Raw genomic sequence first — 128,494 nt, 5'->3', positions numbered from 1 at the left:
TATTCAACTGGTCTCAGTCCAGGCTGGAGACAAGAAAATCCTGATAGGTTAATTCAAATGTTGCTCGCTCGCTCGCTCGCTCTCTCTCTCTCTCTCTCCCTCACACCACCACCCTCCCCCATGGAGATCCATCCCAGCTCCTTTCTCCCCACCTCCCCTTTCCCCACCCCCTCTCAACACTCCATCTATCCTCTCCCGAACTCCCCCCTTACCACCCTCTACCCACTTCCCCTCTCCCCACTCCTCTCTGTACCTCCCCTTTCCCCCCTCCTTCCCTTCCCCTAATCTCCTTCTCTTTTCCCTCTCCCCTCTCCCCCACCTCGTCCTCCTTTCCAGCTCCGTGGATTCTCACCTCCAACTCCTCGATCTTTACCTCCTCAGTCCCAGCCTCTAACCCCGAGGGATTGGCTTAATGAACCACCCTACACATCACAGAGGTGGGCGGTACCACACCTCCCTTCCCCATTGGCTAAGGAAGGCCAAACTTTCAGCCAATGGCAGACAGACCTGTTGGGAAATAAGGCTCAAAGTTTGTTTTCGAAGCACACGTCCACCTTTATATTTTCATTGTGATTGCAGAGTACTGTTCAAAGGTTATACGAAGTCTCACCCAGACGTTCGTGGTGTTTGTCCTGATTGAAATTCTGTAGAGTTTGACAATTCTTGGGTCAAAGTCTGAACCAAAAGTTTTATCTTCAATTTTTTTTGGAAGTTTATTTTTGCTAAGTTTGGTTCACTTGGGTTTAAAGTCTGAACCAAAAGTTCATACAAAGTTTTATCTTCCAGCATTTTCAGAGTTTAATTTTGAGAAATTTGATCCACTATTCACTGTCTGAACCAAAAGACCACAACACATAGGAGCGGGAATAGGTTATTCAGCTCATTGAGTCTGCCCTGCCATTTAATTATGATCTAATCCATTTTTTCCTCTCAGCCCCATTGCCCGGTCTTCTCTCCGTAATCTTTGACGCCCTGTCTAAATAAGAAGCTATCAATCTCTGTCTTAAGTTCGCCATGTGACTTGGCCTCCACAACCACTTGTGGTAACAAATACCATAGATTCATCAGCCTCTGGCAAATGAAATTCCTCTGCATTTCTGTTCCAAGCAAACACCCTTTAATCCTGACATTGTGCCCTCTTGACCTGGACTCTCCCACCATGGCAAACAACCTTTCTGCATCTACTCTGTCCACACCTTTCAACATTCAAAATGTGTCAATGAGATCTCCCCTAGTTCTCCTAAATTCCAACAAATACAGATTAAGAGTTGTCACATACATGCTCTTCATGTGATAACCCTTTCATTCCCGGAATCATCCTCATGAACCTCCCCTGAACCCTCTCCTCATTTTCTTAAATGAGGAGCCAAAAACTGCTAACAGTATTCCAAGTGGGATCTCACTAGTGCCTTATAAAGCCTCAACATCACATCCCTGCTCTTATCCCTTGAATGCTAGCTTTGAATTTGCCATCTTCACCACAAGCAAGTTTACTCTCAGGCTAGCATGCACGAGGACTCCCAGGTCACTTTGCATCTGGGTATTTTCAATTTTCTCCACAAACATAGAATATTGCAGTGCAGTACAGACCCTTCGGACATGAAGTTGTGCCGTCCTATGTCAATTAAATCATTCCTACCTCACACCCATAACCCTCTATTTTTCTTACATCCATGTACTTGTCTAAGAGTCTTTTAAATGCCCCTATTGTTCTAGCCTCCACCACCATCCCTGACAATGCATTCCAGGCACCCATAATTCTCTGCATGAAAACACACACTCCTCCCATCATCTTGTACTCCTACCCTGGAAAATTATGCTGGCTGTCCACTTATCTATGCCTCTAATAATCTTGTAAACCTCTATTAAGTCACCTGTCATCCTGAGCTCCAAAGAGAAAATCCCTAGCTCTTAATCCTTGCCTAATAAGACACACTCTCCAATTTAAGCAACATCCTGGAAAATCTTGTCTGCACCCTTTCCATAGCTTCCCACATTCTTCCTGTAATAAGGTGACCAGAACTCAGAATAAAAATTTATTGTCATGAACATGTCACAAAACTCTGTTTTGTGCAGTGTTATTGAAATATTGCCATAAATTATATATCAAAAATAAATAAATAGTGCAAGAAAATAGGATGAAGCAGGGTAGTGACTGTGGTTCATTGTCCATTTAGAATTTCTGATGGCAGAGGAGATGCTTTTGTGCTGCTGTGTGTTCGTCTTCAGCCTCATATACCTCTTTCAGCAGTGTGAAGAGGGTGTGTGCTGGGTAGTGAGGGTCCTTGAGGATGGAGGCTGCTTTCTTAAGATCTGTTTCTTGTAGACGTCCTCGATGGAGTGAAGACTGGTGCCTGAGATTGCACTGGGTGAGTTCACAATGCTCTGGAGTTTTTTTTCCTATCCTGGCACCTCCATACCAGACAGTGATGAAACTAGTCAGAATGCTCTCCATGCTACACCTTTGCAAGAGTCTTTGGTGATATTACAAATCTCTTCAAACTCCTCATGAAGTATAGCCACTAGCGAGCCTTCTTTGTGATTACGTTGATATTGAGGCCCCAGAACTGATCCTTGGAGTTGTTGGTATGTGGGAATTTGAAATTCTTGACCTTTTCCATCGCTGACCACTCTATGAGGACTGGTTCGCGTTTTCCTCATTTCCTCCCAAAGTCCACAATCATCTCTTTGATTTTATTAATGTTGAGTGCTAATTTGTGGTACCACTCAACTACTTGATCTATCTCCCTCCCGTATGCTACCTCATTGTTGTCAGTCATTCTGCCATTGACCCTGGTGTCATCACCAAATTTTCAGATGACATTTGAATTGTGCCTGGCCACACAGTCATGGGTGTAGAGTGAGTAGAGCAGTGGGCTAAGCACACATCCCTTAGGTGCATCTATGTGGATAATTAATGAGGAAATTTGGTTTCTGATTCACACTGACTGTGGTCTTTTGATGAGGAAGTCAAGGATCCAGTTGCAGAGGCGGGGTCCAGAGGCCCAGGCTTTGGAGCTTGTTGACCAGCACCGAGGGGATGATGGTGTTGAAAGCTGAGCTGTAGTCAATGAAGAGTAGTCGGATGATGCAGATAGGAACTTCTGACTGTGGCAAGGAGAGATGGTCGGGGGATTGACTTCAAGAGCTGTGAGGTAATGTTGCAGCTGCACACTTGGAATATTGTGTTCAGTTCTGGTTGCCTCATTATAGGAAGGATGTAGAAGCTGTGGAGAGGGTGCAGAGGAGATTTACCAGGATGTTTTTTGGATTGGAGAACATGTCTTATGGGGCAAGCTTAACAGAGCTGGGGGTGCTTTTAAACCATAAGACTATATGGTAGGAGCAGAAGGTGACTATTCAGCCCATCGAGTCTGCCCCACCATTTAATCATGAGTTGATCCATTTTCTCACCTAGTCCCACTCCCTGGCCTTCTTCCCATAACCTTTAATGCCCTGGCTAATCAACCTATCAGACTCCACCTTAAATACACCACTGACTTGGCCTCCACAATTGCCTGCGGCAACAACTTCCACAGATTTACCACCCTCTGGCTGAAGAAATTTCTATGCATCTCTGTCCAAGCAGATGCCCTTCAATCCTGAAGTTGTGTCCTCATGTCTGAGAATCTTCCACCATGGGAAACAACCTTTGTAGAAAGAGCTCTTTTCTACTCTTTTCTCTTTGGAGCAAAGAAGGGTGAGAAGTGAGTTTATAGAAGTCTACAAGATTATGAGAGGCAGAGGTAGGTAGGCAGACAGCATCTTCCCCCCCCCCCCCCACCGGAGGTAAAAGTAGGAAACACCAGAGGACATCTGTACAAAGTGAAGGGAGGAAAGTTTAGGGGAAACGTCAGGACTAAGTTTCTTAGACAGAGAGTGGTGGGAGCTGGAATGCATTACCAAGGATGGTGCTGGAGTCTGGTGCAATAGGAACATTTAAAAGATGGATGCAGAAAAAATAGAGGGTTGTGGATGTGAGGGAGGGAAGGGTTAGATTGTTGAGAAGGTTAATGTAGGTTGGTATAACATCAAGGATTCCTCTTGTCCACACCTACCACCCCACCATCCTCTATTTTCAACATATTATCCTCTGCCATTTCCGCCACCTACAACATGATCTAACTACCAGACATATTCCCCTTTCCTCCCCTCACCGCCTTCCACAGGGACCACTCCCTCCATGACTCTCTCATTCACTCATCCATCCCCACAAATAGCCCTCCTGACATCTTCCCCTGTGACCTTAGGAGATGCTCCACTTACGCCCACATCTCTTCTGTCAGCACCATTTGGGGCTCCAAACAATCCTTTCAAGTGAAGCAACATTTCACTTGTGAATCTGCAGGGGTCATCTACGGCATCCAGTGCTGCCACTTTTGTCTCCTCTATATCGGAAAGACTGGACGCAGACTGGGAGATTGCTTTGTTGAGCACCTCAGTTCTGTCCACAGCAATAGTGTGGATCTCCTAGTGGCCACCCATTTCAATTCCCCATCCCATTTCCCTTGTTGACATCTGTCCATGGTTTCCTGCAAATTGGAGGAACACCACCTTATATTCTGTCTGGGTACTCTCCAACTGGATGGCATGATAAGCAACTTTGATTTCGGATCAGATTTAAGATTTGTTGTCAGAGTACATACATGATATCACATACAACTCTGAAATTCTTTTTCTGTGGGCAAGGCAGAATTCCCACTTATTGGTAGAGTAAAAATGTACACATGTAAACAAATAAAGAAATGTAAACAAACTGACTGTGCAATATAGGAAAAAATAGTGCAAATGTAAGAGCCCTGATTGAATTTATTATTGGAGTCTGATTGCGGAGGGGTGTTGGGCAATACCAGTTGCCCCAATAATTACAAAGACAAAGACTGAGGGGAACGATAGGCTTTATTGGACATAAGACTTGAGCTGGCCTGGATCCAAGCTAGGGAAGTGCAGGGAAGGTAAAGGTGGCTCAACCTTTATGGCCTAGACCACAGGGGAGGAGTCCAGGGGAGAGTGTTATCAGGGGGCGGGCCAGCTCGTGCCTTTATCGGCCAATGACAATATACAATCCATACCATTACAAGGAGTAGCAGCTGTTCCTAAACCTGGTGGTGCGAGTGTTGTGGCACCAATACCTCTTTCCTGATGGTAGCAGAGACAATGGAGCTGGATGGTGTGGATCTTTGATGATTGCTGCTGCCCTCCATTGGCAGAGTTTCCCGTAGATGTTTTCGATGGTGGGGAGGATTTTGCTTGTGAAGTCCTGGGCTATGTTCACTATCTTTTGCAAGGCTTTATGCTCAAATGTATTGGTGTCCTCATACCAGACAGTGATGCAGCCAGTCAGCACACTTTCCACCACACACTTGTAGAAATTTGCCAGGGTTTGTAACAAACCTCTGCAAGTTTCTGAAGAAGTAGAGGTGCAGACGAGCTTTCTTCACAATGCCATTAATGTGTGGGTCCAGGAAAGATCCTCCGAGATATTGACTCCTAAAAACCTAAATTTGCTCACCCTCTCCACTTCTGATCTCCCAATGATCACTGGATCATACATCTCTGGTTTTCCCTTCTTTAAGTCAACAATCAGCTCCTTGGTTTTGGTGACATCAAGTGCAAGGTTGTTGTTTGTACATCATTCAGCCAAGCTTTCAATCTGTATGCTGATTCATCACCCTTTTTTATAAAACCCACTACTGAGAGAGGTTGTGGAGGAGATGTTCTTACCAACCCTCACTGATTGTGGTCTAGAGGTGAGCGTAGAGCTCGTCGAAAGAATCAAAGACTTGTTGATCCAAACCAAGGCTTTTATTAGCAAAAGACAGGAGCTCTTCACAGGTGGCCGACCAGTCCGGAATGATCCAACCTGGCTTGGGACACAACCCTTTAAGGCCCAAACAGTAGGCGTGGCTTAGCTCTCAGCCAATCGCTGTAAGCACAGTCTAGATACTGTAACTACATACACTATATACATTAGTGATAGATCTGTACTATCACAGTGAGGAAATCAAGTATCCAATTACACAGTGGTATTGAGTCCCAAGTCTTGGAATTTGCTAATCAGTTTTGAGATTATGTTGATAAATACTGAACTGTAGTCAATAAAGAGCATTTTTATCAATTACAATTCCCCATTTTCTATTAAAATTCCCCCATCTTCTATCTCATCTCCTTTCCTCAAGTTTTGTCTCTTTCATATCCAAGTTTATCCAAGTCTCTCTCTAGTTCAGATCTCTTCCTGCTTATTGCTTCTACCTTGAAGAAGGGCTCCAGCTCGAAATGTTGATAAAATATTTTTACCTCCTATGGATGCTGCAAGTCAAGCTGAGTTCCTCCAGCATTTCTCTGTGTTTTCACTCTTTACATCATAGGCTGTAATATTCTATCTTCAGACTTTGAACCGTGGAGCAAACTTTGCAAAAGTAAACCCCAAAAGAAGTTTGGAAATAAAAATGTTGGACAAACTTTTGGTTCAGACTGAACCCAATTGAACCATACTTTGCAAAACTAAACTCCTAAAAATGTATGCAGATAAAACTTTGGACAAACGTTTGGTTTAGACTTTGACCCGTCGATCAAACTTTGCAAAAATTTAAATTCCAAAAAAGTTTGAAGGTAAAACTTAGGACCAACTTTGAGTTCGCAGCAGAGAAAGGGTGGGAGGAGCCAGTGCGGTCGGGGAGCAGCGCACTGATGTCATAGCAGAGGGAGGGTGGAAGGTGCCTGCGCTTGGCGACTACAGCGCGCTGACGTCACGGGAGGGGCGGGAGAGAGCGGGTCCTCCAGGCGGGATCATTTGGTCCTCCGGGTGCTAGTTACGTCACTTCTGGTTATCCAGCCATCGTTCCTGGAGCGCTTCGAGGTGAAGGGAGAGGGATAGAGGGATGGAGGGAGAGGGATAGAGATAGAGGGAGACAGGATGGAGGTGTAGGGTGAGAGGGGCGGCAGGTAAGGAATAGAAGGGAAGGACAAATAAAAGGGAGAATGTTATAGAGGGAGGGAAAAAGAAATAGAGGGAAGGAGAGAGAGGGATAGGGGAGGGGAGGGAGAAAGGATTGGAGGGAAGGGGGGATAGAAGAAGGAAGGGATAGAGCAGAGGTGGTCAAATTTGCTTGAGGGGAAGGAGGGATAAAGGGAAAGGAGAGAGAGGAGATATGGAGGGAGGGATATTGGGGAGGAAGGTATAGAGCAGGGATGACCAAATTTGCTTAAGGTAAGAGCCACATATGTTAAACTTCAGATGTCTGAGAGCCATAAGACATGAAAAAAAATATTACATACACGTTTATACTCTTACATGCACATTTTGACACAAATATTTTATAAATATTAAGAAATACATGTATATAATAATGTTTATTCAAGTATGTAGTTTTTAAACTGCTAATTTGTATTGGTTTCAATAATCAAAATATACACTTACCGTATATACACGTGTAATAGTCAAATTAATAGTGACTACTCCAGAAGAGCTACTAAATGAATTCACCAGACACGATGTTAGTCAGCAAAGTCTCTTTATTCAAATTTGCCTCCTCTTTTAAATCCCTTCTGGCCCAGGTATCCAGGACCAGAAGTGACATCACCCCATGCCTGAACTCACCTGAAGGGCACGTGTCTTAAAGTAAAGACGACGGGAGCCCTGTGCCATCTTGTAGGTGAGTACCCAACTCCTCAGTGTACTGCAACCAAGCCCGCACCACCACATGCCCACCCCCCGGCCAGGTGAGTTAGTGGCGACCAGGCCAGCGGCGCTGCGTAGCCACTTGGCCAACCACATGGACTACAGTTCAGCCCACTGCACTATGTGGCCACTCGGCCAGCTACACCACCCACCCCAGAATCATCGCCCAAAAGAGATGAACCGGCTTCATGTGCTTTAGGCGGACACCTTCTTCTCCTGGACTTGGGGCAGTGAATAGGGGTAGTAGGATCCACATGTGCTGGTTTGAGTCTGTCCATAGTAAGCAGTTGAGAATGTCCCCCCATATCTAAAGTGTATGCAACTCCATCCCTTTTGATCACACGGAAAGGGCCATCATACGGCCGTTGCAATGGCGTTCCTGGGGCCTGTATATGTACGAACACAAAGAACGTGGTGTTGAAGCTACTGAAGGACGTCCAGATCAGAAGGGTAGGAGATGGACGGGAACTGAACTGTAAACCATTTCTGAGGACAACTCTGGTATATCTTCCATCGAGGCAGTGCACACTCCCAGCAGAACCCATGGCAACTTGTCTACCCAGTTGGGCCTGGTGAGTCGGGCTTTGAATGCGGTTTTGAGTTGCCGGTGGAAACGTTCCACAAGACCATTGGACTGCAAGTGGTACAAAAGCGTGCAAGGGCAGTCCATAATGCGGAGGTGAATTGCGCTCTGAGGTGATGTGTGTGGGAACTCCAAATCTTGAGATCCAGTTAGCAATGAATGGACTGGTGCATGTCTCAGTGTTGGTGGATGGCAATGAGATGGCCTCTGGCCATCATGTGAATTGGTCTATGACCATGAGGATATATCTCGTGTTCTGGGACACTGGCAGGGGTCCGATCACATCTATGTGCAAATGCTCAAAATGTGGCACACTGCTGGGAAAGACTGGAGAGGTGCTTTAGTATGCTGCTAAATTTTGGAAGTTTGGCAGTGGGTACACCTCAGGGCTCACTGCGCAACGTCTTTTTTTTTCAGTAAATTTAGCAGTTTCTTCCTTTTAATTTGGTTATGTATTCCATTAATATTTAAAGTCATATAGTTCAACGTAGCCATTTTATACTTTGTTTATCTTCCCTTTCTGTTTTTCCATCATTACCTTTCCTCCTTTTCCATTTCTGTTTTCTTATTTTAAACCCTTTATAAGACAACATTCCTAAAACATCAACCATTTTCCTTATTCTCCTATTTAAAACTTGCAACGTCTTTCTTAAGTCCGAGAGTTTGACTGTTGTTCTGATGGAGGGATGGGACAGGTTGTAAACTTTGTCAAAAATGCACTGTCCTCCAAGACGCGGGGGCTACCAGCCTGGGGTCGTCCATAGATATGTCACAAAGCAGACTCAGCCCACCCAGTTGTGGTGCCACATGTTGTATGTCTAGGTTTGTGATGGCAGTTCTGTATGCCTGAATGTCTGGGTTCACGGCCTGTGCACTTGCCAAGTCAGAGGTATCAATGCCACCCTGGATATGATGCACTGCCATTCTGGACAGCATGTCAGCGACCAGATTGTTTTTTCCTGAAACGTGATGCACATCCATTGTGAACTTGGAAATGTACAGCAAGTGACATTGCTGCCTGTCCGACCACTGGTCCGATATCTTGCTAAAGTTAGTGGCTTATGGTTCGTGAAAGTGGTGAAATGGGAACCCTCCAAACATATTGGAAGTGTGTGTTCAACAGCTCTCGATCAAATGCGCTCTACTTCATTTCTGAAGGCTGTAGGTGTTAGCTAAAGAAAGCCAGGGGTTGCCAGTGGCCATTGACGGACTGTTCAAGAACCGCACACACTGCTGTATCAGAGGGGTCTGTGGTAAGTGCCTGGGCAGCGGTGGGATTAGGATGTGCGAGCATTGCTGTGTTGTCCAGAGCGTCTTTGATGGCTGTGAACACAAACTCTGCCTCTGCAGTATAAGTATCTTCTTTGCACTTTGTGGTGAGGAGTTGAAATAGTGGGCCAAAAATGTCAGTGGCTGCTGGAATGAAACGGTGATAGAAATTCATCATGCCCAAAAATTTCTGCACTCCTTTAACTGTGGTAGGTTTCGGGAAAGCACATATGGTGTCCACTTCGGTGGGTAAGGGAAACACACCTTCTGCTGTGATCTTGTGCCCTAGGAAATGGATGGTCATTCTGCCAAACTGGCATTTGCTAGGTTGACGGTAATTCCGAATTCATCTAGCCATTGGAACGGGTGGCATAAGTGCAGTTGGTGATCTTGCTCATTTTGACTGGCGATGAGCATATCATCTATGTATGTGAATTCTAAATCCCTGCCCAAAGTGTCCATAAGCTGCTGGAACATTTGAGCAGCATTCTTCAAACCAAATGGCATCCTGATTAATTCAAAAAGCCTGAAAGGAGTAATAATTGCTGTTTTGGGAATGTCATCTGGAAAGATTTGGATTTAATGTTATCCCTTCACGAGGTCGACCTTGGAAAAGTCACAGCAATTGTTTAGAAGGACAGCGAATTCCTGTATATGCGGAATAGGGTATCTGCCAGGTGTAGTTATATCATTGAGCCTACAGTAGTCACCGCAGGGTCTCCACCCACTGTGTTCTTGGGCACCATGTGAAATGGTGATGCCCAAGGGCTGTTGGAATGCTTCCCAATTCATCCATGACTGTGAATTCTGCCTTGGCCTGCTGTCGTTTATCTGGCTGGAAATGATGAGCACTGGCATAAATTGGTGGGCCCGAGGTGTCAATGTAATGGGACACGCTGTGGGCAGTTGTCGAGGAATTGAATTTAGGAGAGAGCACACCAGAAAATTCGTTGAGCAAGGAAGCATAGGTGTCAGTGGGTAGAGTGTGCACCCTGAGTAAGGAGACTTGTAATTTGCTGCTTATCAAGGGTATGTTAGGAAAGTAGTGGTGTTGACTAGCTTCTTTCACTTAACGTCCACAAGCAGATCATGGGCTTGTAGGAAATCTGCACCCAAGATGGGCTGTGTGATGGAAGCCAAAATGAAATTCCAATGGAACACTGCTTCTCCTATCTTAATTGTGACACGTCGTGTGCCAAAGCTGGGGATGGAAGTCCTGCTCGCAGCTTGAAGGGCAAGTCCCTGTCGCATATGCGTCTTTTCAAAGTTTGTTGGTGGGAGTAAACTGAGCTCAGCTCCTGCATCCACGGAAAATTTGTGCTCATAAGCATCATCGTGAAGATAGAGGAGGCTAGTACTTGTGACAGCTGCCGAGGCCACTACTGGCAGCTGGCTTTGTTGTTTCCCAACAACTTTTCAGGCTTGCCACTGCTGCCGTAGTAGCCACAAGGGGGCACACATCTTCGGGCATTTTTTTCCCCACTGGCAGTGGTAAAACACCATTCTCGGCCCCTGTCATTACGTTCATCCCTTTTTTGAACCACAGCTACGGGCACAGCACAAGAGATACCTCTGCTGAGGACACGGGCTGTATGTGGGCAGACTCTTGCCGTGGCGTGTGGTAGAGTCTTTCAGCCTCCCGGGTCACGTCATGGGGTCGGCCAAAATCCATGTTTGCTATTGGTATGGAGATGTGACCCGGTAAGGTCACATTTTTGTATCTGGCCTAGAAGATGTGTTTTTTGGGTGCTTCAAGAGTCGTCTTATACACAAAAATATACGGTAGCTTTTATTATGTAGGTATACACACCAATGACATCATGAAGAAAGCCTCTACTTCCTCAGGAGTTTGTGGAGGAGCTAGTGGAGTTGTTCAAGTGAACCGGTACGGACTTGAAGGGTCGACATGGCCTGTTTCCGTGTTGTAAATGGTTATATGGGAGCTTTGTCAAGAATAAGTTCTCAAAAAGAAAGCAATTCATTAAATCAAACGGAATCCTGTTGCCTAGCCTCTCCGTATTAAAAAGCTGCATGCCTCGTTCGTGCCTGGTTAATTCCAGGGTGTTCAGGAGGAACTGCCAGAACCTGATGTATTGGTTTTCTGCCAGGGAGTGACCAATAAATTCACTTACTTTAGCCGCTGTAGCGGCATCCAGTGCCCCGACGACGTGCCAAAACTGTGTCCTCAGCTGTTATTCCATGAAGGCGGAACTGGGTCTCAGCCTGGTTCAGCCACACTCGAGGCTGGTTGGCCCAGAAAGAGGGCAAGTGAATGCCTACCGTTAACTGCAGCTGTGGGAGCAACCGCTGTTGTGTCCATATTGATTGTGGATTCGAGCTTTGACTGAATCTTGCCGTCGGGGTCACCATTGGTAGCGATTACTCCAGTAGAGCTACTAAATGAATTCACCAGACACAGTGTTAGTCAGCAAAGACTCTTTAGTCAAATTTGCCTCCTCTTAAAACCTTTCCGGCCCAGATACCTGGGACCGTAAGTGGCATCACCCCGTACCTGCAACTCACCTGAAGGATGCGTATCTTAAACTAAAGACGACGGGAGCCCCATGCCATCTTGAGGGTGAGTACCCAACTCCTCAGTGCGCTGTGACCCAGCCCACAGCATGGCCCCGTCCCCCCAGACCCAGGAGAGTGAGCAGCGATCAGGCCTGCAGGGTAACAGTTCAGAGCATTGCGCTGAGGCCACTTGGCCCGCTATAGACTAACCTTTATGGTAAAATTTAGGGGGTCGATCATTACACACATACAATTTTGCAGCGTTGGGAGCTCGGAACGGAGAGCAGCTGGGGTGTCAGGATCTCGGATGGGAGACTGGCCAGGGTGTCGGGAGAATGGATGGGAGGGCAGCCAGGGTACTGGGGGTTCAGATGGGAGGGAGTTCAGGGTGCCGGGAGCTCGGATGGGAGGGAGGCCGGGTTGTCTGGAGCTCAGCTGGGAAGGTGGCCAGGGTGTCAGGACCATGGATGGGAGAGCGGCAGGGGCATTGGGAGCTTAGATGGGAGGGTGGCCGGGGTGTCGGGACCTCAGATGGGAGGGCGGACTGTATCGCACTTACACTCTGCTAATTCCATTGCCCACGACACCACATGCCACAATCACATAACTGCAGACCATGTCCACTAACAGTATGCAGCCAAAATACCTCCACAATCCACACATTCATGTTAAAAGAGCTGCATGTGGCTCGGAGCCATGGTGGTGACCCCTGGGATTGAGGAAGGGGGGTTATCAAGGGGAGGAGGGATAGAGTGGAAGGAGGAAGGAAGGATAGATAGGGGGGGAAGAAAGGGAGGGTTAGAAGAGATGGAGGGAAGGGGCAGTTATAGGGGAGGGGGATGGAGCGGGAGGGTTTGGGGATGAAGGGAAGGGAGTAATGGAGGGGAGGGTTGGAGTGGTGATGAATAGCAGAGAGGTAAGGAATAGAGGGGAGTGAGGGACAGGGAGGACATGGAAGAAATGAGGGAGGGAAATGGAGGTATTGAAGGAGTGATTTGGAGGATTTGAAGAGGGGGTGGAGAGATTTGAGGCAGGAAGATGGAGAAAATGAGGGAGGGAATGGGAGGTGTTGAGGGAGGGAGTTGGTAGGGAATGAGGAGGGAGATAGAGGGGTTGAAGGGGTGAGGAGGAGGGAGGAGACGGTTGGTCACTGAGTAGTGTGGTAGAACAGGGATTTGGGAATACAGATACATAATTCCCTGTAAGTTGCATCACAGGTTTCAACACATTGGCCTTCATAAATCATAGTATTGAGTATAGGAGTTGGGATGTTATGATAGTTGCATAAGAATCGGTGAGGCCAAATTGGAGTATTGTGTGCAGTTTTGGTCACCTAACTACAGGAAAGACAGAAAGAGTGCAGAGAAGATTTACTAGGATGTTGCTGGAGAGGTTGAGCTGGTTAGGACTTTATTTTCTGGAACATAGAAAATGAGATATGGGTTAAGGGTGAAAGGAGAACCTTCCGGGGAACTTCTTCACACAAAGAGTGGTAGAAATATGGAATGAGATGCCAGCTGAAATGGTGAATGCAGGCTCAATTTTAACATTCAATAAAAATTTAGACAGGTACATGAATGGTAGGGGGATGGAGGGCTATGGACTGGGTGTTGGTCAGTGGGGTTGAATAATAGTCTGGCACAGTCTAGAAGGGTTGAAAGGCCTATTTTTGTGCTGTAGTGTTTGTAATGGAGGGATTAAAAAGGAGGGAGATGGGAGTTGAAGAGGAAGGACTGGAGGGATTGAAGGGGAGATGAGATGGAGGGATTGAGGAGCGAAAATGGGGAGACATTGATAGGGAGAAGATCACACCTGACCAGATGTAACTACCTCTCTCCTCTCCCTCAGAGTCGAGGGATTGAGAACGTGAACCCATCTTTTGGGAGCGTGGGGCAATCCATTGGGAACGCAGACCACCTGAGAGCACGGGACCCAGTCCCCAGAGAGTTTGGGACTCATTCCCTCGAGAGCACGGGATCATGGCGGGCTGCGGAGGGAAACGCCTGCACTCAGATGCAGCCCTGGACCGTCCAGGAGTGGAGGCTCCATCTGGGAGTTCGGGAACAAAGGTGGAGACCATCAAATTGGGCAGTGACACGTCGACGGTGAGTGTTTCTCCCCCTCGCCTCACTCTCACCCCCCCCTCGCCTCACTCTCACCCCCCCCTCGCCTCACTCTCACCCCCCCCTCGCCTCACTCTCACCCCCCCCTCGCCTCACTCTCACCCCCCCCTCGCCTCACTCTCACCCCCCCCCTCGCCTCACTCTCACCCCCCCCTCGCCTCACTCTCACCCCCCCCTCGCCTCACTCTCACCCCCCCCTCGCCTCACTCTCACCCCCCCCTCGCCTCACTCTCACCCCCCCCTCGCCTCACTCTCACCCCCCCCTCCTCACTCTCACCCCCCCTCGCCTCACTCTCACCCCCCTCGCCTCACTCTCACCCCCCCTCGCCTCACTCTCTCCCCCCCTCGCCTCACTCTCTCCCCCCTCGCCTCACTCTCTCCCCCCTCGCCTCACTCTCTCCCCCCTCGCCTCACTCTCTCCCCCCTCGCCTCACTCTCTCCCCCCTCGCCTCACTCTCTCCCCCCTCGCCTCACTCTCTCCCCCCTCGCCTCACTCTCTCCCCCCTCGCCTCACTCTCTCCCCCCTCGCCTCACTCTCTCCCCCTCGCCTCACTCTCTCCCCCCTCGCCTCACTCTCTCCCCCCCTCGCCTCACTCTCTCCCCCCCTCGCCTCACTCTCTCCCCCTCGCCTCACTCTCTCCCCCCTCGCCTCACTCTCTCCCCCCTCGCCTCACTCTCTCCCCCCTCGCCTCACTCTCTCCCCCCTCGCCTCACTCTCTCCCCCCTCGCCTCACTCTCTCCCCCCTCGCCTCACTCTCTCCCCCCTCGCCTCACTCTCTCCCCCCTCGCCTCACTCTCTCCCCCCTCGCCTCACTCTCTCCCCCCTCGCCTCACTCTCTCCCCCCTCGCCTCACTCTCTCCCCCCTCGCCTCACTCTCTCCCCCCTCGCCTCACTCTCTCCCCCCTCGCCTCACTCTCTCCCCCCTCGCCTCACTCTCTCCCCCCTCGCCTCACTCTCTCCCCCCTCGCCTCACTCTCTCCCCCCTCGCCTCACTCTCTCCCCCCTCGCCTCACTCTCTCCCCCCTCGCCTCACTCTCTCCCCCCTCGCCTCACTCTCTCCCCCCTCGCCTCACTCTCTCCCCCCTCGCCTCACTCTCTCCCCCTCGCCTCACTCTCTCCCCCCTCGCCTCACTCTCTCCCCCCTCGCCTCACTCTCTCCCCCTCGCCTCACTCTCTCCCCCCTCGCCTCACTCTCTCCCCCCTCGCCTCACTCTCTCCCCCCTCGCCTCACTCTCTCCCCCCTCGCCTCACTCTCTCCCCCCTCGCCTCACTCTCTCCCCCCTCGCCTCACTCTCTCCCCCCTCGCCTCACTCTCTCCCCCCTCGCCTCACTCTCTCCCCCCTCGCCTCACTCTCTCCCCCCTCGCCTCACTCTCTCCCCCCTCGCCTCACTCTCTCCCCCCTCGCCTCACTCTCTCCCCCCTCGCCTCACTCTCTCCCCCCTCGCCTCACTCTCTCCCCCCTCGCCTCACTCTCTCCCCCCTCGCCTCACTCTCTCCCCCCTCGCCTCACTCTCTCCCCCCTCGCCTCACTCTCTCCCCCCTCGCCTCACTCTCTCCCCCCTCGCCTCACTCTCTCCCCCCTCGCCTCACTCTCTCCCCCCTCGCCTCACTCTCTCCCCCCTCGCCTCACTCTCTCCCCCCTCGCCTCACTCTCTCCCCCCTCGCCTCACTCTCTCCCCCCTCGCCTCACTCTCTCCCCCCTCGCCTCACTCTCTCCCCCCCTCGCCTCACTCTCTCCCCCCTCGCCTCACTCTCTCCCCCCTCGCCTCACTCTCTCCCCCCTCGCCTCACTCTCTCCCCCCGCGGGCTATCCCTCCTCCCCTCCCTCCCTTCCTCCTCTCGCTCCCTCTCCTCCCAGCTCCTGGTCCAAAACTTTGATTTATGAAGACCAATATGCCAAAGCACTCTTTGCAACCCTATCTACCTGTGATGCCACTTTCAGGGAATTATGTATCAGTATTCCCAGATCCCTCTGTTCCACTGCACGCCTCAGTGTCCTACCGTATATGTCCTTTCTTGGTGTGTCCTTCCAAAATGCAACACCTCACACTTGTCTGCATTAAAGTCCATCTATCGTTTTTCAGCCCATTTTTCCAGCTGGACCAGATCCCTCTGCAAGCTTTGAAAACCTTCACTGTCCATATCATCTCCAATTTTACTTTAATCTATAAACTTGCTGATCCAATTTACCATGTTATCATCCAGATTATTGATATAGATTATAAACAACAATAATCCCTGTACTGATTCCTGAGGCACACCACTAGTCACACGCTCCACCTCCCCGCCCGCTCCCCCTCCCCGCCCGCTCCCCCTCCCCGCCCGCTCCCCCTCCCCGCCCGCTCCCCCTCCCCGCCCGCTCCCCCTCCCCGCCCGCTCCCCCTCCCCGCCCGCTCCCCCTCCCCGCCCGCTCCCCCTCCCCGCCCGCTCCCCCTCCCCGCCCGCTCCCCCTCCCCGCCCGCTCCCCCTCCCCGCCCGCTCCCCCTCCCCGCCCGCTCCCCCTCCCCGCCCGCTCCCCCTCCCCGCCCGCTCCCCCTCCCCGCCCGCTCCCCCTCCCCGCCCGCTCCCCCTCCCCGCCCGCTCCCCCTCCCCGCCCGCTCCCCCTCCCCGCCCGCTCCCCCTCCCCGCCCGCTCCCCCTCCCCGCCCGCTCCCCCTCCCCGCCCGCTCCCCCTCCCCGCCCGCTCCCCCTCCCCGCCCGCTCCCCCTCCCCGCCCCCTCCCCTCCCCGCCCCCTCCCCTCCCCGCCCCCGCCCCGCTCCCTCCCCCTCCCCTCCCCCTCCCCTCCCCCTCCCCTCCCCCTCCCCTCCTGCTCCCCTTCTCCCCTCCCCTCCCCCTCCCCTCCCCCCATCCCCCTACCCCCTCCCCTCCCCCCTCCCCCTCCCATCCTCTCCCCTCCCCCTCTCCCCTCCCCCTCCCCCCCCTCCCCTCCTCCCTCCCCTCCCCTCCCCCCTCCCCTCCCCCTCTCCCCTCCCCCTCTCCCCTCCCCCTCTCCTCTCCCCTCCCCCTCTCCTCTCCCCTCCCCCTCTCCCCTCCCCCTCTCCCCTCCCCCTCTCCCCTCCCCCTCTCCCCTCCCCCTCTCCCCTCCTACCTCTCTCCCTCCCCCACTCTCCTCTTCACCCCTCTCTCTTTCCCCCCTTACTTTCCTTCTCATATTCTCCCTTTTCCACAGGAGGAGTTGGACATCCGTACTCTGCAGACTAAGAACCGGAAGCTCTCTGAAGTGATTGACCAGAGGCAATGCATCGAAGATGAGCTCAGGGACCAGATTGAGAAGCTGGTGAAGAGGCAGGCAACTGACGATGCCACACTGCTTATCCTGAACAGATACTGGTGCCAGGTACTTGGAGAATCTTCCTCTCCCAATCTCATCCCCGGGTGGGGGGGGGGGGGGTGGGGTGGGTGGGGGACACAGCATGAAGCTACCTCGATACCAAGGGGTCCAAACTTTTTAGGCTGTGGGGTACATACAGAAAAATATAACAAATATCGGGCCAAACACTATTAAGCCTGGCAGTTTTCAACCAGTTACACTGCAAAAATAATGGTGTTTTGAGACCAAACTATCCCATATGCCATCAAAATTTCTATCAAAATAGCAATACAATACAACTGAACACTTTAATCGTTGGCATTACTGTAGGTTATTGATGTGCCTACGTAATGCAGTTGGTGTTTCTGTATCTGCTGTTCTTTTCTTTTTCAATATCTTTATTAATTTCATTTAGCAAATGTTACTTAGGCAAATGAACATGAATAGAACAATCATCAAAATTTAAATGGTAATAATATCACTAATGACAAAATCTATGTTGCATTTTTTAAAAAATACATGCAAAAAGAAAAATAAACTAGCTAATCTACGAATTTGACTCCCCTACCTACAGAGGCTGTTAGCAAAGTATCTGATAATGGGGAAAAAAAACAATGAGGTCAAGAATCAAAAATTAATTATGCTTACAAATTGGGTTAAGAAAAGAACCCATGAAAAAATGAAGTTTTTATTCATTACAGTAGTTCCACATCTAATTTTTTTCTAAAGATAAATAAGCCATCATATCAGACAGCCATTTTGTGTGAGTGGGAGGGACAGTATCTTTCTATTTCATTAGAATGGTTCTTCTAGCATTCAGGAGAGCAAAAGGTACTATATGGGATTGTAAAGGATTCATTATCGGATTGATGGGCCCATATATTCTAAACAAGGCAATAAAAGGAGATGGGGCCAAATTAATATGAAGAACTAAAGCTAGTGTACAAAATACGCCTTTCCAATAATTGAGTAGAGAAGGACATAGCCAAAACATATGATACAATGAACCTCATTTGGATAGAATTTAACCAATTGAGTTTAGGAATAGTGGGCACAATGTACTACTTTAAATTGCGATAATGAGATGATGAATGAATATGTCTCAAAATAGAATCCCATATAGTCTCAGAAAATATTTGTTGGAAATCTAGTTCCTATATTTATTTTAAATTCCACCTTATAAATTATTCTTAGATTGTAAAAGTAGCTCATATAGGGCAGGCATCAGCTGTTTATGGTCCAGTTGAAATTATATATTTTCCCTATAACATCAAACTCCAAATCCTGAAGAGGTCTCAAAGATAAAGAGTTTTTAAAAATTCCTAACCTGTAAATAATGATAAAAATTATATCTAGGTATATTAAATTTAACAGCTAGTTATTCAAAAGAAGCAAGATTATGGTTGATAAAAAGATTCAAGAAAGATAGGGTGCCTAAGTTAGACCATTGATAAAAACCAGTATCTTGAACCGAGGGAGGACAAAAGAATTACTTAAGATAGGACTGACTAATAAGAACCTCTGGTATCCAAAATGTTTCCTGAATTGAAACCAAATTCTCAATGTGTCTAACTACAAAATTATCCGATAATCGGGAAGCAGAGAAAGGTAAAAGTGCTCCAAGTATTGGAATAAAGGAGAACTTTTTAGTAGATTTAATTTCTAAATTAATCCAACCTGAAGCACCTGAAAGAACCTTGTGATTAAACCAAAAAATAAAGTATCTGATATTAGCTGCCCAGTAGTAAAATCTAAAATTAGGTAATGCCAAGTCTCCATTTTTCTTAATATTTTGAAGGAAGGTTTTTTTTAAGATAGGGTAACTTATTATTCCATATAAGAGAGTCCAAAGAATTAATAAAGGATTTAGGAACCAAAACTGGTACAGCTTGAAAAATGTATAAAATTTTCTTAATAATATTAACACATCCAATTAAGGACATCGAAAGCGGGACCATTGAGCCAAAGCCTTCTTAACATGACTCAGTAGGGTAAGAAATTTTTCCTTAAACAGCTTATTATTATTTTCTAGTGTTGTTAATAGCCACACACTCCCAGGGTGATACATAGGGTGAAGATTCTTCCACACCATCCCTTCACAGACTCCCAGGGAGGGACACAGTATGAGCTTCCTCTACACAGTCGCATCACTCCTGCACCGTTCCATCACACACTCCCGCTTGTCCCATCACAATCACAGGGTGGGACACAGAGTGAAGCCCCCTCCAACCCAACCAATAACACACTCCCACCGTGGGACACAGAGTGAAGGACACTTAGCTTCGTCCCAACTATATCATACTTGGTTTTCCTTCTGTCAGTTCGATGAGAACATTGGGATCGTTCTGCAGCGCTGGGATCTGGAGCGGGAGTTGCTGGAGAAGCGACCAGTGGATCCAGCCGAGCCTGAGATGGAAACTGACAACAATCCAGAGAGGGATCGGCGTGAGGAGAGGGAGCGAGGTGGGTGGCTGTATAAAGGTGGCCCCCCTCCTCCCTCACTACCTCTCTCCCACACCCCCTACCCCCTTTCCCCCACCCATCCCTTCTCTCTTCCCTGACCTCCCCTCAGTGACCCAGAAATGGGCTGCAGAAGAGTGAAATAGGGGGGAGAGGAGGGAGGGAGAGCTAAAGGGTGGGGAACAGAGAAGGGAGGGGGGGAACAGAGGAGAGGGAGGGTGGGAGAGGGGGAGAGAGTGGGAGGGGGAGAGAAAGGGAGAAAGGGAGGGGAGAGATGGACGGGGGAGAAATAGGGGGAACACTGGGAATGCCCATTTCTAACGACACTCCTCTCTCTATTCTGTCTCTGTCCACTCCTCCCCACCCTCCAATCCTGTTCAGCTCCTCGGGACAGCCCAGGTGAGACCACTCTGCCTTTCCTCGCCCTGCTTGCCAGCAGCAGCGGGGAAGAAATGGAGCAGCAGCTCAGGGAGCGAGTGGTGACCTCCCGGGACTCTGTCAGTTCGGCCCTAAGAGTGTTCCAGAGGCTGCGGACCACCATTGAGGAGCTGTCTCATCGGATGGGCAGTGGGGGTAAGTGTCAGGATCACAGAAGATCCCCCTCTCCTCCTCCCACCCCACCTCCCTTCAGCCCCCATGCCCATCCTCCTTCCCCATCCCTCTGTCCCTATCCCGCCCTCCCCTCTTCTCCCTTCCATCCAACCTCCTCTGCTTTTCCCACCCTCTCTGCTCACCCTGCCCCGCTCCCATGCTTCCCTCCCCTGCTCCCATGCTTCCCTCCCCTGCTCCCATGCTTCCCTCCCCTGCTCCCATGCTTCCCTCCCCTGCTCCCATGCTTCCCTCCCCTGCTCCCATGCTTCCCTCCCCTGCTCCCATGCTTCCCTCCCCTGCTCCCATGCTTCCCTCCCCTGCTCCCATGCTTCCCTCCCCTGCTCCCATGCTTCCCTCCCCTGCTCCCATGCTTCCCTCCCCTGCTCCCATGCTTCCCTCCCCTGCTCCCATGCTTCCCTCCCCTGCTCCCATGCTTCCCTCCCCTGCTCCCATGCTTCCCTCCCCTGCTCCCATGCTTCCCTCCCCTGCTCCCATGCTTCCCTCCCCTGCTCCCATGCTTCCCTCCCCTGCTCCCATGCTTCCCTCCCCTGCTCCCATGCTTCCCTCCCCTGCTCCCATGCTTCCCTCCCCTGCTCCCATGCTTCCCTCCCCTGCTCCCATGCTTCCCTCCCCTGCTCCCATGCTTCCCTCCCCTGCTCCCATGCTTCCCTCCCCTGCTCCCATGCTTCCCTCCCCTGCTCCCATGCTTCCCTCCCCTGCTCCCATGCTTCCCTCCCCTGCTCCCATGCTTCCCTCCCCTGCTCCCATGCTTCCCTCCCCTGCTCCCATGCTTCCCTCCCCTGCTCCCATGCTTCCCTCCCCTGCTCCCATGCTTCCCTCCCCTGTCCCCATGCTCCCCTCCCTGCTCCCATGTTTCGCTCTCCACCCCTTACTCCCCGCCCCCCTCTTCCCCCCACCCCTCCCTGTCTCTCTCTCTCAACAGGTTCATCCTCTTTCCCCCTTCTCCCCCCCCCCTATTTGACAGACCCCTCTCAGTCAGAAGCCACAATGAGGGAACTTCACTCACTTCTGAAACAGCAGAATGAACGTTTGGCTAAGCTCACCCGCCTGCTGCAGGGCAGACGTCAGACCATGTCCCAGGAGGTGAGGTAGGGGTGACTGACATGACAGGAAAGACAGGAAGGGACAGGTGGGAAAAAGGGAGAAGGGCAGTCAGTGGAAGGAATGGCCAAGGTAAGGGGAGGGAGAGGATAAGATAAAGAGGGTAATGGGTGGAGACCAAGTAGAGGAAAAGAAGGAAGAGGAAGGGAAGGAAGGGTTGGTTTGGACAAAAGAGGTAATGGTTGGGAGAGGAGGAGGATGGTGCAGGACATGGAAACAGGAAGGAAGGAGCAGAGGGAGAGTAAGGAGGGAGTGGAGAGGGCGAAGGGGGAGGGGAAGGATTTCTCTCTGCCCCACTTCTCACTTTCTCACAGGGTTCCCAGCTCCAGGAACGCTTGGAGCAAGCAGATGAGCGGATATTGGATATGCAGAGCCGCATCGAAGACTTGCAGTGGGACACCGACAAGATTCGGAAACGAGAGCAGCGTTTGAACAGGCATTTGGCCGAGGTTCTGGAGAGGGTGAGTGTAATTCTCCCTTCCCCCTTCCCATCTCACACTCCAGGGGTGAGACACAGAGTAAAACTCTGTCCACACCATCACATCAAATACTCCCGGGGTGGGACACACATGAAGCTCCCTCATCACTTATTCCCCTAGAAGGACACAGAGTGAAGCTCCTCTCCCTATCCTATCATACACTCCCAGGGTGGGAAAGAGTGAAGTTTGCTCTGCACTGTCCCATCATACATTTCTGGGGTGATATTTATCTTTCCCCTGCATTCTCTTCAGGTGAAATCGAAAGGTTATAAAGTTTATGGAGGATCGAGTAATTTGTATGGAGGAACAGTTACCATCAATGCCAGGAAGGTGAGTGCAGGGAGGGGAAATGAGAGGGAAATAGAGGGAGGGAGCTCCCTCGACAAGGGTAGGGGTGGGGGGGGGGTCAAGAAGAAGGGAGTTCCTGGAGTTGCATGGAGGAAGCTCGTTGGAAGGAGAGAGAGGGAGCTCCTTGTGAGAGGAGAGAAGGAGGGAGAGAGCTTCTCCAGAAGAGTGGGGAGGGAGGGATCTCCTCATTAGGAGAGAGAGGGAGAGAACTCGGGGAAGGGAGGGAGAGAGTTTCTCGGGAGGGAGGGAGCTCCTTGTGAGAGGAGGAGAGAGAGCTCCTCCAGAAGAGAGGAGAGGGAAGGATCTTCACATTAGAGGAGAGAGGGAGAGAGCTCCTCGGGAAGGGAGGGAGAAAGTTTCTCGGGAGGGATGGAGCTCCTTTGGAGGAGAAGAGTGAGAAAGTGTTTCGATCTGCAGTTACCTGTCTATTCTTTCTGTCCCTCTCAATCACTCTCTCTCCCTACAACCCCCACCCCTTGCCCTCCCCCACCCCCCATACAGTTTGAGGAGATGAATTCGGATCTGGAGGAGAACAAGGAAATTGCCCTGAACCGTCTTTCAGAGCTTGAGAAACTCCGACAGGACCTCCAGCAAGTCACCAGCGAGAACCTCAAGCTAAAGGTCAGGGACTGTCCAAGAAGGAGGTGGAGAGAAATGGAGAGAGTGGGAGAGAGAGGGGGGGGGGGGAAAGAGTAGCACAATAAATAAGACATAATAAATTGCAAATTAATCTCCCCTTCCCCCCTCTTCTCGCCCCTCACACCCCACTTCTCGCACCCCCTTCATGCTCCCTTCTCCCCCCCTGCCCACCTCTTCTCTCCCCTCTCTTGCCCCTCCCAACCCTTGTCACCCTTCATTGCCCCCTCCTCCTCACCGCCCCCTCAATCTTACCCACCCCTTCCCATCCTCTCACCCTTCCTCTCCCCCCACAGGAAGAGCTGAAAACCCGAGCCAGCGAGGTGGTGCGGGAGACTCCAGACTTCCGCTGCCTGCAATCTCAGTTCTCCGTCCTGTACAATGAGAGCCTTCAGGCCAAGTCACAGCTCGATGAGGCACGGGCCTTGCTGCTCAGTACACGCTCCGTCCATCACAGACAGATTCAGCAAATGGGGGTAGGTGTGGGGAGAACCAGGGGTTCCAGTGATTGAACCAGGTTTCAACCAGGTGGGGTGGGTGGCGAGAGGGAGTGCGAAGAGACTCGTAGGTCCGGGATTTAACCAGAGTGGAGGGAGACTCTTGTGAAGCCGGGAGATGGGGGTGGTTGGGGGTCCAAGACTCTCAATGTGGCTTGGGAGATGTGTGGGGGCCTGGGAGCTGTGTGGGGGTTCTGGGAGGCAATGCAGGAGGTCTGGAGGGGGAGGGCAGGGGGTCTGGGGAGGGGGAGGAGTGCGGGGTGTTCAGGGAGGATGAGAGCGGAGGCATCCAGGGGAGGAGAGCGTGGGGTTCCAGGGAAGAGTACAAAGGGGTCTGGGAGGAGTGGAGAGGGGATGCAGTGGGGGGGCATCTGAGGGGCAGTGAAGGGGATTTAGGGGTGGGGGGTATAGGGGTCCAGGGAGGAGACCAAGGTGCACAAGGCTGGGGTCTGGGTGGTGCAGAGGGAAGCGTGGCATTTCTGATTAAAGTCCATGGGTTGTGACAAATGAATGTCAGGGAGTGTCCAGGGTTAGGAAGTGATGTATTGAGGGGTTAACCCTGAGGGGAATGATCCTGAGGTGTAATGAGCTGAATCCTGACACTGCCCATCCCCGGCACTGCAGGGAGATGAGGCCGGCCTCCATACAAAGCTGAGGACAGAGGTGATCCAACTGGAGGACACACTGGCCCAGGTTCGCAAGGAGTACGAGATGCTGAGGCTGGAGTTTGAGCAGACGCTGGCTGCCAACGAGCAAGCTGGTGGGTTTGGGGAGTGGGGGAGGGGGAGGAGAAGGGGAGAGGTTGGAAGGGGAGGAGAGGAGCGAGTAATGAAGGGGAGGAAGAGGAAGGAGAGAGAGGCGTGGATTGGGAGAGAGGGGGCAGACAGACAGAGGGGGGAAGGAGATGAGATCCAGTGACTGACACCTATCTCCACGCAGGTCCCATCAACAGGGAGATGCGCCACCTAATCAGCAGTCTCCAGAACCACAACCATCAGCTGAAGGGGACGTTCAGCGTTACAAACGCAAGATGCGCGAGACCCACAGTGAGCTGGCCAAAGTACGACGCAAGGTGTGGGAGGCACACAGTGAGCTGGCACCGGTGAGTTTTGCTCACTCTCTCTCCCACTCACAGCCTCCCACCTCTCCTGCCCAACCCCATCTCCTGCTCATCTAACCCCATTACCCAGCCCCTCTTGCACCCCGCTCACTCTGCCTTCACCCCTTCCCCATCTCCCCTCCCTCTTGTGTCCCCCTTTTTCCCCCATACCACCCCCTCACACCCCCATCTCCCACATCACCAATGTTCCCCTCTCCCCCATGCACTATTCACCCCTTCCCCTTTCTCCCAACTCCATCCCCTCTACCCCCCCTTGCACCCCTCGTTCCTGACTCTCCCCTCCTCACCTCCCTGCTCTTTCCATCACAACCTTCTTGCCCCCTCTTCTCCCCCCTTCACCTTTCATATCCTCTCCCCTCACTGCCCTCCCCTTCTCCCCTATCTCTACCCTCACTCCCTTTCCCAAACCATTCTCCCCCAACACCCTCTCTCCCCCTCCCCTATCCTTTCTCCCCTCTCCCCCTCCCCCTATCCTTTCTCCCCTCTCCCCCTCCCCCTATCCTTTCTCCCCTCTCCTCCTCCTCACCCTGCTCTCCCGTTTCCACACCCCTTTCTCTGTCCCCTCCCTTCTCCCCCAACCTCCACCCCCTTGCCCAACATTGCACCCTGTCCCTTTTGCCCCCTTAGCCCCTCTTCTTTCCCACCCCTCTCCCCATCCCCACCTCATAACTCCCCTTCCTTAATCCCTCCTTCCTTACATGACCCCTCCATCCCAACCCCGTCCTTCCCTCTTTCCCCTCCTTCCCACCCCTTCTTCCCGACTCGCTCCTTCCCCATTCCTCTCTTTCCCCTCCCATCCTTTTCCCCTCACCCTCCCCCCTGCCCCTCTGTTTCCCCTGCCTCACTGACTCTCTCGCTCTTCCCCCTCCCACAGGCACGTCTTCGAGTCCCCACCCCCTCCCCCTCTACCCCCGCAGACCCCCCTAAAAAAGACCTGAGGACCCTGGGGGGAAACGAGTGAAGCAAGAAGTGCCTGCTCCAGAGGAGGAGCTGAGATCTCGGAGAGCAGATGAGGAGGAAAGGGAGAGGGATCGTCGGAACAAGGAGCGGCCCCGGGAGAAGGGGCGAGAGAAGGAAGGAGAGAAAGAGAAAGGGAGGAGTGAAGAGGGGAGGAGGAAGGAGGCTGACGTCATCAAGCAAATGAAGGCTGATCTCAAGTAGGTTCCAGTGTGGCATGCGGAGACGGGGAAAAGTGCACAGTGCTCCTCGTGTGAGATACGGAGAGAGAGAAAACTGTGCCTGGTGGGATAGGGAGATTGGGAACTGACCACAGTGCTCCTGATTTTGGATATAGAACACTACAGCACAGTACAGGCCCTTCGGCCCTTGATGTGCCGACCCATATATTCCTTTTTTAAAAAAAACCTACTAAACCTTCCCTACCCCGTAATCCTCTTTTTTTTCATCTATGTGCTTCTCTAACAGTCTCTTAAATGCTCCCAATGTTTCAGCATCCATCGCCATTCTGGGCAAGGCATTCCAGGAACCCACAACTCTCTGCATAAATAAAAACAAACCCCTGATGTCCCTCCTAAACTTCCCTCCCTTCACTTGGTATTCTTGTCCTCTGGTGTTTGCAGATCCTGCCCTGGGAAACAGGTCCTGACTCTCCACCCTATCTATGCCTTTTCATAATCTTGTAGACCTCTATTAAGTTTCCTCTCATCCTTCTAGGCTCCAAAGAGAAAACTTCCAGTTCTGCCAACCTTGCCTCATAAGACTTGTTTCCCAATCCAGGCATCATTCTGGTAAATCCCCTGTGCACCCTCTCCATCCTTCCTAAATGAGGTGACCAGATCTGAACAGAATTCTCCAAGTGTGGTCTGACCAGAGATTTGTAGAGTTGCAACATGACCTCTCAAATCTTGAACTCAATCCCTCTATTAATGAAGCCCAGCATTCCATAGGCCATCTTAACTATCCTGTCAACCTCTACAGCGACCTTGAGGGATCTATGGATTTGGACCCTAAGGTCTCCCTGTACATCCAACATTGTTAAGTAACCGACCATTAACCCTGTACTCAGCCTTCTGATTTGTCCTTCCAAAATGCATCACCTCACACTTATTTGGATTGAACTGCATCTGCCACTTTCTGCCCAACTCTGCATCCTGTTTATATCCTCTTGTAATCTTCGACAACCTTCAGCTCCACCCACAACTCCTCCAACTTTCATATCATTCGTAAACCATCCTTCCGGCTCTTCATCCAGGACATTTATAAAAATCACAAAGAGCTGGGGTCCCAGAACAGATCCTTGCAGCACTCCACTAGTCTCTGACCTCCAGGCAATATACTTTCCTTCCATTGCTACTCTTCTTTCTACCTGCAAGCCAATTTTTTAATCCATGCAACCAAAGTTCCATGGAATCCATGCCTCATGAACAAGTCTCTCATGGGGGATTTTATCAAATGCTTTGTTAAAATCCATGTAGACCATATTTACTGCTCTACCTTCATCAATTTCCTTTTACCTCCTCAAAAAACTCAATTAGGCTCATGAGGCATGACCTTCCCTTCACAAAGCCATGCTGACTATCCTTGCAAATGCTCATAGATCCTATCCTTAAGAATCCTCTCCAATAGTTTGCACACCACTGATGTTAGACTCACCAGTCTAAATTCCCAGGATTCTTCCTATTACCTTTTTTTAAACAAGGGGACTACATTTGCCATTCTCCAATCCTCCGATACCTCCCCTGCAGCCAAAGAGGATTCAAAGATCATAGCTACTGCTCCAGCTATCTATTCTCTCACTTCCCACAGCAACCTGGCATATATTGTGTCTGGTCCCGGGACACAATCAATCCTGATGTTTTTTAAAAAGATCAAACACTTTCTCTTCCTTAATATTCACATTATCCAGGACACAGGCCTGTTCTATTCCAGCCTCACCCTGATCAAGTTCTTGTGAATACCGAAGCAAATTATTAATTTAGGACCTCCCCAACCTCCTCCGCCTCCAGACACATGTTGCCTCTTTATTCTTTAGTGACTTCTTGTCATCCTGTTCTTCACATATGCATAAAACGACTTGGGGTTCTCCTTAATTCTACATGTCAAGGCCTTCTCAAGGCTCTTTCAAGCTTTCCCAAGTCCTTCCTTAAACTCCTTCCTGGCTACCATATACATCTCATAAGCCTTTCCTGTTATCCTCTTCCTATATCTAATGTATGCTTCCTTCTTCCTCCTCTTCACCTGCTTCATCAACCACGGTTCCCTTATCCTACCATCTTTTCCCTGTCCCAATGGGACATACCTATCCTGAACCCCATACAAGTAGTCCCTAAACTTCCTCCATATTAGTTCTGTGCTTTCACCCTTGAACAACTGTTTCCAATTTGCTCTAGCTAATTCCTGCCTTAACCCATCATAATTAGCCCTTCCCCAATTAAACTCTTCCCCATTTTGTCTGCTTTTATCCTTATTCATAGTTATGCTAAGGCTCAAGGAGTTGTGGTTATTCTCACCAAAATGCTCTCCCCACTGAGAGGTCCCCCATGTGACCAGGATCATTACCCAGAATTAGATCCAATATGGCTTCTCCTCTCACTGGCTGGTCAATATACAGTGTCAGGAATCCTTCTTGTACACACCTGACAAATTCAACCCCATCTCCCTCTTGCAATCAGTAGGTGCCAGACAATATTAAGGAAGTTGAAATCACCTGTAATTACAACTCTGTATTTCCTGCACTATTCCAAAAACTGCCTGCGTATCTGCTCCTTGGTGTCCATAGGGCTATTTGGGGGCCTATAGATTACAATAGAGTTGATATGGAGATTGAGAACCATGCCATCCTGGTGTGCCATACAGAGATGGAGAACTGTGCACAATGTTTCTGGTGTGGGTTTCGAAGATTGGGAAACTGCACGATGCTCTGTGGGATATGGAGAATGGAGAACTCTGTACGGTGCTCTTTGTGTGAGATATCAAGATAGAGAACTGTGCATGGTGTTCCCAATGTGGAATACAGAGACGGGGAACTATTGACATTTAACCCGGAGTGGGATATGGAAATGGGGAACTGTGCATGCTGCTCCCAGACTGAGATACAGACACCAGGTAGTGTGCACGGGGTATTAATGGTGTTAGATATGGGGATGGGGAACTATGTACGGTGCTCCCAGTGTGAGATTTGGATTCGGGGAATTCTGCATGGTGCACTATGTGTCTGATCCAGGGATAATGCCTCTTGCAATCCCTCTCCCTTCCCGCCTCTCCCCTCCTGCCTCTCCAAAACCCCCTCTCCCCTTATCCCTCTCGCCTCACCCCTCCTCACCCCCACTCCCCTCACCCTTCCTACATCCCTCTTCCCCTTCTCCCCCTCTTCCCCTTCTCCCCCTCTTCCCCTTCTCCCCCTCTTCCCCTTCTCCCCCTCTTCCCCTTCTCCCCCTCTTCCCCTTCTCCCCCTCTTCCCCTTCTCCCCCTCTTCCCCTTCTCCCCCTCTTCCCCTTCTCCCCCTCTTCCCCTTCTCCCCCTCTTCCCCTTCTCCCCCTCTTCCCCTTCTCCCCCTCTTCCCCTTCTCCCCCTCTTCCCCTTCTCCCCCTCTTCCCCTTCTCCCCCTCTTCCCCTTCTCCCCCTCTTCCCCTTCTCCCCCTTCTCCCCCTCTTCCCCTTCTCCCCTCTTCCCCTTCTCCCCTCTTCCCCTTCTCCCCCTTCCCCTTCTCCCCTCTTCCCCTTCTCCCCCTCTTCCCCTTCTCCCCCTCTTCCCCTTCTCCCCCTCTTCCCCTTCTCCCCCTCTTCCCCTTCTCCCCCTCTTCCCCTTCTCCCCCTCTTCCCCTTCTCCCCCTCTTCCCCTTCTCCCCCTCTTCCCCTTCTCCCCCCCTTCCCTTCTCCCCCCCTTCCCTTCTCCCCCCCTTCCCTTCTCCCCCTCTTTCCCTTCTCCCCCTCTTTCCCTTCTCCCCCTCTTCCCCTTCTCCCCCTCTTCCCCTTCTCCCCTCTTCCCCTTCTCCCCCTCTTCCCCTTCTCCCCCTCTTCCCCCTTCTCCCCCTCTTCCTCCACCACACCCTGCTCTTGCCCTCCCCCATGCTCTCCCCACACTCTCTCCCCTTCACTTCTCTCTCTTTCTCTCTCTCTTTCTCCCCCCCCCCCCCCCCCCTCTCCCAGGAGGGCCCAGGAGAGTCAGAAAGAGATGAAGCTTCTGCTGGACATGTACCGATCGTCTCCGAAGGAACATCGAGACAAAGTGCAGCTGATGGCTGCAGAGAGAAGGGCCAAGGCAGAGGTGAGAGGTCAGCCCCTGAGATGGAGAGGTCAGCTCGAGGAGATGAGGGTTGAAGTGTTCATGGGAAGTCGGCGAGGTCACAGTTGGAGAGCTTATGGTTGGGGGGCTGGAGGGTCGCACAGATCAGAGTCTGGATTGTCATGGAAAGGTCAGGGTAGACATGGAGAAGTCTGGTTCAGAGAGGTCATGGAGGTCTGTGGGCCATCATGCTCGGAGAGGTGACTGAGAGGTCTGGATTGGGGAGGTCACTGAGAAATGCTGTCAGGGAGGTCATAGTCGGTGAGGACTTGGTGGGGTTGGAGAGAAGTGGGTGGGTTACACACCCTTTATGTCATGGAGAGGGAAGGGGGGCAGGGGAGAAAGGGTTTTGGAGATGGTGTCACACCTCTCACCACTCACCATTTAACATCCCCCTACCCCACCTCCTCCTCCTCCCTGAACAGCTGGAGGCCCTGAAACAGAGGATGAGGGAGCTGGAAGACAAGGAGAGGGCGGAGGGTCGCAAGATGGCGGACGCGGACTCCCTGCTGCGTGTGAAGGTGGCTGATGAACAGATGGAGGTGATGATGAAGAGGGTGGCGCTGGCCAAGCAGGTAAGGGGGGTGGAGTAGAGGGATGGGATGGGGCAGAGGGAGGATGTGGGGAAGCAGGGAATGTTGGGTAGGTGAGGGAGGGGAAGGGGCAGGAGGGAAGTGCAGAGTGGAGACGGGGGGTTTTGGGAGGTGGAGGAATTCAAAGGAGAGGGAGGAGGAGGAATGGATTGGAGAGGGAAAGGACGATTGGAGGGGGAGTACAGGGAAGGGGGAAAGGACAACAGAGAAGGTGTGGTTGAAGGGATGAGGTGGGAGAGGAAGGAGCAGAGGTGGGAAAAGAAATGGGATGGAGGTGGTAAAGGAGGGGGTAGAGGGATTGGAGAAGTGGAAGAGGGAGCCGAGAAGGTAGCAGAGGAATGATGGTAGGAAATTACAGGGATTAGGAGGATGGAACAGACAAGGTGAGGTTGGGGAGGGAGGGAAAGGGTGAAGAGGGAAGGGGAAGGTGGAGCATATAGAAGGTGGTTTGTGGAGGGATGGGGTAGGAAAAAATAGATGGGGTAGGAAAAAATAGATGGGGTGTATGAAGGGTGAGGGGGAGAGGAATAAGGATGGAGTCTCCCTTACAGTTGGAGATTGGGGTTAGAGAGGGAGATGATACAGACGAGGATCGGAAGTGATACAGTTGGGGACCCTGTATTGAGAGGGGGTGATAACTCGGAGACTCAGTATAGCGAGGGGGTGAGACATTTGATTAGGATTAGTGAGGGAGTGATAGTCGATTGAGGGTAGAAGTGGGGTGATACAATTGATCAGGGATGGAGAGGGAGTGTTACAGTTGAACAGGAGCAGAGGAGTGATACAGTTGATTGGCGTTAGAGAGGGAGTGATATAGTTGGGGACCAGGGGTAGAGAGGGAGTGATTCATTCGAGGATCGGGGTAGAGAGGGGCTGAGACAGTCATTTGGGGTTAGAGGGGAGTAGTACAGATTAGAGAGGGAGTGATGTAGTTGATTTCAGTTAGAGAGGGGGTGATACAGTCAATTGGGGTGAGAAAGGGTGTGATGCAATCTATCGAGGTTAGAGAGAGGGTGATGCAATCTATTGGGGTTAGAGAGGGGGTGATGCAGTTGGGGATCTGGGATATTGAGTGATGCAATCAATTGGGTAGAGGGGAAGATATGCAGTCAGGAACCTAGCATAGAGAGAGGGTAATATTGTTGGAGGCCCTGTATTGAGAGGGGGTATAATAGTCAGGGATCAGCAGTTAGAGAGGGAGTGATGCAGTGGTGATTTGGGGTGGAGAAGGTGTGATGCAGTCACGGACCTGGTATAGAGAAGGAGTGATGTAGTCGGTGATCTGGGGTAGACAGGGAGGGAGTTTCATTGGAGTAAGGGGAATTATGAGACCATCAGGCAGGAAATTGGAAGCTTAAATTGGGAACGGATGTTTTCAGGGAAAAGTACAGAAGAAATGTGGCAAATGTTCAGGGGATATTTGTGTGAAGTTCTTCATAGGTACGTTCCAATGAGACAGAAAAGTTATGGTAGGGTACAGGAACTGTGGTATACAAAGACTAAAAAAAAATTTAGTCAAAAAGAAAAGAAAACCTTACATAAGGTTCAGAGAACAAGATAATGTTAGAGATCTAGAAGATTATAAAGCTAACAGGAAGGATCATAAAAAGGAAATTAGGAGAGCTAGAAGGGACCATGAGAAGGCCTTGGTGGACAGGATTGGGGAAAATCTCAAGGCATTCTACAAGTTTGTGAAGAGCAAGAGGATAAGACATGATAAAACAGCACCTATCAAGTGTGACAGTGGGAAAGTGTATGAAACTGGAGATGTTACGAACCTAGAGGCCCCCAAAACCCAGCAGCAATAGAAATTCACCAAGACAAATGGTTACTTAAACAAAAGTTACTTTTAATTATCTTTAAACATGAAAACAGAATCACGCTTTAACTTATCACTATTAACTTAACTTAACCCTTCTAATTTTAAGCGCACATGTATGTAATGTGTGAGTAAGTTTAGAAAAGTTCTTTGATTTACAGTCCAATCTCACTTCTCATTCCTCCAAGTTATTGGTTGCAGGCAATTCTTATACTGTGCACAAAATTGAACATTTATAAAGTTCACCAGGCTTTGGTGCTTGAAAGGTAAATGGTTACCGCTCAAAAAGGTTCTTCTCGGTTTTCAGAGAGAGATTTGTTGTTCACAGGATACCCACAACTGATCCCTTTTAATCAGCCACTTCAGTGTCTTGCTGAAGAAACTTGCCCCATCAGGGTTTTCCAGATGATAACCTCTTTCTTTCAGGTCACCAAAGAGTTCCTTTTTGTTTCGCTTATTTCAAGTGAAACATTAGGCAGCCAGTCCTCTCCTCTTGCATGAACCATAAGGGCTTTGACAGGCTGAACTAAGTACTCACAACCCATGTTCAAAATGGGGGTTTTCCACAAGCTTGCCAGCTTGTTCTGTTCCAGTCCAAGCTGTTGCTGCTGACTGAAAAACTGCAGAACTGATACTCTCTCTCAGAGAAAAACCTGTTTGACTCACTCTCTGCTTGCAAAACCACATGACCCCCCCCCCCCTCCTTAGAACAGCAAGAAGCACTCCAGACAGCCTGCGGATCCAAACCTACTCCTCTGAGTTCTTTCATCCGTTGCTTTTCAGAACAACAATCCATTAGTGAAGTCTCGGGCACTCTCCAAAGTTTTTGCAAAGGATCTTGGAGCCGACCTGCCTAGCTTGAGCTGAGCTCCAGTATTTTAAATGAGACCTGCATGTGACCTACACTAAAAAACCTGCCCCAATTTATCTCCTAAAAACATCTAAAATCTGTTACAGAGGAAATAACAGAGGTTCTTAATGAATATTTTACTTCAGTATTCACTACAGAAAAGGATCTTGGTGATTGTAATGATGACTTGCCACAGACTGAAAGGGTTGAGCATGTAGATATTAAGAGAGAGGATGTGCTGGAGCTTTTGGAAAGAATCAAGTTGGATAAGTCGCAGGACTGGATGAGATGTACCCTAGTCTAGTGGGAGGCGAGGGGCTGAGCCTCTGGCGATGATCTTTGAATCATCAATGGGGATGGGAGAGGTTCTGGAAGATTGGAGGTTGCAGATACTGTTCCTTTATTCAAGAAAGGGAGTAGAGATAGCTCAGGAAATTGTAGACCAATGAGTCTTACTTCAGTGGTTGGTACGTTGATGGAGAAGATCCTGAGAGGCAGGATTTATGAACATTTGGAGAGGTTAATATGATTAGGAATAGTCAGCATGGCTTTGTCAAGGGCAGGCCATACCTTACGAACCTGATTGAATTTTTTGAGGATGTGACTGAACACATTGATGAAGGAAGAGCAGGAGATGCAGTGTAGCTTTTGATAAGGTTCCCCTTGCAAGGCTTATTGAGAAAGTAAGGAGGCATGGGATCCAAGGGGGCATTGCTTTGTGGATCCAGAACTGGCTTGCCCACATAAGGCAAAGATTGGTTGTAGATGGGTCATATTTTGCATGGAGGTTGGTGGCCTCGGGGATTTGTTCTGGGATCCTTACTCTTCGTGATTTTTAAAAAAATGACCTGGATGAGAAAGTGGAGAGATGGGTTAGTAAGTTTGCTGATGACACAAAGATTGGGTTGTTGTGGATAGTGTGGAGGGCTGTTAGAGGATACAGCGAAACTGGGCTGGAAGTGGCAGATAAGTGTGAAGTAGTTCATTTTGGTAGGTCATATTTGATGGCAGAATATAGTATTAATGGTAAGTCAGCAGTGTGGAGGATCAGAAAGATCTTGAAGTCTGAGTCCATAGGACACTCAAAGCAACTGCACAGGTCAATTCTGTGGTTAAGAAGGCAAATGGTGTATTGGCCTTCATTAATTGTGGAATTGAATTTAGGAGCCGAGAGGTAATGTTGCAGCTATATAGGGCCCTGGTCAGACCCCACTTGGAGTACTGTGCTCAGTTCTGGTCACCTCACCTCCAGAAGGATGTGGAAGCCATAGAAAGGGTGCAGAGGAGATTTACAAGGATTTTGCCTGGCTTAGGGAGCATACCTTATGAAAACAGGCTGAGTGAATTTCTCCTTGGAGTTGTGTAGGATGAGAGGTGATCTGATAGAGGTATTTAAGATGATGAGAGGTATTGATAGTGTAAATAGTTAGAGGCTTTTTCCCAGGGCTGAAATGGTTGCAACAAGAGGACATAGGTTTAAGGTGCAGGAGAATAGGTACAGAGGATACATTTTTTACGTAGAGTGATGGGTGTGTGGAATGGGCTGCTGGCAACGGTGGTGGAGGAAGATACGATCGGGTCCTTTAAGAGACTTTTGGATAGGTACATGGAGCTTAGGAAAATAGAGGGCTATAAGAAAGCCTAGTAATTTCAAGTTCGGCACAACTATGTTCTGTGATACATTCGGGCATTGGGGTTAGAGAGGGAGTGATAGTCGATCAGGACTAGAGAGGGAGTGATACAGTTGATTGGGGTTAGAGAAGGGGTGATGCAGTCTATCAGGGATAGAGAGGGAGTGATACAGTCAGGGATATCTGGTGTAGGGGAGGGGTGTCCAAGTGTGCTTGGTGTAAGAGCCACATATGATAAACTTCTGATATTTGAGAACCTCAGGAATGAAAAAAATTACAAACACATTTTTACTCTTGCATGCATGTTTTGATGGAAAAATTATATAAATGTTAAGAAATACACATAAGCATACCAAATATTTTTAAAATCCTGACTGATTTTCTGTGGAAATTTCTGCCCAAGTAAGCAGTAGAGGCTACCTCATTAAATATATTTAAATACAGTAAGATAGATGCTTGCATTGTAGGGGAATTAAGGGTTATGAGGGAAAGGCAGAGCTTAGACCACTGCCAGATCAGCTGTGATCTCAAGGAATGTGGGATCAGGCTTGACAGGCCAGATGGACGACTCCTGCTCTTGTTTCTGATGTGTTCTCTTTGGTAACACTGCTGCCACTGGTCTCTGCAGAGACCTGCACCATTATAGCATCCCATCTACAGACGAGTGCACGATGTGTGAAGCAACCTGACGCAAAGATGCCTCCTGCAGCGGAGATGCCAAGAAAGCCACAGTTCTGCTCCTTCCTATCCCTCCCTTCATTCCCCTCTTCCCAGTTGCTGGCAGTATGGGGGGAGCGCTGCTGGGAGCAGAGGCTGGGGTATGGAGCGGTCTAACCTTTGCACTGCCTGGTGCTGTCTCTCCATCTGGTGGGGCAGGTCTTGCCCATGGCCACTGACGGCTTTCACTGCTGCTGCCAGCTCTAGATCTGTCCTGGCTTGGTTCCTGGGTGATGTCCTCATTGGGGACCCCCTCCAGCTTCTGCTCCCTGTCTCCATCATCTTGCTTCCCCCTCTACCAGAGTGTCTGGACAGACACCCCACCTCTGGAGCATGTCATACCTCATCGGACCTCTCCTAGCCCACCCTCTTGCTTCCCGACCGATATGGCTGCTCCCTGTAGAGGAATGTCAGCTTTGCACGGCCCTCAATTTTGTGTGACCCTCCTACCACACATCCCATGTTGGCAGCACTCTGTTGTGATGTGGCCCGGCCTGTGCAAGGAGAACCCAACTCCATCATGCACTGCTCACTCCATTCCTCTGAAGGGACCGTTCCTCCAGTGCCTCTTCCCTCTCCTTGTCACTCAGCCCAGGCAGTGCCTGTCCTGGAACCCCTTGGGCTGGCTGCAGGGATTCAGTGTGTCCTGAGGTGGCTTCAGGCGCGCTGGTATCTCTTCCGACCTCCCTTCATGGGCCACTGGCTCCAGAGAGTGTCGGTACCATGTGCATGCTGAACCTTTGTCCTGCAAATGCTATCCAGCTGAGACTTGCATGTCCTCCCAGGCCAAGGCTCTGCCATCCTCCCTGGACAATGGGAGGTACCTGAAGAACTATCTTCCACACTTCGCAAGTCATGTCCACTAAAACTACCATTATGAGCACTGGCTCATAAGATTTCTGTCTCAGCCAACATATTTTTGCAAGCCCCACATTATATGTCCAAGAGCCATAGGTAGCTTGCGAGCTGCAATTTGGCCACCCCTAGTCTAGAGAGTAATATAGTCATTTGAGGGGAGATACAGTCAGGAACCCAGTATAGCAGAGGGGTGATGTTGTTGCAGACACGGAATGGAGAGGAGGTTAGGTGATGCAATCATCGATCTGGGGTAGAGAGGGAGTGATACAGTCAGGGATTATAGAGAGTGGTGATGCAGCAGGGAACTCAGTAAAGAGAGGGAGTGAGAAAGTCAATCAGGGTGAGAAAGTGAGTGAAGTGATACTGTCCACAACCTGGTACAGAGACAGGCTTAACACATTCTCCCTGCCGCCCTGGGACAGGAAGAGGAGGCCCTCCTCTCAGAGATGGATGTGACGGGCCAGGCCTTTGAAGACATGCAGGAGCAAAACATCCGACTGATGCAACAACTCCGGGAGAAAGATGACGCCAACTTCAAGCTCATGTCGGAGCGGATCAAATCGAACCAGATCCACAAACTGCTCAAGGAGGAGAAAGAAGAGCTGGTTGACCAGGTGCTGACCCTCAAGACCCAGGTAGGGAGAGGGGGGAAGGTTCCCACATTGCTCCAGTCTCTTCTCCATCTCCTCATCACTCTCCCTCAGACCTCCCCCCCACCATCACCATCTCTTTCTCTCGCTCTCTCATTTAGTCCTATATCCCTACAATCCTCCCACTCTCCATCCCTTTCTCTCTCTCTCGGGCCCTCTTTCTCTCTTTGTTGGTCTCTCTCTCTCTCTCTCTGAGAGTCTCCCCCCTCTTGCTCTCTCTCTGTCTCCCCTCTGTGACTCTCTCACTGTCCCCTATCTGTCCCTCCGTTATCTCCCCAGCCCAACCTGCACCCCAGCCTGCTTTTCATGCCCCCATTCTCCACCCGCCTCCCACTTTCCATCCCTACTCTTTCCGATAACCCCTACCCTGCTTTCCACCCCTCTCTCATTCCCTCCGTCCCCCTCCCCACTCTCTGACCCCTCCCCATCTCTCTGATCTCTCTCTCTTGATTCCCACTGTCCCTCCATCCCCCCACTTTCTCTGTCCTTCTTACTCTGCATCCCCCTTCCTCTTTCCATCTCCCCATCCCTCGCATCTCCTCTCCCTCTTTGTCCCCCTCTCTCTTCAGGCCCCTATCTCTATCTCTCTGCCAGTCTCCTCTCTCCCTGTCAGTCCTGCTACACTCCCTCTAATTCCCAACGACTTCAGTCCCCCCCTCTCTCTCCGTCAGTCCCCCCCTCTCTCTCCGTCAGTCCCCCCCTCTCTCTCCGTCAGTCCCCCCCTCTCTCTCCGTCAGTCCCCTCCTCTCTCTCCGTCAGTCCCCCCCTCTCTCTGCATCAGTCCCCCCCATCTCTCGCCCCCTCCCCGTCTCGCCCCCTCCCCGTCTCGCCCCCTCCCCCGTCTCGCCCCCTCCCCCGTCTCGCCCCCTCCCCCGTCTCGCCCCCTCCCCCGTCTCGCCCCCTCCCCCGTCTCGCCCCCTCCCCCGTCTCGCCCCCTCCCCCGTCTCGCCCCCTCCCCCGTCTCGCCCCCTCCCCCGTCTCGCCCCCCTCCCCCGTCTCGCCCCCTCCCCCGTCTCGCCCCCTCCCCCGTCTCGCCCCCTCCCCCGTCTCGCCCCCTCCCCCGTCTCGCCCCCTCCCCCGTCTCGCCCCCTCCCCCGTCTCGCCCCCTCCCCCGTCTCGCCCCCTCCCCCGTCTCGCCCCCTCCCCCGTCTCGCCCCCTCCCCCGTCTCGCCCCCTCCCCCGTCTCGCCCCCTCCCCCGTCTCGCCCCCTCCCCCGTCTCGCCCCCCTCCCCGTCTCGCCCCCCTCCCCCGTCTCGCCCCCCTCCCCCGTCTCGCCCCCCTCCCCCGTCTCGCCCCCTCCCCGTCTCTCCCCCTCCCCCCATCTCTCCCCCTCCCCGTCTCTCTCTCCCCTTCTTTCCTTTCCCCCCTTCTCTCTCTCTCCTGCTCCCCCGTCTCTCCCTCTCCCCGCCTCTCTCTCTCTCTCCCCGTCTCTCTCTCTCTCTCTCTCCCCGTTTCTCTCTCTCCCTGTCTCTCACTCTCTCACCGTCTTTCTCTTCCTCCTCCACCACATCTCACACCCCACCGGTCTCGCTCTCATCATACAGTGTTTCCTCCTCCACCAATCCATCCCCTCCCATGTGGGGTCGCCCACCTCTCTGTCCCCACCTACAGGTGGATGCCCAACTACAGGTGGTGAAGAAGCTGGAGGCTACTGAACAGCTTCTCCAGTCCAATGTGACTACTATGGAGAAGGAGCTGGCTCTGCGCTCACAGACTGTGGAACTGCACAAGCGCAAGGTGTGTCCTCTCCTCCCTCCTTCCCACCTCTTCCCCTCCTTCCCTCCACCTTCCTTCCCTTCCTCTCTTCTCACCCCTTCCTTTCCTCCTCACTTCCTTCCCCTCCCATCTTCACCAACCTCTCCATCCTTGCCCCTCTCTCCTCCCCCTTTCTCTCTCTGTCATCTCTCCTGTCTCTGTCATCTCTCTCACCCCCCCTCTTTCCACACCCCTATCCAATTCTCCCCACTTCCCCACAGGCGGTGAAGCTGCCCAATTCAGGCGTGGAAGCCCCAATTAGCAGAGGACCTTAAACTGCAGTTGGAAGCAACCCAATCAAAACTTGCGGACGTGCAGGAAGACATCATTGAAAGCAGTGTTGGGCGGGAGAAAGAATCCTTCAACTATAAGCGAGCCCAGGTAAACTCCTACTACCCCATCGTAGCACACACTCCCGGGGTGGGACACTGAATGAAGCTCCCTCTACCCTGTCCATTACACACTCCTGGAGTGCGGCACCAGGTGAAGCTCCCTCTACCCTGTCCATCACATACTCTCGGGGTGGGACACCGAGTGAAGCTCCCACCGTCCTGTTCCAATACATACTCCCAGGGTGGAACACTGAATGAAGCTCCCTCTTCCCCATTCAATATACACTCCCGGGGTGGGTCAATGAATGAAGCTCCCTCTACCCCATCCAACACACTCTCCCGGGGTGGGACAATGAATGAAGCTCCCTCTACCCCATCCAACACACTCTCCCGGGGTGGGACACAGGGTGAAGCTCCCTCTACCATGTCCATCACACACCCCAGGGGTGGGACACAGAGTAAAGCTCCCTCTATCCCATCCCAGCACACATTCCCGGGATGGGACACCGAGAGAAGCTCCCTCTAGAGAAGGGTCACTGGAGGAGGGTGTGGTGCCGCTAGATTGGCGGGTTGCAAACGTGGTTCCGTTGTTTAAAAAGGTTGCAAGGTGTAGACCAAGCAATTATCGGCCAGTAAGTTTGACATCGGTGATGGGGAAACTAATGGAAGGAATTCTTAGGGATAATATGTATAAATATCTGGAAAGGCAGGGATTGATCAGTGACACCCAACATGGGTTTGTGAGGGGAAAGTCATGTTTGACGCATCTTGTTGAATCTTTTGAAGAGGTGACGAGAAAGGTTGATGAAGGTTGAGCAGTTGATATGGTCTATTTGGATTTTAGTAAGGCCTTTGATAAGGTTCCACATGAAAGGTTGATGAGGAAGTTCAGTCTCTAGGGATCAATATAGAGATAGTCAGATGATTTCAATGGTGGCTGGAAGATAGGCACCAGAAAGTCATGGTGGACAACTGTCTGTCAGGATGGAGGCCTGTAACGAGCAGTGTGCCTCAGGGATCGGTGTTGGGTCCTTTGATGTTTGTCATTTATATTGATGACCGGATGGTAAATTGGGTGAGTAAATATGCAAATGATACAAAAATAGAGGGAGTTGTGGATAGTGAGGAGGGTTTTCATGGACTACAGAAGGATTTGAACTGTTTGGAAAGGTGGGCTGAAAAGTGGCAGATGGCGTTTAATGTAAATAAGTGTGAGGTGCATTGAAGAATGCAGAGGAACAGAGGGATCTTGGAATAACAGTTCATCGTTCCTTCAAAGTGGATTCCTGTGTAGAGGGTGGTGAAGAAGGCTTTTGGTATGCTGGCCTTTATAAATCATAGCATAGAATATAGGAGCAGGGGGGGGGGGGGGGGTGGGGGGGTTTATATTGAGACTGATTAAGGCATTGATGAGGCCAAGTTTGGAGAATTGTGTGCAGTTCTGGTCTCCAAATTATAGGAAGGATATAAAAAAAGGTTGAGAGGGTGCAAAAAAGATTTATGAAAATGTTGCCTGGACTGCAGTATTTAGAATACGGAGAAAGATTGAGTAGAGTGGGACTTTATTCATTGGAGTGTAGAAGGTTGAGAGTGGATTTGATAGAGGTATTTAAAATTATGAAGGGAATAAATAGAGTAGATGTGAATAGACTCTTTCCCCTGAGGGTAGGGGAGATTGGAACAAAGGGACATAAGTTCAGGGTTAGGGGGCAAAACATTAGGAGTAATATAAGAGGATGCTTCTTCACTCAGAGAGTGGTGGCTGTGGAATAATCTTTCAGAAGAGGTAGTTGTGGCAGGGTCAATTCTGTCATTTAAGAGGAGGTTAGATGATTTTGAGTACATGGTTGTGAGGGGGTTGGAGGGTTGTGGGCAAGGGAGCAGATCGCTGGAACTAGTGGAGTTTCACATAAATCGGTGCGGACTAGAAGGGCCGACATGGCCTATTTCCATATACTATAAATTGTTATATGGTTACCCCATCCAACACACACTCCTGGGGTGGGACACAGATTAAAGCTCCCTCTGCACCGTCCCATCACATGCTCCTGGGGTTGGACTTGGAGTGATAGTCTCTCTTCTCGGAGACAGGAGGACATTTCAAAACTGCGCCGTAAGTTGGAGAAACAGAAGAAACCTGAGCTGTACACAAACTGTGATGAAATTCTGATGGAGGAGATCAAAGATTACAAGGTAGAGGTGGGGGGAGAGATGGGAATAATGGGAGGGGAGATAAGGGAGGGGAAGGGGGAATAATAGAAGGGGAGAGGAGATAAGGGAGGGGAATAATAGAAGGGGAGGGGAAATGAGGGGAGGGGAGAATAATGGGAGGGGAAGGGGGAATAATGTGAGGGGAGAGGAAGGGGGAATAATGTGAGGGGAGAGGAGATGGGAATAATGGGAGGGGAGGGGAGATTGGAATAATCGGAGGGGAAGGGGGGCATAATGGGAGGGGAGATAGGGAAAGGGAGGGGAATAATAGGAGTGGGGAGAGAGAAGGGTAGAAAGAGACATATTCTTCCTGGGTCAGATTGCATCAGGAGAAAAGATCTTGTTCAACAGCAATTCTTTCAATCCTGAACTCTCTCCTATCTCTCTCTCTCTCTCTGTCTTCCCCCGTTACCCCACTGTCTCCCCCCACCTTCTCCCACTCCCTCCATCTTCCCACCCTTCTGTCCCCTCCCTCATCCTCCCTCGTCAACCCCTCCCTCCCTCTCCCCTCATCCCTCCATCTCCCTGACCCGTCTCCCCATCCCTTCATCTCCCCATCCCTTCATCTCCCCCTCCCGCTGTCTTCCCCACTCTCCTTTCCCCTCTCCCTCTCTTGTCTCTCCATTCACCCCCTTGCTCCCTTCAACCCTCTCCCTTCCCCCTCTCTCTATTTCTACCCCCCCCCCCCTTCTCTCTCTTTCCCACCTACTCAGGCCAAGCTGAATTGCCCATGTTGTAATATCCGGCGGAAGGATGCCATCCTCACCAAATGTTTTCACGTCTTCTGTTTCGAGTGCGTCAAGACTCGCTACGACACTCGGCAGCGCAAGTGTCCCAAGTGTAATGCCGCCTTTGGGGCGAATGACTTCCACCGCATCTACATTGGCTGAGGGGAGGGCCTGAGACTCAGTCTCCTCCTTCCCAGGGGTCCTAGGGTCCCACATCCTTGGGGGGTGGGGGTCCGAGACTCCCATGTCCTTGATCGTGGAGTCCCTGAACCTAGGGGTTTGTTTCGAATAAAGTTGTTGTTGGCCATGTGTCTGTGTGTTGTGGGAGGGGAGTAGAGAGGGAAGGGAGAAGGAAAGAGAAAGGAGTGGGAGAGAAAAGGAGGGAGGGGAAGTGGGCAGAGAGGGAGGGGAAGGGGAGGGGCAGAGGGAAAATGGGTTGAGGGGAAGGGAGAAGTGGGGTGGGATGGAAGAGTGGGAAAGGTAGGGAAAGGGAGGTGAGGAGGGAAAGTGGGTGAGGTGGAGAAAAAGTGGAGGGAGAGGGAAAGTACAGAGAAGGAAAGGGAGAGAAAGGAAGAGGGAGGGTAGTGGTTGCAGGCGAGAGTCTCCACCATTCCATCGCTGACTCTCGGTAAAAGCAATTTCCCTCAAAAGAACATTGTGCAGTTGGGTGCAGAGGCAGATTTTATTGCACTGATTTCAGGTGTTGAGGGAGGTCTGTGTTTTCCTGCAAAATCTCAGGAACCTATTGTCTTTCTCTGAGGCTGATGTCAGAAAATCATTCAAGGTGAACCCTTGCAAGGCATCAGACCCTGGCAGGGTACTGAAAATCTGTGCCAACCAACTAGCTGGAGTGTTCACAGTTTTCAATCTCACTGCTGCAGTGGAAAGTTCCCACCTACTTAAGGGCAGTAATCATCCCGGAGCCCAAGAAAACCAGAGTGAACAGCCTCAATGACTGCTGCCCAGTAGAACTCACACTTGTGATGAAATGCTTTGAGAGGTTGGTCATGGCCAGAATTAACATGTACCTAAGCAAAGTCTGGGTCCACTGTAACTTGCCTATCATCACAGCAGAATCAGTCCCACTCTTTGGATCACCGAGAAAACAGCAATTCATATATACAGCTGCTCTTCAGACTACGGCTCAGCCTTCAATACCATTATTCCCTCAGTGCTGTTCAAGAAGATCCAAACCCTAGGCTTCTGGAACTGGATCCTTGACTTCATCAGAAGACCGTAGTCAGTATGAATTGGAAACAACTCCTCACTATCAACATGAGGATGTGTACTCAGCCCCCTGCTCTACTTGCTCTACATCCATGACTGGCAAAGCACAATTCAATTGCTATTTACAGATTTGTTGATGACGCCACAGTTGGCAGAATCACGGATAGCAATGAGGAAGCATACAGGAGGGAGATGGATCAGCTCGTCGTCTCACCAACAACCTTGCGCTCAATGTTAAGAATGTCAAATTCTTGGGTGTCAACATCTCAGAGGATCAGTCCTGGAGCCTCTGTATTGATGCAATCACGAAGAAGACTCGCCAACGGCTATGCTTTGTGAGTTTGAGGGGAATCAGTATGTTACCAAAGACTCGAAAACTTCCACAGCTGTACCATGGAGAGCATTCTGGCTGGTTGCATCACTGTCTAGTTCAGAGGTGCCAACTGTCAGGACAAGAAAAACTCCAGAGGGTTAATGGCCAGTGCCATCACAGTGTCTTCACTCCATTGAGGAAGGACATCGACAAGAGATGGCGTCTTAGCAGCCTCTCCCCTTAAGGATCCCCACCACTCAGCCAATGCCCTCTACTCTGCTACCATCTGGGAAGACGAGCAGTCATTGACACAAGGACAGCTTCTTCCCCTCTGCCATCAGATCCCTGAATGAACAATGAACCACAGACACTGCCTCACAGTGTCTTATTCTTGCACTATTTTATTTATTTTGAAATGTTTAATCTGATGCTGCTGCAAAACAAATTTTGTGACGTGTTCATGACCATAAATTATGATCCTGAGGTCTCCCCTCTCTCTCCATTCTTCCATTCCTCATTTGGATGGAACAGGGTTCACTGAAAACTGTTATATCTGGGGAAGGGAGAGAAGAAGCAGAGAAAGAAGGGGGAGAGACCTACAGCACTGTAACAGCCCTTGGTCCACTAGTCCATGCTGTCCAATTGGCCTACAACCCCAGTGTGTTTTTAAACAATGGGAGGAAACTAAAGCATCTGCGAAAACCCACGCAGAGATGGGTAGAACATAAAAACTCTTCTGACAGCATGAGATTCAAACCTGGGTCCCGATTGCTCTAATCGCTACACTAATCTTGCCATCCTAGAGGGAGGTAGGAAAGGAACAGGGTGTAGTTTGAAGGAGGATGGGTCATGTGACCATAAACAGCCTCGTGGGAAGCAACTTCACATGCTAATCAAGGATTGGATCTGCCCACCTGTGAGGCTGACGTGGACGGGTCCTGCATTGAAAAAGTAGCATATTCAGTCCCTCCCTAGGCCCTTTCGAACTGCCACATAAACTGGGGATAACTGGGCAATTTGCATAGTTTGCGACCCAGGCACATGACTATTTGAAAGGGTCCAACTGGCTCAACCCAGTCAGAACCCACCTCAGAGGTCGGTGGTCAGAGAACCTAGTAAAACTTAACCGGGCATTCTGCTCCAGTGGTTGAAAAGGGAAATAGCCTACCGGGTTACTTTGGTGACATCAGCGTTTGTGTGCGTGCGTCACAGGGAAACCCCCTGGCTGAAGTGCTGCTGCCACAATCGGTGGGGGGCGCTGCTGCAAGCGCTGCTCTGCTTCCAGCAACATGGAGAATTATGGGTAAGGAAGATGGCCATTGCTCCTGCACTGAGCTGTTGCAACAAACCAGAGGGCCATGTTTTGGTAGCAGCACGTCGCTTGGTGCTTCCCCCCACTGTGCAAACACTGATGGATTGGCAGCTATGCAAGTGCACACAAGGGCAGGAGGTAGCCGAGCTTGACAGGCTGCTTGCTCACTGCCACCCACCCCTGCACATTCAATTTGCTTGTTGGACAAAGGCTCAACGTGGAGCCTAATCATCAAAGCCCAATGTTTCCCTCAGAGCAAGTTATCGATCATGCCATCAGCATGTACTACACATCCATTGCATTGCTGGCGGGGGCTGCTGTGGTCGACCTTCTCACTGGGAGAAATGAGCAGCAGCAGTGGCTCCTGAAAGCAGAGGCCACTCAAGGGAAGGTGGCCCACGAAGCTGCAGGCCCACTTTCTGGTCAGCCACAGCACCACCGCGAGCTTCTTGAAGCTGGGTGAGTAGCTTGAGTGCTTTCACCGTTTTGCAGATTAAAGCCTCCATTACATTTGTATTGCAGTACCCAAAATGTCTCCTTCACTTATAAGATCTTGGGGGGTGGGGGTGGGGAGGTGGGAGGTTTTGGGGCAATTTTTTGGAGAAAAGCAGTTGGGGGGGGGGGGGGGTCTTGTACAATTTGTTAGTTGTGACTAATGCTGAGCTGCAGGCTGCTCTGGACACCAGGTTTATATGTACTCATTTCTCACTGGACAAGTTAAACCCTCATTCTTGGTATACCATGCCGATGCTGTGTATATAAATGAGTGTGTGCCCTTTTTGTGAATTCTGTGTGTAAATAAAGACCAATGTTCATAACACACATCTACCCCTGATTCTCTATGAACCGATCAAACCAACTCTGAACACAACAGAGGGAGGGAAAGGGGAGAGATGGTGGTGGGGGTAGGGTGGAGAGCGAGGGAGTCCACCATCCCACAATCGACTCTCGGCAAAATCAATTACCCCAAAAGAACACTGTGCAGTCTGGTACAGAGGGAGATTTTATTGCACTGGTTTCAGGTATTGAGGGAGGTTTCCCCTCCCTCCCTTTTCATTCTTCCCTCCCCTTTGTCACTCGGACGCGACGGGGTTCACTCAGAACCATTCCGGATTCCTTCATTACCTTGCAGAAATGTTGAATCTGGGAGGGAGAGGAGAGAGAAAAGGGTGAGGGAGATTGTGGGGTGGGGGAGAAAAATAGAGTGAGAGGTCAAGAGAGGGGAAGGGAATGTGACGGAGAGTGGAGAGGGAAGGGGAGCATTGGTGAAAGATGGAGGAGAGAAAGGGTGGAAAGAGGGAGGGCAGAAGTGGAGAGAGAGGGTGAGATGAGAGAAGGGAGTGAGGGGAGGGAGAAGCAGAAAGGGGGAAAAAAAGTGTGGCAGAGAAGGGTGTGAGGGGAGGGAAGTAGAGAGAGGGGAAAGAGTGGGAGGAGTGGGGGATAGAGGGAAGGGAGCAAAGGGAAAGAGAGACTATTAGTTGCTTCTACTTTGAATGCAGAAGAGACACAATTACCTGCTCACTGGTCAGAAAACCGAGGTCCAACCAGGGAACATTGAACATTCTCGCACAGTGCAGGCCCTTCGACCCACGAGGTTATGCTGACCCATATACAATAATCTGTACAATAATCGAACCCTCCTCTCCCTCACACCCATAACTCTCTTATTGTACTTCCATCCATGCACCTAAGTCTCTTAATGATTCAGCTTAAACCATCACCCCTGGCAATGCATTCCAGACAACTACCACTCTTACCCCTTTGTCCCCTAAACTTTCCTCACTTGGTACAAATGTCCTCTGGTGTATGCTACTCCCAGCCTAGGAAAGAGACACTAGCTGTCTACCCTATCCATGTCTGTCAGAATTTTGTCTACCTATATTCAGTCACCTCTCATCCTTTGCTGAAAAGAGAAAATTCCTCATTCTGCTAACCTTGCCTCATAAGACTAGTTCTCCAAACCAAGCAACATCCTGGAAAATCTTCTCTGCACCCTCTCCATAGCTTCCACATTATTCCTGTAATTAGGTGACCAGAACTGAACACAATATTCCAAGTGTGCTCTTATTGGATATTTGTAGAGCTAGAACATTACCTCACAGCTCCTGAACTCAATCCCCCTGACTAATGAAGGCCAGTGGACCATAAGCTATCTTAACTACCCTGTCAACCTGTACAGCAACCATGAGAGATCTCTGGATTTGGACCCTCTGTTCTTCCATACTATTAAGAATCCTGTCATTAACCATGTAATCCACTTTCAAATTTGACTTTCCAAAATTCATCACTTCACATTTATCCAGATTGAACTCCGTCTGCCACTTCTCCACCCAACTCTGCAGCCTGCCTATGTCCTCTGACAACCTTCTACACTGCCCACAACACCTCCCACCTTTCTGTATTCTCACTGACCCTCCCTCCACTTCTCAGCACAATTTCCTGTTCTGTCTATATCCTGTTGTAAGCTCCCACACTGCCCACAACACCTTTTGTTAAAGAACAGAGGGATCTTGGGGTCCAAATCCATAGATCTTAAGGTCACCGTACAGGTTGATAGTTAAGAAGGCTGATGATATGCTGGGGTTCGTTATTCAGGGATTGAGTTCTCAGGAGTCGTGAGGTAATGTTGCAGCTCTATAAATCTGCTGGTGAGCTCACACTTAGAATATTGTGTTCAGTTCTGGTCACCTCATTACAGAAACTATGTGGAACCTGTGTAGAGGATGCAGAGGAGATTTACTAGGATGTTGCCTGGATTGGAAATGTCTTATCAGGCAAGGTTAACAGAGTTGGGATTTTTCTCTTTGCAGCAAAGAAGAAAGAGAGACTAGAGGTCTACAAGACTACGAGAGGCACAGATAAGGTAGACAGCCAGCACCTTTTTCCCCAAGGAAGGAATAGCAAACACCAGAGAGCATCTGTGCAAGGTGAAGGGAGGTAAGTTTAAAGGAGACATCAGGGGTAATTATTTTGTTTTACACAGAGTTGTGGGCTCCTGGAATGTCTTGCCATGGGTAATGGTGGAGAATGGAACTTTAGAGGCATTTAAGAGACTTTTAGGCAAAATCTTCGCTAGGCTAGTGTCGCCGAAAATGTTCTCCCAGAATCACAGTGAGGCTTTCGCGCAGAGAATCTACTGACATGGTCTTTGCCCTCAGACAGCTCCAAGAAAAGTGCAGAGAACAAAACAAAGGACTTGACATCACCTTTGTTGACCTCACCAAAGCCTTCGACACCGTGAGTAGGAAAGGGCTTTGGCAAATACTAGAGCGCCTCGGATGCCCCCCAAAGTTCCTCAACATGGTTATCCAACTGCACGAAAACCAACAAGGTCGAGTCAGATACAGCAATGAGCTCTCTGAACCCTTCTCCATTAACAATGGCGTGAAGCAAGGCTGCGTTCTCACACCAACCCTCTTTTCAATCTTCTTCAGCATGATGCTGAAACAAGCCATGAAAGACCTCAACAATGAAGACGCTGTTTACATCTGGTACCGCACGGATGGCAGTCTCTTCAATCTGAGGCGCCTGCAAGCTCACACCAAGACACAAGAGCAACTTGTCTGTGAACTACTCTTTGCAGACGATGCCGCTTTAGTTGCCCATTCAGAGTCAGCTCTTCAGCGCTTGACGTCCTGTTTTGCGGAAAATGCCAAAATGTTTGGCCTGGAAGTCAGCCTGAAGAAAACTGAGATCCTCCATCAGCCAGCTCCCCACCATGACTACCAGCCCCCCCCACATATCCATCGGGCACACAAAACTCAAAACAGTCAACCAGTTTACCTATCTCGGCTGCACCATTTCATCGGATGCAAGGATCGACAATGAGATAGACAACAGACTCGCCAAGGCAAATAGCGCCTTTGGAAGACTACACAAAAGAGTCTGGAAAACAACCAACTGAAAAACCTCACAAAGATTAGCGTATACAGAGCCGTTGTCATACCCACACTCCTGTTCGGCTCCGAATCATGGATCCTCTACCGGCATCACCTACGGCTCCTAGCACGCTTCCACCAGCGTTGTCTCCACTCCATCCTCAACATTCATTGGAGCGACTTCATCTCCAACATCGAAGTACTCGAGATGGCAGAGGCCGACAGCATTGAATCCACGCTGCTGAAGATCCAACTGCGCTGGGTAGGTCACGTCTCCAGAATGGAGGACCATCGCCTTCCCAAGATCGTGTTATATGGCAAGCTCTCCACTGGCCACCGAGACAGAGGTGCACCAAAAAAGAGGTACAAGGACTGCCTAAAGAAATTTCTTGGTGCCTGCCACATTGACCACCGCCAGTGGGCTGATATCGCCTCAAACCGTGCATCTTGGCGCCTCACAGTTCGGCGGGCAGCAACCTCCTTTGAAGAAGACCGCAGAGCCCACCTCACTGACAAAAGACAAAGGAGGAAAAACCCAACACCCAACCAACCAATTTTCCCTTGCAACCTCTGCAAACGTGTCTGCCTGTCCTGCATCGGATTTGTCAGCCACAAACGAGCCTGCAGCTGACGTGGACATTACCCCTCCATAAATCTTCGTCCGCGAAGCCAAGCCAAAGAAAGAAGAAAAGAAGGCAAAGGACAAAGGAAAATAAAGGGTTACGAGGTAGGAAGGGTTTCGTTTGATTTTTGGTAGGTTAGGTATATTAGGTTAGGTTTCTGTGTGGAAAGGGAAGAAGAGTTAGTTTTGGTTTGGAGACCGTTCATCAGAAATGAAAGAGTAAGAAGACAAGTTAGTTTTTAGTTGGAGCCTTGAATGAATGAATGAACACAACAGCACAGTTTCGGTCCTTCACCCTCGATATTGACCTGGCCCATATATTCCTTTTAAAAAAAGCATTAAACCCTCCCTATCCCGAAACCCTCTATTTTTTTCTACTATGGTGGTACGTTCATGGAAAAAGGGAAAAGAACCATTGGTTTAAGGTGAGGAAATATTTAAAAGGGACTAGGTAGAATAATAGTTCAGCATGGACATGAAGGATCAAAGAGCCTGTTTCTGTGCTGTATTGTTCTATAGGTAAACACAACATCATGGGCTGAGGGGCCTGTATTGTGCTGTAATGTTCTGTGCTCTCTTTAACCTCCCAGTGCCCAAAACACCTCTCTCGTGGAAGTGAGGGTCTGCCTCGTGTATATGAATGTAGACATTAATTTTAATTAATATCCACATGTGCCTTACAGCTCTGTGGAAGAATACAAGGAGAATGGTAAATATCTTTAAGACAGTGGTTCTCAATCTTTTTCTTTCTACTTACATACCACTTTAAGCATTCCCTATGCGCTCTGTGATTGGTAAGGGATTGCTTAAGGTGGTATGTGGGTGGAAAGAAAAGGTTTGAAAACCACTGTTTTAATTGTACCGAATTGACACATTATGTGCACGGTTTCATAACTCCAAAGGAAATGGGTCAATGACAATTTTTATCAGGCAAAATATTTCAGTAACGATTTGGTCTAGAGCAATGATTCTCAACCTTCCTTTCCCACTCACATCCCACCTTAAGCAATCCCTTACTAATCACAGCACCGATGGAATAGGAATTACTTAAAGTGGGATGAGAGTGGAAAGAAAAACATTGAGAACCACTGGTCCAGGTCATTTATAAAAATCACGAAGATCTGTTCCAGCAAAAAGCAGAGAGTGAACAAATCCTCCCCTTCTTTGTCACTCTGTCTTCTCCCCTCTCCTACCCCCTCCCCATCACAATCCCCTCGCTTCACCTTCCCTTCACCTCCTTCCTTCCTGTCCCCCATCTCTCCTTCTCTCCCTCCCATCTCCCTGCCTTCACCTCTCCTTCCCTCCTCTCCCCTTACCGTATCTGACCGGTACACCCAAGGCACGGCCCTGAAGGACAGGTAGCCAAGCCCAGCCTCAAGGCAGCGACGGGCCAGGACACAGCCCAGGTTTTGAGCTGCTGAGACTCCCTGACCACTGGGAAGGTGCCGGCGAATACACCATTCCCCAGTCGAGGCGCTGATCACCGGTTCACCTGCAGCACTCTCCACGACAGCTGTCAGGTAGTGTTGCGACTTCCGCACGGTCAACCTGGGGGTGGGAGGGAGAAAGGACGAGATTTCATCCGAGATCTATCCACATGCTGTATACCCCACCCTTATACCTTGAAGTCCCTGCATCCCTTCACATTCCCCACCCTTGTACCCCGAGGTTCTGTTCGACATCGCTTCCCACTGTTCACTGTGTTAATCCCTGTACCCCAAGGTTTCTCTGTTCTATGACACTCCCCACCATACACCATGTTGGTGCCCATATCCTGAGGTATTTCTCTTGCCCTCTGTGCGCCCACCTCTTTCTGTTGTTTTCCTGGCACCATCTTTTCAACCTCTCTTTTGTTCCTTGGTAAAGATATGCTCTGATATATGTTGATTCTGTTCTGACTAACCGGTCATATCTCAAAATGGGCTTGTCAGAAATTTACTGTATCCATTTTATTGTTTGCCTTTTTGGAGCAGGGTGGTGGGATCAGTGTGGAGGCTGGTGATGGGCTATTGGGAAGGAGTGGGGCAGTGGGATCGGTGTGGGGGCTTGTGACAAGCTGTTGGGAGGGAGGTGTGTGGACCAACAGCGGGCCGCCGGGAGAGTGGGCAGCGGGACCAGCACGGGACTGACAGCGGGCTGCCGGGTGAGTCTCCCAAAAGCCCGCCACCAGCCCCCACACTGATCCTACTGCCCTGCTCCCTCCCGACAGCCCACAACCAGCCCCCAATAATAGATAGTGGTGATGCTAATTTATGATGTTGATTTATATAGTTTTAAAATATAGTATTTATAGTGTTTTTTCGATCATAAGTCGGGAGAGGCTGTATATAGCATCAAGGGTTCTCCCTATCCCCCATCATGATCTTTACATAAGTTGTATCCATCCTTTGAGACTCTGTGTCCCACCCTCGTACCCCGAGGTACCCTGAAGTCTCTCTGTTCTACATTAACCCACCATTCACTGTGCTAATCCCCATACCCCGAGGTCTCTGTTCTACGACACACCCTTGCCCTCTGCACGCTTGTCTCTTTCTAAGTTTTCTGTTCTTCTCCTGGCACCATCTTTTCAACTTCTCTTGTGTTCCTTGGTATATCACATCAAGATTCTCCTTATCACCCAATACAATCCTCCTCAGGATTTTCACACAGGTTGTATTGATCCCTTGATACTCTGCGAGTCCCACCCTTGTATCCTGAGGTCACTCCATCCCGCGATACTCCCCACCTTCACACCCCAAGTTGCCTCTGTCCATCGATCCTCCATCACCTGTGCCAGTAGCTCCTTCGGGGCCATGTTGTCTGCCAGCCGTTGTCCTTGATGCCCAGCCCCAGGCACTCCAGGTTCCGGGGGTTCCTGTTCCTGAATCTCGGGGCCACCGCCTCATTGCCCTGCATCTCCCTCCAACCCTCAGAGATCACCTGCCTCATTGTGGCTCGGCCCCAGAAGCCTGTCAGAGAGGCTGTGGGAGAGATGAGGGTAAGGAGAAGAATGGAAGGGAAGAGGTGAAAGAGGTGGAGGAGAGGAGAATGGAAGGGGAGGAGAATGGAAGGGGAGGAATGATTATCTGAAAGTGCAGGCCCCTCCAATGCTCTGAGAATAGAGCCCCGTACCTTTTTTTTGTAAAGAGGCCAATCAGAGCCCAAGATTTATCACCCTTCCCATAGTAACCAATCAAAGGTCAAGATTTGGTAGGTACCACCCTGCCCTTGTTATATTAACCAATCAGACATTCCTCGTTTCGGAACTCGAACAATCAGAGATCGGGAGTCGTCCGAACCTTGGCAGTCCGACCAATGAGAGAATGGGGGTAAACTGACTAATCGACAGCGGAAGCCAATAGCCAATCAAAGATCGAAGAGGGCTTGATAAATCGTGACCGTTGCCCAATCAGAAGGCAGGCTCTCTGGGGAACGGCCAAACAGCAGCCAGCGAGGGGGGCCTCGCCTCAAGCTACTCAGCTAATCAACTCTCGGACTAGATTTTCAGCCCCTCTCAATTATCTGTGGGCCCAATCAGCGAGAATTATCATTGCCTCCTGTTCTTCTAGTAAAGCAGCCAATTAGAGCCGGGGATGAATCCGCCCTCCCCCAGCAAACATTCCAGCCGGTACCTGTAGCTCCCGCTCGAGCCGCTCGCACGGTGCTCACCGTCGCTGCCATTGTGCAGTGACGCAATCACGCTCAAGCTAGGCACCGCCCCCTTACGTCAATGTAGGCCGAAGATCGACACCGCTCCTTGTGAATTGTTGCATCTCAGCCAGTTCCACCTTCTCTGACGTCATTAGTCCCACCGACCAATGGTCCTCGTTGCACCGCCTATTGTGTTCTGGCATCAGGACGCGCCGTTACTCCGCCCATTGCATTGTGGCATCACAGGCGGTATCTCCAAATTATCTCATTGCCCTGCCTAATCTGATGTGGTGTAACTTGTCCCAGCTCCAACGGCCTTGTTGCTCCGCCCCCCTCATCCAGCACTTTCAGATGGCCTGAACACCCTATTGAAAAGCCACATCTTCTCCCCCTATGCCGCTAAGGAAGTACTCGCCTGAATGCTCCAAAAGCACCGACACCAACGCTACTCCGGGAAGGATAATCGGTGGAGGGCCGGGCTCCGCTGAGGCATCTGAATGTGCAGCCACTGTAAGAGGCTGCCTGCGGGCGGGCTGATGACTCTATCAACCGGCGATCCAACTCCCCGCTGCCTGACAGACCCTGCCCTACTGGGGCACGGGTGGCCAGTGGGGGCTGTTGGGGCGGACAGACCCTGCCCTACTGGGGCACGGGTGGCCAGTGGGGGCTGTTGGGGCGGACAGACCCTGCCCTACTGGGGCACGGGTGGCCAGTGGGGGCTGTTGGGGCGGACAGACCCTGCCCTACTGGGGCACGGGTGGCCAGTGGGGGCTGTTGGGGCGGACAGACCCTGCCCTACTGGGGCACGGGTGGCCAGTGGGGGCTGTTGGGGCGGACAGACCCTGCCCTACTGGGGCACGGGTGGCCAGTGGGGGCTGTTGGGGCGGACAGACCCTGCCCTACTGGGGCACGGGTGGCCAGTGGGGGCTGTTGGGGCGGACAGACCCTGCCCTACTGGGGCACGGGTGGCCAGTGGGGGCTGTTGGGGCGGACAGACCCTGCCCTACTGGGGCACGGGTGGCCAGTGGGGGCTGTTGGGGCGGACAGACCCTGCCCTACTGGGGCACGGGTGGCCAGTGGGGGCTGTTGGGGCGGACAGACCCTGCCCTACTGGGGCACGGGTGGCCAGTGGGGGCTGTTGGGGCGGACAGACCCTGCCCTACTGGGGCACGGGTGGCCAGTGGGGGCTGTTGGGGCGGACAGACCCTGCCCTACTGGGGCACGGGTGGCCGTTGGGGCAGGGCGGCTGGCAGTGGATGTCGGGTCGGCCGGTGGGGGAAACGTCGGGGCAGGGGATGTCGGCCGGTGCAGGTTGTCAGAGCCCAGCTGGCCCCTCCTGCACCGGGGCTGTCCTTTATGGATCAAAATGCAGCATAGCAATGCTGGTTTTCCCTATCCATTATCCCCCCCATGCAGTTGGAACTGTGTGGGAAACACAGAGCGGTTCCACCTGCGTGGCGTATTATGGGTAGGGAAGACGGCCATTGCTATGCTGCATATTTATGACGGGTGACACTGCGGCACCAGTCGCCCCGCCTCCATCAGATACGGAGGTGCTCCGAGGCGCTTCTAGATATGAATAGGCCTTTTCAGGTGGACCGGGCAACGCTGCAGCAGTCTTTTAGGGCTGCCACCTGAAAGTTGAGTCTGCAGGTTAAGATCCACTCTTGCCGCCGCTCTCAAGGAGGAGGGTCCACCTGAAAGGGCCTATGATGCCATTACAGCTTCAAATCCGCGCATTGCTTTACCCATTTCATGCCGCACACAGTGTGCAGGCATGCTTTCACATGCTCACACCTAGATTTTCACATACGGACAAACTCACTCACTCACTCACTCACCTGTCACGCACAACACACTCTCACATACTTTCTCAAACAATCTCCCACACACAGGCCCTCCCTCCAACCGTCCCACCCCCCCAGATGCGCTCTCTCTCATACACCTTCTCACTCACATACTCAGAAACACACACATGCCTACACATCCTCATGCACACACACACGGGTGCTCTCACACACATTCTCACTCACACTCAGACTCATGCACACACAAACGCTCTCTCACACACACTCAGTCTTACACATGCACACATTCTTACTCACAAATAACATTCACACACATCCCCACTCACACACACTAATATCTAATATCCCCTCGCCGGATGGACAGTGATTGAAGGTGAGAGGTGGAGATATAATGGGGCAACTTCCACCAAACCACCCCCCACCACACGTGCACAAACCCAGAACACAAGGGGTGTGCAGATTGGGGTGAGGCAGATGGACAACTTCAATTAAATGCCCATTCAGATCTGGGGACAGGGAGATTAATTTGAGGACATGGGACGAGATCAGGGGGAGACTGTATCCCCATCAGAAACTGAGGGAGAATATGCTGGATCATTGTGTTTATTCAGAAACCAGGGAGGGAAGAGAGAGGGGGGTGAGGAGGGGGGGTGGGGGGAGAGAGGGGAAGAGAGAGAGATGGGGAGGAGAGTGAGAAAGATAGGGGGAAGCAGGGATTCGAAGCCTGCAGGCAAGTGATAGGGGTCTCTATGAGACCACGGCAGAGGCGGATGGTTCCCGGAATGCACGGATCCTTTGTTCCAATTCTGGACGGAAGTGACGAATTAAACCCTGGAATAGGAAAGGAAGATTGTGAGAGGGAGAAGGGGTGGAATGGGGGAGAGAGAGAGAGAGAGAGAGGGGGGGCTGCGCAGGGAGAGAAGGTGGTGGGGACAGGGGCGAGAGAGAAGTGAAAAGAGGGCAAGAGAGGCAGGAGGAGAGGAGGGGGGAAGAGAGGGTGGCAAGAAAGGGGTCAGATACCTGCACAGGCCAAGCAGCTCCGTCTCCAAGAGCACAGATTGTGTGTCCCTCCACCTGCTTGCTGATCTCCCAAAGCATGTCAATCTCCCGCTCCTGTGCATCACCTCTAACAAATCGCCATAGCATCCGGTTCATCCAGTCAACCCCTGTCCCAGGAGAGAGAGAGAGATGGGGTAACAAGAGGGGGGGGGGGTGGAAGAGAGGAGGGGAAATGGGGAGGAAAGAGTGGGGGAAGAGAGTTGGGGGAGAGAGTGGGGGAAGTGGTGCCAGAGAGAGAGAGAGGGGAAAAAGAGAGGTGGGGCAGAGAGAGGGGGGAGATAGTGTGGGGGGAGAGAGAGAGAGATGATCAGCCTCCTGAACAGACATGGGACATAAAAACAGAAGGACACAAAAAATAGGAGCAGGAGTTGTCCATCCAGCCTGTTGTGCCTGCTCCGCCATTCAATAAGATCATGGCTGATCTGATGATGACTCATCTCCACCTACCTGCCTTTTCCCCATATCCCCAACTTAATTCCCCAACTATGTAAAAATCTATCCAACCTTGTTTTAAATATTTTCACTGAGGTAGCCTCCACTGCTTCAATGGGCAGCGAATTCTATAGATTCACCACCCTCTGGGAAAAGCAGTTCCTCCTCATCTCCATTCTAAATCTACTACCCTGAATCTTGAGGCGATGACCCCTAGTTATGGTCTCTCCCACCAATGTAAACAACTTACCCACCTCTATCTTATCTTTCTGTTTGATTCCCTCTCATTATTCTAAATTCCAGTGAGTACAGTCCCAGATGACACAATCGCTCCTCAAAGGCTAATCCCCTCATCTCTGGAATCAACCTGAATAACCTCCTCTGCACCACCTCTAAAGTTACTACATCCTTCCTCAAGTCACAAAGTACTCCAGATGCAGCCTTAGCAACACCTCGTACAGTTGCAGCAAAACTTCCCTGTTCCTAAATTCTTTCCCTCTGGAAATGAAGGCCATCATTGCATTTGCCTTCATGATAGCCTACTGTACCACAAACCAACCATTTGCTATTCATGCACAGGCACTCCTAAGTCCTTCTGCACAGCAGCATGTTGCAATCACTTGCCATTTAAATAATAATGTGAACTTCCATTTTTCCTTCCAAAGTGAATAACGTCACATTTACTAACATTGTATTCCATCTGGCAGTCCCACTTTACTGACTTAACATTCAACACAGCAGAACACCTTCAGCCCTCGAAGTTCTGCTGACCCATATATTCCTTTAAAAAAGAACTAACCCCTCCCTACCCTGTAACTTATTTTTCTTCCATCCATGTGCCTGTCCAAGAGTCTCTTCAATGCCCTTAATGTTTCAGCCTCCACCACCATCCCTGGTAAGACATTCCAGGCACACAACTCTGTTTAAAGAAACCTACCCATGATGTCTCCCTTCCTTCCCTTTGTACTCATGTCCTCTGGTGTTTGCTATTCCTGCCCTAGGAAACAGGTGTTGCTTGTCCACCATATCTATGCCTCTCAGAATCTTGTAGTCTTCTATTAAGTCTTCTCTCATCCTTATACATTCCAAAGAGAAAAAGTCCCAGCTCTGCTAACCTTTTCTCATAAGAATTGCTTTCCAATCCAGGCAACATCCTCTCCATAGCTTCCACATCCTTCCTATAATGAGGTGACCAGAACTGAACACAATACTTTTTGTTGTGGTGATGCACAAATCTGCCGCGACGAACCGGCCCCTCTTGTTACACGTGATCAGCGGGGCAGTTGTGGCAAAGATGGCGACACATTCCCATCTCTTCTGCTCCACGACAGAAGTTGGTGTGCCCACTTGCGTCAGTGTTATGCAAGCAGCAGAATGTACACTTGGTCTGACCACACCGCTGAAAAGCAAGTGCACTAAGTTTAAACATTCCTGCTGCGACCTCAGAGCTCACTGTCTGCATCTCCAGTCTGTTCACCCGCTCTCATCCAGCCGCTACAATGTCACCAAAGATTTGTAGAGTTGCAACATGACCTCGCGACTTGAACTCAATCCCCCTATTAATGATACCCAGCATCCCATAGGCCTTCTTAACTACCCTATCAACCAGCATGGTGACCTTGAAATATGTATGGATTTGGACCCAAAGAACCCCTTATTCAGCCACACTCCTAAGTAACCAACCATTAACCCCATACTCATTCTTCTGATTTGTCCTTCAAAAATAAATCACCTCACACTTACCCAGATTGAACTCCATCCGCCACTTTTCCGCCCAATTCTGTTTCCTGTCTAAATCCTTTTGGAACATTCAACTCCATCCACAACTCCTCCAAATTTTGTATAATCTGCAAACTTATTGACCCATCCTTCTGCCTCTTCATCAAGGTCATTTATAAAGATCACAAAGAGCAGGGGTTGCAGAACAGATCCCTACAGAACTCCACGTCACTGACTTCCAGGCAGAATACTCTTCCTTCCACTATTACTCCCAGCTTTCCACATCCAAGCCAATTTTTTATCCACACAGCTGAGATTCCAAGGATCCCATGCATCATGACTTTCTGAACAAGTCTCTCATGGGGGATCTTGTCAAAGGCCTTACTAAAATCCATATAGACCACATCTACTAACCTACCTTCATTAATTTCCTTTGTTACCTCCTCAGAAAACTCAATTAGGCTCATGGGGCAAGACCTTCCCTTCACAAAGCCTGCTGACTATCTTTGAGTCGTCTGTACTTCTCCAAATCCTCATAGATCCTATCCTTAAGAATCCTCTCTAATAGTTTGCACACCACTGATGTAGACTCACCAGTGTATAATTCCCAGGGTTCTCTCCATTACCTCTTTTATACCAGGAGACTATATTTGCCATTCTCCCACCCTCCAGCACTTCCCCTGTGGCCAAGGAGGACTCAAAGATCACAGCCACTGCCCCAGCAACCTCTTCCCTCTCTTACCACAGCACATCCTGTCTGTCCTGGGGAATTATCAAACTTGATGTTTTTAATAAAATCCAACACTTCCTCTTCCTTAATCTCAACATTGTCCATCACACAAGCCTCTTTTATTCTGACCTCATCCTGATCCAAGTCCTTTTCTCTTGTGAATAATAATGCAAAAGTATTCATTTAGGACTCTCCAACCACTTCTGCCTTCAGGAACATGTTGCCTCCTTTATCCTTTAGTGGCCCCACCTTCATTCTCATCACCATTCTGTTCTTCACATATGCATAAAACACCTTGGGGTTCTTTAATCCAACCCTTTAATCCAAGGTCTTCTCATGCCCCCTTTGAGCTTTCATGAGTCCCTTCTTAAAATCCTTCCTGGCTAATGTGAGCCCTTCGTGTTTCCTATATCTAATGTATGCTTCCTTCTTCCTCTTGACTAACTACCTCACCTGTTTCATCAACTATGGTTCCCTTTTCCTACCATTTTTTCCCTGTCCCAGTAGGACAAACCAATCCTAACCCAAATACAAGTCGTCCCTAAACTTCCTCCACATTATGGCTGTACATACCAAACATCTGTTTCCAATTTACTCTCACCAATTCCTGCCTCATACCATCGTAATTATCCCTTCATGAATTTAACACTTCCCCATTTTGTCTGCTTTAGTCTTTATTCATAGCAATGCTAAAGCTCAGGGAGTTGTGGTCACTCTCACCAATGCTTCCCCACCAAGGGGTCTGTAACCTGAGCAGGTTTGTTACCCAGCACTAGATCCAGTATGATCTCTCCTCTCATCACCCAGTCCACATACTGTGTCAAGAATCCTTCTTGTACATACCAGACAAATTCAGTCCCATCTATCCTTCTTGTAGTCAGGAAGAGCCAGTCAATATTAAGGAAGTTGAAATCACCCATAACAACAACCCTGTATTTCCTGCACCAATCTAAAATCTGCGTGTTTATCTGCTCCTCAGTATCCTGAGAGCTATTTGGGGGCCTACAGACACCACCCAACACAGTTCCTATTTCTGACTTCCATCCACACTGACTCAGTAAACACTCCCTCTCCAAAGGGTTAACCTATCTCTATCTCACTGCAGACTCTCCATATCCCCTGCACAATTTGCTTTTCCATTCAATTTATATTGGGGTGGGGGAGAGGAGAGATGGAGAGGAAGCGGGAGAAGGGAAGGAGGGGGAGAGATGGAGGGGTAAGGGAGGGAGGGGGAGGAGGAGTGGAGAGATGGGAGGAGAGGAGGGAGGGCCAGAGAGGGGTTGAGGGAAAGGGAGTCACACCTTCTCGACAGGGGGTACATTGTCCACAGCTTTCATGTTTGTAGAATTCCAGTAAGCGTGCAATGCAGCGAACAATATCTGACTGGAAGGAGAGAGACAACAGAAGGTTATTAATTCCTGGGATTAGAAATAGAGTGCAACTTCTTCCACATCACACATCTCTGGGATGGGACACAGAGTGAAACTCCCTCCCCTGTCATATCACACCACCCTGGGATGGGACACAGAGTGAAACTCCCTCCACAGTATTCTTCATTTTGGCTTCCACCCTCCTGAAAATCTAGTTTAACTTCCCACTCCCCACCCCCACCTCCAAGAGCATGAGCAAACCTCCCTGCCAGTTCAGGTGAAATACAACCCATCCCACTTGTACAGGTAATCCTTTTCCCAGTAAAGGTTCCAATGATCTGAGAACTTGAAACCCTGTCCCCTGCACCATCTCCTCAGCCACATGTTTGTCTGCACTATCTTCCTGTTCTGACCTTCCCTAGCTTGTGAAACTGGGAGTAATCCAGATATTACTACCATGGAGGGACACAGAGTGAAGCTCCCTCTCCCCTGTCCCATCACACACTCCCGGGGTGGGACACAGAATGAAGCTTCCTCTGCACTGTCCCATCACACACTCCCCAGGTGGGATACAAAATGAAGCTCCCTCTACACTATCCAATCACCCAATTCTTGGATAGGACACAGAGTGAAACTCCCTCTTTTCAGTCCCATCACACACTCCTGGGGTATGACACACAATGAAGCTCCCTCTACATCAACCCATCACACACCCCAAGGTAGGACAGAATGAAGCTCCCTATCTCCCATTCAATCACACTCCACCATGGTGGGACACAAAGTGAAGCTCCCTCTCCACCATCCCGACACACACTCCCGGAGTAGGACACACAGTGATCCTACCTCCACACCATTCGATCACACAATCCCAGGTGGGACACAGAATGAAACTCCCTTTGTACCATCCCATCAAACACTACCAGAGTGAGGCACAGAGTGAAGGTCCCTTCACAGCTTCTAACACACACTCGTCAGACACAGAGCTGGGAAGAAATTTTGAAGATAAGAGAATCACACCTGTTGCAAAAGTCTCTGAGACTGAAGGAAGTTTTGTGTAAGTGTGGGAATGCTCTGAAAAACTTTTTGTGAAGATTTTGCTGCTTTATGAGTTTAACCCTGGTATTTCAAAGACATGGATCGAGTAATCAGCTGGCAGCCTGCAAGGGTGAACCTTCTCCACCGCAAAACATCAGCTTTTCTGCCTAATTTGCTCATCAGCATCTTATAGTCAGCGACTCCCCTGTCTGTTCCTTTGTTAACCATAGGAATTAGTTAACGAAGTTAATCTGCAGTATTTCGAAGACCTGTGAGCCTCGGCCTAATCTTCGGGATTTCAGGAGGCACTGGAGGATTGCCAGGGATCCAGCTCACTCAGCAGTCGGAAGGCTTCCCTTCAACACAGAATTTTCTCTATCTCATCTTAGATTTTGTACTGTTTTAACTATGTCCACCCATAGGAAGAATTGATTACAAAGGTCAGAAGATTGGTATCAATGAGGACTACTCATCTGAGGTTATGAGTGAACATATTAAATCCAAAAGGATTATGTCGGAATGCTACAATCAAGATTTAAAGCCTGCTTTGCTTTTTCTAGTTCGCCTTCATATCATACTGAAGGACAATTCTATGAAGTAATTTTATACCATTGAACAAGCCCAGAAATTCATGGAAGAATATCTGCCATCTACTTTTTCTTCTTTAGAATAACTGATCTTTAATTCCATGTAGCTATTTACTACTTGAATTTTTAAATACTTAATTAATATAAGCTTTACATGAGTTGATGCCTTCGTGTTTATACATTTTGATCAGTTTTCTTTTGATATTTAAATCATTTAGCTGATAAAATGTTAAGCTTTTTGATTATGAATTAACTATTTGAATTAATAAACCATTTATCTTATAAAATGTTAAGCTCTTTGATTCTGAAATAAACATTTCAATTAATATTCAATCAATTTATATTAATAGGTTTGTCTTTATTCCAAAGTTTTTTTCTCTTGTTAATTGGCAATGTGTGCTGTTTTATTATGGAAACATAACAGCTATATCAGTTTTTCTCCTTGGCATTAACTGCACTAGCTTTGTTTTTTGTTTGGAAAACATTCAAGGTTTCATTATAATATTGGAGTTTTGCCAATAGGAAATTTTTTGGGGATGGGTAATTTAGTTAGCTGCATGCTGTCCGTCTTTTGGTTGGTTTTCTGGATTTGGGTGGAGGGAGGGAGAGATGATAATATTTCTTTCAAAGTTAGGTTGGTATAATCACATCTGTTTTTGGCTACTTCACTTTCGATGCTTGTTTAGAATGTTTGATAGAAGTTCCCTATTTGTTAGCTTCTTATTCTTTAAAGAGTTAAAATGGATCAAGCAATTCAGTTATTTAGTTTTAATGTCAAAGGATTGAATCATACTATAAAACAAAAAAAAGATTTTTATTTATGCTAAAAAAAACTTAAGGTTCCACTTATATTTTTGCAAGAAACACATATATGTAATAACATACGTCTTTTTAGAATTCACTTATCATTTCAGGCCAAATCCAGAGGGATATCGATTTTTATAGCTCAAACAATTCCCTTTGTTGAACATAATGTTGTCTCAGACACAAATGGTCACTTTGTAATTGTGACAGGGAAATTGTATTATGAATTAATGGTGTTTGCTAACATTTATGCCTCAAATGTGGATGACCCTAGATTTTTTAAACCTTTTTTTCACTCTTGCCTAATTTGAGTCTTTATTCATTAGTGATGGGAGGAGACTTTAACTGTTGGTTAGACCCAGTTTTAGATCATTTGTCTCCTAAGCCAGCCACTTTAAATAAATCAACTTTATTCATTAAATCTTTTTTTATAAGAATGTGGTATTATTGTCTGGCTTTTTACATTCAGAAGACAGGGAATATTTGTTTTTTTCTTATGTTCATCATACATATTCGTGAATTAACTATTTTTTTTTATTGATAGTCAAACGATTCCATTAATTCGATCTTGTGAATACAAAAATATACTCATTTCTGACCATGCTCCTATCTTTAAACTTTCCTGGTCTTCCCAAATAAATATACATTGGCATTTTAATTCAACCCTACTATCTGATAAAGAATTTTTTAAGTTATTGGAGATACAAATTACTCTTTATTTTGAAAAAAAACATTGTGAAAGAGATTTCCAGTCTTATTGTTTGGGATGCTTTTAAGGCTTTTATTAGGGGACAAATTATCTCTTGTACTGCAAGCATTAGGGAAAAGGCTAACCAAGAGAAAACAGATTTAGCTAATCAACTGAAACCGACTCCAGAGCCTACTTTATATAGTGTGTTGAAATTAAAATTAAATATGAGCTTCTTCTAACACATCCAATTGAAAGTCAACTTTTAAAAGCTAAACATCAATTCTATATTCATTGATATAAAACAGGTAAACTATAAGATAATCAATTAAAAGCATTAGTAGCCAAACGACAAATCAAAGAAATTCATAAAGCTAATGATGTTATGACAACTAATAATTTAGAAATTAATGATACCTTTAAGGAATTTAGTTCTGAACTGAATAATCTCTGACTCTTCTAAGGATATTAGTGTAATGAATAATATTTTTAGATGAATTGAATATTCCTCTATTATCTACTGATAACCAAAAGAAATTGGATCACCCTATTTTGTATGAAGAAATTGCCGAGGCTGTACGTTCATTACTTTCTGTGAAGTCACCAGGTCCTGATGGATTTCCTGAAGAATTTTATAAGGCTTTTTCCTCAGTATGTACACCTCACCCATGTTCTGTTTTTTTCTGATTCTTTTAAATTGGGCAAATTGCCCATCTTTTTTCGAGGCTTCTATCTCACTAATTCTTAAAGATTAAAAATCCAGTCTACTGTTCTACATACTGGCCAATATCTCTACTCAATATTGACACTAAAATTCTATCCAAAGTTTTGGCTCATAGACTTAAAAATATTTTGCCATTTATTATATCTGATGATCAGACTGGATTTATTAAAAATCACTATTCGCATTTCAATATGCACAATTTATTAAATATTATATACTCTCCTCAGGAGGTTTTGGAATGTGTGATATCTCTGGATGCTGAGAAGGCCTTTGATTGGGTAGAATTGAATTATTTAAGACTTTAGAAAAATTTAATTTTGGGGTAGACTTTATTTATTGGATTAAGTTACTATATCTATTACCTTCTGTCTTACTAATTTTCAGAATTCTAAACCATTTAAACTTCAGAGTGGAATCAGACAAGGATGCCCTTTAATTCCATTGCTTTTTGATCTGGTTTTAGAACCATTAGCAATTGCTTTTTGAGAATCTAATATTACTGATATTTTATGGAAGGGCAGAGCCCACAAAGTTTCGCTTTATCCTGATGATCTATTGCTATTTATTTCTAATCTTGAGACTTCGATGCCTTCTATAATTTCCTTAATTTCCAATTTTAGTCAATTTTCAGGTTATAAATTAAATCTATATAAGAGTGAACTTTTTCCTTTGAATAATATGGCACCAATAAATATGAACCTTCCCTTTAAAATTTTAAGGAATCAATTTACCTATTTGGGTGTAACAATCACTAAATATTACAAAAATGTATTCAAATAAAATTTTCTCACATGAGAGGGGCATTCTCAAATTGGTTGCCCCTTTCTTTATTGTTGGTTGGTCGAATCAACTCTATTAAAATGAGTACACTATCTAAATTTATACATTTTTTCAGGCTTTTCCTGTTTTTAATTCCTGTCTTTTTTAGATTCCCTTGACTCAATCTTATCTTCTTATGGAAGAATAAACATCCTCACCTAAACAAAGTCCATTTACAAACACTTAAAACTTTAGGTTCTACAGTATTATTGGGCAGTCAATACTCAAAATCTTACATTTTGGTAATATATTAACCGTGAAGACTGTCCAATATGGATCTCTATGGAATCCAATTCTGTTACAAAATTTTCTATTATTTCCCTTCTCGTATCTTCACTTCCATTATCTTTAAATATATTAACTGATTACCCAGTAGTTAAACATACTTTGAAGATAAGGATAGAATTTAGAAAACATTTTGGTTTATTGAGATTTTCTCCTTCTTGTCCTACTTTTTTCTAATTATTTCCTTAACCCTCCATGATTGATGTAGCTTTTAAAGAATGGTATAGATTAGGCATTAAATGTTTTAAAGATTTATTTATCAAAGTAAGTTTTGTTTCTTTTGAACAATTGTCAGTTAAATATAGATTACCAAATACTCAATTTTTCATTATTTATAATTAGAGATTTTTTGCACTCTCAATTACATATATTCCATATGAGCATTGAGAAGAATTTAATAGATGTAATCTTTAATTTACAACCTTTTTATAATGGTTCAATATTTAACATTTATGGCATGTTGTTGGGAATAAGAAAGACTCCTTTAGATAAAATTTAAAAAGCCTGGGAACAGGACCTACAACTTTTAATCTCTGAAGAAACTTGGAATGCAATTTTCAAATTAGTTAATACCTCACCACTCCTTCCTACAATTTAAAGTAATCCATAGAGCTCACATGTCCAAAGTTAAATTATCTCATTTTTATGCAGATGTATCGACTTGCTGTGATAGATGCAACAATGAAGATGCTTCATTAATTCATGTTTTGAACATGCCAGAGCCTTGAGAAATACTGGAATGAAATATTTCAAACTTTTTCTGTACTTTTTCATTTTAAGCCTAATCCTTTAGCTGCCTTGTTCGGTATTGTTGGAGAGAGAAAGGGACATACAACTCTAGCGGCATCTGATTGGCATGTATTAGCATTTATTTCTCTTATGGCTAGGCAGGCAGTGTTGCTCAGATGAAAGGACGCTGCTCCGCCTACTCATGCTCAAAGGTTACGTGACGTCATGCCATGTTTAAATTTAGAGAAGATTAGATGCTCAATTTCTGATTTGAATTTAAATTTTCAATCATTGTGGGGACCTTTTAAGATTTATTTTCAGAATCTTTGATTTAATATGAATATAAAAGTGGTGACTAATAAGTTAATTTATTACATTGATTAGGAATTATTTTTTTCCTCTCCTTGCCAAACACCTTTGTTTTGATAGTGGGTTTAGATTTTTTTAAAAATTACTGTAATATAATTGTTTGTTTGAGAATGCGGGGTACCTTGGATGAACTAGTATGATCTAAGTGTAATGTATTATTTTTTTAAACTTTTAATATGTATTCTTATGTACTCTGTATTTTTCAATGTGGAACTTCAATTTCAATAAAAATATTGAAAAAGAACTATGTTCACCCAATCTCCTGAAAGACCTGGGCCCTCCAGGAGTTGCTACAGCATAACAGCAGCCTCTGTAATCCAGAAGGCTTTTGGACATGTGGTGAAGATCTACAATCAAAGTTGGAAATTGCATAAAGGTGTAGCTGAGGGTTTTTGGCCCCTCAATCTTGGCAGCGACCTTGGCCATCAGTAAGGGGATTGAGATGTGCAGGATATTCCTGCAGGTAGACCCTCTTGTCTGTTGAGCAGAGGGTGATTCTGACCAATATCCTCCCTACTATTTCTAATGCTATCCTTCTATTCTATTTGCATCTTTTGAGGGTGGAACAATCAGAGATCTCCCCACCCTGTTTAGCTTTCTAGAGCCTGAACTAAGGTGCATTTACTCCTTCCAACATCAGACATTTGTATGGCTGGTAAAGAGGATGAGTCCGAGGAGTGGTTCCAGGTCCAGTACAAGGGGATGGTATACTGGATCTACTGGTCGGTGGACTTATCGTCTGTATTTTTCTCAGACATATGTCTCCCGGGTGTTAGTGGCCTCCAGGAAGCTGCTGTCATGCTTGGACCATCATCTTGTCTGGGCAGGGTTTGGTGCATGTATTGGCACTTTAACAACCAGCTTCTGGAGGGTGACCAATTCAGAGATTCGTTCAGGGAATTCTGGACCACTTGGAGGAGGAATTTTGCTTCCTGTGGCTATGGTGAGATGTGGGCAAGGCCTACATTTGTCTGCTGAGGCAGTAGTACACCAAGGGGTCAACCAAGGGGCAGAACTGCAAGATCAAGTGGCTTGAGAGAGAGGTGCTTGACTTGGAGTTTAATCTTGATCTGACCACTGGGGACCCAGTCCTGTGGCAGGAGCACCAGGGGAAGAAGGACCTGTTGATGAACCTGCAGCTTGAGCAGTCCCAAGGTTCGTGGATGCAACTAACTTCATGATTTGGACCTTGCCTCCCTCTTCTTCACGTTGGAGAAGAGCCAGGGAATCCAGAAGCAGTTAGTGAGCTACTGTCTGACAGCAACCCCTCCATCACTAATCCAGCAAAAATCCACCTGGCCATTTGCTCCTTTTATGGAGCCTTGTTCTCACCAGACCTGAATGATGGGGATGCATGCAGGATCCTGTGGTGGGGGGAGGGGGGGTCTGCCCATTGTTGATCCAGAGGCAGTTGAATGGTTGGATTCTTCCCTGACATCAGTTGAGCTATCACTGGCCATGCACCAGCTCCAGGGCGGCAAATCCACCGGCTTGGACAGCCTGACTGTAGAGTTCCTCCAGGCTTTTTGGGATGTCCTTGGAGAGGACTATGCACATGACCTAGGTGAGAGCCTGGCCACTGGGGAGATGCCCCTCTCATGGAGGAGAGCCCATCATGGTCCTGCTCCCAAAGAAGGGATACTTCCTCCTGTTGAAGAACTGGCAGCTGGTCTCTCACCTGTGCACGGACTACAAGGTCCTCGCCTGGGCATTGGCCAACCGGCTGGGCTCTGTGCTGGAGTAGGTGGTCCACCCCAACCAGTCATACATCATCCTGGATCAGTCCATCCAGGACCTGATTGATCTGTCCCAGGAGACTGGTATACCAACAGCTTTTCTCTCCCTGGATTAAGAGAAGGCGTTTGATCAGGTGGACCACAGTTACTTAGTGGGTACTCTGCAGCCTTTAAGGTTTGGACTGTACTTTGTAGCCCACTCTGCCTCAGAGTGCCTCATCAAAGTGAACAGGGAAGCCCCATGTCTGACCAGTTGCCATCTGCGTAGAACCATTCCTTAGTCTTCTTCAGAGGAGGTTGATGGGGATGGTTCCATGTGAACCAGACATGAAGGTCATCCACTCGGCCTATGCTAATGATGTGGTCCTCATGGTGACTGACCCCATTGACCTGCAGAGGATGCGCAAGTGCCAGGATATCTTCTCTGCTGTGTCTTCTGCAAGGATCAACTGGGCTAAATGTTCTAGACTTTTGGTCAGTGGCAGGTGGATTCCCTGCCAGAGAGATTAAACCATTCTTGCATCTCCTCTACCTTGGAGTCGACCCAAGTCTCATTGGGGAGACCTGGCTGGCAAACTAGCAGGACCTGGATGCGAAGGTCATTGCCCAGCTGGGATGCTGGTTGAACCTCGTCGGGGTACTTTCTTACTGAGGGAGGGTTAGGGTCATCAACCAGCTGGTGGTCTCCATGTTATGGTACTGGTTGGTCACCTTGGTCCCACCTGCCACTTTTGCCATAAGAATCCAGAGGAAGTTGGTGGACCTTCTGGGACAATAGAAACACTGGGCCCATGTGGCGGTCCTGAATCATCCAATTGGAGAGGGTGAACAATCGCTAGTGTATGTACGCACAGTTAGCAGCTCTCCACCTCAGGACCCTGCAGATTCCCATAGAATGAGCACCCTCCCAAGTGGCACATGATGGCCAAGTGCTTTCTCTGACTGGTCTCTGCCTTTATGAGGGTACGCAGTTACCAATGGCAAGTGTCAGCGGGAACTGCTCAGTTACTACCGGGATGTACTGAAGGTCTAGAACATGGACACCTCTTCCCAAGGCCCCCCTCCACCGGCAGGAAACAGTGTCCCTGCCTCGTGAACAACCTGCCCCAACATGCCTCATCAGGGAAGGCCAGGGAGGGGAAAGTGAATTCAACTGGGTTCACCTCCACTCAGCCAGAATTGCTCAATGGACCCAGGCCTTGGGATCTCACCCAGGAACCTGCCCCACATAATCTGAGCTGTCTCTCATCAACATCCACTGCAGCATTCTGAGAGACAGGTAGAAAGTACATGTACAGGTTACTGCTCCACACCTTCCACTTCCTATCTCTGGTTCACTACCTGGACATGACCTGGCGTTCATTGTTACCATCTGCCAGTCAGGGGGTCCCCAGTGGCAGTCCCTTGATGCAGGGATCTGGCCCTTGTACATCCGATGCCTGGAGTGGAGGGTACTGCATCAAGCAGTGTCATCTAAATCAGTACACGATCTCCCAGCTGCATGCCACTGTTGTGGGCTGGAGAATGTGTACCACATTTACATGAAGTGAATGGGGATGCAGCCCCTCTTTGCCTTTCTGAAGAGGCTGCTCCTCGCATTCTGATTACATTTCAGCCTCTTTTTCTTTGGCCACCCAGTGAGGTAGGGGTGGGAAGGGGAAGTCCTGATTGCCTTGCTCCGGGGCCTGGCAAAATTTGCCAGTGTGGGTTTGGGCCTGGGTGTCCTTAAAACGTGAACATGTAAAGTCCATGGGAACCATGGAAGGGATTTGGGAACGCTGGGGGGCACAGCGGTGTATACACTCCATCCTCAATACGGATGACAACATTTTAATATAGATGTATAGTTGTCTTATGTTTCATATTTTGAATTTGTTTGATTAACGAGGTGTTAACATTAGTTAACATTAGTGTTAACAAAATTTTTTAAAAAATTTAAAAATGGATGGGGCACAGAGTAAAGCTCCCTCCACACTGCCCCATCACACACATCTAGGGTGGGACACAGTGTAACTCTCTCTGTGCTGTCCCATCAGACCCTCCCTGGTAGGTCATAGAGTGAAACTTCTTCCGCACTGTCCTATCCCACACTGCTGGAGTGGACACAGAGTTAAGCTTCCTCTCCCCCATGCCATCACATACTCAGATTGGGACACAGAGAGAAGCTCCCCTCACATACTCCCAGGGTATGACAGAGCGAAGCTCCCTCTGCACCATTCCGTCACACACTCCTGGAGTTGGACGCAGATTGAAGCTTGCTTGCTCTGCCCTGTCCCATCACACTCTCCTGCGGTGGTACACAGAGTGAAGCTCCTTTGCCAGTGAGGGATTGTTTCTCACCGATCGATCCATGACGATCACGGCCGCAGTCCCCAGGGCTGTCTGGGCCTGAATCAGTCCGTCGAAATCCATCATCACATCCTCGCACACTGACTTGGGAATTAGAGGGGTGGAGGAACCCCCTGGGATCACCGCCAGCAAGTTGTCCCAGCCTCCGATTACTCCACCTGAGAAAGGAGTCCCAACGAGAGACACGGTCAACTTCCCCCAGCTTCAAGCTTCCACACCTCCCTTACTCCCCCACTTCTCTCAATCCTGCCACCTATCTTAATCTTGCCACCTCTGTCCCAACCCCTCTCAGTCTATCCCCCATCACCGCCCCCTCTCTCCCCCTCTCTCCCACCACCCTCGCTCCCTCCCCACCTTCCCAACCCGCTCCCCCCACCCTCTTGCCCCATTACCCTCTCTCTTCCCCTTCGCTCTACCCTCTGTCATCCCCTCTCTTTCCCCTCTCCTTCTATGCCCCCTCTCCCCCACTCACTCTCTTCCTATTTCCACTCCCTCTTCCCCCTCTCTCCCCTTTCCCTCTCTCTCTTCCTTTTTCTCTTTATCCCCTCTCACCCCCAAGATGTCTGCACAAGAGGCATGCAGCTTTCAAGAGGGGACAGAAAGATTTAAAAGCTTATCTCTGCCCTGATGAAGAAATACAGAGAACAGAGTGTGGGGGAGGTCGAGTGGGAGGTGTGGGGGGGGGGGGGGCGGGGGGAGTAGAGGAGAAAGGAAGGAACGAAGGCAGGGGATAGGGAGGCAAGGAGGAAGAGAGTGAGGAAGGAAGGGATAAGAGGGTCAGAGGGACCAAGGGATCAAAAGATGAAGTGAGGGGCAGAGGGAGCGAGGGGAAAGGAAGGGGGGCTGAATGGGGGGAGAGAGAGAGGAACGGGGGAGGGACGGATGGGGAGAGAGGGACAGGGAGAGAGGGACAGGGAGAGAGGGAGTAGGGGAGAGGGGGATTAAGGGAAGAGGGGGAGTAAGGGAAGAGGGGGGAGTAAGGTAAGAGGGGGAGGGAATGATGTGGGGAGGGAGGGACGTGGGGAGGGAGGGAGGGTCTCACCAGCATGCCTGTCGATCAGTTCCCTCAGCGGCATGGACATCTCCTCCTCCACAGTGCAGGGATGATTGACGTGCCCCGAGATGTTAAACAGTTTCGTTCCTGAATTGCGTTCCCGACCAAACCCGTGGAACCAAGAACCACCACGGCGGCAGATCGTGGGGGAGACAGCAACCGTCTCCACGTTGGCCACTGTGGTGGGGCATCCAAATACTCCTGGTGGGTGATGGGGAGTGGAGAAGAGAGAAAGGAGGGAGAAAGGGGGGATGTGGGAGCGAAAGGAGTAGGGGTGGGAGCGGTGGGAAATGAGATGGGGGTTGGAGCCGGGATGGGAGCCAGGGAGGAGAGTGGGGGGAGGAGAGCGGTGGGGGGGGGGGGGAAGAGGTAAGCAGAAGGAGGAGGAGAGTGAGGGTGGAGAATGGGGGAGGAGGAAGGAGATGGGAGGAGAGTGGGCAGAGAAGGGAGGAGAGCAGGGGAGGAGGGAGAAGACCAGGGGGAGGAGGGAGAAGAGTGGGAGGGAGGAGAATGGTGGGGGAGAGTGGGGGGGAAAAGCGAGGGGAGGGGAGAAAGTGGATGAAGCAGAGATCAGGCAATTAATGATTATTTACAATATTTCTTCCCTTCTCTCCTTCCTTTCCATGCCCACTTACTCTTCCTCCCCGCTTCATTCCCTCTCCGCCTCATTCTCTCATTCCCCCTCTCTCTCTCCTCCCTCTCTCTGCTCCCCTCAACCCATCCTGCCTCCCCTCTACTCCTCTTGCCTCCTACCAACGTACCCACATCCGCAGGAAATGGTGGTTTGAGACGAGGTTTCCCCTGTTTCCCCTCCAGTGACTCGATCAGCGCCGTCTCCTCACCGCAGATGTATGCCCCAGCTCCTCGGAAAACAAAGACGTCAAAATCGTATCCTGATCCACAGGCATTTCTGCCAATGAGACCAGCTTCATAGGCTTCCCTGATGGCTACCTAAGGTGTGAGAGAGTCTTACTGTGACAGGAAGGGGTTTAGGGGACCATAAGGGATTAGAGATAGGGAGGGGTGCAGGGGGCCAGACTGGGTTAGAGACAGTAAAGTGTATGGGATACCAGAAGGGATTAGAGTCAGCTTGGGTTGTAGGGGACTCCAGGGACAGGGAGGGGTATAGGGGATTTCAAAGATAGAGGGATGCTGGAAACCAGAGGGGTTGCAGTTACAGGAAGAGGTGCAGAGAACTGAAAAGGGTTAAGGAGACAGGGAGGGGCATAGGTGACAGGGGGAGGATGACAGAGACCAGGAAGGGTATCACGAGACCAGATGGGGTTACAGAGACAGGGAGTGGTGTAGGGGACCAGTGGGGGTTAGACACAGGGAGGGGTGTAGTAGACCGGAGGAGTTCATGGAGACACGGAGTGGTGTAGGGGCAGGAAGGGATGATCTGACCTGGAGGTTGGAAGCTTCGTTGTAGAACTCCCCCCTGATGTAGATGTAGGCAGCCTGTGCTCCCATCGACCTTCCAGCCACGAGACAGCCCTCAATCAGTTTATGAGGGTCATGTCGAATAATCTCACGGTCTTTGCAGGTTCCCGGTTCACCTTCGTCTGCATTCACCACCAGATACTTAGGTCTGGGTGTGGGTAAAAGGACAGATACAGAAACTCACTCCACACCACTGTCTCACACTCCTCTCTCCTTTCTCAACACACAGTCCCATTCCTTACCTCCCATCAGAGGGCTTATTCATGAAACCCCACTTCATTCCAGTGGGGAAACCTGCCCCACCTCTTCCTCTCAACCCTGAAGTCTTGATTTCCCCCAGGATCCAATCCACCCCCTTGAGGAGTATCTCTTTCGTCTTGTACCAGTCCCCACGGCGGAGTGCCCCCTTCAACCTGTGCAGAGGTAGGGAAGAAGAAAGAGAGAGCGGGGGGGGAGAGAGAAGAGGGAGAGGGGGAAGAAACGAGGGGGAGAGAGAGGGTTACATCATATTTCCCCCAATATTCTCATTAGTGAGGGAATGTCTCGCAATGACCAGCCCAACATCTGGGTTTGGGAATGTCCCCTAATCGCCCATCCCAACATCATCAGAGTGACTGGTTTATTTACAAGTTAGACATGTTATTCAGTCTAAGTTTTCTAATTTTCCTCAAATCTCAAATACTAATATTTTTTAACCTTCGTTTTTTTTAAAAAAAGATATAATTATTTATATTTATAATGATTTATTGGATTTAAAATCAGTCTCCATGGCTGGGATTAAGAATGATTGGGAATGAAATTTGAACATAACATTTTCAGACGAAAATTGATATCTACTCTCAGCTTGATTAACGATTCCTCATTTTGTACAAGGCATTCCTTATTACAATTTAAGGTGGTGCACAGAAATCATATGTCCAAACTTAAATGATCTTGTTTTTATACAGATATTGATCCACCATGTGAGAAATATAAAATTTTTCAAGCTTCATTGATCCACATGTTTTGGGAGTACCCAAATTTAGAGAGATTTTGGAAAGACATTTTCCAAACTTTATCAATGGTTTTTATGATTAATATAGAGACGTGTCCATTAATTGCTTTATTTGGTTTTTCACTTGAGTCAGAGGTAGGGAAGAGTTGTCTGCAACTTAGGAGAAAGTTTTAGTCTTTACCACGTTGATAGCCGGACGAGCAATTTTAATGAAATGGAAGATGACTGTTCACCTACCCACACATGATGTTATGTCTCATTTAAGCTTGGAGAAAATTAGATAAAACATTAAAGAGAGAAAGTTTCAATTTGTAAAGATGTGGGGCCTGATCATAGTTCCTATCATGATTGGAAGATTTAAGAATTTTGAATGTTCTGGAGATTCTTTGCCCGATGTCCGGAGGTCATCATCGGATCCACAAGTTCGCTTTTTTTATATAACCTTGATTAGAGAGGGAGGCAGATTAGATTTAGTTTTAAGGTTTTTTCTCTTTTTAATTTTTATTTGGCTTAACTTGGCAAATATGGGTTTAACATGGTTATCATAGATTAATTCAATTACTTGTTTCCTATGTGGATCAAGGAACTGTCTCATGTAGTTCCATCAATTTTTTTTTTGTATTCGTATGTATATGAAATGACTTGTTACGTGTTTTCCCTAAATATTTTGTAGGTCAGTTGATATGTTAAATTCAATAAAAATATTTAAAAAAGAAAAGTAAGGGACTGGTCCCCAACATCCAAGTTAGTTTGAAACCCTAATAATGCACTCTAATCCAGGGTCGGGAACATCCCCAATCAGAGTTAGGGAGCACCTTATAATCACTGACCCTAACTTCTAAGTTGGGCAGTGTCCCCTAAACATGCACCACAAAATCAGGTTAGGGAACATCCCTTAATAACCCACCACCAACATCTGGGAAAAGGGGTGTCCCCCAATTATCCACCCTCCTAATCACACGCCAGGTTATGGAGCATTACTCAATCATCCACCTGACTCCCCCACCCCATCCCCCCCCCAACCACAGCAAACCTCACCCCAGGTAGGGAGTATCCTCAAGTTAACCTCTCCACTCCAGAATTAGGGAGCATCCCATTAATCATGAAACACCCCCCCAACCCCCGAGATGAGGGATGGTGACTGTTTTCCTGCCTCACCTCCAGTCATGTCTGCCATAGAGGTTGGTGAAGATTCGATCCTCATCGCTGAGGGGTCCAAATTTGGTCTTGGAGGGGGCTTCCTGTATGGGTGTAGAGAGAGAGGTAGGGGAGGGCACAGTGATCCCACGGCCGAGCTGCCCCGAACCTTCCCCCCCTTGTGTCCCTTCCCATACCCACTTCCCCTCTGGTCAGTCAATCGGGGCGGTGAATAAGAAACCATCGATCACTATGGCACAGAAAACAGGACTTTCGCCTCTTCTAGTCCGTGCCAAATTATTATTCTGCTTAATCCCATTGTCCAACACCCAGCCCAAAGCCCTCCATACCCACTCCCATCCATGTACCTGCACAAATTTTTCTTAAATGTTAAAATTAAACCCACATTCACCAGGCAGTTCATTCCACATAAGTCATCCCTTTATGTTCCCCCTCAACTTTTTCCCTTTCACCCTTAATCCATGTCCTCACCTACCCTCAATGGAAAAACCCTACTTGTATTTATTCTGTCGATTCCCCTCATAATTTTGTCTACCTATATCAGCTCTCCCCTCATTCTTCTATGCTCCTAACCTATTTAATCTTTCCCTCTAACTCAGTTCCTGAAGTCCAGGCAACATCCTTGTAAATCTCCTCTGCATTCTTTCAATCTTATCGCTATCTTTCCTGGAGTTAGGTGACCAAAACTGAACACAATACTCAAAATTTGACCTCATTTTACCATAACAACCCAACTCCTGTACTTACTAATTTTATTTATGAAAGCCAATGTTCCTCTCTTTACGACCCTGTCTCAATGTGATGCAACTTCCAAGGGATTATATCTCTGTGGAAGAACAGAAGGTCCTTGGGGTCCAAATGTATCAATCTCTAAAGTTGATAGGATTGTTAAGAAGGCCTATGGTTCGCTGGGCTTCATTGGTTGGGGGATTGAGTTCAGGAGTCGTAAGGTGATGTTGCAGCTCTATAAATCTCTGGTGAGACCACACATGGAATATTGTGTTCAGTTCCTGCCTCCTCACTACAGGAAGGACTTTCAAGTTTGAGAAGATTTACCAGAAGGTTGCTTGGATTGGAAAATATATCTTATGAGGCAAGGTTTTTGAAAATTTTATTTATCATTTGCATCAATACAAACTTTGACTCAGTGTATGTAGATATCACATTATAATAACATAACGCAAAATGATACAAATTTTAAAAATATTTTATCCCTTCCCCTACCCCCTAGAAAAGAAACACCTAAGTCGACACATTTATTATTACCCATTTTTTTAACGATAATTATTTTATATTCTATATTCTAATATTAATTTTTAATTGAGAGTAGTGGGGGATATGGATGATGTGGATGGACTTTTGCTAACTAAATCCATATATGGTTCCCAAATCTTGTAAAAATTTCCAGTCTGGTTCCTTAAACTATATGCAATCTTTTCTAATGGTATAGATTTTCATTTCACTGCTCCATCTATCTATTGCTATAAAGTACTCTGTTTTCCATGTTATTGCTAAACATTTTTTTACTACCGCTATTGCCATGTTCAAAAATTTTGTTTGATATTTATCCAATTTAAATTTTGTATCTGCCTCATACATATTACCAAGCAAGAAAATTCTTGGATCTTTTTGTATTTTTATCTTCATAATTTGTCCTAATAATATACTCAGATCTTTCCAATATTTTTCCACTTTAACAGAGGACCAAACTAAATGTAAAAACATACCCATTTCCTTATTACATCAACAACATTTATCAGAATAATTTGAATTAAGACCATATAATTTATGAGGAGTATATTATAATTGACGTAAAAAATTATATTGAACCATCTGATATTTAAGATTAATCGTATTTGTAACATTCTCTTGACATAACCTTTATCCATATAGCTTCTTTAATTTGAATATTTAAGTCTTTTCCCCATCTTTGCTTGGAGTTATATAATTTGTAATTTAATATACATATTAGTAATACATTTCTCAATAAACATATCTGTAATTAAATATTCAAATGGACTTTGTCACATAAGTCTTAAATTCGCATCTAATATCTTCTTTAAATATGATTTAAGATGATAATCTGATAAAGAATGTATTATGTGGTACACCATATTTCTCTTTCATTTGTTCAAACGTTATATAAAAAAAATCCTAAAAAGGAATCTTTTATCCTCTGTATATTATTCAAAGTAAAAGGAATAAGTTGATTTTGTTTTAACATCATTTTAGGTATTTGATAATTTTTAATTCTTCTCTATATGAATTCTGTTCCATACCTTCAATAAATTTTTTAAATTGGTACTTCTATTTTCCCCTTCAATAATCCACTATTCCACTTGTACAAAAAATTTTCTGGAATAATTTCTTCAATTTTATTCATTTCAATCTGAACCCACTCTGCTTTCTCACCAATTTGATAACAAGAGGATAAGAATCTTAATTGAGCTACTTTGTAATAATTTTTAAAATTTGGTAATCTTAATCCTCCTTGTTCAAATTTCCAGGTTAATTTCTCCAAAGCTACTCTTTTTTTAAATATATTTTAAAAATTTTTCACACTATGAACCATATCAACCAAAATATGTACAGACATTTCTCATTAAATTTACATAGTGGCCTTTTCTCCCCTTTTTTATCTCCCCTTTCCCTCCCTCCCCCATTTATTCATTTCCATGTACCATTGCTGTATACTCATGCTCTCTTCCATTTTCCATGTTGACATTATACATTTTTTTGCTATCGCTAAGCCTATCATAATTAATTTTTTTTTGCACTTTATCCAATTTGAGGCCTAATTCTCTACTTCTTATGTTACTTAAAAGAAATATCTCTGGTTTTTTTGGTATGTTATTTTTTGTAATTTTATTTAGTATCTGATTTAATTCTTCCCAAAACGTATTCACTTTTGTACATGCCAAAGTTGCATGTAATGTTGTTCCCATTGCCTTCTTACAGCGAAAACATCTTACCGATAATGTTGAATCCCATTTTTTTAATTTTTGAGGAGTAATATATATCCTGTGTAACCAATTATACTGTATCATACGTAACCTTGTGTTTATTGTATTCTTCATAGTTCCAGAACATAACTTTTCCCATACTTCATTTTTTATCTTTATGTTTAGATCCTTTTCCCACTTCTGCTTAGGTTTATAGTTTATTTCATTTGCCTTATCTTGCAGTTTGTTGGTTATAAATCTTTTAATTATCATTGTGTCTGTAATCACGTATTCAAAGCTGCTTCCTTCAGGTAATCTCAAGCTGTTTCCCAATTTATCCTTTAAATAAGCTTTCAATTGATGATATGCAGACATTGTACCATGAGTTATTCCATATTTGTACTTCAACTGTTCAAATGTTAATAAATTATTTCCCAAAAAACAATTTTCTATTCTTTTGATTCCTTTTCTCTCCCATTCTGTAAAGGAAAGATTGTCTATTGTAAAAGGGATTCGCGGATTTTGCGTCAATAGTAATCTTGGTATTTGAAAATTCGTTTTTTTCCTTTCTAAGTGGATCTTCTTCCATGTATTAAGTAAATGATGCAGTACTGGTGAGTTTTTATATTGCACCAGCTTTTTATCCCACTTATAAATTATATGTTCCAGGACCTTTTCCCCTATTTTATCTAGTTCTATCTTAGTCCAGTCTGGTTTTTCCCTTGTCTGGTAAAAATCTGATAAATACCTTAATTGTGGGGCTCTATAATAATTTCTAAAATTTGGTAACTGCAAACTACCTTGATTATACCTCTCTGCTAATTTATCTAACGCTACCCTTGGATTCCTCCCTTTCCACAAGAATTTCCTTATTATTCTCTTTAGTTCCTTCAAGAATTTTTCTGTTAAAGGAATTGGTAATGTTTGAAATGTATTGTATCCTTGGAAACACGTTCATTTTAATGCAGTTTACCCTCCCTATCGACGTTAGCGGTAATTCTTTCCAATGTTCTAAGTCTTCCTGCAATTTCTTTATTAGTGGCTGATAATTTAGTTTGTACAAGTGGCTTAAGTTATTATCTAACCTGATCCCTAGGTATCGGATTGCTTGTGCTTGCCATTTAAATGGTGATTCTTTTTAAAATTCTGTATAGTCTGCATTACTCATTGGCATCACTTCACTTTTATTTGTGTTGATCTTGTACCCTGATATTTCTCCATATTCCTTCAATTTCTTATGTAATTCTTTTACTGATACCTCTGGTTCTGTTAGGTATTCTATGATGTCATCTACAAATAAGCTGATTTTATATTCCTTCTCCTTTATTTTTATCCCTTTTAATTTATTTTCTATTCTTATCAGTTATGCCAAAGGTTCTATTGCTAAGGCGAACAATGAGGGGTATAGTGGACATCTCTGTCTAGTTGACCTACTTAATTTAAAGTGACTCGATACATATCCATTTACTGTTACCTTCGCCAACGGTCCATTATACAATGCTTTAATCCAATTTATATATTTTTTTGGTAGATTGAACTTCTGTAATACTTTAAATAAGTAATTCCACTCTACTCTGTCAAAGGCTTTTTCTGTGTCTAAAGCAAAAGCCACTGTTGGTTTCTTATTTCCTTGAACTACGTGGATTAGATTAATAAGTTTGCAGACATTGTCCGCTGTTCGTCTTTTCTTAATAAATCCAATTTGATTTTGTTTTACTATTTTAGGTACACAATCGGCCAATCTGTTTGCTAATAATTTCGCTATTATCTTATAGTCTGCGTTAAGTAGAGATATTGGTCTATATGATGCTGGTGTTACTGTAATTATTGCTGTTTTGCATGAATCTGGTATGTTTTGTGTTTCTTCTATCTGGTCCATTACTTCTAGGAGAGGAGGAATTAATAACTCTTTAAATGTTTTATAGAATTCTATTGGAAATCCATCCTGTACTGGCGTTTTATTGTTCGGCAGCTTTTTTAATATATCCTGTATTTCCTCTATTTCAAATGGTTTTATTAATTTGTTTTGTTCCTCTTCTTGCAATTTTGGCAGTTCAATTTTAGCAGTTCAATTTTAGCTAAAATTTCCTCTATTTTATCATCTTTCCCCTCGTTCTCAGTTTGATACAATTGTTCATAAAATTCCTTAAAATTTTCATTGATCTCTGTTGGATTATATGTAATTTGTTTGTCCTTTTTCCTTGATGCCACTATTGTTCTTTTAGCTTGTTCTGTTTTAAGTTGCCAGGCTAATATTTTATGTGTTTTTTCTCCCAGTTCGTAATACTTTTGCTTTGTTTTCATTATGTTCTTCTCCACTTTGTAAGTTTGTAATGTTTCATATTTAATTTTTTTTGTCTGCCAATTCTCTCCTTTTCATTATATCATCCATTTTTACTAATTCCTTTTCTGTACTTACTATCTCCCTTTCTAACTGCTCTATTTCCCGATTGTAATCTTTTTTCGACTTAGTCACATAACTTATTATCTGCCCTCTAATGAAGGCTTTCATTGCATCCCATAATATAAATTTGTCTTTCACTGATTCTGTTTATTTCAAAATATGTTTTAATTTGGCATTCAATAAACTCCCTAAATTGCTGTCTTTTAAGTAGCATGGAGTTTAACCTCCATCTATATGTTCTTGGTGGGATGTCCTCCAGTTCTATTGCTAATAATAGGGGTGAATGATCTGATAGTAGTCTAGCTTTATACTCAGTTTTCCTAACTCTCCTTTGAATATGGGCTGACAACAAAAACATATCAATCCTTGGTAAGTTTTGTGCCTACTCGAATAATATGAAAATTCCTTCTCTCTTGGGTGTTGCCTCCTCCATATTTCCATAAGTTTCATTTCCTGCATTGATTTAACCATAAATGTGGCTACTTTATTCTTTTTACTTGTCTTTTGACCAGTTTTATCCAACATTGTGTCCAAATTAAGGTTAAAGTCTCTTCCTATCAATACATTTCCTTGTGTGTCTGCAATCTTCAAAAAAATATCCTGCATAAACTTTTGATCCTCCTCATTAGGCGCATATATATTGAGAAAATTCCAAAATTCTGAGTATATCTGACACTTTATCATTGCATACCTCCCTGCCAGATCTATTATTTCCTCCTCTATTTTGATTGGTACATTTTTGTTAACTAGTATGGCTACACCTCTAGCTTTTGAATTATAGGATGCTGCCGTTACGTGTCCTACCCAGTCTCTCTTTAATTGTTATGTTCCGCTTCAGTTAGATGCGTTTCCTGCACAATTGCTATATCAATTTTTTCCTTCTTCAATAAATTTAGTAGTCTCTTCCTTTTAATTTGGTTATGTATTCCATTAATGTTTATAGTCATACAGTTCAACATGGCCATCTTATATACACCTTTTTCCACCTCTTCACCACCTCCATCCCCCTTTTCCCCATTTTCATCTCTTAGTTTTCTCTTATTGCACTTTAAAACATAAAGTACCCCCGCAGTTCCCTCATCCACTAATACCTTAACCCCAAAGTTCCCCCCCCCTCTCTGAGTTGCCCATATCCCTTGTTGGGCAACCACAACTCCCCTTTTCATTTGGATTGTGACCTTGTTCACAGCGTCAACTGACTTTGCAGTGACGGTTATTCCCCCTCTACCCAGCCCTCTCCAGAAAACACTTTTTTTTTAATTAACACATATAACAAAGCTCTCTCTCTTCTTTTTTTCCCCCTTACTCCCTTCCTTACCTTCTCTTTTCCCTCTTTAGTTCTTTACATATACATTGTTTTTACATCTTTATATATACTTTATCACAGTTCTTCATTCTTGTTATATCTCTTCTCCTGTGCTGCAAACGTTCTGCGAATTCTTGTGCTTTCTCTGGATCCGAGAACAGTCTGTTTAGCTCCCCGGGTATAAATATTTTAAGCACGGCTGGATGTCTTAATATGAATTTGTAACTTTTTTTCCATAAAATTTATATCGCTGTATTAAACTCCTTCCTCCTCTTTAAGAGTTCACAACTTATGTCTGGGTATTCCAATGGTTTATTATCTTCTCTAACTTTATTCCTTGCCCATTCCAGAATATTTTCTCTTGTCGTGTATCTCAAAAATTTTACTAAGATGAATCTTGGTTTTTGATGTGCCTGTGGTTTTGGAGCTAATGTTCTGTGTGCCCTTTCTATTTCCATTTCTTCCTGCATTTCTGTCATTCCCAGGACCTTTTGGATCCATCCTTTTATAAATTCCTTCACGTCTGTGCCTTCTTCACCCCCCTTCAGGCCCACTATTTTTATGTTGTTTCGCCTTCTATAGATATCCAAAATATAAATTTTCTGAGATTACAACTCTTGTGTCTCTTCAATTTTTTTGTCACTTTCTTCTAATTTTTCTCTTGTCATTTACTTCTATTTCTACAGCCGTTTCCCGCTCTTCCACATTCTCTACTCTTTTCCCTATTTCTGTCATTACCAGTTCTAACTTTTGCATTTTATCTTCTGTTCTTTTCATTTTCCTTTTAATTGCATTAAACTCTAACCATAACCATTCTTTTAGTGACCTCATTTGTTCTTCAAAAAATACTTTATCTATATTCTGTTCATCAGTTTTACCTTCTATTTCTCTGTGAAGATCTTGGTCTTCTTCTTCGTCTTCTTCTGTGTCTGCATCTGTGTTTGTGTCTTCTTCTCTTCTTTGTGTCTGTGTCTCTTCTGTTTTTCCTGATGAACTGCTTGTATCTCTTTGTCGGGCCTCTTGTTGCTGGTCCTCCCCTCCTGGGCTGCTCGTCTGTTGTGCTTCCTGACGTTGATCTTCTTGTCGGTCATCCTTCCGTCTATCTCCCTCGTCTGTTTCATTGCTTCCTCTTCTGCTGGCTTCCTCGTCCTCCAGCTGAGCGCCCTGGTGTTGGGCGTCCCTCAGCTGTTCGCTCTGTGACAGCCCACTCCTCTGCTGCCGGTGTCCTCTTTCTCCTTTAATTGTGCACTGCACACTTTTGTTTTGTTTTTTGTAGTGCACCGGCTGGTGGGTCTCGATTCCGCAAGTCAGGTACTGACCTCGAGGGTCGGGCGCTACTCACCACCACAGCGGCCTGTTCCTTCGTGCAGTTAAGGCCTTCTTCTATCTTCTTCGGCGACTTTTCTACTTTTTTTCCAGTTGCTTTTACTTTCTGCTTCTTGGGAACCATCTTCTTTCTCTTCTCTGTATCTTTATCTTCTATTTTTTATATTTTATTTTTGTTATGCTTTGCTTTTTCCTAACTTTTTTCCTATTTTCTTGGAGAGGGCTGGTTTTCCCGACCAGCCATTACTCCATCACGTGATTCCTCTTTCTCCATAGCTACTCTTGGCATTTTATCTTTTCAAATAAATTTTCTTACAGTTTTATTTAAATCTCGAAAAAAATTCTCTGATCACTGTTTAGGAGTGGGTAATGGTTGAAGCAAATATTGTATTTTAGAAAAAAATATTAATTTTAACACAATTTACCCACCATATTAAAGTTATTGGTAAATCTCTCCATCTTTTTAAATCATCTTGTACTTTTTAAATAATGGTAAATAATTTAATTTAAATAAATTATTTAAATTTCTATCAATTTTTAATCCTAGATATTGAATCGCTTCTGTTTTCCATTTAAATTTTGTCATTTTCTTACTTTGCATGTAATCCATATTAACCATATGCATCACTTCACTTTTATCAACATTAACTTTATAACCCGATACTGAACCATATTCTGCTAACCTTACATTTAATTTATTCAATGATACATCAGAAAGGTGATGTAGGCAGTTACAACAAGCTACAGTCAGGATGCGGAGTGAGAGGGAGAAGTGGAGGTAGGTTCAGTGAGATGACAAGAAGGTTACAAGTGTTGTGGTCAGCATAGAAGGTTATGGGAGGTTACAACAGGTTATAGACAGTTGTTCAGAGAAGTGGAGGGATGGTCAGTGAAGATCCAGGAAGATGGGAGGTATCGTGAACAATATAGAAAGTTGTCAGAGGTTACAACAGACAATAGACAGAATGGGAGTTAAGTGGAGAAGTGGCAAATGGAGTTCAATACAGATGAATGAGGTGAAACTTTTTGGAAGGTTGACCTTGAAGTTGGAGTACATGGTTAATGAAAGAATTCTTAATGGTTTGAAAGAACAGAAAGACCTTAGGGTCCTTGCGCACTGAATGCTTGTGCAAATGTAATCTTGAAATGGTTTCAAGATAAGTTTGGCATATGGCTAATAAAACTGTATTGGCATGTTTTAATATAATACAAGTATGATTGCATTAAGGGGGCGTGGCAAGATGGTGTAGAGTCTAGACCAGGGGTGTCAAACTCAAATTCACGGAGGGCCAAAATTAAAAACTTGGACTAAGTCGAGGGCCGAACTAAATATTTATTGAAAATTTTCAACATCTGCATGTTTTCTCTTCTTTCAACATGTGTAATGTTAAACTTTAGGATATAACTTTAGGAGGATAATGTTACAGGTCAGGAGTAGGTAGCTCAAGTTCACCCTTTGCTTGACCTGAGGGAAACCTATTTGGTTCCTGTGGAGATGTAGTCAGCATTCACAGGCTGTGTCCATTTTGGCCTGCATCAGGACTCAGCATTTCCTGCTCACTCCTCAGGCTCTAGGCCTCTATTCACCCTCGACCCACCATCCCTCTACCTGACCAGTCCTTTACCCAACCTCTACTCACCCCTCACTCCACTCGCTCTGCCTCTACACACCCCATCCTATACACGCCCCTCTACTGCCTCTCCCCTCAACCTGTTCCTCCCTCTACCCATCTCTCACCCTCTAATCACCACTCCCCTACTCGCCCTGCCCTTCCCCTTTTACCTCTTCCCTATCCACCCCTCCTTCTACTCATCCCTCCCTCTAACTGCCCCTCGCACCACCATAACTTCCCCTGCCCATTACTCCTCACCTACACCCTCTGCCCACCCCTGCTTACCCACCCACTCAGGCCCACCACGCTGCCGATCAGCCTTTGCGTTCAGCCACCATCTCTCCCTTCACGTGCAGGGCCAAACCAGCCATCCCTGGGGTCCGCGCGGGTGCAAGCGCTGAAGGCCGTGGCGACCAGGAGAAGTGCGCTCGCGCTGTGGAAGGGCCGTCCGGTGCCAGTCACGCAGGGCTCGCGCTGCCCGGGGGCCGTGTGCAGCCTGCCATGCCCGTCGCGCCAACACAGGAAATCACAGGCGCTCGCCCATCCGCCGCACCGCTCGACAGGTGGGAGAAGTGACTGGTTGTGCGGGGAGCCTTCCAACTGGCTTGACATCGACAGACTTCTCGTGTTACAATTTTGTTTTCCCCGTTCTCAAAGTTTGCACGATCAACCTGCTCCCTCCGCGTCCCGTGGATCTGATGCCCGGGGGTTGTTAGGATTCCCAGCAGAAGGTTTGTGGAACTTTACCATTCTGGATTCCTTTTTGAGAATATTCTGGCCATCTTTTAAGGGGGGTGGTTTTAGGGGGGAGGGGATAGTTAGGGGGTAGGGAAGGATGTGCAATGAAGGGGGAGGATGGTGGGGGTGACATTACCAAAAAACAGCATCGGCTCTCGCTGCAGGGCGGGCCACCTCTAATACATTTTTGAAATGATCTTGTGGGCCAAATATAATTATATCGCGGGCCAAATTTGGCCCGCGGGCCAGAGTTTGACATGTGTGGTCTAGACGTATAATCTCGACCTCTCTGGCCAGACTTTTAAATACCTGTTTTTTAACTCTTTGTTTTCAAGTTTAAACTTTTTAAATTTTAGTTTAAAGTATTAAGAAATTATTATGGCCACTAATGGTAAAAAGACTAAACCTCAAGTTCAGAAGAAGTTACATTTTCGAAGTACTGAAGATTTGGGGCCTAGACAACTTAATACACCCCCAGGCTCAATCTCTTCATTGTCTAAACCCCAAAGATTGCCTGTGGGGGCTGAAAAAATATCTATTGCTCACCAAATGAAGGATGGCACTGGAATTACCCGTTCTCCGGAAGAAGGTACGTGTTCCCAAGAAGTGGATCCCGATTTGGAAAGTCTTTCGATTTCAATGGAGGGAGCACGCAGGAAGATGACTCCATTGTTGGAAATGCATCAGGTAGCATTTCAATCTGAAGAAATCGTTTTTCTTCGTGAATTGATGAAAAAACGAGATGCGGGGGGAGACCAGCGGCGACCCCCTGAGGAAGTCGGGGTGCTGTCACTGGGAGTCCAGACCCCCAGTAAAACTTTTAAAATGCCTTCTATTGAGTTGCAGCAGGAGCTGCAGTTACCTTGTTCTGCCACTATGTCAGAGAGAGCAGAGCTGAGCTTTACTGAATCACAGTGTATGCAATTGAATGCTATTGTTCAAGCTGATATAAAACCTGGAATGGATTTGTTGACATCTCAAATGAATGAAATGGTTCAAATGAATACTGGTATGAGTTCAGAATTAAATATGGTTAAGGCACGTGTGGATGCATCTTATGAAGAATTTAAAAAATTTCAGACTGCTTTTTTGGACTGTAAACAACAAGTGACTTCTAGCACAGAAAAAGTGTTGAAGGTGGAAAAATCAATCATAGAACTAGGAGAACGTGAGAAGGAGTTAGAAAGAAAAATAGATTACTTGGAGAATCAAAGCAGAAGGAATAATGTGAAAATTGTTGGTTTGCCAGAAGGTATAGAAGGACAAGATCCTCTTTGTTTCTTTAAAGATTGGATTCCGCAAATATTAGGGCAAGAATTTTTCTCTGGGGGATGGTACTGGAAAGAGCCCAGAGAGCTTTAAGAAGAACACCCTCAGCTGGTCAACCACCGAGACCGGTAATAATTCGATGTTTGAATTATTTGGACAGAGAAGCAATACTTCAACTTGCAGTACAAAATGCGAGACAACGACAAACCCCATTATTGATTCAGAATAGCAGAGTCTTTTTTTATCCTGATTTGAGTCAAGAGGTCATTCAACGTCGACATCGATTCAATCCAGTTAAAGAAGTTTTGTGGCGTAAAGGTTATAAGTCTACTTTTCATTACCCTGCAGCGTTGAAGGTGTTTTTTTGAAACTGATTGTGAAGCAATGATTTTTGCTGATTCATTGCCAGATATAAGAGGACAAAGACGTAGTCCACCATTATCTCCTAAAGAAAAATCTGGTTGCTCTGGAAACGGAAGCAATGGCAGAAATGGGAAAAACGGGAATGGAAAGAGTCTACCTTCTTCTGAAATGGGATCTTCGAGATTGGAATCTTCTGGATGAAAAGAAGAATTTTCTTATTCTAATTTTTTCTTTTGTTATTATATTTTGATGTTATTAACTGTTTGGCTGGGGAGGGATAAAGTTTTTTACTAGTCATCAGCCACTGGTGGGTGACCCACACCCAATTTTTGTTTAGGGAATTACTACCTTTTGGTAGTTTTCTTTTGGGGGGGGGGGGGAATTTTCTTTTTTTTCTTTCTTTTTTTATTTTTATTTTTTTTTTAGTTTTCAATTTGTGATTTTTTTTCTATTGGAGGGCTATATCTATATGTTGATTTGGGTTTTTATATAAAGATATTATTGGTATTTAGTAATCATACTAGATATGTCAAAGTTGAGGTTTGGTACTTTTAATGTTCGAGGATTAAATAGTCCGATTAAGCGTAAGCGAGTCTTGGCGTATATTAAGAAAATGAAAATTGATTTCACAAGAAACATATTTGAATGTGAAGGAAACATATTTGAATGTGAAGAAAAAGGGACTGGGTTGGGCATGTATATTCTTCTTCATTAATATTATTAATTTGAAGTGGACTGATCGAATTAAATATCGGTATAATTTTGAGTGTTAATTATCAATCTTTATATAAATTAAATTATGCTCTGTTAATGAAAAAAATTAAAACTGATTTGATTAAATGGAAAGATTTACCTATTAATTTAATGGGAAGGATAAATACAATTAAGATGAATATCTTTCCGTGTATACAATATTTGTTTCGATCTATTCTGTATTTACTTGATCATTTTTTTTTGAGATTTGAATAAAATGGTTAGGGAGTTTTTATGGAGGGGTAAATTTTCGAGAGTAGCTTTGAATAAATTAACTTGGAAATATGAGTTAGGGGGACTACGTTTACCACATTTTCAAAATTATTATGAAGCAGCCCAACTTAAATTTATTAGTTCATTGATGGATTTGGTACGGCCTCCTAGTTGGGCTAAAATTGAGATGGCAAGTATTTCTGAATTTGAAATACATCAATTTTTGTTTAGGTGGAATATAAATTTGTTACAACAATATAATGTGCCTATACTAAAACATTTAATGAAGTTATGGATAAAGAAAAATAAAATGATAAGCTCTTGGGGTAAATTATTGGCTTTGACTCCGTTGTATAATAATCAACTTATTTATTTTTCAATACATAATCAAAGTTTATTGCATTGGAGATTTAAAGGTGTGAAAAATTTGGGAAATTGTTTTAAAGAGGGTAAGTTTTTATCTTTTAATCAGATGAGGGAAGATTTGGTATTGATAAGAACTCTTTATTTCTTTATTATCAATGACTAAATTTGAGACTTTTCTTATGAGGGTACCAGAGAAGGGTTATACTTCATCTATGTATCAAATATTACAGGATGGTATGGATAAAAAGGGTTGGGATAGATCTAAAATTAAATGGGAAGCGGATATTGGTTTTATTTTTTCTGAAGATGATTGGTTAGATATCTGTTATGATAGTGTAATTAGATTGATAAATGCACATTATGCAATGATTACTTACAATTTTTTACATCAATTATATTTGACATCTGAAAAATTAAAAAAATATGGTTTTAATGAATCAGATTTGTGTTTTAGATGTGGTGATACGGTTGGAACTTTTTTTCATGCTATTTGGTTATGTATTCATGTACAATCTTTTTGGAAGAAAATTCAATCGTTTTTAGAATACCTGTATAAGATTAAAATAATTTTAGATCCAACAGTATTTTTATTGGGTAGTTTGCAACCTCTGAAAGGTTTGGGATTAGATAAGTTCCAGCTTGCTTTTGTATATTTAGCTTTATCCGTAGTGAAAAAATGTATTGCTAGTACGTGGAAAGATACAAATATGATACAAATAGATGGCATAATGAGATGAAATATTGTTTAATAATGGAAAAAAATTACATGTTTCAAATAATTATAATTTTTTAATTAATAAGTGGCTGTTATACTCAGAATATTTACATTTCAATTAATATTGACTAGATTTCAATAGGTATATTTAACTTTTTATTTAATATTCTTTTTTCTTTTTTTATGGCTCTCCTTAGGAGAGTTGGCTTAAGGGGGGCGGTCCTTTCTTTTTTTTCTTATATATATATTAAAAAAAAGTTCATGTTCATGTTTAACTGCTGCATATGTCATATTATTTGTTTTTTGAACGAATAAATAAAGTTTAAAAAAAATGATTGCATTCTACAAAATAATGTATTTAGTTAAGATTTTATTTTAGGTAATTAACCGTTTGTGTGCACATTAATGTACTTGATGCACTGGCTGCAAAACGTATGTGTGCACGCATACAAGCACAGTTTAGAGGAACTGTAAGGAATATGGTAAGGTCATATGTTGCAGCTCTATAAATCTTGGGTGAGATCACACTTAGAGTATTGTGTTCAGTTCTGATCATCTCATTATTGGAAGGATGTGGAAGCCAAGCAGAGGGTGCAGAAATTTACCAGGATATTAGTTGGATTGAAGAGCGTGTCTTAGAGGCAAGGTTAGCAGAGCTAGGACTTTTTTCTTTGGAGTGAAGGGTGACAGGTTTATTAATACATGTCACCTTTTTGCCCAGACAAGGAGAAAACACCAGAGCATATCTATATAAAATGAGTGAAGGCAACAAAGCCTTTCCAAATCCCATTGACTCGTAAACCAGGGTAACGTAGCAGGGCTTCCTAAGACCCTAGAAGGAGGGGATTCCTGCTGGATTGGGGGGAGGCTCACCTGACCAGTTGGGGCAGAGTTGTACCATCTCAGGAGGCGAGGGGAGACTGAGAGGGGGGAGAAAGACCATGCCCTGCGTAGGCTTTGCAAAGAAGACAACATTCGGAACCTGAGGGAAGCAGAGAGGGAGAGAGAGGGAAGAGTCAGTGGGTATACAGATACCAATTCCTCGTGCACCCCCCATCAAGTCCTTTGAATAGACAGGGTGGGAGAGATGAGGGGGGGAGAGCTGGGAGACAGGGGAAAGTGGGAGCTGGGGGAGGGGTAAGGAAGAAGCCAGGGGATGGGCGGAGGGAGGATCTGCGGGACCGGGGGGGGGGGGGGGGTGTGAGTGGAGGAGGTGACGAGGGGGGGAAGGAATCAAAGTGGGACGGGGGAAAGGAGGCAGTGGTGGGGAGGAGGGGGTGGGAGGTGACAGGCAAGGGAGGAGATGAAGAAGGGGCGAGTGGAGGCTTCTCAGCGGACAAACGACCCAAACCTCATAAGAAAACCTTTAACTGCTTGCCTGCACTCGACCTTCCAGGTCCCCTCCCCTTTAAGTCAATCCCGAAAGCCCTTCTGCCCATCGTTTCTAAGCTACAGGTCATTCAGCACATCCCTATTCTCTCCCACCGATACTCACCTCATCCAAAAGTGCCACGGACAGTTTGCCCTTACTCCAGGGGACCTCCTGTCTATGTCCCACCCATCAAGCCCTATCGGCCTTTCAGCCCATCAGTCTTGGTCCTATCCCACTGCCCCATTCGGCATTTTCTCCTGTGCTGGCCCCCTCTTTGGGGAGCTGGTGTTGGTGAAGCCAGGTGGTTTCCTGTCGTCCCCTCCCTGTTGGATCACACCTCAAGTGCCCTCTGCCCTTCCACCCTATACTGGCCAGCATGACATTCGGCCATCTCTCTACTAGTCCATCCGTCTTATAACAAAGTTGCAGTAAACGTACCCAGATTTGAGACCTATCCACATTTTCCCAGGAACCCTCCATTAACTCTCTCACCCAATGCATATCCTTACACCCTCATAAACCACCTACCCCTGCCTTCACTCCTCAGATTCACCTTCACCTCGACAGCGTTCTCCAGCCGGAACCGGAAACGGTGCTGGCACACGTGATTGAAGCCGGCCATATTTGTTCGGGGCAAGCACCCGTTCAAGGGATGGTTATATAATGTTGATATTGAGAGTCGGAAGATGGAATGGTGTAGAATCTGGTGTGATGAGGTGGGGCATCATCTTTGTAAGGGGAAAATGACGAGGGCGAAAGATTAGCCCCAAAATCTAGGGTGAAAGCGACTCCCGTCATCTTGGTGCGGGGCAAATGAGCGGAGGCTGAAGGCTGCCAAGGCATCTTGAAGAGTGGCAGGGAGGGATAGAGGAGGGGAGAGAGAGGGTGAAGAGAAAGAAAGAAGGAGGGGAAGAAAGGGAATATTGTGGGAGAGGGGGTAGTGATGGGGAAGAGGGGAGAATAGAGAGGATGGAAAATAGAGGGGGAAAATGGAGGGATAGAGAGGGAGCAGATGGAGGATAAGAGGTGGAAAGGGAAGAGAGGTAAAACAGGCAAAATGAAGGGAGTGAGAAGGGGTGGAGAGGGGAGGTGAAGAGAGGGAGAGCAGGGGGAGATATAGAAGGGAAGAGAGGGAAGGATGTTGATAGGGGCACTGTTTTTCCTTCTCTTTTGCTCTCCCAAGTTATATCATGGCAATTGAAAACAAAACAGGTTTCTTGAAACCAATAGGATCTCTTATAACCAACAGGAAATTAATGAGACCTTTAAATCATTTTATTCTAAATTATATAAATTGGAATCACAAAGAGATGTTAATTTGTCATGTTTGGTTTTGCCTAATTTAGATTTGACTAAGCAAATGGAATTGAATGCATCCTTTAATCAATTAGAAAGAGAGGAGGCATTGAATTCATTACATATTAATATCTCCCAGCGAAGATGGCTTTCCACTGGAATTTTACAATGAATTTAAGGACTTATTTATGCCTCTTTTATGGAGGTATTGAATCAGGCAGTTGAATCACACATTTTGCTGGAATCTTTCTCAACAGCAATAATAATGGTGATTTCTAAAAAGATGGGGATCCATTGAAACTGTCATCATATAGACCAATTTCCTTGTTAAATACAAACTATAAAACACTAGCCAATGCCTTGGCAAATAGATTAGCAAAATAAGGGCTAAACTGGATTTGTGAAGAAAAGGCAGTCAGCAGATAATGTAGCAAGTCTGGTTAGTGTAATTCAGTGGTTCTCAACATTTTTCTTTCCATTCATATACCACTTTAAGAAATCCCTATGTCATTGGTGCTCTGTGATTAGTAAGGGGTTGCTTATGAGGTATGTGAGTGGGAAGGGAAGGTTGAGAATCACTGCTCTCGACCCAATTGTCCCTGAAATATTTTGCTTGAGAAAAATTCTCATGGCCTTGGAGTTATGAAATTGTGCACATAATGAGTCAATTAGGTACAATTAAAAAAGTGGTTTTCAAAATTTTTTTTCCACCGAGGAAATACTTAAAGTGGTATGTAAGTGGAAAGAAAAGGGTTGAAAATTACTGGCATAGTTCATTTGGCTGAGAAAAGAGGTGAACTTAGTGTGGCAGTTACTTTGGATGCAGAAAAGGTCTTTGATAGATTGGAATAGGACTTTTTATTTAAAGTACTGGAGAAATTTGGATTGGGTCAAAATTTCATAATTTGGTTTTGAGCTCTATATAATGAACCAAAGGCTAGAGTTGTGACCAATGGTCAAATATCTTTGACATTCCCACTATCTAGGTCCAGTAGACAAGGATGTCCACTATCTCCAGTCCTCTTCGTATTTGCCATAGAACCTTTGGTGGAAACCATTCGACAGGATCCAAACATTAAGGGGTTCAGAGTGAACCAAGATGAACAGAACATCAGTTTTGCAGATGATGTATTAATATATCTGACAGAACCTGTGACTTCTCTACAAAGACTGCACTTGCAATTGGAAGATTATGAGAGGGTCTCTGGGTACAAAATAAATTGGAATGAGTGAGATCATATTTTTAATGGACGAGGACTATACAGGTTGTAAAAGAAAAACACAATTTATATGACTGACAAATCAGATCAAATAATTGGGGATCAAAGTAGATAATGATTTTAAAAAATTCATATAAATTTAATTACTTCCCTTAAGAAAGATGAAGAAGATTTAAATAAATAGGTAACTCTCCCAATTACATTGATTGGAAGAATGAACTGTTACAAAATGAATGTATTCCCACATTTACAATACCTTTTCCAGACTATTCCAATACCATTACCACAGAATTTTTTTCAAAACTTGAATAATTAGGAATTTTCTTTGGAAAGGTAAGTTAGCTAGAATCTCCATAGAAAAATTATCTTGAAAATATATGGGAGGTTTACAACTCCCAAATTTTAAATATTGGGCAGCCCAGATGAAACTTTTCACTTCTCTCTTTGATGGAAGAGACAAGCCTTCATGAGTGGAAATTGAACTGCACAAAGTCAGAAAGAGAGCGGTAGAAGACTTTATATACAAATGGAACACTAGATTTATTTCTGCTGCTGGAAAGGAGGCACCATTAATAAAACATATTTTGAATATTTGGCACAAATTAAACAATTTAATTGGGTCAATATAAAAGATAACTCCAAAAACATCCTTGATTCAAAATAGATTAATTCCTTTAACTATGGATAATTGAATTCTGCATACCTGGTCCCATAAAAGGATCAGATATGTAGATGATTGCTATGTTCAAGGGCAATTAATGTCATTTGAACAGTTAAAAACTAAATACAATATCCATAATATACAATCTTATGCTACTTTCAATTAAGACCTTGTTTTAGAAATGAACAAGGACTGATCATGATTTTACCAGAATGCAGTGAAATGGAGATTCTAATTCAAAAAGGGATCACAAAGAAATTTACATCAGTAAAGTACTTTCTATTTCAATCGGGCATTCCGAAGAGAGAGTTATATAAATCAAAACAAAGATGGAAATCAGACTTGAATATTAATAAGACCTGGTCCAATTTGTGTCATGATTGCATGACTAATATAATTAATGTAAGATGTAGAATGGTGCAATATAATGTTTTGCATCAGCTATATCTTGCCCTGCAGAAATGGCATAAATTAAATTCTAATATATCTGATGTATGTTTTAGATGTGGGGAAGAAATAGATACCTTTTTACATTCTACCTGGTCATGCTCTAAACTGAAACCTTTTTGGGAAAATCAAAGAATTTTATTAAACCATATTATCGGGAAGTAATTGCCACAAAGTCCAGAATTGTTTCTTCAGGGAAATAATATGGACATGAGACCTAAAATGAGGCTGCCCAAGTACAAATTAGAATTTCTTAAAATTGGCATTGGCGGTTACGTGGAAGTCTGACTCCCTTCTGTACATAGCCCGATGGAATGCATTGTTGTGTTCCCCTGGAGACAATTACTTACAATTTAAGGAAAAAATACAATGTTTTTACAGGTATAGCACCCACTTTTGCAAATACAGGGTTGAATACTTAAGGCACCTATTACTATTTTTGAATTCTCTATTCCTTTTTCTCCCACATTTGAGATCTAGGTATAAAAAAACATGGACTTTTTGGATTCCAGATCCCAACAGTTCCTTTTTCTTTCCTCTATCTTTTATTTTCTTCGTTTCTTCATTCTATTTCTTTATTACCTTTCTTTTTGTTATTTTCTTTTAATTTCTATTTTCTTTTTGAGAGGAGTTTTTGTTTGGGGAGGAGGAATGGGGTCTTTTTGAAAATTTGGATATGATTTGTATCAATGATTTCATTTATTTTATATATTTGTGATGATTAATTCTTGATACTTATTTGACCATAAAACCAAAATATTAAAACAGTTGTGAGGGATACTGGAATGTTAGGAGTCCAGAGATACTGGAAGCAAGTACCAATTAAGAATAAAGTATTATGGGTTAACTTAAGGTGAAGGGATACTGGAATGTTAGGAGTCAAGCAAGTGCCAATTAAGAATGAAGTATTATGGGTTAAATCAGGGTGAAGGGATGCTGGAATGAGAGGAAGGGTTGTAAAAGTGTAATAAACTAAGGATCTTCAAAACAGGATAACAAGTAGATAGCTTTAGCAAGTCTTAGGGATTGATTAATGAGTGAAGAACAAAGACATGATACTTCTCTGGCTAACAAGTTTGCAGGAAGACACATAAACTGAGAAGAAGTTAGAATCCACGTGGGCAGAATTACCTAATGCTAAACCAATCCAGGAGGCAGAAGAATGTTGGGGGGAAGGTATCTCTGTACTGAAATGAAATGTATAAAAGTTGGGTGAGCCCCAGTCTCTGTGTGTATTCCCAGGGTAAGGGGAAGCCCCCAACTTTGCATTGTTGTAATAAAAGTTCTTTGTCTCGAGCAAATTCTGTGAAGGTACTTCTGTTTCTCACACAGTCACAGCACACACCATACACAAAAAACACATTCATGTTGATCATTATGTTGGGAGACAAGGTGAGTGTTTGAGGATGAAGTTGAAGAATGCAAAGAAAAACTCATTTCCGACGACTTGCAATTGGTGCTCAGATGTGCCGTTTTCCCGACCTTCAAACCAGGATTTACTCAGTGTATATAAAATGGGATTATTTGATTTCTGGGGACTCTTTTGGAAGGTCAGCAACCATATCGAAGTTAGGAGACCCATGGGAGGACTGCATTTGCTGGAATCTGGAGCCACAGACAATATGCAGAGAAAGTCAGCGGTTCAAGCGGGACCAGGGGGAGAAAACAGCCCTGCCGAAGGGTTGCAGTCCGAATCGTTGTCAGTAGCTGCTTTCCGGTGCTTGGATGCAGATAATGCGCCGACAGACGCAGCTGGGACGTTCAGATGACCGCGGAGAAGACACCTTTCTGTCACCTGAACATGCCGGCTGAATGAGAGCAGTGTCAGAGCGAACGCCAGCTTCTGTGGCATCGTGGCCGTAGTCCCACTGCTGCTTTCAGGTGCAATGGGGGGATTCTCCGAGCCGGAGAAAATACCTAACCTGGCCGGGTTCTCCAGTTTCAGGTGGCCACTCGACAGCTGCATTGGGGTAGAATAGGCGGCTTCTGGCCACCTGAAAGCGGCTAATGCTTCTCCTGTTCCTGCTGCTCGACGCGCTGAGTTCCTCCAGCAGATGGGATGTTTGGGGCTTTGGTGCCGTTCACCCCACTCCAGGCTTCAAACGTCTCGAGTCCGTGCAACATTGAGTCTCTCTCGAAAGCTGCCGGCTCATTTTACCGAGATGGGCGCCCTTTGCCTCAGCATCGGCTCGGCCTCCCTCCCTCCCAGGGCCGCTACGCTGCACTCCAGCACTTGGCGGCGAGACCTCCACCGGCCCGACATGCACCGCGTCGGAAGGTTCCGACACGCTCCGGCCGTGTGGTTCAGGGTCGCTGGATCTTTCAGGACCCCGAGCGGCGAGTTGGTAGGAGGACGAGCGTCGCCGGCGTGTTGGATGGCCGAGGCAAGGTGGCGTCTCCGTTCCACTAACACCCGCCCCCTTCCTTCGCCCAGTCACCATGGCAGCGACCGGGGGACGCACTCCCTCTCTCCAGATCGGTACGTGTGGAGACCAACGGCCTTCGCAGGGAAAATGGCGGCGTGGTGGACGGGACACGGCCGGGCCGGTGCGGTTCCGAGGCGGACACCCGGTCAGACTTCAGTCCCTTTGGGCTGGGCAGCCGCTTCCAAGCGTCTGCTTCCAGGCCCTTTTCGCTCCGTCTCACCCTGTTCGCGCATCCACTCGGGTGGCCGAGAACATAGCAGTTGTCAGAAATAAAACTTCTCACACATGAGTCTCTTTAAAACTGATGACACGACAAGCTTTATTTACAAGTCTGCAGAGTTGGACTCAACTGGCTTCTCACCAGTTAAGCCCCGATACATACAGTGCATTGATTTTTATACCCTTATTATTTGCCCTTCCCCTTCTTATTAATACTGTTTTAATTGGTTAGTATTACAAAAGCATTCTAAGTATAACTGCATTATTAATGATCACGTTCGTTACGTACGCTGCGAACTCTACATTCACTGAATTCTGTTTCTCACACTTCTTATCAATCCTTTGTCTCCTGCATGTCTCTCACTATGACCATGAAAAGATAGGTTTAAAAAAACATATTCAGCAGCTCCTTCTGTCCTTGACTGCTAGTAAACTCTCTGTCCGTTCTGGCTTCCCTGTTTATGATTAATCATCACATTTTAACTTAAGTCTTTTTAACCTAAATTCTCTATATCACAGCAGTTATCACATTATTTGTTTTCAGATGCTTAAAAAGACTCATCCTTCCTAGGCACAAGAATATGAAGGGTTACACCGTTTAATTGAACAAAAACACAGGCCAAACTAACTTGATAGAGAGGCAAAGGGCCTCTCACCCTAATAACCTCATTCCAGTTCTCGTCTCCTGGATATCCTCAAATTTAATTGCCCCATTAATCCAAAGATCTGGAATTTCTAAACTTCTGCAAATAAGTTCCAGAGCAAGTGTTTTCACCTTGCCTTATGGAGATTAGTGTAAAATGTTGGTGGAGGTGCCCGTGTAAAAATTAATTATCAATGTAAACTCGTTAGTTTAAACTCTTCAATATTTAATAGTTTCCCAAGAGCCACGAGCAGCAATTTAGAACAATCAATTGACAAGCTCTACACGTAGCCTAGAGACAATTTAAGAAACTTACATAACCCTCCTACCTTCCTGTCAGCAGAAATGGCTTCTTTTTTCACCCAATCAAATCCCTTCATCCTTTGCATTCTTTATGCTCAGGAGATCATTTTCAGTTTATTTTAATGTTTCTACATAACGAAGCCCCTCCACTCTGGTCAGGTTCCTCACCGTCCTTTCCAGTCTTTTTCTCAACCTGGAACAAGGGCACCCTGGTGACTTTCATGACTATACATTATTACCCATCTGGACATGTCTACTAGGGTGATGCTGGACAGACAACAAAAAGGTGGGTCTGGGAGCTGAAAATAGCATCACTATTCAAAGCCTCTGATGTGATGAGACCATTGGTTGAGCTATTTGGAATGGTGAGAAGGACAAGCATCTGGAAGTGGGCAGCTTCTTCCAGTGGAAAGCAACAGAAAGGCTAGCAGAGTATCACGTGATCAGCGCGAATTCCTGGTGACAGTTTGCTGTATTTTATATACCAAGCCTGTTGGACATTGTTTTGGAAATTTAACTGATTCTGCTTGCTGAATTTTATGCCCATTTTTAACTCAGTTTTGATGTTTAAAATTCTTCCAAAGATTTAAATTTCTTTCAATGAAACATCAATATTAATTACGTGCCAATTCATCAGGAATAATTTCACAATCAATGATATATCTCCTCACCCTGTCAAATGTCCTGGGAATCATTTGTTGGTCAATCACCAAAATGCAAACCATGTTGCAATGATCACTCGCTTCTGAGTTTGAAGGTGTTTTTATAAGATGTCACATGATTAGATTTAAGCCCATCTATTCCAAATTTCCCACTGACATTCTGTTTGTTTTACTTTAGATGCTGTCGTGTGGCATCCCTGGAGCTTTGAGATATCATTATATCTGCTTGTGCTGCTGATCTCGCCTCGGTCTTCCACATTAATTATAGAATGCAACAGCCTGCACATCAGATCACTAACACTTGGAATAGGGCACCTTTAATTGTTTTTCAAACCTAGAAAAATCATTACATCAGGTAGCTAGCAACTGCACATATTTTGCTTGCCACATAGTCCAATGGTTATGTGAGAATGGGTGATGAGATTGAACTGCCAGTGCACAGCACCTCCTATTCTATCACCAATGCAGACAGCAGAGCCTGGTTAGAGTCCACTCCATTCCTCAGTGACACTGTGAAGTACCCCCCTGAAGAGCTGGGCCATGGGGTCCAGGGAATGGAGGCGCGATTCACCCCAAGACCACCAGTGAAACCCAAGCCTCCTCGACAGAGCAAGCTGCAGCGTCTACACTCGCTGGAAAACACGCAGATCAACCAGAAGGCAAAGTTCACAAACAGTGAGGAGAGTTCTTCTGAACCAATCGACACTGACTCATCATGTGGCTCCATTTCTGGGGATCTCTCAGGCTCTTCCTTGCCGTGTCTCCAGGGGAGATCCACAGTGGCTTCCCAGAAACTCTTGTCACGAAGTGGCAGTAGCAGCAGCAGCATGCGAGATTGTAACAACAGTCAGTCAGCCAACAGCATGGCAGAATACAGGAATAGCATCACCCATTTGGATTCCGAGTCCAATAGTAAAACAGTACCATTGGGTAGGAAGAGGCTGCCCCCAGTGGTACACACTAAGCCTCTACCCCCAATTTCTATTAACATGGAGTCGCCAGCACTAAGGACTAGTAATCGGATCGACGTGGATTATGCAGATTATATTCATGTGACAAGCGAGTTGTCAAACCAGCACAATAATATTTTGACTCAAACCCAAGGGACCAAGGAAAATCAATCTTCTTTCTCTATGACCTCTTCGAGCAGAATCTTGCTTCCTGTTAGTTCAGAGGATCTTCGGAACAGGTAAAGTATCTCCTCAATTTGGGTGAAAAAAAATTGAGAATTATTTTATGCTAAATCCTTTTATATGCGAATAGTCTTTAGGATTTTAATATGTCAGCATTAGCTTAATTGGTTGGATTCTCACCTTGGAGGCTCAAGTCATGTAACAGTGACTTGAGTGCAAGACCGAGGTTTATACCACTGGGCAGTGACTGCCATGCTGTTTTATTGAACGAGTTGTACTGGCACCTGGTCTTTTCTGTGAGATCCTGTTTCAGGAAAAGAGACATACTTCCCAGTATTTTTTTCCAATGTTTACCCCCCAGCAAAACTGAGAGGCATTTGCTATTTAGGAATTGGCATTACTATTTCTTGGTTTTCTGTGCAGTCAGTTTATTTCTGGTCTTCCATTTATCATGTCACTTCATTCTATCATTTTATTGGTGCTCTGCACTTTGAAACTGGGTCCTTTCCCCAAGTGTTTTGTAAGATTCCATTACTAGCATCCCCTTTCTCCTGACTCTGGAGTAAGCCCTTTCCCAACTACCCAAACCTTAAAGGCCTGTAGTTTTGTTCTGATCAAACTATAGAGTAGATTCATGTCCACAACTACGTCTTTCCTAGCTACTTGCCTCTGCCACCATGTGGATTCCAGCTCTGGTTCCAAGTCTTTCTGTTTGGCTCCCACCAGGTTCTCAGGTACCTGCACTGCATTGATGGACTACCCTTAACTCGATGAGCAGGTATCAGTGGACCCTCGAACAACACTTCATCTTCTGACTGGGCACCTTCCAACAAGATGGCATTAATATCAACCTCTGACTTTTGTTAAAAGTTCCCCTTCCCCCATCACCTTTCCCTATCTGTCTCTCCATTCCATCTCCTTTCGCACAAACATGATAAATTTTTACATCGTCCCTTATCATATCCAATTAACACCTTTTGTTGGTCTGGATTCCTCTCCCATTGTTTAATTTTGAGACTTTCTGAGATTTCCTGCTTCTGGCTTATTCCTTGAAGAAGGGCTCAGGCCTGAAACATCAGCAATGTATCTTTGTCTCCTATAGACACTGAATAGACCAGCTGAGTTCATCCAGCATTTGAGTGTGTTTTTACTACAATCACAGCATATGCAGACTTTTGAGCTTCACTCAGATTTATGTCTGCACCAGCCAAGGAAGTTCTTTTGATCCAGACTTAAAAAATGTCTTTGTTCAAGATGTTAATCTTTTCCCTGATTCTTTTTCAACTTATGATGTTTATGTTTTAGGTAAGAGGCAGCTCCTATGATCCCTTAGAGGACAGGGAGCTTAAAAGGAATTGAAACAAAGATGAGATGACTTTGTAGCTAGGTGATGGGTTTTCTGCACAGTTACAGAAGGAAAGGAAGGCTTAATTCTGGTGAGAAAATGCACTGTTGCGGGCTCCTGAAAAAGGGATCAAAGTGGAAGGTGGGTGAATACTTTGATGATGTGGAAGGACAAATAGTCCACATGAAAAATTACGAGAAGTTGAAAAAGGCAAAAAGTACACAGAATTATAATAAAAACATGGAAGTGTTAGAGAAACTCAGCAGGCCTTGCAGCATTGATAGAGGTAAAGATATATAATCGACTTTTCAGGCCTGAGCCCTCTATACTCCCAGCAAAACCGATAGGCTGCTCATTATGGCTGTTTTATGTTTGCACTCATGTCTCTGTACCTCTGTAGGAGTTACCTGGAGGGTAGTCTCCTGGCCAACAGAGCACTTTTGGGAGCCAGTGAATTGAACCGTTTTTTCCCTGATGGAAGGATCCGAGTGTTTATTGCCACCTGGAACATGCAAGGCCAGAAGGTGAGTAAATATCATTTTAAGAAACAGAGCAAAGATAAAAACCTGGGTTAGAATTTTTTAGCCTGAATATAGACCAGCATTAAGACCAGTCAGCATAGTTTCCAAGCTGGCCACTTTAGTGTGAAGGTTTGGAGACCCAATAACATCGCCCAGCTTTGCTTCAGCAAACCACTGAGTGCCAAGCAAAAAGATCCAAATCCTCCTGGCCTTGGTTAAGGCAGGAAGAAGTAAAATAGCTATAAGCCCTGCTTCAAAATGAAACTCAGAGACATCCCACCTCTACCATTGTATTGGAAAGCAAATGCATGGGCATTTAGTAGAAAATAAATAAAAGAATACTAAATTCCACACAAAGCACTTTGGAATTTCCCATAAAAATGTTGTCCTCTTCTGAAAGTTTTTACTTTCTCATACCCCAGTTATGGAAGCAAGACTTTTCTAACTAGTGTTGTTTCCACTCTTTCCCAGGATCTCCCGGAAACACTGGATGATCTGCTGCTGCCCTGCGACTCTCACCTCATTCATGACTTGTACGCCATCGGTATTCAGGAAGGAACACCAGACAAGTAATAACAACAGAATGTATCAGCCTTACTGTCTTGCACCTTCTCAAATCAGTTTAATTTTTACCCACCTCCACCTCTCCAAAGACTCTGGCCCATATTTCTGGTAAAACATAAATTTAGGCAGCCCTCTTTATGGAGTTTAGACCCGAACCTTGAGGCACTGGATCTCCCTTCACAGCTTGAGGCTAGGTATTTAAGCATTTTCTGGTATTAGGATGGGGATTGTATTCCAAGTCTGAACGGGCCTCTGTAATAGATTACCCAACTGAGCCAGAGTTGTCTGAAATGGCCAGTTTCCAGGATTATACTATGAATGACCTAATTTCATATTTCATTTACAAAGTAGAGAGTGGGAAATTCGCCTGCAAGAGATTCTGGGACCTAACTATGTATTGCTGTCCTCAGCAGTACATGGGGTGCTGCAACTCTCCATGTTCATCAAGAGGGATCTCATCTGGTTCTGTTCAGGTGAGTGCTGAGAACTTGAAGACCATTCCCTGCTCAGTAACAACATAATGGTAGAGCAAAACACTATGGATGCTGGAAATCTGAATTAAATGTGAGAGAGCCGACAATGCTCAGCAGTTCAGGCAGAAACAGAATTAGATGAACAGTCTTTGAATTGAAGCATTAAATCTAGCTCACTTTGGCCCTTGTGCAATTTGCATAAGAGGAGAGTTAGGGAGAGGATTGTGTGATGTAGGACAGAGAAAGGTTTCTGCAGGGTGAGAGATAAGGGTTTGGTTCAGGAGAGAATTTTTCCCTGGGGTAGGAGGATGGTAGAATGGGGAGTTAACTCGTACATTGTTTGATAATGGATGAGGGATAGTTTGGGCAGATGATATTGGCAATAAGGTTTGGGGTACAGTCAATTGTGAGTGATCAATAATAATTGGGAATGATAAAAATGGTCCATATAGAATGGGGCTATTTAAGCTGAGGCACACGTTTACCCTCAGGCCAAGTCTTGCTTCAGTGATGTAATAGGTCATGTGTGTGAAGTAGAATGTTGCTAATAATGCCCCACAAGTGTTGAACAGTTTGACATCGATGCACTAATGCATTGTGTGTTTGGAAATGCCAGCAAATGTTGTCACTCATCTTCTGTTCTGAAATTAAAACAGCCCTCCTGGCACAAAAACGTGGTATTCTAAACACTCAGAACAGCTATGCACAGGTTAGATAGAGAATTCACTCTTCACAACATATGGAATATTCTTAAGAGTTTGAGTTAGATACAATGTAGATTCTAGCTGTGAGCTTGTGCAAGTCTGTCTCTGGATCCATTGGGAAAATGGAGTTTTTAAACAATGATCTGGTTCTACGTAAGGTGGAATAGAGTAAAGATCATTGTGTTTGAAGATTTTTATTGTGTTTCTATTTGTTCCTCCCTCAGAGGTGGAACAAGCAAGTGTCACAACTCGCATCATCTCCCAAATCAAGACAAAAGGAGCTGTGGGGATCTCATTCACCTTTTTTGGGACATCCTTCCTCTTCATTTCCTCTCATTTTACCTGTAAGTTTCTCAGAATCTGTGGCAAATATAAACAAATGAACATCAGATCATGCCAACGCTTATGATTAGAGAAGAGGGAGCACAGAGGTTGCACCTTGAAAGCCAGTAATTATTTTTTAAAGACAAGTAGAAGACCATATCGAGTTGAAGTTAATGGCCCAATGCTTAATCAGAAAGGTCAGACTGATTTTTTTTTTAAATTTCAGGATCTTCTCATCCCTCCTTGTTCTTGAGAGGGTGCTGCTGTACCTTTGCTTTGAACCACTTCACAAAGTGCTACTAGGTATTGAGTTCCAAGACTCAAACCCATTATAAATGGATGAACAGCAACATATTTCCAAGTCAAGATGCTATGTTATTTGGATGCCTGCTACTGCTGATGGTGTCCCCTTGGACCTTCTACCCTCTTTCAAGGTGATAGAGGTTGTGGTTTTGAAAGGTGCTGTCAGAGTAACACATGTGAGTGACTGCAGTGTGTTTTAAAGAAGTGCTGGATTTGGTTACCAATGAAGCAGGCTGCTTTCTCCTCAATGGCATCAAGCTGCTTGAATTGTTTGAGCTGCACTCATGCAAGGAAATAGACAGTAATTCATTTTCTGACCTTTGCCTTTAGTCTGGTGAAAAGGATTAGGACGTCAGTCAGTGAGCTGTTCAGTGCAGGATATCTAGCCTTTTACCTGCTTTGTGTACCCACGTCATTTATGACTCCCAATGAAGTTGATGATGGGGAATTCGGCATGATAATTTCATTAAATGTTGAGGTTCTCTTGTCGATGCTTATTGCCTCACAATTTTGTGGCGTAATGGTTACTTGCACTTTTCAGCTCAAGCCTGAATGTGTAACAGTTCTTGCTGTGTGCAGACAAGAGCTGACTCCTTTGTGACAAAGTTGCAAATGTTTTGCTATCATCAACAAATGTTCAGACTTAAGATGGAAGGTCGTGATATCTTTGGGCTGGGATGATTGATTTTCCTTTATGTAACAAATGTTTCCAATCATTGGAATGTTTTTCCTTTGTCATTGACTTTGGTTATTTTAGAGTTCCTTAATACCACTCTTGGTCAAATACTACCTTGATGTCAAGGGCAAAACTTGCTTCTGAAATTCAAATTATTGGTCTGTGCTTGAATCAAAGCTATGATTAACTCTGATACCAAGTATTCCTAATGAAATCTAAACTGACCATAGGTGAGCAAGTATCATTTGAATACATTCTTAAGATTCTTTGATGATGACTGAGGATAGATTGGGCAGTAATTAGCCAGATTGGATTTGACCTGCTTATTGTGGACAGGTAATTTTCTATATTGTAACACATACCTTAGTAGTTTGGTTACTGTACTGGAACAGCTTGGCTGAAGATGCAGCTAGTCCTGAAGAACCACTCTCCAGTACTATAGCTAGTTGTTGCTATGTGCAGTGCCCTGAGTTGTTTCTTTACATCACACGGAGCAAATTAAAGTGGTTGGAGATCAATTCCTGCCATGCTGGGTATTTCAAGAGGAAACTGAACTGGTTCATCCACTTGGCTATTCTGGATGAATGTGGGTGTGAATTCTTCATCCCAGTCTTTACCATTCACATGTTGAAGGAGATGTTCTTGAAACCACCTTTTTAACTACTTAATTTAACTCTATGCAATAGAATTGCAATCTGTTGCGCCAGTTGTGAGATCATTTACTCTATGACTGTTGTATTTACTACATGTAATAGCATTGGGTTGACACCTCATTTTTTGCTTAGCTTGGTGAATTAGGGCTGATCTCTTGACTTGGCATAAACAATATACTGGGCAATGAGGTTACTTCTTGTGGTGGTATGGCTGTTGATGGCTCACAACACTTCATGGATACCCAATTTTCAGCTGCCAGATGAGTACATCACCAATACCAATGTTATACTACTGTTATAATGTAGGAAGGCTACATGTGCACAGTAGATCTCATAAAATTGATGAAATAGCAATCAGATAATCTCTTTAGAGTGGTTAGTTGAGAAAGCATTACTGCTCAAAACACATGGGAGAGAGAATTCCACCTTAAGTGAAAGCTTAGTACCTTTTATGACTGTTTAATATATCATAAAAAAGACGGCAGTTCTTTTTTTTTGAAAATTTTATTTGTTTACAAAACCAAAAAATGCAAAATAATCTTAAAAACTACCCCCTATTACTCCCTCCCACCTATCCCACCCTCTACAACCATATCCCCCCCCCATCGGAGCTTTTTTTAAAAAAAACACAGTAACATCAAATGGTAACAGTATTGTACAGTATGCCATCCATTTACATCTTTCATCACATATAAAATTTTTACTTAACATCTAAACCCATACATTTCAAATACAAACCCCACATTTTAACAAAAAAAGAATAATTATTCCGCAAATTATACATTATCTTCTCCAAATAAATACATGATTGAATTTCGTTATGCCATCATTGTATACTCAATTCAATTCAACATCATTTTTCCAAGTTATAGGTACATATTTTCTAGCCACCGCCAATCCTAGATGTATAAATGCAATTTGAGGTTTCTCCAAATGTAAATTTGCCATAATTGTATTCCTATATCCCAATAAACATACCCATGGATCAACATATAAATCTATTTTGAATAAATCTTGCAAAAATTTAATTACTTTTTCCCAAAAAGGCTTAATCTTTGTAAGTTCCCACACCAAATGTAAAAAAAAAGACCTATCTGATCACCACACCAAAAACACAAATCTGACTCTCTAAATCCATATTTTTTCAATTTTTCGGGAGTTAAGTATAACTGGTGCAAAAAATTATAATTAGCTAAACTATATCGTACATTAATTAATTTTGTAACACAATTCGGGCACATATCCGACCACTCCTCCACAGAAATAGGAATAGCTAGATCCTTCTCCCACTTATGCTTTATTTTAAATATATCTACTTTTTCATCTTTTCCTGTAATAACAAGTACATTTCTGAAACAAATCCCTTTTTACCCTTATCAACAATTAATCTCCCAAATTTCATTTGACCAGGTATTATTAACTCTCTACCAAAGCATTCCAATAATAAATCTCGTACTTGATAATAAACAAATAAAGTATTCTGTAATATACCAAACTTCTAAGTCTATTATTATACCATACCCTAAGTTATACCATACCCCCATCAAATGTTTCAATACTGGCAATTTATACTGCTGTAAGAGCAATGGATTTCATTTGTATATAAAGTGATGTATAATTCTTTCATGTATTTGATCCATCTCCACCTTCACCCACAACGGAGGTTGATCAATATCAAACACTCTATTAATAAACTTTAATTGTGCTACTTGATAATAATTTTGAAAATGTGGTAATTGAAGACCTCCTAAGTCATACCGCCATGTCAACTTTTGCATGGAGATTCTAGACGATTGCCTTTCCATAAAAACAAACAAACTGCTTTATTCCTTAAAAAAACTTTCCCGATATTGCACATGGAATGGATTGAAACAAATACTGAATGCAAGTATATATTAATTTTAATACAATTTACCCATCCAATCAGTGTTAGCGGTATTCCTTCCATCTCTTTAAATCAAATTTAATCTTATTTAATAACGGCACGTAATTTAAATTGTATAAATTTTGATAATCTTTATCCACTGTTACACCTAAATACTTAATTTTATTGGACCATTTAAACTTCGTAAGTTGTTTACAATCTAAATAATCTCCATCTGATATTGATAGTATTTCATTTTTATCCCAATTTACTTTATAGTCTGAAATTGTCCCGTACCATTTCAACAAATTTTGTAGTGGTTCTAAAGAATTCTTAGGATGAGACAAAAATATCAACACATCATCTGCAAACAGATTAATTTTATACTCTTGCCCACCAATTGTAATTCCCTTAATATTCGTTTCTTGCCTAATTGCTTGAGCCAAAGGTTCTATAACTAATGCAAATAAGGCTGGTGACAGTGGACAGCCCTGTCTAGTTGATCTAAACAAATTAAATACTGGCAAAATCTGTCCATTTGTCACTACCCGAGCAGAAGGATTAGTATATAATGCCTTAACCCAACCTGTAAAGAGTAGTCCAAATTTAAATCTTTCTAACCCCTTAAATAAAAAATTCTACTCCACATGGTCAAAAGTCTTTTCCGCATCTAGCGCTAGTTTCATTGGCTGGTTGGGTTGCTGTCATGAAGCATCAATTATTGTAATTAGTTTAGTAATATTATCAGCTGAATACATGTTCTTGATAAATCCTGCTTGATCCTCATGTACTAATTTTGGTAAGAAATTAGCCAATCTGTTTGCTAAAACCTGTGCTACAATTTTGTAATCTACATTCAGTAAAGATATTGGTCTGTATGAAGCTACTTTTAATGGATGTCTTTCTTTGGTATTACTGTTATTAGTGCCCTTGAAAGCAACTCTGGAAATAAACCTGTTTCAGTGGCTTGTTTAAGTACATCGGTATATACCGGAAATAACATATCATGAAATTCTTTATAAAATTCCAAAAGACGACAGTTCTGACATTGCTAAGCACCCACAGTGCAGCTTTGGAACATTTGCCTAGATTTTGATCCAACATGGCTAAACAGCTCTCAGGATTTCTGAATCAAAACTGGTTATTCAATTTAACTGTTTTGAACCTATGAGCTGTTTTAAAAGAGTTGTTACATACTTGTTGAAGAGAGCAGTGACACTGGAATAAGTGAAAGTATGATTTAGTGAAGTTCTGGCGAAATATTGGAAAAATGCATCATACACATAATTTCTTCTTTCTTGCTCTCAGCTGGTCCAGGGAAGATTTATGAAAGGATGCTGGACTATGATAAAACAATAAAAGCCCTAGAACTGCCAAAGATTATCCCTGACACAAACATCTACAGATCTGATCCAAGTGAGTATTGGCATTTTAAAGAAAAAAAAACATTTGCAAAGTGACGTTTATTTGTTATACATGTATATGCTGTGTACATTTTTTGTACTACTAATAAGTGGTAATTCTGCCTCGTCTGAAGTAAAAAGAATCTCAGGGTTGTATGTGATGCCACGTGTACTCTGACAATAACTCTGAAACCTGAGTGATAAAGTCAGCTTGTGTATAATGTGCAGGATAGAAACAATCCATTCAAAGCTACGGAAATATTTTTGAGCTTTTCTAACTCTTCACATTACCCTTTCAGCAAAGAAATCCCAAGTGTTCTTTCCAGCTTCCTTTTTGTGGACTTGTACTTTTTGTTTCAACTACTTCAACTGGTTTGAAATTCCAAGTTCATTGTCAGGTTATTAAGTTTTTCCTGAACTCATTTGTTAGATTAGTGACTATATTGAATTTATGATCAATTGAAACATCTTTATTATGTCCAACCAATCAATCATCTATTATGAGGGAAAAAAATTCCCTTGGGTCAATTCAGAATATTCAACCTTCCTTGATGGTTACAATCTTTCTGTTCTAATATCACCCTTGTACATAAATGATAGGTAGAACAAGAGGATGGCACAATTAGTAGACTGATTTTGGTGTCTTGGGTTCAATCCTGGCCTCTGGTGTTGTCTGTGTGGAGTTTAAATGTTTCCTCGAGGTGCTCCAGTTTACTCCCACATCCAAAGATATATAGGTAATTGATTTCTGTAAGTTGACCTAAGTTGAGTGCTGGAACTGGAAAGTTCATGGGAATGTGGGGGGAATAAAATGGGACCAGTGTAAGATTGGTGTAATCATTACTTGATGGTTAACTTAAAATTAGGTTGGCAAAAACTTAGTGGGCAGAAGGGCTTTTTTTGTGCTGTTCGAGTACAGTGGGCTCAGAAGAAACTAGTGAATTACAAACTTTCAATGACTTAGTAACTAAAAGGTTATTTGAACAATAAAATAACGCTGCAAAAATTACAACAACAAAGATACAAGATGAAAAGACATCCATTCTAGTAAGCTCTAGTGGTAATACTGCGGTTATTATACAACATACTTATCTTTTAATTTAGAGATACAGCACGGTAACAGGCCCTTCAGGCTCATGAGCCCATATTGGCTAAGTATTCCCACGTTGCCAATTAACCTTCTAACCGCATAAATCTTTGGAACTTGGGACGAAACCAGAGCACCAACATGGGGAAAACGTACAAACTCCTTATAGACAGTGGTGGATTCAAAGCCAGGTTTCTGGTGGTGTAATTTTATTGCCACCTTCTTGGAGGAAATTGCACAAATAGGGATAAAGACTGAAGGGGCTCAGGCACTATTATCTATTCCCACTGCCTGCCTTTTTGTTTCCTATCCCTTATACCTGCAGTCCTCCCTGTCCTGGAACTTAAGAATTTCCTTCAAAGTCCCCCACTTCTGGGCTTCCAATGTTCTCCTTCCTTTCCACAAACATTGTCTTCAGCTCTTATACCTCCTCCCTCACTGGGTACACTTGCTTACATGCCTGATTCCAGCAATACTCTGACAAGCAGCTTGCAATCCTGGCCACTCTCTCACAGCTACTTTTGCCTTTGGACCCATTCCACTCTGCTCAGGGTCCAGTTCCCTGTGGCTTTCCATCTACAAAGCTGGACTCATTCCCATCTCCAGGTACATACCTGTACACATGCCTGGTCAAGCTCCTAGTCCATTGTCTAGCTTTTGGAAGCGACATTGGGTCACAGACTTTGCCACGAGGGATGCTGTTTCAGAACTTGGTGCTGATGCAGCCAAAAGTACTGCTGCCAATGTTGATGGAAATAAATTGAGGATGTGGAGGAAACAGAATAATTTTAGAAGTTGCAGGATTCCTGTAGGAACATCAGTGCATGTATGTGTGCACATCTCACTCTTATGCCTCTGATGGTCCACTTACTGACACGTGACAGATGATTTTGATGTCTATTCTACCAGTATATACAACCTCATAAACAGACATCCCTTTCTCTTCCCAATAACAACACAGCATAAAGAACTGGATCCCTACTTCAAGCCCTGGAGAAAAGGCGACAACTGTGGTGCTGAGCAATTACTATTCATTTCAAGACATATCAAAGCCCTTCATAATTCACTGCAATACATTTGTTAGAAATGTGCAGAGAAAAAAAAACACAAGAAGCAAATGACCAAAATAATTTCTGGTGCTAGGTGCATTAGAAATATTGAAGCAGCAGAGAGAATCCCTTGCTCTTCTTTGCATATTACTCTGTTACTTTGCCTCTATTTAAGAGAATGGATGATGTCTCTGTTCTAATATCTTATCTGATACAAGCAAATAGAGAACTGTTGATATTGATGAGAGTAGCAGAATGGGGCTTGAATGTCTGGCAGTCATCACATATGCTGCCTCTGAACCTGAATGGTCCTCTTTTTGACAAAAGTTTCATAACTTGATCAAACCAGAAATATTTTCTTTTTTTTTTTAAAAAAAAAACTTACTGTAGATGATGTGACCACACGGTTTGACAATGTTTTCTGGTTCGGTGACTTCAACTTTCGGCTGGATGTAAAACGAGCAGTGATTGATGAGCTCCTGTGCAGCAGCAACAACAAGGACCGTCTCTGTTGTATTCTCCATTATGACGAGTTAACCCAGAAGCTTCAGGAGGGTAGGATGGATTTTGAATCTTCCATTAACTTGGGGTGGGTAGCACAGTGAGGGTCAGTCAAGTCTATGGATTCTATAGCTTCTGACTTTATGCGAAACACGTAACAATGGTGCTAACTCTCTTATTTATTTCTTATAAAATGAATCTCATTAGGGTATGAACGCAGAACACTACAGCACACTGCAGGCCCTTCGGCCCTTGTTGCTGTGCCGACCTAAATATTCCTACAAAAAAAAACTAAGGCCTTCCTACCTCATACCCTTTATTTTTCTTTCATCCATATGCCTGTCTAAGAGTCTCTTAAATGCCACTAATGTTTTAGCCTCCATGACCACCTCTGGCAATGCATTCCAGGCACCCATAACACTCTGTGTGTAAAGAAAAAACTTAACCCTGATGTCTCCTCTAAACCTTCTTCCCTTCACTTTGTACAATGTCCTCTGGTGTTTGCTATTCCCACCCTGGGAAAAAGGGCTGGCTATCTACCTTATCTATGCCTCAGAATCTTGTAGACCTCTATTAAGTCACCTTTCATTCTTCTTCACTCCAATGAGAAAAGTCCCAGCTCTGCTAACCTTGCTTAAGATTTATTTTCCAATCCAGGCAACATCCTGATAAATCTCCTCTGCACCATCTCCATAGCTTTCACATCCTTATAATGAGGTGACCAGAACTGAACACAATATTCTAAGTGCAGTCTCACCAGAGATGTAACATGATCTCTCAACTATTGAACTCAATCCCCTTACTAATGAAGCCCACCATCCCATAGACCTTCCTAACTATTCTATCAACCTGCGCAGCGACCTTGAGAGATGTATGGACTTGGACCTCAAGGTCCCCCTGTTCTTCCACACTGTTAAGTATCCAACTATTAACTCTAAACTCAGCCTTCAGGTTTGACCTTCCAAAATGCATTATCTCACGCTTATCTGGATTGAACTCCATATGTCACTTTTCCACCAAACTCTGAATCCTGTCTATACCTTCTTGTAAACTATGATAACCTTCAACACTATCCACAACTCTTCCAACCTTCATATCATCCGCAAACATACTGACCCATCCTTCTTGATGAATGGACCCACTGCATAGCTGTGGCTGACATGAGAAGAACCCTATCCAAGGTGAACCCACACAAGACAGTGGGACCAGACAACATATCTGGTCGGGTACTGAAGGACTTCACAGACCAATTGACAGAGATCTTCACAGACATCTTCAACACCTCACTGCAGCAGTCCATTCTCCAGGGTTCAAGACAGCCACCATCACCCTGTACCCAAGAGGGTGTCAATAACAGGCCTCAGTGACCTCCACCATTATGAAATGCTTTGAGCGTCTGATGATGGAACACATCAAAGAACACTTCCCAGATATGCTGGACTCATAGAAGAAACTGTTCCACAGATGATGTTATAGCTTTGTCGCTTCGCTCCATCCTGGCCCACCTGGAGAATGATGCCTCATACTGTTCATTGGCTTCCGCTTGACGTTTAATATGATAGTTTCTCAGAGGCTAGTGGAGAAGCTGTCCTCGCTGGGGCTCAACATCCCTTTCTGTTATTGGATCCTGGTCTTCCTAATGGAAAGACCACAGTGTCTCCGGGTCAGTAGCAGAACATCAAACACCATCTCAGAGCACTGGCACACCTTGGGGCTGTGTGCTCAGGCTGCACATGCTCATGCTATTGACCCACGACTGTTGCCAGATCCAGCTCCAACAGTGTCGTCAATTTTTTAGATGACAGCATCAATGATGAGTCACAATTCAGAGGTGGAAAATGTCGTGAAATGGTGTAAGAGTAATATCCTGAGTCTCAATGTGGACAACATGAAGGAGATGATCACGGTCTTCAGGTGGACCAGGAACCACCATCCTCCACTACAGATCAACAACTTTGTAGTAGCAAGTGGAGAGGACAAGTTCCTTGGTGTTCACTTAACTAGTGACCTATCGTGGACACTCAACAGGAAGGCACAACAGTGACTGCACTTCCTGAGAATGCTGAAGTAGGTAAGGCTACCAGCCACCACATGTCATCCTTCTATAGGTGCTCTATCCAGTGCAACCTGGCCAGCTGCATCACAGAATGGTTTAGTTGCTGCAGAGAAATGGATTGGAGGTCAATCCACAGAACCATGAGTGGCAGAGAGGATCACTGGAGTCTCCTTCTCCCATATCGATGTGATCTACCGGATTGTTGTCTGAAGAGGGCGCACAAAATCATTGAGGATCCCTTCCACCCTGCACACAGCATCTTTCATTTGTTCCCGTTGGGGATGAGATACAGGAGAACTGTATACAGGCACCCACAACACTGTGTGTATATAAAAAAAACTTAACCCTGATGTCTCCTCAGAAAAGCTTCCCACAGGGAGCGAGAATGCTTAACGACCAAAGGAACTGCTCACACTAACCATACGAGACTCTCATATGTACAAAACATTATTTATTTATTTAAATAGATGAAATACTACATTGTATTGTTTGTTTATGTCTAGTTGTGTATTCTGTATGTTTAGTACTGAGGACCGGAGAACACTGTTTCGTCAGGTTGTACTTGTACAATCAGATGCCAATAAACTTGACTTCTGCTTCTTCATGTAGATCAGTGATTTTCAAACTTTTTCTTTCCACTCACATACTACTTTAAGTAATCCCTATGCCATAGATGCTTTGTGATTAGTAAGAGATTATTTAAGATGGTATGTGGGTGGAAAAAGTTTGAAAACCACTGTTTTAATCATAGCTAATTGACTCGTTTTCTGCACGGTTTCATAACTCTAAGGAATGACAAGTTTTCTCAAACAAAATATTTCATTAACAATTGGGTCTAGAACAATGGTTCTCAACCTTTTTTCTCTCCATTCGTATACCACCTTAAGTAATCCCTTACTAAACACAGAGCACCTATGCCATAGGGATTACTTAAGGTGGTATGTGAATGAAGAAGAAAGGTTGAGAACCACTATATGACTACCATATAATTCTTATGAGGCTTTCCTGTTTTTTGCTTCATAAATGTAATGTATGCTTCCTTCTTCTTAACTAACTGCCTCGCCTCTTTTATCAACCATGATTCCCTTTTCCTTCCAATCTTTTCCTGATCTCAGTGGGACAAACTCACTGTGGTAAAGTGTTCTGTGCAATTAGCACTCACTAGATCCTCACACATCTTTTGTATGATGTGTAGCAGTGTAACAGATGATGTACAGCTGTTGCCGTGAAGCTCTTTACAGTTCACTTCCTTTGTAACAAAGAGACAATGTTAATAAAGATCTCAGAAGTTCACTGATATTTTTCTTGTTTCTTAGGAACTATTTTTAAAGGGTTCAAAGAAGCTGAAATAAGTTTTCCACCGACGTACAAATTTGACACTGGTTGTGATGTGTATGATAGTAGTGCCAAGAAAAGGACCCCCTCTTACACGGTAATGGAAGAAGCTTTTTTTTTGTAAGGAACAACATTGTTTTCCTTGAAGATCAGAGTGGTTGATTTTGTATGGAATCAAAAGAAATGGGGGAGATCTTAATTTTTTTTCATCAGTATTCACTCAACGAGCACAGAGTTGTGTGAAGTAAGGAAGACAAACAGTGAGGTCATAGAACCTCTACAGATTAAAGAGGAGGAAGTGTTTGCAGTCTTAAAGCAAATAAAGGTGGATAAATCCCCAGGGCCTAAAAAGATATTCCCTCAGACCTTGAGGGAGGCTAGTGTAGAAATTGCAGGGGCTCTGTCAGAAATTAAGAAGAATTTGGACAGGTACATGGATGGGAGGTATGGAGGCCTAATGGACAGGGTGCAGGTTAGTGAAACTAGTGAAAAGAAATGGTCCAGCACAGACTAGAAAAGCTGAATGGCCTATTTCTGTGCTGTAAGCTTCTAATGAATACCCTCGTGCTTTGACTCTCTTTAACTCTGTTTTTGTTTGTTTATTCTGCTACTCATCAGAGAACCTGAGCTTATTCTTATAAGAAAACGTTAAAGGGCAATTCATCAGAAGTTCTCACAATTGAGGGATTTTAATTTAGACATATAGCACAGTAACAGACCATTTCAGCCTGCCACCCAATTGACCTACAACGACGGTATGTTTTGAACGGTGGGAGGAAATCAAGAGCTCCGAAGGAAATCCACACAGACTTGGGGAAGAACGTACATACTCCTTACTGACAGTGTGAATTCGAACCTTGATTGCTTGCACTGTAACAACTAACCATGCTGCCGATTTCAGTAACCATAACCATTTCAGACTAAATAAAATGAGGAAGACTTTCATTGGGAAGAGAGTCAACAAAGAGACATATTAACTTGAAGGGAAAGACATTTTTAATATGCCAATTTGTCATGATCATTAATGTGATTCAGATTTTGTGGTGGAAGATGATTCTGTGTGGATTTTCAACAGGAAACTTGATGCAAGTTTAAACAAAAAAGTGAGACTTCTGGAGAAATAGATGTTGAGATAGGTATTTCAAAGACTGAATTAGCAGGACAGTAGAACTGAAGGAAGGGACTTTGTGTTCCACAAGAAAAGTGTACTTTCAATTTGGGTCATGATTATAATGTAGGAAATATGGTTGCCAATATGCTTACAGCAAGTACCCACAAATAGCAACAAATATTGAGAAAGGGTGTGAAGAAATTCCTACTCATTGAGGTCTTAGTTTCATATCAGAAACATGATGCTGGAAACAATGAGAAGGTGGAGGTCGTGCAGTATCTGTGAAGACAAGACGACGTTTTGGTTTGGGACCCTTTCTTAACACAGCGTCTTGAAAAAGGATCTCACTTCAAAAGGTTGACTACCCTTGAGTTCATATCAAGCCACAAGGCAGAAACTTTAATTCTCTTATTCCTCTGATTTTGCAGGACAGAATCATTCACAAGAGTCGGCAGAAAGGTGACATCCTTGTGGTTAAGTATGGCTCCTGTGCCTCTATCAAAACCTCGGACCATAGACCTGTCTACTGTTTCTATCAAATCAAGATTCGACCCGGAAGAGACAAGTGAGGCATTTTATTTCCCCTTTTGTGCTCTTCTAGGATCCCAAATGAGGTTGAGAAACCATTTTCTGTTCAGTATCCACATGTTGTTATCTTTACTGGGTCTATGATAACGGTTTCTCTGGGAGAACAGAGGTTCCTTGAAGAGCTATCATGTGAAAACTATCCAGAAAGGGGCAACAATAAAAAAGGCACTGAAGACTGGCTCATTATGAAACAGAGTTAGATATTGGGGAATATGTGCAGTCGAGTGTTTCAGAATGTTTCTGTGCACATTAAACCTTTTTGCTTTGTTCCTCCAGCATTCCACTGTGTGCCGGTCAGTTTGGCAGGGATATTTACTTGGAAGGAATAAAGAGACGGTTCCTCAGGCAGCAGAAACAACATATTTTATTGGACCAGAAGAGCAGTACAGTCTGCAGTGTCTCCTGACCCAACCAACATAAATCAACAAACTTCTTTAATCTGCTCATTCATTATAGCAGCAGGATGAAGAGATGCCTTGATCTGAGAGCACCATGGCAAAGAATGCTGATCGTAAGCCTGACCATGCACAGCAGGAACCCTCCACACAGACCAGCCATCCACAAGGAGAAAGGACAATGCAGGCAAGGATGTCATGCAACCCAGTAATATGTAAAGTACAACTCTGATTACCCAAAATGATTGGGACTGGGCCTCCATCGGATAAACGGTTTTTTTATGGATAACTGGTCATTTTTTTTAAAAATAGCCCAGTAGCAACAGCAAATCACTTGTAACAGTGTTTAAACAACAAACAAACAACAATGGAAAGCTTTTTAAGCATTAAAATAATGTTTAATTCTCACCCAAAAAAATGCAGGCCACTGCTGATCACTGACACCTCCCCACCGAAGTCCTTGCTCCTGTTCGGGGACCCCACTGGGACTAGAAATTTTTCTGACCACTTTAGGATGGGAGACAGTGGCACGTAGTTTGAGAGGGAGAGTTGGAGAAAAAAGTCAATAGGGGAAGGTAAAGAAGAAATGGAAAGAGAGAGGGGTGGGAGTTACCTGAAACGAGGACAATCGTCGTTCGAATTTCATGTCGAGTGAATTTTTTTTTCAACGTGAGGTCAGTTAGACTCCGAAAAATTTTTGGATAAATGATCGTTTCGGATATCCTAATTTATCCAAAATTTAAATTTTTTTTGGATAAATGAGGATTTCAGAGAATCCAAATTCAGATCATTGGAGTTGTACTGTAATAGCAGTGTTCACATTAATCCATATGTTTTACCTTTTTTTATATATTTGGTGGCTTCTTATTTTGACACATTGTAAATGTATATCAGACACTTTCAAACTAAATGTTGGAACTTAAAACAGTTTATCATGTTATTTCCAAGGCTCTCCCTCCTGAAGGATTCCTAGATTTGGATCCCCAGAAGGTCTAATAATGATGAGGTTAAGTGTCCATTCTTAGAACAAAGTGTGTAACTCCAAGGAGGTGTAATATCTTGATAATATCCTGAGCTCACTGATAAGATTACTTTATTGACATGTAATAGTACAGAACATGTAATGCTACATGAAATTTCCTTCTGCCTTCTCTAAGGCAGACAGCAAGTCGCCATTAGTATCCCCTGAAGTCCCTTGCAGTACGCAAAAGCAAGTCCCTTCAGACTCACAAGACTCCTGTTCAATTCATCACCAACCTGAGTTCCAGATCCAAACCTCTGACACGTTCAGGAATCCTTCAGCACCTTCTGTCCCTCAACACCCACTTTTTTAAAAAAATTTTAAAAAAAATTTTCACACTATGAACCATATTTACCAAAATGCACACAAACATTTCCCTCTTGAATATACAGTGTCATTTTCTCCCCTCCCCCCCCCCTTCTTCCCACCCACTAAACGTTCAACATATACAATAAACCCATTAAACAATGTCATCACACAATGAAAATAAACAAGAAAATTGTGTCATCTACTTTTACACACTGGGTCAGTTCATTTCGTCTTCTTCTCATTCTGTCATTTTAGGGGGTGGAAGTCTGCGGTAGGCCCTCTCTGTTGTGTTCCATGTACGGTTCCCAAATTTGTTCTAATACTGTGACGTTATCTCTTAAATTATATGTTATTTTTTCCAATGGAATACATTTATTCATTTCTATGTACCATTGCTGTACTCTCAGGCTCTCTACTGATTTCCAGGTTGACATTATACATTTTTTTGCTGCAGCTCAGGCTATCATAATAAATCTTTTTTGTGCTTCATCCAAATCGAGGCCTAGTTCTTTACTTCTTGTATTACTTAGAAGAAAGATCACTGGATTTTTTGGTATGTTGCTTTTTGTGATTTTATTTAATACCTGATTTAGATCTTTCCAAAACATTTCCACTTTCTCACATGCCCAAACTGCATGTAATGTTGTTCCCGTTTCCCTCTTACAGCAAAAACATCTGTCTGATACAGTTGGGTCCCATTTTAACTTTTGGGGCATGGTGTATATATAGCCTGTGTAACCAATTATATTGTAACATGCGTAACCTCGTGTTTATTGTATTTCTCAGTTCTGGAGCATAGCTTTTCACATTTTTTTATTTTTTATCTTTATGTTTAGATCTTGTTCCCATTTTTGTTTGGGTTTACAGCTTATTTCATCGTTCTCTTTCTCTTGCAGTTTGATGTACATGTTTGTTATAAATCTTTTAATTGTCATTGTGTCTGTAATCACATATTCAAAGCTGCTTCCTTCTGGTAACCTCAGCCTGCTTCCCAATTTGTCCTTCAAGTAGGTTTTCAGTTGGTGGTATGCAAACATTGTACCGTGAGTTATACCATATTTGTACTTCATTTGTTCAAAAGATAATAAATTATTTCCCAAAAAACATTTTCTATTCTTTTGATCCCTTTTCTCTCCCATTCTCTAAAGGAAAGGTTATCTATTGTGAAAGGGATTAGTTGATTTTGCGTCAATAATAATTTTGGTAGTTGGTAATTTGTTTTTTTTCCTTTCTACATGAATCTTCTTCCAAATGTTGAACAGATGGTGCAGTACTGGTGAACTCCTATGTTGCACCAGCTTTTCATCCCACTTATGTAGTATATGTTCTGGTACCTTCTCCCTTATTTTATCTAGCTCTAATCTGGTTTTTCCCTTGTTTGATAAAAATCTGATAAATATCTTAATTGTGCTGCTCTATAATAATTCTTAAAGTTTGGTAGCTGTAAGACCCCTTGTTTGTTCCATTCTGTTAATTTATCAAGCGCTATCCTTGGTTTCCCCCCTTTCCATAAGAATTTCCTTATTATTTTCTTTAACTCCTTGAAGAATTTCTCTGTTAAGGGAATTGGTAATGATTGAAATAGGTATTGTATCCTTGGGAAGATATTCATTTTAATGCAATTTACCCTTCCTATCAGTGTTAGTGGTAAATGTTCTAAGTCATCTTGTAATTTCTTCAATAATGGCTGATAATTTAATATGTATAGATGGCCTAGATTATTATTTAGTCGAATACCTAGGTATCGGATTGCTTGTGTTAGCCATTTAAATGGTGATTCTTTCATAAACTTTTTGAAATTCGCATTATTCATTGGCATCGCTTCACTTTTATTTGCGTTGATCTTGTACTCCGATACTTCTCCATATTCCTTCAATTTCTTATGTAATTCTTTTATTGATAATTCTGGTTCTGTTAAGTATACTATGATGTCATCTGCAAATAGACTGATTTTATATTCCTTCTCTTTTATTTTATTTTCTGTTCTTATCAGTTCTGCCAATGGTTCTATTGCTAAAGCGAACAGTGAGTGAGATAGTGGACATCCCTGCCTAGTTGACCTGCTTAATTTAAATTGGTTTGATATATATCCATTTACTGTCATTTCTGCCAATGGTCCCTTATATAATGCTTTAATCCAATTAATATATTTCTCTGGTAGGTTGAACCTCTGTAGTACTTTGAATAAATAATTCCATTCTACTCTGTCAAAGGCTTTCTCTGCGTCTAAAGCAACCGCCGCTGTTGGCATCTTATTTCCTTGTACTGCACGGATTAAGTTAATGAACTTACAGATATTGTCCGTTCTTCATCTTTTCTTAATAAATCCAGTTTGATCTAGTTTTACTATTTTTGGTACACAGTCGGCCAATCTGTTTGTTAATAGTTTAGCTATTATCTTATAATCTGAGTTAAGTAGAGATTGGTCTATACGATGCTGGTGTTAGTGGATTTTTCCCCGTCTTAGTTATTACTGTAACTATTGCTGTTTTACATGAATCTGGCATGTTTTGTGTTTCTTCAATCTGGTTGATTACTTCCAGGAGAGGAGGAATTAACAAGTCTTTAAATATTTTATAGAATTCTATTGGGAGTCTGTCCTCTCCCGGCATTTTATTGTTCAGTAGCTTTTTTAATATATCCTGTATTTCCTCTATTTCAAATGGTTTTATCAATTTGTTTTGCTCCTCTTCTTGCAATTTCGTTAGTTCAATTTTAGCTAGAAACTCATCTATTTTGTCTTCTTTCCCTTCATTCTCAGTTCGATATCATTGCTTGAAGTTTTCATTGATCTCTGTTGGGTTATATGTAATTTGTTTGTCCTTTTTCCTTGATGCCAATACCGTTCTTTTAGTTTATTCTGTTTTAAACTGCCAAGCTAGTATTTTGTGCGTTTTTCCCTGAACACCTTCTTGAATCAGATAACTGGTTCCTGTGATCCATTCTCCCCCTGTGTGGGTTCCCTGATCACAAGTCACCCGCAGCCTGTGTGAATACCTCAGCATTGAGACCCTTGCTGGTCTGCTGCCATAGTTACCGGCCAGTAAGGTCATTTCCTCTGCTTCTCCTCAAAGGGGAGGGGGCACGTGTGTTCTCCCTGTTTCTGGTGCCTGAAAAGATCTGCTGCTTCTTTGGAGTCTGCAAAGCCTCGTGGCTGCTGCCAAGCACAGGCGCCGCCATCTTGGGCACAGATAGAGTTGCAGGATTTTACTTACAAATACCATCGGCTCCTTTAAAAGGCCATTTAAAGCCTGTACACTGGCATTATAACTGGGCGGTTGAATCCATCAGAGCAGCACTGTGTCTCCATTCTCCTGGGTCTGCACCAGCAGCAACACTGTCATAACAACAGCTCTGGCAACGCCACCATTTTATCAGAGTTTTGCAATCCTGCTGAGATGCCTTGAATCTAAAAAGCTTTAATTACTTCAATTAAAAAGTTGGTATCAAAGAAATTTGTGAACACAAGCTACAACCAACTGGTATTTTGGCCTATTTTTATTTAGAAGGACAATTATTAAACAATAGCACCACCTGAATGTTCCAAGAACCAGCTTCTCCTTGTAGTGACCACTGAATGCAGATTTTAACTGGGGATACAATGAACTGCCTGCTCACATTAGTGTCCTATTAACCAGTGGTTCCAAGAGATCGAATTTAAACCGTATTAGAGCATACATCTACATTCTTCCTACAGCTAATAAAAGTGAGAAACTGGAACTTTGGGGCTTAGTGGTTTACTGAAGGAAGGGAATGAAACATAGGTAACTGAGTACAGCAGCCTTGGCGATTGATTCTGCTCAGGGATCTCCAAGTATCTCCAAGATCTCAGGGATGCCCCTCACTAGAGGCAGAACTTGCATGTCCTCCCATCAGATAGTTCAAAAGTACCAAGAACCTCTGAATTTCAATCCTATTTTCTTTAACACAAGCATAATTTATATATACAGTGACCTATTTTGATTTCACTGATTTTGAATGTGTTTAAGAATATTCTTAAATATTGTGGTTGTAGGAGGATTTATCAACTGTTGATCTTACCCACATCACAAACGGTCCTGTTGGAGCACCTACAATCCAGATTCCATTGCCTTGCATCTGGTACTGATAGGATTAGATCAACCAGAAATTGGAGGAGGCTTGTATGAAAGAGAAACATCAACATGTGCAAAATAGCAACAGGTATGGGGGAGGGGGCTCAGCAGGGCCTACAGACCAGGTGGGAGAAACAGCAGAGGATACAAAGAGAGGCACTGGAAACTGGTATATAGTTTTCAGCTTTTCCTCCACACTTATTTGGTGGAAGAAGCCAGGAAGAGGATAAATCAAGTAAAAGGTGCCTTACATTGGATAAACTAAGACTGACATTGAAGGAGATGGCATACAATGTGCGGTTACAGAATGATAACAATCCAGGAGCAGATGAATTATAGCAGAATCACAAAACAAAGTAGTCACAATGTTATTTTAAAAGTTTCAGCTTACTCTTTATATAAAATCAAGCAGTTCTCATCACAAAACCCATTTCCCCTCTATTTACAAACAATTTTCACTTTACAGAAGCAGCTCATGGAGAAACAACCATCAGAAACCTGGAGTATCCAAATAGTTTCTCTGTTCAGTTGGAAAATAGGAGCTGTTCAACGGAATAGCCTGTAAATACGGGGTAGGCGGCCATCTTTGCTGGTCAGTGCCTGCTGGATGTGCTCATATGTTGGCAAATCACTGAGGTCCCCCAGCGCTGCCACAGCTGGCTTACTGCGCATCATTTTAGCCGTGACCCTCTTGATGTCATCTGCTGTCACTTGCCCTGTAAGTGCAAATGTCTTTGTTAGTTCTGTGCAGCCCTCTTGCAATGCCAATCAAACTCTGTGCTGACATTTTTTTTTCTTGTTGCATAGGGCAGCTGGCAAGGGATGCATTTGGAATTTATGGGGAACAGGAGGAGGCCAAATTTAGGGGTTTCAAGAAAGCCACAATTAAAATGCAGTCTCTAACTAACAATGTGCAGTTGGTCACCAGTGATTTAGATGTTTACTGAACTGCTCCAACCAAAGGACATAGATAAATATCAAGATATACTGGAGTGATACCAAAAAAATGCAGGAGACCATGCACACTGAGACGATGTCCCAAAGCTGGATTAAACAGAAAAAACCTATTCTGGTGTTGGAAGAGATTGCATTGTATGTTTGAATTTACACAAGTCTGTGAAAATCAAAAATAAAATATTCAAAAAAAAAAGGAAAAACCTTTCTTTCAGCAAAAAAATTAGTAAAATTAATTTACCTGGCATGTTGTGATAAAGTAGCACAGCCTGAAAGGGTGGCTGAGCAGATTGTCAAAAATTCCAATAACCTAGAATTCATTCATTTGGAAATCCTGAGCCTTCAGTTCCTGGGTCACTGGAAATAATGTGCTGGGGGCACAGAATGCAAGAGGAGCAAGCAGCCAGAGCTGGGGTCTGACAGCAAGCCGATTTGTAGATGGAGTAGTGATTAGTCAGAGCCCAAGTTAGTTTGTGGGAAGGTACATGGCTGGAACCAGGAGAACTTGTCTATTTCCTGCTCTTTCACTGGAAAATTCATCATACTACTGGGTAAACAAGAGAAAAGTGTTTGCATATTAGAGTAATCATCCAGAAAATGAGCTAGTCCTGCATCACCAAAGGCCCAAAGATGATGGAAATTTAACTATAGTAACCTTCACATGGAAAATGGATAAAAAAGCATAATGACGTTGAATTAAACTACTAATGGGGCAACATAATCACAGTGAATGGCTCTTCCCTTTGTATACTTTGTTACTGTGGAAGTGATGGTGGTGGGGTAGGTAAGGGAAGAGCAGGATTGAGGGTGAAAGATGCACTAAAGTGTTCTGCATGAGTAATTAAGATCAAATTAAAATTTTGAAGAGATTCTCATTTATCAATTCCTGTTCAGCTTCTACTTACCTATTAGTCTGCAGAGCTCCAGAGGGAGTTTGCGGATTCCTGTGGCCAACACCTGTCTTCCCACGTCCTCAAAGATAACTGGCCGAGACTCTAAGTTCATCATCAGCATGGACTGCAACTGGGTCTTCGCTCTTTCCAGTTCCATCTGACAACAAATGAAGCAATAATAAACAAGGGTTCATCTATACTTATGTACTAATCCTGATGATCCTGTCATACTCTGATTGAGAGAGTTAAACTCCCACTCTCCCCTTTCATCATTGTTCCCAAGGCAAATACTTAATGAAAGAGAATCTGGCTCTTTAATTTATCTTCCATGAAATGCTCCCAGGGCATAGGCTCACACTAAAATTACAAACTAGAAATGGTACAATTTTATACTTGATCCAAGAACAAACTGTCTCTCCAATATTTCATTCAAAATAAAGTATCTTCAACAGGACCACGTTCCTTTGAATTAGCACTGGAAGTCTTTCCATTGGATTCAATATCAAACTCTATGTAGCTTGAATTAATAACAAGTTAACTGCCAACCACTGATCCAAAGTTATGAACATAAGATTATAAACACATGGGATTTTCTCTCCCTCTCTCTTTCTGTGCATCTCTGTCTGAATTTTCTCCCCACTTCTTCAGTGTTCCCTATCCAAGTGATAGTCCTTTTACATCCACTCACCTCCCCCACTGAACCAGCCATCTGGATGAATTCTCGAGTGATAATTTCCACCATCTCCCTGACCTGCAACACAAGTAACAATTAATGGGAGCACCTAAACTATAGGCTAATACAGAAGAAATAAATAGTGCAATAATGATTTGATACCTGTCTAGGATCTGCACTGGCATGGATACACAAGAGCCCAGTATCCTCATAGCTGTGGTGATAGGCAGTAGCATTGTACATCCAATGGTGTCTGCAGGAAAGAATTAATTATTAAAACTAATCTTGCATCTTAATGGATTGGGATCTACAAGCTGACTCATTACTCAATTTGTAGAATTGGCTGATAGCATGCTTATCTCCGGGTCAGAAGGCTATAGATTTGTGTCCTACCCAAGAGACTAGGTCCTACATTCCACGCTAACATCTGAACTGAAGAAGCATTGTACACTCAGGGAGCCATTCACATGAAAAGTTGATCAAAATATTGTTCAACCTCTCGGATAGACATTAAAGATGTAGGAAAGAGGGAAAGTTCCAGTCAAAATTTATCACTCATGCAACCTCAGATCAACTGGTTACTGGTTCAGTGTTTATGGGACCATGATGCTTCCTACATTTAACTTGGACTACATTTCATAAAGGTAGTTTAGGACATCCTGATATATGAATGACTATTAGTATTTAATTTGCAGAATTTCAGACTTTGTAATAACCCAGCCCAAGAACTGAGTTGTATTATTTTCTTTCTTCAAGAAGACATACAGGTACAGAAAATATACCAACATTATTATTAACTAAATTAATACACTGTCAAGAGCCACAAAAAAAAGGGAGAAAAATAAATATTTACAGTTGGCAAATAGAAAAGTGTGATGTTGAACAGTACACACTGATATTTGGTGGTCTCAAAGGTTCACAAAGCCAAAAGCTATTGGAAAAAAAATAGATGTTTTGTTGTTTGTTATGGTTGTAGATGAGGATTCCAAGGAGGCTGCAAAATTATCAACACCCCATTATCTTTGTTAATTACAAATTACAAACATATAGCAAAATTATTAGCAAATAGACTAACAAATTATTTACCAAAATTAGTGAAATCAGACCAGATTTGTTAAAAATAGATCAGCTGACAATGTGTGTAAATTTATTAACTTGGAAAGAAACAAACAATTGTAGTAGCATTAAATGCTGAAAATACATTTGATAGGCTTGAATGGAGTTTCTTGTTTAAAGTATTAAAAAAATTTAAAGTACCAGAACAATTCATTAACTGGATAAGGCCTTATATAACAATCCCAAGGCAAGAGTATTGATTAACAGATATATCTCAGATTCTTTCTCATTAAATAGGTCAATTAGACAGGGATGTCCACTATCACTTTCCCTTTTTGTTTTAGCTATAGAACCATTACCAGAATTGATAATTAACTGTGCCACCCAAATGGAAGGTAAGATCAGATAAAACAATAAAGGGAATAAAAATAAACGATGAAGAATTTAAAATTAGCCTATTTGCTGACGATATTATTGTGTATTTAACTCAACCCAAAAAGTCAATAAAGACATTACATACTAAATTGAAGAATACAGTGGAGAATCAGGATATAAAGTTAACACTGATAAAAGTGAAGTAATGCCAATGAACACAGCTGATTATACACATTGTAAACAGGAATCTCCTTTTAAATGCCAGATGCAAGCAATACGCTATCTAGGTAATAGACAATAATTTAAATCATCTTTAAATTAAACTATCAAACACCATTTAAAAAGATCCAAGACTATCTAGAAAAATGGAAAGACTTAGCTATAACTCTGATAGGGAGGGTTAGCTGTATAAAAATGAACGTATTTCCGAGATTACAGTTTTTTTTCCTCCCAATCATTATTCCCTTATCGGAAAACTTTTCCAAACACTAAATAAATTAATAAGAACATTTCTATGGAAGGGTAAGAAATTAAGAGTGGTGTTGGACAAGTGAACATGATCATATAAACAAGGGAGTTGCCAATAACCAAATTTTAAAAAATACTACAAGGCACTCAATTAAAATTTTTGTCAGACTTCTATCAACTAGGGGAGAAACCTGCTTGGCTCAAGATAGTTATATAAATTAGAAGAGAATGTTTCTAAACATTTAATTTATAAATGGAATGAGAAATTAGTAAGGAATAAAAATACACCAATATTACATCACATATTAAAAATATGGAGTAATATACATTTAGAAAGAGGGATGGTAAACTGTCAAATACCAAACATGTTGTTAAAGCAAAATCAATCAATTATTTTTACAATGAACATTTAAAAAATAAAAGATTGGTTTTTGGGTAATATTTTCATGACATTTGATCAACTGAAAGATAAATATGAAATATCGAATAATACAATATTTTCTTATTATCAATTAAAAACATATTTAAAGAAGATAGGAACAAGTTTAAGGCTACCTGAGTCAAGCTGTTTGAATATATTGCAGGCACATTGATAGTTTAAAAATGTATTAAAATATGTACATTAAATTACAAAACAATAAAAATGATAAAGAAATGTACAAATCAAAACAATGTTGGGAAAGAGGATTTAAATATACAGATAAAAACAAAACGGTCTCAACAATGTATTATGATAAATACAATAAATACTCGGTATCATATGAAACAAAATAATTTGTTACATAAATTATAAATTACATCTCAAAAATTAAAAGAATTGAATCAGACATTATCAAATAAATGCTTCCGTTGTAAACAAGAAATTGGTACAATACAGTGTACTGCATTCAATTTGGACATGTGAGAAAGTAAAATGTTTCTGGGATGAATTGAATCTACTATTAAATCAATAAACAAAAAATAAAATACCTAAAGATCCAAAAAATGTTATCTTAAGTATCTAATATCTTATCCACGCTGCTGAAGATCCAGCTGCGCTGGATGGGTCACGTCTCCAGAATGGAGGACCATCGCCTTCCCAAGATCGTATTATATGGCGAGCTCTCCACTGGCCACCGTGACAGAGGTGCACCAAAGAAAAGGTACAAGGACTGCCTAAAGAAATCTCTTAGTGCCTGCCACATTGACCACCGCCAGTGGGCTGATAACGCCTCAAACCGTGCATCTTGGCGCCTCACAGTTTGGCGGGCAGCAACCTCCTTTGAAGAAGACCGCAGAGCCCACCTCACTGACAAAAGGCAAAGGAGGAAAAACCCAACACCCAACCCCAACCCACCAATTTTCCCTTGCAACCGCTGCAATCGTGTCTGCCTGTCCCGCATCGGACTGGTCAGCCACAAACGAGCCTGCAGCTGACGTGGACTTTTTACCCCCTCCATAAATCTTCGTCCGCGAAGCCAAGCCAAAGAAAGATATCTTATATTTTATCTAATATAAATGATAAAGACTTACAGTTAAAATTGGATAGATCTCAAAAACAATTAATTATGACTGCTTTAGCAGCAGCAAAAAATGCACAGCGACAACTTGGAAAATGGAAACATCTTTGAAAAAAAATTACCTATAATTTAAGAGATAATTTTGGACAATTTAAAAAAATCTGGGAACCAGACTCAAACCTTCAATTCTCAAATGGATAGTACAATGGAGGTTACCGAATACATTATATATATTATTCATGGAGTCAATAAAAATAGGGTAATAACCAGATAACACCCTTTTTTTTAATTTTGCCTTAATTTTGGGGGGTGGAGAGGGAGGAGGGATGGGGTGAAAATGGAAAATGTCACTATATATGATGTATGTAGAGCATATAGTTTTGAATTATTGTGACTTATTAAATAATTTTTTTAATAAAAACACCCCATTATCATTCATTACACGCTATCCCTCCAACATTAGGGCTTCCTCCTCATCTAATCCTTTTGTGAAAGGTAGCAGAAAGCATAGGTAGGTGGTCTAATGATCTTCAAACTGCACCCCCCACCAGCGCCAGGCTTTAGAGTGCTATCCACAGCCCTGCATCAATCTCTGACATTGCCATTGCTGAACCTGATTCTCAGCATCTACTCATCTCTGCAACTCTTGCCCAAATCCAGCACATCTCCTGGAGTACTGTGTGGCAGAGCACTGAGAGAGGCTCCAGGACTGACCTGTTTAAGACATTGAGGTAGAGTCTGGTGAACATGCCCTTCCCTGGTCCCCCGGCTGAGAACGAGCCCCCGCCACCCATCATCATGTTCAGCACGGCAAAA

The 128,494-nt window shown here is 44.8% G+C and overlaps 5 protein-coding genes across 10 annotated transcripts in view; 2 read left to right on the top strand and 3 right to left on the bottom strand.

Moving 5' to 3' along the window:
* Positions 1-10,229: 10,229 nt before the first annotated feature.
* On the top strand, positions 10,230-42,432 carry LOC138754939 (E3 ubiquitin-protein ligase BRE1A-like). The gene is given in 21 exon segments (XM_069919976.1): positions 10,230-12,111; positions 13,896-14,152; positions 17,342-17,509; positions 19,804-19,945; positions 20,324-20,515; positions 21,519-21,637; positions 21,970-22,116; positions 22,387-22,464; positions 22,984-23,103; positions 23,415-23,594; positions 24,240-24,375; positions 24,555-24,614; positions 24,617-24,726; positions 25,675-25,892; positions 29,844-29,961; positions 30,405-30,554; positions 36,870-37,082; positions 38,709-38,834; positions 39,096-39,233; positions 41,276-41,377; positions 42,109-42,432. Coding segments are annotated over 20 exon segments (2,820 nt in total). The 5' UTR covers positions 10,230-12,111; positions 13,896-14,026; the 3' UTR covers positions 42,286-42,432.
* A 418-nt stretch (positions 42,433-42,850) lies between these two features.
* Positions 42,851-118,155, top strand: inpp5e (inositol polyphosphate-5-phosphatase E). Of its 6 annotated transcripts, XM_069919806.1 has the most exons (12): positions 42,851-45,434; positions 47,786-47,912; positions 98,430-99,440; positions 101,130-101,253; positions 101,722-101,819; positions 102,163-102,287; positions 103,216-103,335; positions 108,120-108,227; positions 110,741-110,905; positions 114,224-114,339; positions 115,782-115,918; positions 116,218-118,155. In XM_069919806.1, exons 3-12 carry the CDS (start codon positions 98,662-98,664, stop codon positions 116,345-116,347), a joined length of 1,902 nt encoding a protein of 633 aa, XP_069775907.1. In that variant the 5' UTR covers positions 42,851-45,434; positions 47,786-47,912; positions 98,430-98,661; the 3' UTR covers positions 116,348-118,155. The 6 variants fall into 6 exon arrangements, with proteins under 6 accessions (XP_069775907.1, XP_069775917.1, XP_069775926.1 ...); XM_069919816.1 differs by lacking the exons at positions 42,851-45,434; positions 47,786-47,912 and adding an exon at positions 96,300-96,387; XM_069919825.1 differs by lacking the exons at positions 42,851-45,434; positions 47,786-47,912 and adding an exon at positions 96,388-96,477 and having other exon boundaries at positions 102,166-102,287.
* Positions 45,961-53,174, bottom strand: mrpl18 (mitochondrial ribosomal protein L18). The gene is made up of 4 exons (XM_069919970.1): positions 53,087-53,174; positions 52,243-52,435; positions 50,792-51,023; positions 45,961-46,118 (listed from the first exon to the last, which is right to left on the bottom strand). The coding sequence occupies exons 1-4, from the start codon at positions 53,133-53,135 to the stop codon at positions 46,029-46,031; spliced, it is 564 nt and encodes a 187-aa protein (XP_069776071.1). The 5' UTR covers positions 53,136-53,174; the 3' UTR covers positions 45,961-46,028.
* On the bottom strand, positions 55,501-90,981 carry ndufv1 (NADH:ubiquinone oxidoreductase core subunit V1). Its single transcript, XM_069919855.1, has 11 exons — positions 90,903-90,981; positions 89,876-89,984; positions 74,995-75,077; positions 73,085-73,255; positions 72,807-72,990; positions 72,164-72,353; positions 71,391-71,603; positions 70,340-70,506; positions 60,155-60,236; positions 55,934-56,079; positions 55,501-55,744 (listed from the first exon to the last, which is right to left on the bottom strand). The coding sequence occupies exons 2-11, from the start codon at positions 89,975-89,977 to the stop codon at positions 55,661-55,663; spliced, it is 1,422 nt and encodes a 473-aa protein (XP_069775956.1). The 5' UTR covers positions 89,978-89,984; positions 90,903-90,981; the 3' UTR covers positions 55,501-55,660.
* A 3,973-nt stretch (positions 118,156-122,128) lies between the features above and the next one.
* Positions 122,129-128,494, bottom strand: part of pmpca (peptidase, mitochondrial processing subunit alpha) — a 47,675-nt gene continuing 41,309 nt past the window's right edge. Inside the window, exons 10-14 of the mRNA XM_069919843.1 lie at positions 128,393-128,494; positions 124,443-124,533; positions 124,296-124,358; positions 123,620-123,764; positions 122,129-122,476 (exon numbers count right to left, since the gene is read on the bottom strand). The exon at positions 128,393-128,494 is cut by the window's right edge and continues 17 nt beyond it. Coding sequence (XP_069775944.1) covers positions 122,307-122,476; positions 123,620-123,764; positions 124,296-124,358; positions 124,443-124,533; positions 128,393-128,494 — 571 coding nt within the window. The 3' untranslated portion in view covers positions 122,129-122,306. The remainder of the gene's footprint in view (positions 122,477-123,619; positions 123,765-124,295; positions 124,359-124,442; positions 124,534-128,392) is intronic.

The sequence above is a fragment of the Narcine bancroftii genome, chromosome 1 (assembly GCF_036971445.1).
Source record: "Narcine bancroftii isolate sNarBan1 chromosome 1, sNarBan1.hap1, whole genome shotgun sequence".
Lineage (NCBI taxonomy): Eukaryota > Metazoa > Chordata > Chondrichthyes > Torpediniformes > Narcinidae > Narcine > Narcine bancroftii.
Note: the sequence above shows the minus strand (reverse complement) of the source record. Positions and strands in the feature narration are given on the sequence as shown.

Coding starts and splice junctions, on each gene's coding strand:
- ndufv1 (XM_069919855.1), bottom strand. CDS start 89,977: ATGTTGTCTTCTTTGCAAAGCCTACGCAGGGCATGGTCTTTCTCCCCC. Junction 72,991..73,084: donor AATAAGCCCTCTGATGGGAG/GTAAGGAATGGG, acceptor ACCCACACCCAG/ACCTAAGTATCTGGTGGTGA. Junction 72,354..72,806: donor ACGAAGCTTCCAACCTCCAG/GTCAGATCATCC, acceptor CTCACACCTTAG/GTAGCCATCAGGGAAGCCTA.
- mrpl18 (XM_069919970.1), bottom strand. CDS start 53,135: ATGGCAGCGACGGTGAGCACCGTGCGAGCGGCTCGAGCGGGAGCTACA. Junction 52,436..53,086: donor GGCTCGAGCGGGAGCTACAG/GTACCGGCTGGA, acceptor TCTCTCCCACAG/CCTCTCTGACAGGCTTCTGG. Junction 51,024..52,242: donor CGAAGGAGCTACTGGCACAG/GTGATGGAGGAT, acceptor TCCCACCCCCAG/GTTGACCGTGCGGAAGTCGC.
- inpp5e (XM_069919806.1), top strand. CDS start 98,662: ATGGGTGATGAGATTGAACTGCCAGTGCACAGCACCTCCTATTCTATC. Junction 110,906..114,223: donor AACCCAGAAGCTTCAGGAGG/GTAGGATGGATT, acceptor CTTGTTTCTTAG/GAACTATTTTTAAAGGGTTC. Junction 115,919..116,217: donor ATTCGACCCGGAAGAGACAA/GTGAGGCATTTT, acceptor TTGTTCCTCCAG/CATTCCACTGTGTGCCGGTC.